Raw genomic sequence first — 121,896 nt, forward strand, 5'->3', positions numbered from 1 at the left:
TCTCCTACAACCCTATCTCAGTGTTGGAGTCCTGGGCGCTGCGGGACCTTGTAAGACTGAAGGAGCTGCATCTGGTCAACACAAATCTGGTGACAGTGCAGCCATATGCGCTGGGTGGCCTAAGGCAAATCAGCCTCCTTAACCTCTCCACTAACAGCCTGGTGTCCCTGGAAGAGGGAGCGTTTCAGTCTGTCAACACTCTGGAGACACTGCGTTTGGACGGGAACCCTCTGGCCTGCGATTGCCGCTTGCTGTGGATCCTTCAGCGCAGGAAGACCCTCAATTTCGAAAGCGCCTCCCCAGTGTGTATGACGCCCGTCGAGGTGCAGGGACGGGCTCTGAACGCTTTCTCTGACTCAGCTCTCTTTGATCACTTTACTTGCCAGAAGCCCAAAATCCGCAACAGGAAGCTACAGCAGGTAACTGCCCGCGAGGGGCAGGTTGTGTCATTCATTTGCAAAGCAGAAGGTGAGCCGACGCCGGTGATATTCTGGATCTCTCCTCAACGCCGCCGCATCACAACAAAGAGTAGCGGCCGCCTAACTGTGTTACCAGAGGGCACATTAGAAATACGGTACGCCCAGGTAACAGACAGTGGAACCTACATCTGCATAGCCAGCAATGCTGGTGGAAATGACACCTATTTTGCCACACTTACAGTCAGTGGGCTGCCACTAGATGCAGCCCTAATGGCAAACCGCACGTACTATGCTGGGGACCTTAATGACACGAATCTGAACGACACCAGAGTCTTCCTAAAGTTTACTCTGGACCTCAAGACCATCCTTATATCCACAGCTATGGGCTGTATCATGTTCCTGGGGGTGGTTCTCTTCTGTTTCATTTTGCTCTTTGTGTGGAGTCGAGGGAGAGGGCAGCACAAGAACAATTTCTCAGTGGAGTATTCCTTCAGAAAGGTGGATGGACCCGCTGCCAGTGGAGGACAGGGTGGGGCCCGCAAGTTCAACATGAAAATGATTTGATTATTTGGATCTGTTTCTCTCATTGGTATTCTTTCCCCGATACTGTTTACAAGCAGTCAAACGCTAAAAGCACAGGAACCTGGAGTGGACCTTTTGTGCTTGAAAAACATTAAATGCAGTTATTTATAGGAGGACATTTTATTGAGACAAGGTTTTGTTATTGAAACTACTGTATATATGAGAAAAGGGAAATCTGCATGGATTTGATATATTTATAATTACTTTGTTGTGTGTTCACATTATTATTGGATAATATAGATTATAAAGGTATAACGATGTCTCCAAGTCTTGAATAGACTGTTAAAAGACCAAGCAACAAAATCACTCAGAGTCCCACCAGTCTTTAACCTCGACAAATCTCTTGCCAACTCCATCCTTCTTCCCTACAAGGAACTCTGTCCTCTTCATCTTTGAAGGACTTCACCTCTCTGCTCCATCTGAGGTGATTCAATCTCCAAACTCATGAATACATTATACCAGCGTGGTGCTCAATGAATGCCAAGGACTTGCCAATATGTATTTGAATAGCTCCAGCTATATACTGCATATTTAGACGTATTTACAGTCAGGACTTTAGAGCACTATTGTGACAAAAATATAGAGGCTTTGCTGTTTTTTTGCTGATGGTGGGTTTTTACAGAATACATTAGACACCAAGAGACTCTGCAACACTGCCAATTTGACCGTAAAGCACCATGTAATATCAATGCAATGCTGTGGTAGAGAGAAGTGACTTCTTATTGGATACCACTACAAGTTGATCAAAGCCGTTTAAACAAAAACAGGACTCTACATGTTAAGCTACACTTAAAGGACCCAATGCACATTCATGTGGTGACAAATCAGTACATGTGGATGCACAATTGCTAATTAGGTTTTCCATTGGTTATTCAGTACATACCTTACACGACTCTCTTGATCTGAAAAGAACTGTGTGTAAAAAGATGAACGCATGTACAATGTTGGCTTCCTACTTTGAATCACATGTATTATTTGTAAATTGAACATTTGTTGGGGTGCATTCATCCCAAAGTTGTCTCGATCATATTGTAGGATATATATACTGTATCAGATGTATTATATATTTTGTAAACATTGATATTGAAATCCTCCTGGTTGTTTATAGTACTGTTGAGTGATCAGTCCGATCTTTCTGTTCTACTGTAATTCTATTGTTAAAGTCTCTTCTTCAAATCATTGATATCCAGTCCACTCTATGCCGCATCAGATCCCTGAGTTCACACAACAGATCATGAAGGGCGCTCACATCAGGTTTCAGTTCACTTGCCTGTTTTTGGCTGTGTAAGTGACAGTTGAGAGGCTTAAGCTGACTAGTGGGGGAAGGAGTTAAGTGGGTTCTCGATGTATTTGAGACACGCAGGGAAAAAATGCGTGATAAATTGTGATAAAGAAACTTGCAGACTGGAACAAAGGTCATAATGAAACTGAGCCAGAGAGGAGACATCACGATGGATGCTAACTTGTAACAATATATGCCTCCTAAGATAGCTGTATAGCATTTTGTAAAAGTTTAAGCAGAATTGGTTATGAAGTTAGTTTTAAAATGTGTATTGATTAATACAATTTCTACTATATAGAATGTAATTCAATGTTTTTTGTTCGAGATATTTTGCTGATTTAAATCCAGCTCTGTGCCATGGGAGTGTGGGCAGTGTGTGTGCAGATGAATGGTGTGTGACATTTCCTTTGTAGCTTCAGCACACAGAGCTCCCAGCTGAACAGAGTAGTGGAGGTCTGCCGAGATCCACCAGATAACACGAATTGCGTCACGGACTGCTCCATGCTCCATGCACTGGCGTCACGGAGGGAGGTCAAACACTGCCCACACAAAGATGACACAGAGCTGGACTGATATTAATTGGTAGTCACGGCATGTACAGTAAAAGCAAATGTGTCAGTGTTGAGCCTTGCAACGCAATCTGTGGAAACTAGGGGCATTAAATTCAGTTTTCTTCATAACTTCAGTCATAATTTGGAGAAGTGAGAAACAGGTGAACTGCTGATACTATTCTAATTTCAAGGTTTTTTTCTTGATTTTTGGGCTCAGACTTGGAAACCAATACTACTCTTCCTGTTTGCTCAACGACTGCCGTTCTAACAGTGTTACTCTGCTGCCCTCTGTTGGCTAGAGATGGTACTGACTTCTAAACTATTAATTAAATTAGGATTTGACTTCATCAACATTTAGGCTTAATAGTAAGCAATGTATTCCATTTCCCCAAAGGCAACTGTGAAATGTATGGACAGCTGACCTGGATTCAGTTGTTTTGGAGATTAAATTGAATTTTGAGTTACAACTGAAATTATACGATGTGGGCATGATAAAGAGAAGACCCATATCACTTCCTTTATTTAGTGTTTGTGTTCATTCACATATACACTGCACAACACATTTTACAGATTAAACTCACAATTATAATTATAATTATAGAATTATAATTAATGAACTGTGAATATGTTACACGACTGATTTGACATCAGGTTTTTGTCTGCATTTTAGAAATATAATGATAACTTTCATTGTCGTTTACTGAATTCATCCTGTAAATAAGGAAACCATTGTGTCTGGAAATTGTGCTAGACTGTTTTGTATTGTATTGTTTTATAAAAATGATGCACACTGTTGCTTAGCATGCTATGTTATCTTCTATGATAATGTTTTTGTCCCATTATTTTTAACAGCATGCCATCTCTCAACCTCTATGGTGGCAGTCTGAGAAGTTGATTGAGAGTCTGCAATACACCTGTGACCTCGTCACTGTGAAATTTTGTGTTGCAATGTTTTATTTTGATCTGTTTTTTTTTTCCATGGGTTTGCCATATTTTAATTTAAAAAAAAATCTGTTAAATCAATTCGATGGATCTACTCTAAGATATACTGTCATGATTCACTCAAGTTAATGATATACGTAGGTACTGCATATACTGTATGAGGAGTGTTATTATTGTTCATTTTCTATGCATTCATCAAAACACAAGTTACAAAAATAAATGAAATTTTGTGTGCAGTTAAAAAAAAGTGTTGCATTCAGGCTTTCATGTGTTTCTTGGTCCTGTTTAATCGTTAAGCTGTAATGACTGAATTGGTTGTGATCAGTGTGACTTATAAAACTGAACTAAGTCCTGTTGTCATTCAGTGAGTGAAGTGAATTCATACTGTGCTATTCTGACTGGTATCAGGTTAAGACAAATAAAAACTGGTATGCACTTCAGGAACCCCTCAAGGAGGAAGTAGAGAGCAACAGGAAGATGTTCAGTACCTTATATGATCTAAATCTGTTCCAGTTATATCATTTTTAAAGTCTCTCCACTCAAAAATGTGTTATGCTTATTGTTACTTCGCTTGGATGTTTAACCTTTACTTTGCAGAATGATATCACAACTAGTTTGTAAAAAAATGTGTCGTCCAATGTGCAACTTACTGTACTTACGTGTGATGTGGAAACTTGAAACCTCCAGTATACATACTGAGAAAGGACTTTTCAGTGAAGTAGGCATCATGTTCCAGTAGTTAAACTTTAAATGTAACATTAATTTGCATATTCATAGATTCTGGGTTTTTCAATGAGGAAGACATTTAAAACAGTAATAGACACAAATAGACATGTCTTACAGCATGACTATGGAGATGCTTGATGTATTTTCTTTTGGATAAAGGTGAGTTAAACGGGCCATGAAGTCCTGCATTAGGAAAAGTATTTTTGTAAGGTGTTACAAAGATTCAATGATCCTTGGCACACATAAGAAACTCTATGGGAGAGATGAACATCATTCTTCCTAAGGGTTTTCCCTCATTTGGGGAAAATAAATGCTGTCTGATACGTTGGTCCAAAGCCAGGAAAATGCCCCTCACTGTGGGGGTCAAGCATTCACGCCTGAACCGCTCTCATGGTGTTCATCATGCTTTCACTCACCCACTCAGGAGTGACTCTTCTGATCATATCACTTTTTTCATCCCACACCTCTATGGTTTTACACCTCTGATCTGTAAAATATGTGTCTGACTTTGTAATGAGTCACTTTGATCTTTACTTTCTTTTCAACAAAGTCATCTGGGGTTGCTACACCCGTAAGGAAGCATTTGTTATGACTCCCCATGTATTTATTCAGGTTTCTCCTATAATTCTGTATGTTGACAGCAAAAGAATATAGCTCTTGTCATATACCACTTACAAACTAAAATATTTTGAAAATGGGGCAAGTATCTAAAAAATGTGTGTATTAAATAAACAAGAATCCTCTGAAAGAGGTTTTGATGTAAAAACTGAGTGACTAAGAGGGGGTGTGAGTTTCACACAACTTTTGCTTACCAGAAGAAGAAACCTTGTCATGATTCACTTTATATAAGGCTATACTGCATATACTGTATAGTAATGTGCATTACACTGTTGCTCTTCTTAAATGTTACTTCCCTGTGAAGAGTGAAATGAACACCAGATTCCACCATCCAAGTTAGAATATTAGCAAAACTCTGTTGAAATGTAATTTGATTGGGAAATGATTACAAGTCTTTTTTTTAAACTAGAAATCACTAGTCAAGTTTGAAAGTGATACTACTTCAAAGTAGACTGTATAGTAATACACCTGAAACTACCCACATTATTGGTTAAGAGCCAGCTGGGCTGTCTATGCAAAGGAAGTTATGTCTCTGAACATTTGTCACCAAAATTTCAGATGGACCACTGAGAGATGTGTCATCCATGTGTCAGACACCAACATCAGAGTGTGAAATTGCAACATTAAGCACTCAAATGGGTCCTGCATTGTATTAATTTAATAATTAATTTAATTTCCTTGAAGTAGATAGCAGTGGTAAAATGCACAAAGCTCTAAAACCCTACACTCAAGTATCGCTTTCATTTGAGGAAATTATGTCAGAATGCACTTTGACACACAGATGATCTACTTCTGTTTCACTAGAGCGATTGCCAGCTATATACGGGAACAGTGATGGGTGATTGAAATAATGTAAGTGTGCGTGTGTGTATTTAAAGTTTGTGTGTGGGGGGAATAATCACACCTTTTGTGTTACCATGGTGTTGAAACCTGGTGGTCTAAATGGGATTGTAGTGGTTTGCAGTTTCTGCATAAACAATTGCAACAACATGCAAAGAATGTGTGCACATCTTTTCATCAGGACATGGTCTGCTTGCCGATCAGTTGATAAGCTGCAAGAAATCATTTAAGAATCATTTAAAGGCAGTATCTGTTTTGTTTTTTAATACACTCCTCTAACTCTGATGTATGTAGTTTACATCAGCTGTAACCTGATGACATTGGGAGCTCCAGGTTTAATTCTCATTATGACTGAAGTGTGCCAGGATCACTTGGATGACTTGAATGCCATGTGATTCATCTCTTGAATTTGCAGCTAAGAACCATAGACCAAGGTTTAGCTTTGGTTTCTGAGCTTTGCGTGTAATAAGTTTCAACCCAAAAGGTTGGTGACTGGTGAAGTTGTGGTATCTTTAGTTGCGACGCTGTGTTGCAGGTGTGTGGAAGAGGAACTCCGCTGACACTGTACTTGATCATAAAGGTTTTATTATATCAAGTTTTTATCAATTTACAGACTCCATAGAAAGTCTGGCGAATACACTGCCAATATGCACTCTGCTCTTGCTGCTAAGCAGGCTTATAAGGGGTACGTTTAGGTAACATGTTAGATAAAGTAAATAGATGTGAGTTGGCAAGTAAAGGTCCGAGTACATAAATTAATTGATCCCACTCAGCCCCCAATCACAGAATCAAATAAAACATCCTCTTCAACACGTCACTCCGCTGAGAGGAAAATCATTAAACTTAGGTCACTAACGCAGTGCTCCTAATGTCTCAGCACATTTGAGCTTTATACAGACTTTAACCTTATAGGCCCTTCAGATACCACAAAGTGCAGTTTCAGCTGCCATAGTAGCTTTTTGTTGATGGTGAGGTTGCAAGTACTGGTTTTGTATTCATGTTTGGATATAGGGGATAAATGTCCAGGCACATAAAATGCAGGAGTCCACGGCCTCACCTGTGTACAAAGAAAATAAAGATCTCCTATAGTGTTTGCCAAATTTAGATTAAAAGCACACGGTTTAGATCTGTAATATTCATGTCTGTCAGTGGATAGAATCAGAAAAGAAATCAGAAAAGGGTTTATTGCCAAGTAAGTAACACTTACAAGGAACTTACATTGGTGGTTGGTGCATACATAAACAAACAAACATATTGAACATTAATATCAAATAAACAATAAATAGCCTACAGAAACATATACAAAATAGCTGTTTAACGTAAGAGGCTAAATGGATATGAGTATCTTTAACTGGAATAACACTGGATCACTGCCATGGCCTCACATTATAATTCTGTTTTAATAAGGAATACAATGCTCAGGGCTCATTGCTCTGGGCAATGTAGCCCTTAGGGAGTTTGTCTGACCCAAGTTGCCAAGAGGGATTTTAAACTGTGTTTAAATCATTGTTAGTATTGAGGAATCAAAACAAGACAACGTGGGGTCAAAATGGTGAAAATAACATATCTATGGTTTGCCTATAAAACAGGACAAGAGAACATTTAACCATGTCTGCACAGTGATATGGAAGTAGCATCTTATTGTATTGTTACATATTTTATTTATTATAATATAGGCTAGCCTATAGGTGAGATAAAAAGCAGGTTTGAAACACCATTGAGACATAAGCAGCAGAAGAATCAACATTGATATTGATATCAATCTTTATTGTAGAAAAATGAAATTCCTATTTAAAAAACAAAAAAACAAAACAAATTATATCCAAACAGATTAAGCAGAATATACACTGCATACACCAATTTATTTAGACAATATAGCAATTACCCCATATTCAGCAGCAAACGGTGGGTGTTTGAATCATCCCTGTTTACTTTCCGTCTGCTTTCGGTTGAGTCATGTTCGCTTGTCCTTTCCGTTCCATTAGCGACTCCTAGCGGTTGGGGTCAGCCCGACAACACGTAGCCGCACGTTTTTTTTAAACTGAAACGGGCTCTGGTTTTCATTACAACCACAGACAGTATATAAGAATGGACCAACAGATCCCGTTGCTCTGGACGGAGACCAGTGAAGGCAATTAGAAGCACTTTTCCGGGGATGGCTGAGCGTTACTGCGCAGCCTCCAACTGAGAGAGACGACGTAAATGTGCCATGAGCAACCTGTCTGAAAGTTGTATGTCTTCTGGTAGCTGTGCCAAGAGAAATCTCAACCATTCCCAATCTTGCAGAGACGGAGAGCGTAGGTATATGTAAGGAAATAACATGGACACAGGCTAATTATTGCTAATTAAAATGCTAGTTAACATTATTAATTAAACTTAAACAGCTAATGTGAGAAGAAACTGCCTGCGCGCTTCTCCTGTACTATACGGTAATTCCTCTACTATGCGACAGTAAGTCGCGTGGTTATGACACAATCGTTAGCCTATTTCTACAAAAACGTCTGCCACGGAGTACAAGGTAATGGGGCCTTTTATACATTGTCGTGTTTCTTTAGAAATAAACAATGGACAAATAGAGTCTTTAAACGTTTCAGATGTAAAGTTATTCGCTGTCAAAGTGGCGCCAAAATGAATGGCAGTCAATGGAATGCTAACGGGAGGTGATGGCTTATTAGCATCAAAAAAATGATTACGAGTTTACATGCACGTCTCTAGTCACAGCCAATAAATGAGAGACACACCCATCAAACGAGAGAAAACAAAAGCCGTTTAACCCGGCTGGAAACAGCAGCAAAACGGTGCGCACCATTTTCAAACGTGTCCGAGTTCACAGGCTCCCAATTGCAAGAAAAACATAATCCATGCTTCACTCTTGTAAGTATATCTCACTCTGACACAACATTTTTTTTAAAAGATGTTTGATCCGAAAGCTAACCGCTCCAGTCTTCATGGTAACAATAAGCAGCTGTGAAGTACTTTATGCTAACGTTACATTAGCTGTTTAAAGTGCCCATATTATGCTCATTTTCAGGTTCATAACTGTATTTTAAGGTTGTACCAGAATAGGTTTACATGGTTTAATTTTCAAAAAACACCATATTTTTGTTGTACTGCTTAGCTCTCTCTCACTGCTGCAGATCCTCTTTTCACCTGGTCTCTGTTTTAGCTACAGAGTGAGACCTCTTTTCTTCTTCTTCTTCTTCTTCTTCTGTACTATCTTTGATTGCACTCACACATGTGCAGTAGCTCAGATGTAGATCATGTCAGCTAGCTAGCTCTATAGACAGTAAAAGAAAGGCTGTTTCTCCAACTTCAGTCAGTTACAAGGCAGGATTAGCTGGGAGACTTCTAAATGAGGGTGCACATGTAAGTAGTTCTTTTGTAGATTATGGTGAACTTGTGTGTGTTGTAGCAGTGCTTTGCTATTGAGAATGAGGTAGCATGCTAGCGTTAGCATTAGCGTTAGCATGCTAACGCTAATGCTACGAGCTAACAGTTGTGGTTAGCCAGCTCGTTTCGGCTTGTGACATCACAAGCCGTGCCGATTTTGAACAGCTCACTCGGAGACTGAAGGCAGGACACATTCAGAAACCGTATCTCACTCAAAACAGCATGGATGGATTTTTTTACAAAGTTTGTATGTGTGTGGAAGCAACAGAGACACAGAAGAACACCCCAAATCCCAGAAAAAGTGTTTTTTTCATAATATGGGCACTTTAAGCTATAAAACAAGGCAAATGCATTTACTGAAAACGGTATGAAGAGGAAGGTTAAGGGAGCAGGACAAACATACTGAATGTAATAACATTAGCAAATCATTTTGACTGGAGTTTGGCTTTGAGCCAGCAGGACTGTTTTTTTGCCTGGCAGCAATGTTTCCATCAGCGCTGTCAGGCAAAGAGCCAGCAACCTGCCAGGGTGTTGCTGACTCACAAATACACTGAAAGAAACAACAGAGGCCAACTGGAAGAAAAGAGCAGTAGAATACTTTCTCTGAAACCTAATGCAATAGTTTTGGACCCTGGATCTAGGCCTCAAATGCTTTGAGTACTGAAGCCCACAAGCCTTCAGTCTGGCAAGTCAAAGCACAGCATTGTAGGAGTTGGCCTCTGTATTGAGATGCAGCTTGTATCTCCTCTGTTTGGAAAGCAAGCAACATGTTAATTTAAACATCAGTTTCTGCATAATGGAGTGTTCCTTTTTGTTTTTTGTTTTACCTTTGTGAGCCTTTCAGGGTTTCAGGTATGTAAAAAGATTAAAGATTTAGTTGTTTTAATCTTTGTTTTAATGTGATATATACAGTACAGTATTTCAAGCTTATTGGAATATAAGAAGATCAGTGTTTCCTTTATGCTGACCCTGCAGTGGCGGCCCGCCACAGCAAAACCTCCGCCACCACGGCACCAGAAACAGGGCAGAAGCACAACGCAGTCGCGGCTGCGGTTGTAAGTGCCCAGACAGTTCACTAAAAAGAGAAAGACAGCACGCCCATGCAGATAGGCGGGCACCACCCCGGGAAAACAGCCACAACCAGCCGAACGATGAACGCCGCGCAGAGCTCTATTTTTGTGACACAGCAGGGCGTGCTATGTACTTATACATGAACGTAATCTATTCAGACGCCTACTAACTTTTTTTATGGGCGAAATGTTCTTCATATGGCTGTAGGCCTGGGCAATAAATCAATACTATATCAATATCGTGATATGAGACTGGATATCGTCTTAGATTTTGGATATTGTAATATCGTGATTATGACACAAGTGTTATCTGTCCCTGGTTTTAATGGCTGGATTACAGTAAAGTGATGTAATTTTCTGAATTTACCAGACTGTTATAGCTTTCCTATTATTTGCCTTTACCCACTTAGTTATTATATACACATCAATGATGATTATTTATCAAAAATCTCATTGTGTAAATATTTATTTGTAAGCACCAATTGTCAACCCTACAATATTGCCGCAATATCGATATTGAGGTATTTGGTCAACAATATCGTGATATTAGATTTTTTCCATATCGCCCAGCTCTATATGGCTGTAGTGTGAATGATCGTCATCCAACATAGAACCGTCAATGTGTGCTGTGACACAAAAAGTGTAGAGCGGGGAGTAGGGGTCGACCGATACTGTTTTTTTAAGGGCGATACCGATTATTATTATTAGTAGTAGTTAATAAAACCGATAAAAAGATTTAGATTTTGGAATGTAACAAAATCCAACACAAAACTTTGTTTAGATGCTGTAAGCAATTATTTAATTATTTAATTTATATATATATATATGGGCTGTCAAAAAAACGCGTTAATTTTGATTAATTAATCTGAGAAAAAATAACGCGTTAAAAAAATTAACGTTGTTAAATTCTCCCCAATTCCGGGTCACATTCCTGCTGAAACATGTCCGATTGTGTAGTGTTTGGTTCAGAAGCCTTTATCTGCGATTTTTGTAGTTAGAAAGTGCTGCTTTGTTCCACTACAATCTAACGTTAGCATACTCACAGCTAACTATTGTAGCTGCATGCTAACGCGACATAGCGGAGCATGTATAGCTAGCTATATATGTACGTATGTAGCAGGACTTTGTACCGTAACAAATCACCAATAAAGGCTTCTAAACCAAATACTAAACAAATACAAATACAGTAAAGTGACCGGAATTTGGGGTGAAATGTCCAGCATTGAGCTACATAATAGTTAGCTTGGAGTTTGCTGATCTCTCACAGCACTCTCATTTGTAGCCCTGTTTTTACCTGATACTTACAAACACATGAAGTGAGAAGTATACACATGCTTAAACTTTATTTAAAGCATGATTAACCTGAAGCAGGACGGAGTCATGACTTAAAACACCAAAGCAAGGCTTCTAGCTCAGGCTAGCTAGCGTTAGCAAATTACCTTCAAAGTTGCAAAGAAATGATGAAACGTAAAATTTGAAGCCTTTAATTTGCTACATGGTGTTGTACTGGATGGACGGACGACCCTCCGTATATCATTAACAGATACTTTAGGCAACTCCAGCAAACACCTTGTAAACTTCATCTCTGCCATCATAACGGTCTACTGTCACTGTCTAATGTTTTCTTCTGGTAACCAGAAATGTCCAAACATCCTTACGCCAATGCGTGCATAGAGCTGTGAAGTTTGCTGGTGTTCGCGCAAGTGTAGAACTGATCAGGCAGTGTCGTAAAACACGTTGAGTTTCTGCGCATGCGCAGAACGGATCTTACAGGCGTTACGGATCGGGTACTGACAGATGCTCTGAAACAGACGTTACAGGAAACACAAACCCCGCTGCATGTGACGCTAGTTAACAAAATACTCGACAGCAGCTAACGTTAGTCTACCGCTAGCTAGTAGCTGGATTAAACATTGTTAAAATGCTGACAGCTAACACTAAACGGTGTAACGTTTGACTGTGTTTTACTGTAGAGGATTCAACACCGGTATGTAACAATCTGCAGCTGGCATCGGAGAAACAACACAGACGGTGGGGGGAAAAAAACAACACAGCCGGTGCGTTCAATGAAACTGGTAAACTACAGCCTTGTGGTGCATTTGAAGTTATTGTAAATGTCCTTTTCCTATCTGGTTGTTGTTTTTGTCGTTCAACAGCAATTTACTAGTGAAATAAGTTATTGTTATACATTATTATTAAATCATTTAATTTTGACCATATGGCCTTAGCAATAAACAAGCCGTTCTTTAATGTCACCAACTATTGTTTAGTACCCTTTTTTTTCTTTTCTTTTTTTACTTTCTTAAAAAGTATCGGTTCAGGCACCGTTAATTATGTATGCGATTAATTTCGATTAATTAATCACAGAGTATGTGTGTGTGTGTGTGTGTGTATGTGTGTGTATGTATATATATATACATATATATATATATATATATATATATATATATATATATATATATATATATATATATATAATACAGTTGTGGGGGGGCGGGACATTAAATCAGACTCAGTGGTGAGTGAAACCGAAGCAGAGGGACAGACACAGAGCTGTAGCCGAGCCTAAGTAGCACACTTTTTAATTAATTAACTTTATCGGTTATCATGCAAATAAAACGCAAACTGCCAAAAATGGCCTGATAATCGGCCAGGGACGATAATCGGTCAATCCCTGGCGTGACGGTTTAAGGCGCTGACACACCAACCCGATTATCGGCCGTCGGACAGTCTGGCGAGGTTGGTGACTCGAGTCTGTTTGGTGTGTTCTGTGCCGTTGTCTGTCGGCTTTAATTTGGGCCGATTTGACATGTTGACTCGGCCAGTAGGCAGTCGGACTAAATGTGTGCTAGCCCTTGACTAGCGAATCAGTGCACTTATGTTAAAACACTTACCGGAAATGACGAGCGGGATGAGCGTGACGAACGCCTCTCAAAATCTGACGAAAATCTTTCAAACTGACCTTTGTTGATAAAAAAAACAGGCAGATTCAGCAACTGTATGGCCTATTTCTCGCTTAAAATGTTTTCAGAAACACGTTTCGGTGAACTATTTTCATAAAATATGAGATCGTATTCTGAACGAGCCGCCATTATGGTCGGCTTTGAAATTCAGGAGAAGCCAGACTCACGTGATGCGTTCATCATTTCTGGTTTGAATTTTTTGGGCGACAATAGAGAATAGCGCCGCCTGCTGTTATGGAGACGTATTACGTCTCGCGCACGTGCAGAACGTACGCTCAAGTTGGCGTCGCTTCGGTGTGTTCCGAGGCACTTTTTTGACCCACTCGGGGAGACGGGAGCCGAATGATCAGTCCGACTGCCTTTTCTGCCGACAATCGGCCTTCGGGTTGGTGTGTCAGAGCCTTTTATATGCACCATGATTTCACAAAAATAGAGCTCTTACAGTCAATGTTCCCTCTAAGCTGCGCAATCGCGCACTGCTCGCACATCTTCAGCGCACAAGAAAATCTATGCAGTGCATAAAATAAAATTCACCATAAACGTATTAATTAATATCTAATATTAGACCAATAATGTGTTTTTCTGTACCATTTTTCAATGTAACGCAGTGAGTGACAGGTGTCCAGCCAATGATACGATACGGTTTACTTACGCTACGCAGCCAATCATAGCATTGATAGTGCTTGCATATGTGCCCTGCCCATACGCGCCGTGCAGGTTAGCTAGCTAACAACAGTGCGGCGGAGTTAAGAGACGCAACCCCTTATCATGGCGAAACGAACAGGCAGCGCCAGCGACACATCCACTCACCAAGCCAAAGTAAAAAAGAAATGCGGTTCTTTTAGGATGGAATGGCTGTCGGAGTATGTGCAAATAGAAGAACAAGCGGTGAAACTGGGTGAGATTTTTTCTTTTTCGAGTGAGAAAGGTCTACTCTGCAAAACATGCAGCGAAGCCAAAGTAGTGAGTTTTCGGCGGGAAAAATGTGGACTGAATGGAAGTTGGACTACCTCAAGCGTCACATTCAGCAGAAAAGTCATTTGAAAGCTGTTGGAATTGGGTACGAAGACTCAAGATGGGACAGGGGATTGGTACATTATTGCGGGAGAGCGCAAAAGACCGAGAGAAAAGGAACGAGCTGTCACACAGAACAAAATCTGACCCCGAGCAAGTTAAAGTTCTCATTGACAATATTTTACTTGCCATCAAAATGAATGCATCAATGCTGTCAGTTCAAGAAATCCACAATCACATGGCAAAGTATGTAAGTATACCAGAAAGCTGGCGAAGCAAAAACTATGCCTTTGAATTTGTGAACTCAATCAATGAGATAGTGCAGAATGAGACTATGTGCAGTGTTAAAAATGCACCCTGGCATACCCTGATAGTAGATGAGAGCACAGACATATCAGTACACAAAATGCTAGTCATATATATATATTAAATACAGGGAGGAAAATGATGTTAACTATAAAACTGTGTTTGGTGGCATCATCCAGCTGACAGCATGCACTGCTCAGGATATTGTGCAGGCAATAACTCAGTTTTACTCCAAACATGGACTGGACATGCAGAGAATGGTGATGCTGACCTCCGATGGTGCCTCAGTTATGCTAGGAAAACACAACAGAGTTGCGGCTTTGTTAAAGCGCCAAATACCACACCTAACTGAACAACATTGTGTGGCCTATAGAGAGGACTTGGGCATTGATGATGCCTGGAAAAATGTACCTTTGATGCGAGATGTGGAAACTCTTCTTAGAACTGTGTATTCCACTTTCTCTCGGTCCACTGTGAAGAGAGGCAAAATGGAGGACCTAGCAAAGATTCTTGATGAAGATACACTGTCATTCAGGCCTCTGAACGAAGTGCGATGGCTGTCGCGGCACCAAGCTGTCAATGCTGTTCTGAGGAACTACACTGTGCTTAAAGAATTCTGCAAAAGAGAATTCACCGATAACAGAGATCCAGTGGCAAAGTACTGCTACAAAAAGCTGAGTGATTCAAAGTTCAAGGTTACTGTCACTGCTTTGGGTGATGTTTTGGGTGAGCTAGCACAACTCTGCCTCACTTTACAAAGACGCAACCTGACTGTGATGGAAGGACACTGCTTTGCTAGAGCAATGATTGAGAAGTTGCGTTCCCAATACTTGAAGGAGAAAGATGTACAGTGGAGTGACCGTGTCAAAGAGGCAATGGGGACCTCATCAGCTGATGTCAGAAATACTGGTGAGATTACTCTTTTCATTAGTAAGCTCTGTGATCACATCGATGCTCGTTTTCCAGAGGATGAATTAAAGGAGTGGTCTGCATTTGACATTGAAGCATTGAGCTCAGACATCAGTTTTGACTATGGATCAGCAGACATTGCCACACTGGCAAAGAAGTATGAGGCCATTCTCCACCACCCACAGTCTATGGAGGCCATTAACAGTCAATATGCTGAATTCAAGTACATAATGAAGCAAAAACTTAAACAGGGGTCAATCAGCACATTCACAGATATGGTTTCTGCAGCACTTAGATGTGAGGAGCTAAAGGAGATCTCACAGCTTGTGGATATTTGTGCTACATTTCAAGCGTCCAGTGCAGATTGTGAAAGAGGATTTAGTTTAATGAATCATATCAAAACAGCATCCAGAAATCGTCTTGAAGTGGCACATTTGGACCATCTGATGCGCATAAAGTCAAAGCAAGAAGCAGACGAAGCCATCAACCTGGACAAAGTGTACAACCATTGGAGAAGTGAGAAGGACAGACGTGAAAAATAAGGTCAAATTAAAGTCAAATTTGTGCATATTCTAGTGACTTTTATTAAGATTTTTTATTTATGGATATTAATCATTAAATGCTGTTATAATTTATGGGTAGTAGAAATGCTAATAAAAAAAACTGTGTAATTAGATATTTTACAGACAAAGAGTTACAGGAATTTACACTGTATCACAAGCTACAGCACATGTCATTGAGCAAAATGTGGATGTTTTAATGTGAACAAAATGTTATGTCTGAAAGGTGTATATGTCTCATTTCTTCCAGAACAGGACCCTCAGCCAGGCCACAACTGGACCACACCCAGGCCAAAGCATGACTCTTCCTATGGCCAAAGCAGGACTCTTCCTGTGGCTAAAGCAGGACTCTCACATATAACATACTACACATCTCATGAACAACAAGATTTTTGTCTTTTTCATTTTAAGTGGGCCAAATCGCTTATATTAAAAGTAAACTAATGAAAATTGCTGCTGTAATTTGATTCTTTTAATAAGCCATGTAACTTGCTATGATCCAAGGTTTTGAACAGGTGTGATACTGGTGTGTGGCCACAGCGTGCACATCTGATGTTGCTCACAGTGGTCCTCAGTGTGCTCAGGGAGCTTGTGTGTATGCCCAGACACATGAAAAATTAGAGGGACCATTGCTTACAGTGTCAGCAGAAATATTTGGCAGTATGTGGAGAGAAATGAAGAATTAGTTTCTCAGTCATTCAATTGGTACAGTACATAAACCCTTCTCCATTGGCCAGTCAGTCGGAAATGTATTGTCTCGGTGGAGAGTAGTTTCTGACTCTGGGGGAGATTTTGCGAGGTGGAGCAGGGCAGGACCGGGACAACACCCCCGGGACCTGCTGCTCCTCATCCTCATCTGAGGCAGCTCTCGTAGGAATGGGTTTCAGTAGATGAGCTCCAGGAGGGGACAAATGGGGGGGCAGGAGATTTTGAGGGAGGCCAAGTGGAGTGAGGAGGCCAGATCCAGTAGTTCCAGACATGTTCAAATATGAATAGCCTCTCATTGTATGAAGGGCATATGCAGGGATGAAGACAGGGTGAGGTGGTTGGTGTATTGGCATAACAGAAGAGTCTCTGCCACCCCAGTTGTAGTCCCTCTGCAGGGACTGGTGGTATGTGCTAGTGGCAGTAATAGGTTGGATGCTGCTGTGGACATTTTGTTGCAGTTGGTTACTCTGGTGAGCAGTGAAGGCTGCAGGGTGGATCAGGCCAAAGCGCAGCTTGATGGCCATTAATTCAGCACTGAGCCTGGTATTTTCTTCTTTCATGGCCATGAGATGAGACTCCAGCACATAGTCATTCATCCTTCTCTTCTCCCGTGAGCGTTTGGCTGCCTCGTTGTTCTTACGACGTTTCTCCCAGTAGAGGGCATCCTTCCTCTCCTCAGGTATAAACTCCCTTTTGCGACGGTGTCCCCTACGCACCAGTTCCTCGTCCACTTGTAAAATATGGCCTTCTTCGCCTCTATAAAAAGGTGACGACTGGGACTCCATGGTAGATGAATAAATGAGAAGCAATGTACCCAGACCTGAAATCAAGAAGAATAGAGGAGTTTTTTTTTTTTGTCTTGTGTGGGAAGTTGAGTAATACAGGTACTTTCTTCTTGCATAATGATAACCTTATCTGATTTGCGTTGTACCTCTTCTTATCTTGGTTTGTCTTTAATAAAAGCACCGTAGTATTTCTGAATGCGGTGATGACTGGAGTTTGTGAGACTGCTGACAATCTTTTTACATGTGATATCCACAGCTGTCAGCTCTGGGGAAGAATAATGAAAAGTCAACAATGGGCCATGTTAAGAATATTCCTTTTAACAGCAACAACACAACTATTGAAACTGAGTTAGTGTTGAATGTCATTGTAAACATCACACGATGATAAATATTGTAGAGAATCTTAGATTATTATTATCATACACCAGTCAGGAGACCCAGACAGTCTGCATACAGACGGGAGGTTGAACAGCTGGCCCTCTGGTGTAGTCAGAACAACCTTCAGGAGAAGCCGCCCAACACTGCCCACCATTACCATTCTGAACATAACCATTCTTAGCATTTTCTTTTGTCGATTTTTCTTAAAATTCAGTACAAATTTGTGATACATTTGGATGGAAACCTGACCACTGTTTGGTTTGGATCAGCTACCAAGTAGGACAGGCACAGACTACAACAGCCAGTCAGGACTGCAGAAAAAAATCATGAACAATCCCGCAAATGAAACGTCGTCGATATAGACTAGTTATTTGGTGTCAATAACCCTGTAACAGCAAACAACAACTGTACTTCACCGTACCTGTAAATGATATATCTTTGTAGTTTATACAGTTTTTTTAACATGTAAATATCATCACTTTTAATACAAATAAGCACGCTACATATACTTCCAAATCCAACTACCTCATGTATACAGCGACCTGTTACATTACAAATTCCATATTTATCCCAGCACCCTTTGCACTCTGTCTTGTCTTAAATTATAACACATTTACAACAAATGTATTTCTATATACGTACATTTTTTGTCCTTGTTTTCAGCTGGTATGCCTGTTTCTGTGCAAGTACATTGAGAGTAACTAAAACCGAGTCAAATTCCTCACACCTTCTATATTCCACTGGAATTGTACCATATATGATTGATGTTAATATTTACCTTGATTTGTGAAGTTATATCTACGTATGTTTGTGTTAGCAACAATCATACCTAGTTCCTTATTTCAAACAATAGCTACTGTACGGTGGCCGAGACAGTTCAACACAAATACAAAAGCTACAACACAAGCGCAAAAACTACAACACAAAAGCCCCAACACAAACGCAAAAGCTACAACACAAACACAAAGTGACAATGGAAGTGAGCGTATTGTTGACAAACTGAGCCTGCGGATGAGCAGGAGGAAAGTTCTTGTACGTTTTGAGAAGTAAGTAAAACATGGTTCCTTGCTAATTACGATTATTGTCGCTATGTGATTGTCACAAATAAGCAATGTTGTTCAATATCTTTTGTACAGTATTTTCATATGTATGTACTCTGCCATTTAGGCTACGAAGGAAAGTGTGTGTGTGTGTGTGTGTGTGTGTGTGTGTGTGTGTGTGTGTGTGTGTGTGTGTGTGTACCTATTTGTAGGGTAAGACTGAGGACATGCAACAAAACCATAGACTGCACAAATGGTAATATACAGTATATGAACAAACCCTTTTACATGGCTTTAAATACAGTGTAAACACAAGAGTCCACAGTCTGAATTCTATTTACTTATTTTATATTCCAGTAGTAAGCAAGGTCATGGTTAATATTCTGGGTTTATTTCATTCAGACCAACCCGTGTATGTGTGTATTAGAGGATTAGCCTAAACTTTGATGCAATCATCAAAGCCATTTAGATAACGTTATAGCTGTAGCTTCGTAGCCTAAATGGCAGAGTACGTACATATGAAAATAAAAAAGGTATTGAAGAACATTGCTTATTTGTGACAATCATATAGCGACAGTAATCATAATTAGCAAGGAACCATGTTTCACTTATGTCTCAAACATACAAGAACTTTCCTCCTGCCCATCCACCGGCTCCCTTTGTCAACAACACGCTCACTTCCGTGGTCACTTATGTATTTGTGTCGTAGCTTTTGTGTTTGTGTTGTAGCTTTTGTATTTGTGTTGTGGCTTTTGTATTTGTGTTGAACCGTCTCGGCTACCGTACTGTACTGATCTGTACAGATCCACAGGTTGTTGAGAGCTCACTTTGTACAGATTAGTCTAATCCAGAAGTCAACCTTAACGTAAACTGTTTTTGCAAAGTAACTTTAAAATGCAGAATTGCATTTTGAGGTTTTCTGTGGCCAGAAGATTGCTGTTGTACCCAGCATTCGATTCAGCTGAGTTAAGAGGTGAATAATTGAGCTTTTCATATAGAAATTATATACTGTATATACAGTTTTTCACCATCAAGTCCATTCTTTAGTTGCGTTTGAGTCTGACAACGTGTTCTCACTTTATCTCCCCCATCTTCCTCTTTGATGGACTTGTCTACCCAGTCACCACTTCCCTTTTTTCCCTCTCTTTTATCTACTTGCCTTACTTCACTCTTCTACATTGTGGGGAAGAAAATGCAGTCAGTAAGGGTTAGTACATTTTTTTGCAGAAGGTAGAAATCGAACAGGAAGATATTTTGAATAACCAGTCCGAGAGGAATACTGACAGCTTTTAATATAGTCTCTTTCATTTGCGTCGTTTGTGGGCGGTTTCGTGGGAAGCTGTGCAAGAAAGATGAACATTGTGTTGAAACCACAGCCAGTCCCCCTCTGTGCGTGCAGTCATACGCAAAGACACACACAGATTCACACACATTGAGCTTGCACACATGCCTTTCAGCTCATTGATGTTTACATCATGCCTTTTTTTTTTTATATTTTCCTATAGCTGATAAGTTAATTTCTAATGAGACATCATACAGTTCTTTATGCTTGCAGTTATATGTGACCCCTAATAAATGAGCTGTGAAATTAACTGTCACTCTGGATTTCACACAAGGAACCGAAGCTCAGAACAGTTTTAAGTTCTCATTTTTATTTTTGTTATTCACACTTACTGTGGAGCACCTTCTCCGCATATTCACTGACCACATAATCATATTTTGTGGCAGTCAGGCTGAGCCGAGAGCATCAAAGTTTCAAAAAGGGCCATGCACCCTTTGTGCGGTGGTGAGAACACACATCAGGTTAAAAATATTCATGCCTGTGCCCAGCAAGAACGTATACCGAACCCCCTATGTGTCCGTCTGTGTGGGAACATGCACACCTGCATACTTGTGTGTAACACTTAGACTAGCGTTGTATACTTTGTGTTAGCAAACCCCAAAAAGCAACAGCAGGAAGAGAGGAAACAATAATCATAAGGGAGACACAGAGAGAGAAAATAAAAAAGAGAGAGGGTTCCTGAGTGAAATCTCTCTTGAGAGCCTGCTTACTACTCTGCTGCACATGTGCACCTGTTTCTTATGGACTAATAATAGCCAGCCTGCTTTTTAGTAAGGAACTCTCAAGCTTCTTCTTTTTCTGTTTTCTCATACTCTACCATCTGCTGTTATGTTGCTGTGCAGTTATTTTAACAAACACTGCCAGGGTCAGTGTTTGTTAAAATAACTATACCCATAGGAGGAGAAAGTAGTCAGTCCGTATTTTGTGGCTTTTCACCTCAATGTACAATGTTCATATCTCTGGTAAACTGTCATTGTGGAAATTAGAGTCAATGAATGCTCTCTTGGGGGAATAAAAGAATTTGCCACAGTTCTTGGCTTGAATTGTCGGTTAACGCATAAATTCCTTAAAGAGCAAAGCTAATGGCCGTCTTTTTCTTGTACTCTTTATATACAGTGGGGCAAAAAAGTATTTAGTCAGCCACCAATTGTGCAAGTTCTCCCACTTAAAAAGATGAGAGAGGCCTGTAATTTTCATCATAGGTACACTTCAACTATGAGAGACAAAATGAGAGAAAAAGAAATCCAGAAAATCACATTGTAGGATTTTTAATGAATTTATTTGCAAATTATGGTGGAAAATAAGTATTTGGTCAATAACAAAAGTTCATCTCAATACTTTGTTATAGACCCTTTGTTGGCAATGACAGAGGTCAAACGTTTTCTATAAGTCTTCACAAGGTTTTCACACACTGTTGCTGGCATTTTGGCCCATTCCTCCATGCAGATCTCCTCTAGAGCAGTGATGTTTTGGGGCTGTCGCTGGGCAACACGGACTTTCAACTCCCTCCAAAGATTTTCCATGGGGTTGAGATCTGGAGACTGGCTAGACAACGCATGATGTTTCCACCCCCATGCTTCACAGTAGGTATGGTGTTCTTTGGATGCAACTCAGCATTCTTTCCCCTCCAAACACGACGAGTTGAGTTTTTACCAAAAAGTTCTATTTTGGTTTCATCTGACCATATGACATTCTCCCAATCCTCTTCTGGATCATCCAAATGCTCTCTAGCAAACTCCAGACGGGCCTGGACATGTACTGGCTTAAGCAGGGGGACACGTCTGGCACTGCAGGATTTGAGTCCCTGACGGCGTAGTGTGTTACTGATGGTAGCCTTTGTTACTTTGGTCCCAGCTCTCTGCAGGTCATTCACTAGGTCCCCCCATGTGGTTCTGGGATTTTTGCTCACCATTCTTGTGATTATTTTGACCCCACGGGGTGAGATCTTGCGTGGAGCCCCGGATCGAGGGAGATTATTAGTGGTCTTGTATGTCTTCCATTTTCTTATAATTGCTCCCACAGTTGATTTCTTCACACCAAGCTGCTTACCTATTGCAGATTCAGTCTTGCCAGCCTGGTGCAGGTCTACAATTTTGTTTCTGGTGTCCTTTGACAGCTCTTTGGTCTTGGCCATAATGGAGTTTGGAGTGTGACTGTTTGAGGTTGTGGACAGGTGTCTTTTATACTGATAACAAGTTCAAACAGGTGCCATTAATACAGGTAACGAGTGGAGGACAGAGGAGCCTCTTAAAGAAGAAGTTACAGGTCTGTGAGAGCCAGAAATCTTGCTTGTTTGTAGGTGACCAAATACTTATTTTCCTGAGGAATTTGCAAATAAATTCATTAAAAATCCTACAATGTGATTTTTCTGGATTCTTTTTTTTTCATTTTGTCTCTCATAGTTGAAGTGTACCTATGATGAAAATTACAGACCTCTCTCATCTTTTTAAGTGGGAGAACTTGCACAATTGGTGGCTGACTAAATACTTTTTTGCCCCACTGTATTGTAAAGCTAAAGCACCATTAAAAAATAACGTTCCCTTTTTTTTAAACTTGTGACTATACATGGAAATAAAACTTTTTAATCAAAGTCTTTCCGACATCATGAAAAGAGGAAACCGATATATAAAATATTCAGACTGTCTATACAGAGTATGGTACTAAGCCCTCAATGTTATCTAAGGGTTAATGCCCAGTGAGATATCCATTGTCAGGTATTAATAGACGACAGCGAGGTGTGAACCATGCAATGCGTGCCTCGCCCTCGTCCATTATTGCCTGACAATGGACACCTCGTCAGGCATTAACCTGCTTAGACCATGGTCACTTGCCAAATATATATATTTTTAAACCATTCATTTATATTTTAATTCATTTTACAATGGAAATCTAACTCTGTTTCCCTGGTTACTCCTGAGGATTTAACTAATACCTGAAACAATCATTCCCATCCCATAAGGTTCTTATGCAATGCAAACGTTGTTCACTGCTCCAGTAAATAGGACGAACCTTAGATATCACTTGCCACCCTTGGCAACAGGAGATATTTATATAGTCCGCTCAGCTCATAGAACCCTTCAGCTCAGACAGCTGCGAGCCAGAAAGCTAACGCTATGCTAGCAAGATTGAAAGTCAATGACAATGTGTACAGTTGGCAATCGGTAAATATAATTTTACAGAATGTTTAACACCAAGACAAGCTAGCTATCAGCCAATAACGATTTTCACGAACAATTATCTGCGATGTGTACTGTCGGCCGCTGCCTGAACTAGCAGCAGGATGTGAGATGACGTTATTCGATGTGAAACACAGTAAGTTCAGAGGACCAGTTTAACTTACTTTTTGCAGCTTCCGTGTTAGCGCCATCATGTGGTTTTAAGAGGATGAGGCACCGAAACGCCACACGGTGTTGAAAATAACGCATTCAAACTTTCTTTTTCTTTTTAATGTAGCGCATTAATTTAGAACGGTAAACAGTCAGTTTCACCAGAACTCCTTTAGTAGGTGTCCTATAACACTTTTGCTGCAGCCAATTAGAATCGAGTATTCACCCAGACCATGGTATAACATGTATTAATGGATGGCTGGACACCGTCTTTCATTTAAATCTTCCAAATTCCGTATTTTACCATTAAATAATATATATGGTGCTTTATATTGAGGTCATGTACAAGATTTCACCTTATGCCCAATAATCTATATAGTTAAATACTGTAGGAGGGTGGTTTGTACTTTTTTTTTTAAAACCTCTGGATTGCACTTAAAACCATCCGTGAGATGTATTGAAAGATATAGATATCTGTCAGACGGGTGGGTAAAGGGTTGTGGAATTTCAAGTTGGCAGAACACCTTCAAATAGTAAAATAACTTTCATAGCTTTCATAGAGTATAGAACAAGAACGTGTGTGTGTAATTGTGAGCATATCGCTCTCTCTCTCTCTCATATATCTATATGTATATTAATATTTGTACTTCTTTATATATGCTGCTAAGCTGAGTGGATTGCTGCCAGGCTAAATTCCGTTGTGTTTAACGTGCAGTGACAATCTTATTTTATACAATGATCTCTATAGACTTGAGATAATCTGAGATCATGTTTAATGTGGTATTCAAAACAATCATGAGTTAAGGATCATTAGAATCACACTGTTGTTTTAATTATTTTACCTATTGTTACACTCTTAGTAAAACGTCCATTCCCTCCTTGCCAGATAACAAAATAACATTACGAGCTTCCGTAACTATTCGATTATTTTGATTATATTTGAAAAGTTCAGTTACCTAATCCCAGCTTTGGCCAATTTCTTAAAAACAAAATCAGTATTTTACTGTAAGGACTTTTAAAATAGAAACCCACCATGTACAAAACTGTCCTCCTAAATTATCTTGACATTAACAAGGTAGTAATACTTCCTCTTCCTCAAACAATTCTTGACAGTGACTGAGTGACATTTTCTGGCAAACTATTTTGAAATGATTTTGTTTTGATAATGTGTGTGTGTGTGTGTGTGTATATATATATATATATATGAACATATATATATATATGAATATATATATATGAACATATATATATATATGAATATATATATATGAATATATATGAATGAATAACTGAAAAGCTCAGTCAATTATTCCTGTATTTTGATAACATAAAACATGTTTAAATGATTCCAAAAGTTTACCAGGTTGACCACCAATTTTACAGCGTACAACATTGGGTTGTCGTACTGCGATCACCACTAGAATTGTACTATGTGCGAGAAAACCATGGTCAATTACACCTAAACCATTTCCTCCCCTGACTCCATCGGCCGGTAGATTGTCTAAACCACTAGATGTGAAAATGAGTGTGAGGCCTTACCTTCAACTGCTGTGTGCAGAAAGTCCACTGTCGCAGAGGTGTCAGCGACCTAATTCAGAGCTATCTCGCTCTCACTAAGTGCTAATACACAACTTAGAGCGGTGAACTGTCCTTTGAGACTGCGTCATGAGATTGATGCACATATAAGCAGAGCGGGGCTCATAGTGTCTCGTTTGCTGTCAGTCCTACCCTCTCTCCTTTGCTTTCTCTCACTCTTTTTTTTCTTGTTTTCCTGTCTTTTAACTCTGTCCACCTCTGTTGTCACATGAAAAGTGACTGACTGAGCCCCTTGATCTTGTGGTGTTGGTGGCTTGCCCACATGGGTCTTACCTGTACAATGCTGTCAGACAGACAGATATCTTGTGTATTGTATGCTAAAATGTCAAAGGGATATGCATTAAGCACCCCAGATTAAATTTGTGTTTTGTGTGTTGCTGTGTTGTTTGCTGTACTGTAGCCACATTACAGTATGATGTGTTGTGTAGTATTCAATTACATGTTTCATTTACACTGACATTGACATCAGGTGCTTACCTGATGCCTCTTTCCAGAAAAAAAACCTGTAAACGTTAGCACTAGTACAAGTAGTAGAAGCACTAGTAGTACAGGAGACTAAGCCTCAACACCTAGGAAAAACATATCACCAGAGTCTTTTGGATATTTTACAGTAAAGCATAACTGAGATGGTTAAAGTGAAGTGACTGACATGTTTCTGTATGGGTGTTAAATAAATCTTTGGCACCTCAGATTCACACAAAGAAAAAAGAAGTGTGCATCTCTTATCAGCATAGATGTCAAAGTTGCGACTACTTGTCTGCACATTTAATATCCTCACTGATTTTTATCTCTATCTATATATATATATATATATATATATATATATATATATATATATATATATATATATGTACACACACACATATTTAGAACCACTTGTAATACATTATAGGAAGGAAAATAAACTTTGTAATGTATAGACACCATCACATGGAGACAAATAAGATTTTTGCTTCCTGTTGTGATGTACTTAAGCCTTTTCATGTTTAAAAAGATGCACCAGAGGTCTATGTGGATGTGAAAATGCTTTATTGTTGACAGAGGTCGCAGTATAACCTGATCATCTACAAAGTACCTTTCAAGCTGTGAAAGCTATGTATATTTTTAGGAAACGATATCTAACTGTGTGCATTCCCCACTCTCCACCATTATTGTGTTGTAGCGCCTTCTGCTGGTGAATCATGCTGGAACATGGGGGAACACCTGTTGCGAGGCCACTCCAGAATATGGTCAGAGATGACATGATAACCAGGTGGAATTATAGCCTACCTACGTTTTAAACAGCTCTTTTGTTACAACAGCAATAAACATAACATTTCAAAACTAAACCCAACCCAAGCACCTAGGAAGCAAAACAGTTTTACAAAAACATCATGTCATTAAAAGTGAAACTTTTCTACGAAGGCCTGCTGAGCGGCTAAACCTGGTTGGCTTGTAGCAACCCACTGAGTGACAGCGCCAGTGAAGAGACTTTGGGTGCTCCCTGCAGTGCCTGCAGCGGAATAAAAGCAGATGGTTCGACAAAATGTGCATTTTGTGTCATTTGCACCAATGTTGCTGTGTGCAGCCTCAATATGAATATAGGCCTAAATTAACATAAACTGCACGAACAATAAAAAGGGCTAGTTAAGAGATTACTTTATTTTTAATCATCGTCTTTATTATTTTTTACATTTTTAAATTCGGGATTAATGTTAGTAGGCTAATTGTATAAATATCCTGACTTTAACTAATCTTAAGCACAAAAGAATGGCATAGCCAGATGCAATGGAGGATGATGTCTCATACCAGAGCAGTCTAGAAAAAACTGTTGAACGTTTGGTTTTCCATTGAATCAAGGCTGCTGGGAAATCACGCAGTGCAGATAAAGGGGAATACCAAGTCAACAAGCACCCAGTTTCGCTGCTTCAGTCGCCGATTTCTTTTCACCGCAGAAACGGTTAAAAAAAAAAAAAAGAAGAAAAAAAAAGTCACAATGAATCTTAACCCCACTACAATCAATCCATGTAATGCAATTTATGTCTGAAATAGACTATAGGCTACCAAACCATGACCAAAATGAGACCTGGAATGACTTTCTGTATGTTCAGCTGTTGCATTTATTTGGCAAAATAGGCCTGTATTGATGAAATATTTAAAATGGGCTTATGTCTATATTGTTAAAATAAAAAGTCAGAGGGTTTCAGTTCTGACAGCACTGGTCCGTGTGCGCAATGTAACCGCTGATAGAAAGAATAAGAACAGAATTTTAAACCACAATAAGTCAGACCGTAAACCCACAGTGCAGGCTGCATTTCGGTGATCCGCATTTATTTATTTTTTTAAATTATGACCAAAATATAAATTGAACAGCCTATTGCATTTAGGGTAGGTTTTTGATAGGCTATGTTATCAGATTATAAAGTATACTGTGTAGCCTATATCTGCAATTAAAAAAAACAAAAAAACAACAAAAAAAACCCCACCGCTGTAATTATTTTATAACATTATTAATATATTTTTACAAGACATTAAGCATAAAATTACACAGTAGGCCTAGGCTAAGCTTTGTTCTTTGACAGTCAAACTGTCCTGTTAGCGTCCATCAGGACGGAGGTGCACCCCGGGCTGAGACAGCCCCGTCGGTGCACTGCTGAACCGACTCTTGAATCCCCCCTGAATGTCTGCCTCCTCACCGAGACCTTGGCCTTGTCTCTCCTGTATGTAGAGAGGAAGGCCGGGGTAGACGGTCGGCGGGGCCAGGTAGGAAGACCGCCAAGGCAGCAGAAAATTATTATTGCACACTGCCGAGTGATTCAGGTGGGGCACCAGCCAATTTCTAGGTTGGTATGACAGGATGGAGGCATGGTGGAGTGTCTCGGGTGTGGGCAGAAAAGCTCTGATGGAAGACGCATCGGTGGAGTTGTGGATGTCATCGCTGGAGGAGACCTGTCGCTGAGCATCCATCTCTGCCTCCGCTGACCCCCCGCCCTCCAAAACCGCTCGGGGAGAGAGGACACGGGGCCCGGAGAGGTGGAAGATGCCTTGCTGTGTGCCACTATTGTGAGAACGGTGTGGATTAAACCCACCTTGTATCGCACCCAGGACGGAAGCCGGGTTGCTCCTGCTGTTGCCCCACAGTCCTGGCGGAAAGAGGTCAGGGCAGTGAGTCGGTCTCGGTGATAAGGGCGAAGCCGACGCAGTGGATGTTGCACAAGCGGAGGCAGCTTTGCGCGTTTCTGCTCTCAGGCTGCCGTGAAACTGCAGGCTGAGCACCTGAGCCCGGAGCTGTGCGTTCTCCTCACTTAGAGCCAGTAGCTGACCCTCCAGCATCAGGTCGTTCAGCCTCCTTTTCTCCCTGGACCGCTTGGCTGCCTCGTTGTTCTTGTTTCGCTTATCCCAGTAGGTGGAATCTTTCTTGTCGGTGGGGATCATCTCCCTCTTGCGTCGTGTAACGGGGCTTACATGGCTGCTGTAGGCCCGTAAACGCAGGAGACGTTGAGTCAGCAGGGAGGACCGTGTCACGGGGAAGAGGAGTCCAGGGTCTAGATCAGACTCGCCGATGCTCTCGACTGAGGAAGAGGGCTGGCACGGAGCAGCTGCCCCAGCCTCAGGGCTCCTCGGGGTGGACATGGCACTAGACAGGGGACAATCAAAAGTTTCAATCCAACAGCTTTTTATTTTATAAAATAAATTACTATGAATTCAATTTGCTTTATTGGAATGAACAAAGAAAACATGTTGCCAAAGCAGTTTACAGAAAATGCATATCTAGTACATATCACATATTAAATACATACAGTAGGTGTCACATATATTCTATACTGCACTGATTGTTATACAGCACACTACATTACAAAACAATTACATAACACCATATAATACTTTACAGTTTTGTACAAAATAATTACTGTACAATCCTAAACCAATCTGTAATGTTGGGATCTTATAGTGGTGAGTCCCTCAGGTTGTTGCAGGCAGATACATATTTAGCTGCCAGTGGAGCTGCTGTCCCTTCTCCTAGGACAACTTCCAGCTTCTTTTCTGATGTTAACATTGGGAAATTTGCAATTTTTTGGGCTATTTTTCCAAAGTGTAAATCTCTTAGTGAAGAGAATTTTTCACAGTGGAGGATATCTATCTATCGATCTATCTATCTATCTATCTATCTATCTATCTATCTATCTATCTATCTATCTAATAATTCTAGACTTAACGTAATGCTGTTTTAATTTCTAGTATAGAGCTATATGATAGAAGTATTTTACTTTTTAGGCTACTCCATTATATATTCATATTTTAGCCCACATAGCCTACAAAACGGCTCATGGAATGATTAATTGAAATATTAAAGTATGAAGTAGGTAAAATGAGCAGCAACAACATTAAATGTTGCAAAGGCTATATTTTAATGCATTAATGCTAATACTTAAGTAATATAAATATGAACAAAGCCATTATGCATAATTATATTAACACAAAAGTGCATTTGCAAAAAATGTTACTTGAGTAAAACTACGCTGGATTTTAACATATAGGTCTAGCTAGTAGCCTTCCTCTTTTACTACTTTTCGGTAACAGGAAAGACGAGAATGTGGTTGTTAAAAAGTCAAATAAGTGAGTAGATTGATTAATAGCATTAACGTTTGTTTCCCACAAACCAAGTCAAAGCTGACGGTTAGATAGTGGTACAGTGTTAAACTCGCCGCTCTTACCTGAATGAAAAGAAGACACCTGTGGAATGATTTGGAAGACTGGATCATCTGCAACACACACACACACACACACACACAAACGGTACGGAGTTTGACGTAGCACTCAGATAATTTAGCCTACTTGATTATATTAACAAGTTTGTTGATGTTAGGCGTTTGTCCGGAGAAGGCTGCTCTTACCTGTCAATCACCATCAGCGGTGCTGAAGAGAGCGGAGCTGCTGGGCGGCGCACGCATTATACTGAATGCATGCAGCCAATCGCGTTGTGTCCTCATGCTGTCTGTTTTAATAAGCTACTGTGGAAACTGATCGGCAACTAAACTTTGGAGAGCGGAAGTCCAAGGCAACAGTGTGGTCTCGATCAAACCAACAGGTGACTACTGAAATTAGTCACTTTGGATCAAGTGCCCTACTTATTTTTCTTAGTGCACATTGATTCGCGTGATGATCTGCACATTGCTTGCAGAACAGTGCATTTATGCAGACTATCCACTACGCAGATATTAGGCTACACAGGGGTTTGCATTAAATCGTGAATGATACAATTAATTGCCTGACGATGAAAATAGTAAACTCCTGAATTAAAACATAAATGATTGAAGTTAGGTATGTTTATTTAATAAGGTAAATATGAATTATTTCGTTTGCCCTGTAAAACATTATGGATATCCTCCAAAGTATCAGTATTCAGCATAACTCATGGCTCCTACTTCTCTTCAGATGGAACATTTCAATGGGAACATCATTTTTGCTGAATCTGAATGATCAACGGTGGAATTTACATCTGTATTTCCTCTCTGAAGCTTTATAGCACATATTACTGCAAATGTGGCCACAATGAAATTGAAAGGATTATTATGGGTCAGTCTAACCACAATGTCAATGTTGCCTTAGTCTCGCTTTGCAGCACTGCAGGGGGAGGGGGCCCTCCAAATTATTATTTATTAAAGTTTTTTCAGAACTTAAAATGTCTTAACTAGGGCTGTCAATCGATTAAAAAATGTAATCTAATTAATGACATACTCTGTGATTAATTAATCGCATACATAATTAACGGTGCCTGAACCGATACTTTTTAAGAAAGTAAAAAAAGAAAAGAAAAAAAAGGGTACTAAACAACAGTTGGTGACATTAAAGAACGGCTTGTTTATTGCTAAGGCTATATGGTCAAAATGAAATGATTTAATAATAATGTATAACAATAACTAATTTCAGTAGTAAATTGCTGTTGAACCATCAGGTGGGAAAAGGACATTTACAATAACTTCAAATGCACCATGAGGCTGTAGTTTACCAGTTTCATTGAACGCACCGTCTGTGTTGTTTCTCCGACAGCAGCTGCAGATTGTTACATACCGGTGTTGAATCCTCTACAGTAAAACACAGTCAAACTTTACACCGTTTAGCGTTAGCTGTCAGCATTGTAACCGTGTTTAATCCAGCTACTAGCTAGCGGTAGGCTAACGTTAGCTGCTGTCGAGTATAGTGTTAACTAGCGTCATGTGCAGCGGGGTTTGTGTTTCAGAGCATCAGAGAGAAGTGCAGACATATCAATGGCACCAGATTTCGGTAGCCAGGGTTGGCAGGAAGAAGATTTTTATAAGTAAATGTTCCAATTAATAATCCAGGCAGAACATTCTCGTCTCCCTCCTTCATTTTACAGTCCAATTGTGGCTAGAACGGCTCTGGGTCAAACGTCAGTATGGAATGGATTAATCTGCGTTATTTTTTTTAACGCGTTATTTTTTTCTCAGATTAATTAATCGAAATTAACGCGTTATTTTGACAGCCCTTGTGTGTGTGTGTGTGTGTGTGTGTGTGTGTGTGTGTGTGTGTATATATATATAAAAAGAGTTTATTGTTTTGCTTTGAAGATGGATTTTCATATTTTTGTGTACCTGAATTTATAGGTTGATCATTTAAAAGTAATGAGAAAAATAAGGGCATGCTAATCCATATTGCTCCAGTAGGTTTCAGTAGTAGCTTTCCACAACATCCGGTACACTTTGAGTGCCGTATGTGAGTTTATAATCCAGTTGAATGGAGAAAGAACAACGCGTAGTCCTGTCTCACTTCTTTCTGTGTACTTTTTCCTGCTGTTACAGGCTAGTTGCCAGTGATACCACCGTGGACCAAAAGTGATCTGACCAGACGGTTCCTGGACTGTGTAACCAAGTGCGAGGAATAGGGAAGCAGCCATGGCAGACAGTGAGAGGAGAAAGTTGGTGTGGACCATCACTCTCTCAGTGGATGAACTGTTCCAGATAGCCAAGGCGCTGGGTCAAATCCAGGAAGGGACCAATCACAGCTTGAGTCAGGGGATGAGGAAGCTTACTTTGAGTATATCAGCAGTTTTATGCACAGTGAACACGTACTAGAATCTGAAGATACAGGTATGGCCTACTTGCTACAGTTGAACGATAGAGTTGATGTAACCATCCACGGTCATGTGTCTGATCTGCAAATGCACCCGACGGGATGTTGTCGATGTCCCATTGTCAAACTCTGATGTAAGGGTTGAAGATAAAGCCAATTCCAATGTCAACTCAGTCGTGACAATTGATAGTGAGGCTATTGACGTTGATAATGCTAATGCAAATCACCTTTCATCAACAATATCCATGAACACACATGACATAGAACTACAGAAAATGCTTTCGAGTTATGAGGAGCTCAACAAGAAAATTATGCAGTACATGTCCACATCCACTCTGCAGCCAACAATTCACCCTTCTGAAATAGCGCAGACCAGATCACAGAGTAGGGACTGTACCAAACATCTAAGTAAACACTCAAAACCCACCACACATGATAAAATGGTCTCCTTTAGAGAGCTTTCTTACCTTCATCGTAGAGCGTTCAAGATTCAGGGGGGTCAGATTGGAGATAAGGGGTCATACATCAGTTACAATAGTGTTTGCCACCAGATTAAAGAAGGATTAAAGGAGCTGTTCAGTGATTCAGAAACTGTGAGAGCTGTCCTAAGAGCTATCAAACCTGGAAATTTCAAGGACATGTTAATGAATGACAACCTTGCTATTGAAGAGCTTAAAGGCTTTCTACATTCCCACTTGGGTGAGCAAAGCAACATGGAGCTTTTCCAGGAGCTCATGTGTACCAAGCAAAAAGACAATTCCTGTACAGAGCCATAGGACTCAAGCAAAAGATCTTGCTGTCCTCAAAACATGCTGACACAGATGTTAAGTACAGAGCAAACACGGTACAATATGTTTTTCAATATGTATCAAGGCCTCTGGCACAAACACGCCAACATTCGCAGAGAACTCAAACCACTGCTTACAGATCCTAGAGTAACTGATGAGGCAATTCTGAATGTTGTTGAGTGGCGAACTCATGAACTCGCCGTTTTCATTGTCTAAAATATTCACTAACGTTAAACATTGTGTTTTCGTTGTTCCCGATCGTTTACATGCTTAGCTAAATAAACGATAGATGTATTTAGCTAGACAACCAAGGAGATTTAATAATGATGTCGTGCTACTAGCTAGCTAGCTAGTTAGCTACTACCTAGCGCTAGTAGTTAGCCTGCAGTTTCGTTGTAATCAAGGCGATGTAATCACTATGTCTGTAGTAAACTTATGTAGGCATATAGCTAGCTATGTAGCTATAGATCTTAATACAGCCATGCTAGCTACCCCTGATGTTAGCAACTAGCTAGCAAGCCGATAGCCCGCCAGTTTGGGAAATGCTAATGACGTTACGTCCACGTAACAGGCTTTACAGCATACATACATCCCTCGGATGTATCATAACTTCATAAGATAATACCATGGACGTGTTATTATTATTATAACCATTAGCTATATCCATTATTACAGCTGGCTACATGAGCTCGGGAGAACAGTCATGTGAGCGGGCGGGCGCAGTCCTGCGGCTCTGCTCGCATCCATTATGCGCGTTCATCATGCCTAATTTAATAATTCTGTATTCGCTACTAGTAAATGTTAAAAACGTGACGTTTTAAACAAGGACCCTTTAATTGTTCGGGCTGGTAAGTTGATATACCCCGAAACAAATGATCCGCTGAAATATAGACGTTTCTTTCGCCATGCAAAGTCTATGTGAAAAGTCTTTCTGGGCCATGGGGTGCAGTATCACCGTTATCCGCTAAGCCCATGATGGCTTTTAGACATGGCGCTCTTCCTGGGGGCTTGGTTTTTACGAACAGGCAGACAAGACACTTTATATTCCAGTAGGTCAGGTAACCTGGGTCAAGTGCCAAGTCCCACCCAACATGGATTCCTCTGATTCAGTTTTTCTGTTTGAACCTGATGACAACAATGTACAGCTATCTGAACTGGATGTTGGCGAAGGTCTGCTGGAAGTGCAAAATCCAAGAAAACCATATTTAGCTGTACCCGTTGGAAACAACACAAAGCACCTAATCACCATCCCAAGAAAGACAGCCATTGGCAGCATCCATAATGTTGAAAAAGTGATTTCACCAGACTCGCTTGACTCACCTGACCTTCCCAAGCCAACAGTAACAATTAACAGTGCTGTCTCAACCCCTGCCAGCTCCAGTCCATCTCCATGGCAACCTAGTGTTCACCTCAGTCACCTTGATACGGAAAAACAGTGGTTAACAATATGCTCTGTGAAGAAGCTTGAGCTTTTGCATGTGACAGCAATGATATAGGATGCATACCAAGCCTGCAAATGTCGATCACCCTGCGGGATGAAATACCTGTTCAAAGAACATATTCCTCAGTCCCAAAGCCATTGTTTAAAGAGGTGAAAGAGTATATACAAGAGCTGTTGATGAAATTCTGGATAGTCAAGTCCAAGTCCCCGTATTCTGCCCCGGTGGTGTGTGTCAGAAAGAAAGATGGCAGCCTGCGGCTATGCATCGATTATCGCCTTCTGAACAAAAAGACCGACACCTGCTGCCCAGGATACAGGATCTGACAGACACTCTTGGTGGCAATGCCTGGTTTAGCATCCTTGACCAAGGCAAAGCCTATCATCAGGGCTTCATCGCTGAGGGTTCACGCCAGTTCACCGCCTTCATTACCCCATGGGGTCTCTATGAATGTGTCCAGATCCCATTTGGACTCTCAAACATCCCTGCGGTGTTCCAGTGGAGCATGGAGGAAATGCTAGGGCTAGAGATGACTACGCAAAAACATTTGAAGAACATGTGGAGTCACTTCGCAAAGTTCTCCAGGCCCTCCTGCGCCATGGACTGAAACTGAGGCCTGAAAAATGTGAGCTGTTCAGACCACAAGTCAGGTACGTGACCTGTAAGCTGTACGAAGCTTGACAAACGAGAGACCACAGACAGTTGGGGAAGTAAGGAAACTGACCGGGTTCCTGGGCTATTATCGTTCATACATCCAGGATTTTTCCCGGATTGCAAAACCGATCTATGAGCTACTCCAAACTAAACCAGAGAAAGCCCAGATTCCAGCACCAGGAAAAAATGCAAAACGTCCACAGTTGCCTTCCAGAGAGCATGTACACTGGACAACCGAACATCAGGAAGCCCTTGAACAACTGGTCTCTCTCCTAACGAATCCACCTGTCTTGGCATATCCAGACTTTAACCTGCCCCTCACATTGCATACAGATGCATCAGACAAGGGCCTAGAAGCTGTCCTTTATCAGCGCCAAAATGTAAAGTTGAGAGTTATTGGATATGTATACCAGCTGAACGCAATTACCACCTGTACAGTGGAAAACTGGAGTTTGAATTCTGCGATTACCTGTACTAACCTGCTGACCTATGTAATGAGTACAGCAAAATGAAATGCAGTTGGTCATAGGTGGGTTGGTGAACTCTCAGACTTCCGGTTTGACATCAAATACAGCCCCGGAAAGTCAAATGTGGACGCAGACACTCTGTCTCGCCTTCCCCTGGATATGGAGACCTACCAGATGACTTGCACAGAGGAGTTCTCAGATGAGGCAGTGCGGGCAACATGGGATGGAAGTCAGGCAGCTAAATGCAAAGATGTAGCCTGAGTGGCAGCACTCAACACCTCCTCCCCAGACCATCAAACAGCCATATTCTGACCTGCCAACCATCAGCCATGATGATCTTGTAAAAGCACAAAGAGAGGACCAAGCCATAAACTGGATAATCGAGTTAAAGCAGTCAGGCAACAACCAGGCAACAACCATGGAAATGTACTTCCGTTGATCCAGACTACCAGTGTCTAGACCCCAAGGGGAAATATCCTGAACTAGTTACTGCATCACTATCCCCTAAATATACTGCGTCACAATGGGGTCTAATCGCCAAAGACTCTTCTCAAATGCATTTTGAACATGCACCTAAATAAATATCATTTGTTCACTCTAAATGTAGTATTTCCTGATTGAAATATCGGATGCAAACTTGCCCACCTTTCAAGACTTTAGCAAATTCAGGTCAATGCAAGAAAAAGATCCCCCTCTTCCATCCTAGCCATCTCTTCGTTTAAGCTCCTGTCATTTAAAAGAGAGACAGCTGGGCAAGAAAACTTGCCCCCCCCCCAAGTGGTGAAGACACCTGAACAGCACAACCACACTGAACAATGCCTCCAAAATGGAAAACCACATTACAGTACGTTGTACAAGGTAGTTCTTCTGCTGTTTGTGCAGAAGGTTTTACTGGGGTTTGAGTGTGGGACCTTCTCAGCTGTCCTCTGAGCTATCAGCTCTGTGCTTTTAGAAAACTCCAGCAGATTTTTCTTTCTGACTCACTGTAACCACATGCCACAGTCAGCCAAGTTCCAACAGTCAGGTTAGTCTTTCAGTAAAAGTCTCCAGATTTTTAAAGAGGTAGTCACATATCGGATTTTATTGATTCCTGCTGATTAGAAAGATAGCTTTGATGAGAAGTAAACATAAACATGGACACAGAAAGGGCACATTTTAACCTTGTAGCAGAAACAAGAAGGTTTATTTATGACGGTTATGCCATCCAGTATAAATGTCAAATGATACAGTTTGGGGTTGATTCATTAATGCAGGAGAGATATTTAAAGTTATTCAGCTTTGATTGACTGTACTACACAGTACTGACTAAATCTGCTCCTTTTGAGGATGACCCATTGTCATTGTTCAAATAAACATGCTCAGAAAGCATTGTGGTATATCAAGGTATGCCTGCATAATGTTTACCACTACCACTTTCTGATAGTGTGGGGACACCCACATCCTAACTGCATGTTGCAGATGATTTCTCTGGATGATTTATCTTGGGCAGTTTGTCTTATAGGTTTTATAACGATGCAGTGACCGGTTTAGTCAACACTTCTGTCTGAGAGGGAATCACACAGCTGATTAAAGCCCGTCTCATTTACATTTCTCTCGTATGGGAGATTTTTTATTTTATTTTTTTTATTTTACCTTTATTTAACCAGGAAGAGACTCATTGAGATTAAAAATCTCTTTTTCAAGAGTGTCCTGGCCAAGACAGGCAGCAGTACAACCACACATACAGTACATACAAACACATAACGCAAAAACACCAAAAAACATAAAACAACTGACACAGCAAATCTTTCAAAGTCAACCACAATCCTAAACACATCAGGTAAAACATCTGCAGCCAGACGTGGCTGCCTCCAAGTCAATCATCCTCTTAAATGCGACCAATGAGACAAGCTCAGTAAGTTTCATGGATTTCTGTAACTTGTTCCAGGCAGAGGGAGCAGCAAACTTAAAGGCCTTTTTTCCCAGCTCAGTTCTAACCTAACAGACAGAAGGAAAAGATCCTGGGAACGAAGATTGTAAGTCCCAGTACTATTTACACTACACTAGGTCAGAAGGTAGGATGGAAGGAGACCTAAAATAGCCTTGCATATGAAGGTATGCCAATGTTGAAGTCTCCGTGTTGATAGAGAAGGCCATCCAACATGTTCATACAGTTCACAATGGTGAGGGCTTTCATACCAGTGATGAACCTCAGAGCTCCATGGTATACAGTGTCCAGTGCTTGTAAACTTTGAGATGAAGCATTCATGTATAAAACATCACCAAAGTCAAGTACAGACATAAAAGTGGCAGCGACCAGCCTCTTTCTAGATTCGAACGAAAGGCAGGATTTGATTCTGAAATAAAAACCTAGTTTAAGTTTTAATCTTTTTGCTAGCTGCTGAATATGAAGGGTAAAAGAGATTCATCAATTAAAATACCAAGATATTTGTACTTAGAAACACATTCAATTTTCGTACCCTGGGAAGTGAGGATTGAAGGGAGATTTGATTTAGATTTCGAATTTGAAAAAAGCATGACTTTTTAGTTTTTTCTGCATTTAAAACAAATTTTAAATCAAAGATTCTGTTGAAGCGTATTAAAAGCAAGTTGTAACTGGGAGAGGGCCTGGTCTGCGGTGGGTGCAGAGCAATACAGTACAGTGTCATCAGCATAAAAATGACACTGGTCAATATTATTGATATATTATTGATATATTATTGATATAGAGGATGAATAGTGGTGGCCCCAAGACTGACCCCTGAGGCACGCCTTTTGTTATTTTGAGATAGCAAGAAGTGCTGCCCTCCGCCTGCACACATTGAGTTCTGTCTGTAAGGTAGTTAGCAAACCAGCCGACAGTTTTTTCACAAAGCCCAGCCCTATACAGTCTCTGCTTAAGCACTATGTGGTCCACTGTATCAAATGCCTTTGAAAGGTCAATAAAGAGGGCTGCACAATGCTGCTTATTATCCATGGATTCAACAAAGTCATTTAAAACCTTAAGAGCTACCGACGTACTATGCCCTTTTCTAAAACCAGATTGGAAGTCAGACAACACATTATAACTGTTAAAAAAGTTCTTTAACTGATCACTGACAAGGGATTCAAGAACCTTGACTAGGACAGACAGGTTAACACCTTGCTGCTTTTACTTTTGCTTGTAACCCAAAATATAGATGGAAGGGGTCTTTCTTGCGAGCCTTTGTTAAAGGATACGGCTGAATGTAAAGATTTTTCTTATCGTTTTACCAGCCTGCCTGTGGCACTCAGCCCATTTGTTCATATGGAAGCCATCAATCTTTAAACAAACTCAATCACAAACTATTGTTCAATTTTTTTTTTATTTCCTTATACAGGTGTGCACTGTAGTTTTAGTAAACGCTAATTAAACAGGAAGAAAGTTTATATGTTTCGGACTTATCTCCGCTGTTGATTAATACACATTTGGTGCTGTTTGTTTAGCCAATAGTTCATCTTAATCTGTATGATTTCAAGCACTTACTATTCCAAGTTTGTTTGTGTTTAGCATTATGCTACATTTGCCATCACTAAGAAGTAATTTTAACATTGCGAGATAGGGCATGCATTGGCAGAGGTCTGCGCTCTCCAAGTGCCCTTGTAGTTGATTTAGTCTTCAGTTTCAGTACTCAGCATGCTTTCCAGGAGTTAAATGGAGTGCCAACCAAACGTGCATATGCTTTTCACTCAGGGCTGATGTCATTAATCATGTCATGTGTTGTACCAAGTATGAGGTGATCATATTGAGTTTGATATGTTATGTTGATTAGTATTGAGTTTGATATGTTACGTTGATTAGTATTAATGTTTTTTTGTAATGGTTGTAGAGTTTCCTTGGAAAAATGTTAAGGAATGTTTAAGTCTTATTTGTACTGACCCTGTTTACTAATAAAAGTCAATAGTCATTTACCTGCTTTAGGTGAGAGAGACTGAGACGCATACCCCTAAGAGAAATATGTCTGCCTAAGCTGATTCTTAAGTTGATTGAATGGCGTATGTAAGAGGAAAGGATATCTACATATACTGTGTGTACAGGATGCTACCTTAGTTCAGCCAAGATATAGGTGTATTTGGGATCAACTCAAAATAAACTACACTGCCAATCTTTATTGTAATGAATGAAGAAATATGTCAGCCAGTGCAGCGGTGTGACTCATCAATATGTTTTTGGACAACAATGGAGTTCTATGGCACAAAGAAATAAGCTATTTTATGTGTTAGTTACTTAGGCAATAGTTACGAGGATCAGTTCATTGTTGGTTTTAGTCTTTTCCTGGGACTTGCTAAAAATAATATCACCAAACTTATCCTTTAATTCAGGCATCTTGGCATGTTGACATCCTACATTTAATGATAAAAATATCAACAATGAATGATCATTTCTGAACTGTTATGTAGACAAAGCAATGATAAAAGGGAACACTGCTGTTGTTGATTTGATAGGCTTTGCTACCAACAGTACAGTTAGAAATAGTTATAACATTATTTTTTATTTAAGCATTTCTCAGATATGCCCTCCACAGGACAACACAGTCTTACCAATACCCTTTAAACCACAGTTTTGTCATTACTGACGTGTCTCGGTTTACCCACACACTTTACTGAACAAAGTATAAAGTCACCAATGATGAGGTGACTCATTGGGGGTTAGTCTAATCAGTTTGTTCCTTTTAAACTATGATGATGTTATGTCACTCTCACTCCTCACAAACACACTCCCACCTAAACCCCACCATGTTTTACTTTCATTCAAGCAGCTGTAAATTGAAACTCCACTTTAATGGAAATACTACTGCTTTGCTTTGGCTTTATCTTAACCTATTTCAAATCTGTTTGTATGTCATGTCAAACCATATTTATTTTACAACCCTTTTAAGAGTGTTATTTGTGCGAGTTGTTGGGGTCTGCTTGCCTGATTCCTGCTCCTTAACTCACGGCTGAGCAGTTAATCACTTTCTACAGAAAGTTGAGTTGTGAGTATCACCTCCTCATTGTCAGCTGCAGTGTGACATTTGCACAATGCTACTCTTAAACATCTAAAGTAGTAGGCCCCTGAGAAATAGGAGCATTTAGAAGCTTCCCACAGCCCAGGGCTTTCTCACACCCACTGTAGTGAAGTCATGGGTGGTCTGAAGGTCATGCAGTGCTGTGATCCTGTGAGATACAGACTAAGTCGAGAACAAAACCTGGTGTGGAAACCTGGTCTGTATTTTTAACTGTGTGATAAATTGCAGCGAGATAATGATGTCTGTTATGGGGTGGGTCTTGCAAACTTTGGTTTTCATTGTGGAGTTTGTATAAAGTGATAATTATGATGCAATTAGAGGAGACATTTTGCTGTGCTCGTTAATGCCTAGTTACTTGTTGGTTAATGCAGAGGGCATTGCAGTCTTTAAGTCATTTCAGGTTTAGCAGTTTGATCATATTTCTAACACAACATGAGGAAGTTAAACTTGTCATCTCATCCTGTGTTTTTCTCACTGGCTACTGATGCTGCATCAGTTCCCAGAATGTAAAACATGTAGAAATAAACAAGAAGTGTTAGTAATCTTGACAGCTGGCCTGTAAAGTGGCATGAGTAATGTACGATTATCACTTGTAATGTTACTAATGTAATGTTTATTATGTTTACTAATTAATGTTACTACCTCTAGCAGGGTTAAACAAAGAGTATCTTTGCATTGTCCTACCATAATCTGCGCTGCCTAACATATAGCTTATATTAATTTCCTTTTTAGCTATACGTGTCTCAGATATAACATACACATTAATGTGAAGGATAAGTTCATATTTTTTCAAGTCTTTCTCAAAACATTACTTGCATATCCATATGTACATTAATAATAGCGTGTTGATTTCTGTAATCCTGTCCCTGTCCATGCTGGCTATGAAGCGATCCCTTCCTAATTTGATTCCAAAGGAAGTGATTGGGGGACAAAATCTACAGTCCGTGTTGGAAGATACCTACTTGATTTAGCTAACTCGGACTGCTGAAGCCTCATATAACTTTAGAATGTTCTTTTGCACATAATGAGGATTGTGGATTTGGTCCCCGATGTCTTACATTTGAATCACGTTTGGAAGGGATTGCTTTACTGCCAGGATGAACAATTAGAGTGACAACTGTACAAATGTGAGTATTGTTCTATAAACAGACTTGCAAATGTGAACCTGTTATTTAAGGGGTTAATTTATCTTCCAGATTTTTGATTTAAGATTTCATTCTTAATGTAATATTTGGCTTGTTTTTATTATCACAGAATTCTATTTTTTTCAACCATATTTTCAAATGCTGACTATAATTTGTAGAGTAATACCTAAATCTTTGATATAGCTTGCACCTCTCTCTCTTCAGATTGCAGAATAGAACTTTGCCAAGAACCCACAGGTCCTAAGAGACTATTATCCTGTGTGCTTATGGTTGTGAGGTTTGGCAGCAGTGATGGGCAACAGTTAAACTGTGGTGGAAAAGCCTGGCAAATTGACTGTTATTGTTTGTGGCCCAAGAGCACTCACTCCACATCATCGGCACATCACCTTAACCACTCTGCTGCACAGTATTTTTACAGCCCAGCTGTAAAAATAGATAGCACAGATCGCCCTAGATATGCACAAGCAGTCACATACACACACATATAAAAAGTAAGATACACACACCTTCAGGTGTTGATATGTGGCATTTGTGGGGACGACCTCACTTACATAGGGAAGAGAAATGAGACAGAGGTATGAAACCACAAATGGTACATTTAACTGACATTGAGCATATACATTGACTGATCTGCCTATTGTTCAGAGGTTCCGTTTTTGTCAAATTCACCCTTTTTTGACCTTCATCTGATGGTTAAACTGCAGTGGGTGCTTACCTCCACCAGGTGGCATTAGATTCACAAAGAAGACAGGTTTACTATAGTCCTTACATAAATAATCCATGGCTTGACTTTTATCTAAAGATGAAGATTAGTTTGAATAAAATCAGCCATGTGAAAATGACGTATACGTTCTTTAGTGTTTACTTAACTGATTGCTTCTGTAAGTACCTTTTGAACTGAATACAAGTGCTTAAAAACAGTTTTTTTTTTTGTAATCTGAAAGTATATAACTATATAATTTATCACAAGAGGCCAAGCCACACTTTGTGTTTTTTATTTATTTATTTATTTTTTTTACATACAGAGCAAATTAAATTGCAAATATGACCTAGGCCAGTTATGTTTAAAATAACATTTGTGAGTGTTTTTTGAAGCACACTTTTAATTACACTGTAGGTCAGATCATTTGCTTATTCCAAAGACAACCATTCAACCACTGTCACAGTTTAGCAAACATCATCTTGCCAGGGGTCTTCAACTTTTTTTTTTTTAGACTGAGGACCCCTTAGCTGAAAGCGAGATGGAGCTGGGACCCCCTACTAATATTGTATAAAATTGAGTTGCAAATTAAACTGTGCCTACAATAATGTGGGTGGCCTCAAGCCTTTACACATACCTTTTTTATGGTGCATACAATACTAACGTATTAAAATATATATGCAATACAATATACACTCATATATTTATACATCATCTTTTAATGTTAAACATATATGTAGCACAGTGAATCCTTAAGTTTAACTGTGGGTGGCTACCTTACCTACAGGCCAGTATAATCACTGTTGTGTAAATAAAATAAAATCAAAAATAGGTTGATTTCTCTTTGCTATTAATATGTTGGGCCCATGTTTAAGTATATTTTCAGACATATTTTACCTTTTGGATGGTGGAGATTTTGTGAGAAAAGGACAAACAAAAAACATTGAATGAGAACTGGTGTTGTTTTACTGCTTTCACATTCCTGTAAACCAATACTCCCACTGAAGCAACATTACCTTACTATTGCAAAGACTTTCTGGGACACTGAAGTTATTCAGGTTAGTTTGAAAAGATTCACGTATGTCACAAATCTCAGTTTGTGGTAGATAATAAACAATACAACTATTTTTTTTACAATGTAATAGCTGCAGAGAATGATGTAAAGAAAACAGTGATTTTATTTGCTTATACTTCACTGGCCTTAATGCCCCTCCTCCATTTCTCTTCCTCTCCTCAAGTAAGGTGCACAGGGAGGACAGTCAGTGATACTGGAGCCTTCACCTGGGAGCAAGGGGAAGGCGCGGCCTGGAGCATACAGTACAGAGGAAAGAGAGGGATGGATGAAACAGGTGTGTGTTATAAAAAACAGATTATTTATTATGAAAACCTCCACGTGAACGTAAATCGTCAGTGTAGTTTTGCGATTGATGGCTGCAGCTGCTATACAATGCCCATGGAAAGTACTGGCTAACAATGCAGGTGAGTTGTGTGGGCTATTTATATTCTGCTGCTTATGATTCATTTCAACAACTATTAACAGCTTGACAAACAGGATTCATTAATAGTAATATGCCATTTAATCACCTCTTAGACTTTATTTATTTGTAATTTCTTAGCAACATGTAAAATATAGCATGACTGTCATCAATTACAGTTCTTGTGCTGATTTATCTCCACGTTAATCCTTGCAGGTTTGATCCAGATGGTTGGATCTGAGCAGCCTCGGTTCTCTCTACAGCAGGATTGCTCATTCAGATTCCAGCAGAGATTTAGCCAGAAGAGTGGGTACATTTCTGAGTATTTCATCACATGGAAAACAAGCCTAGTAACATTTTGTTTATGTAATCAAGTAGTTAGTCAGGCATGGGTAAGGTTTATAGAGCTACAATTGGCAAGAGGGTCAATTTAGATCAGTATCAGTGATTTATAACCTTCTGTTGGTTGTTCCATAGGAACGCAGTGTAATGACTTACAAGGCTGTTAACTGTGAGGGACACATGCAGCCATTTTACTCTGTCGTCTCCTTCGTATAGCACAGCCCAGGTCTGCAAACGTCTGAGTCTCCTCTGCATTATGGCCAAGGAAAGTGTTGAATCTGGTATGTATGTATCTTTTGATCTTCATCCTTAACGGTTAACAGCAGTGCACTACATACACTTGCATATTAATACACATGAACAAGCCCACATCCATCTGTTGTCTGCTGATGTAAAGGATGCATTAAATCATTGTGTGTAAACGGTCTCTGAGAACTAAGAGTCAACCTAACGTGTTTCTGACAGGCTTCACATGGGAGGTGAGGGCAAACAGCCGCCACTACCACAAACAAAAACAGAAGAAATCCTTTCTGTGTTTCCGCTGGGGGCAATACGCAGTGAGTCAGTCATGCATGTGCTTCCTTCTCCCCCACACGGTAACCTAACACCTGTTGGCATGCTGATGCATTGAGGAACAGGTTAATGTGCTAATGCACATGTCTCCATTGTGCTTGTCTCTCTCTCTCTCTCTCTCTCTGTCTGTTGCCAGGACAATGCGGTCCACAGCCACAAGTACTCCCCCCTGACTTTCCTGCCGCTGACACTGTTTGAACAGTTCCAGCGAGTGGCAAATCTCTACTTTCTCCTTATTATGGTGTTGCAGGTCAGATGAAAACTCTGGCTGAGTTCCAAATCTCATACTTTTTATTTTTACTTTTAGTACATACTGCCGTTACAAAGTATGCACTGTTGCATGCAGTATGCATACAACAGTGCCCCCCCCCTTTCCAGTCTATATGTACTGTGTAATAAAAATGTATTTAAAAAAGCCCAAAAATAATCTTTAAATAACAAAAACTCATCTTCAGTAACAGTTAATTTACAAGCTTTTTCCAAAGCTTTTGATTGATTACTCAAGTTTTTTTTTTTAGCATAGTTATTATCACTTATGGAAGCACTTTGTGTGTGCGTATGATTTATACAGTATGTGTGACTTCCATTTCCTTCTGTGTGTGGTTTCCAGTGTGTCCCGGTCATCTCAGCCATACCTTGGTACATCTCCTTCATCCCGCTGCTCATCATACTCTCTGTGAGAGGGATAAAAGACCTTGCCAACGACATGGTGAGACCACCATTCACTCCGTAGTCCCCCCCCCCCCTCTCTCTCACCCTGGGGGAGTCTGGGAGGGGGAATATCCCTCAGCGATGAATCCACCCGCTCACACACAAATGCATGATCTTAAACACAAATATACGACCGGTCTCAAGCATGCATTTATACACTTTGCACTTAAGAATGTATGCACTCTTCTCTCTCCTTCATTGTCCGCATTGACTCCTTGTCCTCTCCTCATTGACAAAACCAGTCATCCCAGTAGCATTAATTTTCTCTCCTATCATTAAAGCTTTTCCTTTTAAATGCAGGCGTGATGTTTTGCATGGACAATTCTCTGGTTAAGTGCATCACTGAGTTACGGTCGTTAACAGCTCTGGGTGAAACGCTTGCTTGACCCCTCTCTATTGACTAATCATTTAGTGGTGGGTGTAAATCTCCCAGCTGGTGTCACTGTAGAGCCCTGTAATGGCGTTTCTCCTTTCTCCTGTTCAACCTTTCATGACCACCCTCACTCCCTCTCACACGCTCCTTGTCCATCACTCTTTTTCTCCATCCATGTCACGCTTCTCAGTCTATCTCTTTCTCTTCTCTCACTCTCTTTTTGCGTCCGTCTCTTTCTCTCTCGCCTCCTCTCTATCTCTGGTCCAGGCCAGGAGACACAGTGACTCCAAGATTAACTCCCAAACCTGTGACGTACTCGTCTCTCAGAGGTAAGGATTATTCTCTCAGGACTTCCAGTTTCAAACGGCCCTCTAATGAAGCTCTAATGAAGTGTGAATGAGTGAATCTCTAGATGGTCCCTTTGTGCATTAGAGCAGGGCAAAAACATTTGCCACACCTATTGGAAGACATGAACTATGACCAGACTCTTTATGACATCTTCTCTAGATACTTGGCCTCAGTCTGTTTTCTATGGCCGTTACACCCCAGATGATATGCTTTCCCTTGTGGACTAAGAGATGCTACGGCTTAAGAACTGCAATAAAGAGCAATGTTTTGTTTTTTCAACAGATATCATTTTAGTTAATTAACATGATTTAGGTCATCATAATGATATCATAATCATAATTCAAAATGAAGGCCTGCACATCTCACAACATTAGAAAACAATAATTTAGATGTAGTTGTTGTGTAGTGTTTAAAGCTGTAGTGCGTTGTTCTAAGTAATGACAACAAAACTGTCGGCACGTCCACATGATACAAGCCTTCCGTGACCACGCGCTCCCCCCTCCTCCTCCACACAGTTGCTAGTAGCCAAGGAGGACACAGAGGATTTAAAGAACATGATGGACTCTTCAGAAGAGGTGAGAAAGTCACTGGACGCCACAATCTTCTGAACATAGCCATACTGACAAATACAGAGAGAGTTGTGTGGAGCTGATGGTCTTAATTAGCTCATTAACTCATTTGGCAATGGCTTGAATGTAACGGACATTCATTAATATCAAAAAGTTACGCACTAAAGCTTTAAAGGCAATCATTTTGGGTAAGGGTATTTTGAAATTTGATAGTGGATTTTGTTCACATTTGTGCCTTTTTTAATATGAAATCTAGTAAAACATTACTTTTGAAAAACTAAAGTGTTGTATTTGTATATATGGTAGTGTTGCATATTTAGGAGATTTGTGACCAGCAAATCATAGACAATTCCAGCATATGAAAGCCATTGTTTTTTTTTTTTTCCTCATTTGCCCACTCCTCATCGGTCTCAGTTTCAGCAGAGCACAGTGGAAGGATCTGTGTGTGGGAGATGTGCTGCGAATCCACAAAGACCAAGTCATCCCTGTGAGATTTTCAATTTATAAAACACTGCAATTAACAGCAATATAGAAAACAAAGTGTCTCAGTAATCACTGTTTCGCAAGTAGAATAAGATTGCATGAATTACTTGCTGTGCTATAAGCTACCCTATAGGTAGCATATTTAAGTATTTTCTTAAAGTGGAAAATTCCAGCATAGCCGCTGCTAAAGGTTTAATCTCAATTATAGTATATAGTATTTATATAATAGTATTTATTTCTCTATTTGTATTCCCAACTAACTTTTTACTTAGCCCTCTCTCTTTTATTTTCTCTCTTTCCTCCCAGGCTGACCTTCTCCTCCTGTGTAGCTCCGAACCTCACAGTCTGTGTTATGTGGAGACAGCAGATATCGATGGGTAAGAAACTGTTCTCCCATTCTGATGCCTCATTCTGTTCAAAAACTCATTTAAGTCATCATATAATAATCATTGTTTGTATGTATCAACGTTATGTTAATTATACCAGTAGTATATTAAAACAAGTAAAAACAATTGGGTTCTACAACATAAAATAAACGTAAAGAATAGTATAAATAATAGCACGGACAAAGAGTTAAAAGGTGTTAAGATGCGATTTTAAAGGTGATATTGATTTTAGAGGCCCAATATCTTCACACTCCTGTTGCCATGGGGTCTTGACTACAAACACTTGGTCACCTTTTAAAGGTCAAAGATAATTTCTGCACTCTGGGACAACCTGAGGGGCCCTGCCTGCACATCTGAGGCTTTGTGGGGGCTCATAGAAGGGTAAAAGATGTAAGACATTTGGGTCAGATACAGTGTAAAATCAGTGACAGAATAGTATCAGTTTAAAACCAGTTAGAACCAGTTTGAGAGGTGAAAGTGCCTTGTGGTTTATTGCAGAGTAAAGACCTTTTAATGAGTCTGTATGATCAAATGAATTTCCTCATTCTGATTCTCAACTAAATAAATAATATTGCATAATTCTCTATAATGTGTACCAACTGCATACTGCCTTGTCTTCTCATCATTATTTCTGATGAATGGATAAACTGTTTAGTGTTAATATAACTTGAAAGTGTGGTGGTTTCTTCATACAGAGAGACTAACCTCAAGTTCAGGCAGGCGCCCAGTGCTGCACACAATGAGCTGACCTGTCAGCCCTCAGAGGAGACGCTTGCTGCCTTTGATGGTGAATAAATGTTTTTTTTTTTTTTTTTATTAAAAATGCAAATTCAGATGTGCTCATTCTAAAGTAGAGCAAAAGTAAACAAATAAACATTTTACAGAATTACATACTTGTCCTAAGTAAGAGCAACTTTTCATTTTACAGGTGTTGTGCTCTGTGAGGAGCCCAACAATCGCCTTTACACCTTCAGAGGCCAGCTGCACTGGAGAGGAGAGTGTCTTCTGCTGGACAACGAGCACATCCTCCTGAGGGGAACAGTCCTACGCAACACAGAGTTTGCCTACGGCTTGGCCATATACACTGGTACATGTCGCAGAATTTATTCAGTTTAGAAAATGTTAGTGAGGGGGACGTTTTTGTTCAGAAAATGAGTACTAGCCACCAGCAAACTGATTTGTTGAGTCTGAAAATTACACTATGGCAAGCAGAGTGAAGAGAAGACCTGATATATGACACAATGCCCCAAAGTGTATGATAATGGAGATAAAACTATTCTAAAATGTTTTTGTGTCCAAGCCACGTATCATTTCACCTTCTACTGTGGCCTCCACTTGTTTCAATGACACATTTTATTATGTGGAATACATTATGCTGGTAATTCTGGACAGTATTTAACTCTTACAGCTGTGTCTTAAATGTGGGTCTGTTAACGTCTGGCAGATTACTAGCTCCTCCTGTCTTTTAAGTGATCATTGATCGGATATTACTGCACCAGAGGTGTCATGGATCTCGCTGCCATGACCCTTTCACTTCTGGTAAAGCAGATCAATAGATCAAATTCTTCCAGAGATGGGTTTTATACCATTCATCACAGACTGTCTACTGGTGTGACCCCAGTTCAGCCTGATTATAACTCTTAACCTTCACACACATTTGACACTACTACCTACTTTAAATTATGATCAAGGCTAAGTTGTATGTTGTAAGACTAAGTTGGAATCAGTTTGAAGATATGGCAAACCTTCTCAGTATGTGTCATTTTTACACATGCAGCTCCGTGTCTTTCAGCAGTCTGAGAGATTGAGACAACATCACTGGAAAACAATGATGTAAAATAATGTGATAATATTGATCCCTGCAAGGGAAATTCTCTCTTCCCACTGACCTCTCGGCAGCACAGTCTGACACCCCCGGAACTGGTAGGGATTCAGCATCTTGCTCAAGGGCACGTCAGCAGATGCTTACTGACACGAGGGCTTGAACTTTCACCCTCTGGCTGCAGGATAGTTTCCCAACTCACTTCGGCCAGGCTGCCAGAGCGATAGCATCTAATAGTTGTCTGCTCTGTACCAGGCACAGACACCAAGGTCCTGAGGAACTGCGGGAAACTGAGAGTGAAGAGGACTCAAACGGAAAAAGTTTTCAACAAAGTGGTGATCGGGGTGAGTGGGTAAAGGGCAGGTGGATGACAAGCATGAAACAACTTGTGGTGTTATTCCAAACTGTGTATGTTTGGATCTCTTAGATCGTCCTGTTCGTGTTGCTGGCAGCTCTGCTCCTTGCCATCGGCGCTGGCCTGTTTTCGAGTTGGGTCATGAGCCGTACAGGGGTTCCATATGCTCTGATGGTTAACAGCAATCCGATCTACACTGGGTTTCTCGTCTTCTGGAGCTACATAATCCTGCTCAGCCCGGCCATGCCCATTGCTCTCTACATCTCGTAAGTTTCATCTACAATACCGCACTTATTTGATGGTAGGCAGGATGGTTGAAATACACCTTGTTTTATACTGTTGTGTGTGTGTCTGTGTGTGTGTGTGTGTGTGTGTGTGTGTGTGTGTGTGTGTGTGTGTGTGTGTGTGTGTGTGTGTGTGTGTGTGTGTGTGTGTCCACAGGTTTGAGGTGATCCACACAGTCCACAGCCTGTTTATTGGCTGGGATATGGAGATGTATTGGCAGCAGGCAGACAGACCGGCCCAGGCCAGAAATACCTCACTGAATGAGGACCTGGGCCAAGTGGGATACCTGCTGAGTGACAAAACTGGGACACTAACCCAGAACCGTCTGCTCTTCAGACAGTGCTGCATAGCTGGGGAGATCTATGGTAAAAAAAAAAAAATATCTAATAAATATCTATATTTTACTATATCTATACATCTAATGATATTTTAATTGTCCTTCTTGGAAGAAAACAACAACCCAATGCTAGCACTTCTACTTATTAGAAAACAAACTATCTTTATCTGACCTCACGCTACACTGCCAGCACAAAATTAAAATTCCAGCCCCTCACAGGCTTTTAAACAACCTAACCCTCTGCCCAGTTTCTTTTCCTGTTTTTTATTTTACCTCAGCATCCACTTTGAACAGGATGCACATCATATTATGAATTCATCATGTTCTCAAAATACATCTTTACAGGACTTTATGAAACTTTAATTGTCATCAGGAAGTAGTCATGTTGACCATAAAGTTAAGACAAATAATTGAATTCTTTCTCTTCCTATTTTGTAAAAATCTTCATTTTAAAAACTTGTTAATTGCCATTATTAAGCAGATGACCTTGCAAAAAATCCTGAAAAATGGGGGAAGGAGTTAAAAAAAGGACAGAGGTTGTCCACTCCATCAGTATATGAAATTGAGTTGATTCATTGTGACTGTAAAGTAAACATGTGATGGCACTAACTAATGTCCTTTTTTCAGGATGACACAATAGTGAGACACTTTCATATTTGTGTTTCGCCAAGACCATCCAACAATCCAGTCTGTCTAAAAAATATGTGCAGCTGCAAGATTGCAACCGTCTAATTAACACAGTGATTTACTTCCTTAAATATACATTTAGGTAACAGAGTTTGATATTGATCATAGTGCCAAGTTTCCTCGCTGGCTCACAGTGGAGCAAAGATCCCTCTGGGGCAATGACTTCCTCAAGAGATGGACAACAGGAGACCCTTAACATGCTCATATCCAAAAGGCCCGGCGCCATCTACTAAATATTTAACACCGGCTCTGCCCACTGAAGACAAACATGTCATTGAAACCTTGTCAGAATCACATCAACCATATGTCATATGTCTGAGCCACTTCCTGCTTCAGACCACATGTCTGTTTTCTTTTTCTCTCTTTCTTTTTCGTTTTCTTGTGAATATTCTAATCATGTACTTTATCTCCAGTTCCAATGCTTTTTGCAAGTCATTAAATAAAATAATTTCTCAACTTTCATAGGTGATCCATCAGTCAGGGCAGAGGAGACAGAGGTACTATATAACTATTCTCAAATTTGCATCTTTGAACTGTAGTTTGTTTTCTTCATTGTGTATTACCAACCTAATTCAAAGCTATTATTTAACCTTCCTTAATAGTAAATCTTTTCTTGTTGATGTGCCTGTTTTTAAGTTGTTTCTGCTGCTATCAGCATGACACTCTTATTCATGTAAGCCACAGTTGCAACACTGTACTATGTCAGTGCACAGTAACATTTTTCCCTGTACGTGTGCAGCCCATGGACTTAAGCTGGAATCCGTTCTCCCGCGGGGGTCTGTTCATGTCGGCTCCGAGCCTGGTAGAGAAGCTCAGAGGACAGCAGTGTCCATTCAGCAGACAGTTCCTCCGAGCGCTGTCTTTATGTCACACCGTCATGGCAGAGTGGAAAGAAGGTTGTGTTTCTGTGAGAGTATCCACTTTTTGGGGGATTCAGATCAAAGTAGTTCAGTTCTCACCCTCTATCTGAGAAAAGCCTTGAAGCTTAGACAACACTGGTTTATTTTTTATGAGATCTCAGTGTGATTCATGTTTCCACTGTGTTTTGTATTACACTGATTGACCTGAGGAGGGTGCTACAATGGAAAAAGTAAAATAACCCGTATATGTACATTCAGACACCATTTGTCTAATGTTGACAAAACTTGAAAGGATGATGCTTTTTATATCAGTTATTTTCCAACCCCTATATGACTGGTGTGACCTGATACAATAATTCCCGGAAGACGGCATGTTTACATCCCTCTTGTGTGTTGACTTCATTCCTCCAGAGGCTCCAGTGTACCAAGCTGCGTCCCCAGATGAGGAAGCTCTTGTTGGTGCAGCTAGGGAGCTGGGCTGGGTCTTTCTCTCTAGGACAAGAGACTTTATTATTGTTTCCGAGCTGGGTGTCATTCGCCAATATCAGCTGCTTGCACTGCTGGACTTTACCAGCAAGAGAAGATGCATGTCTGTACTGGGTGAGAGTAGCCCTCTAAATAGAAACTATCAACACATCTTACAATCTCTTGTTATCGTTTATAATTGCATGAATGCTAGGTTATCCCATGTCAACTTCTTTTCTGAATAAATTATCCATACTGTTTTTTTTTTTTTCTCTCTCAGTGCGGGAGCCGGAGGGTGGGTTAAAGCTGTACTGTAAAGGGGCAGACATAGTGATCCTGGACAGACTGCAGAAGGACTGTCCATATCAGGAAAGGACTGAAAGAGCCCTGGAGGTGAAGTAAAGTTTCTACTGAACCATAAGTGTGTGCTGTTATTGAGCCTAGTGTTTTATATGACACTTCAGTATTCAGTAGTTGACAATTTCAAAAAGTTCACCATCTTAGCTTAGTGTGTCAGCATGCCAACCTTTGATAGTTTGTTTATAACGTAAACAGTTGAGATTGATGGGAATGTCGTTAGTTTTGCAGGTATTTCATTAGAAACCGACAAATTGGACACATATTCCTGATGGTGGCGCCACATGAATCAAAGTTATTAGAATTCATCCTCAGGGGGACAATGCTGTGCTACATTTCAAGAAAATCCATCAAGACATTTCACTCCAAACTCAAATTAAATACGCTAGATGAAAGTCAGGATATCACCAAACTCATCAGTATTCATCCTCTGTGCACCGTGAATATTTCTAACAAATTCAATGGCAAACCATCCAATATTTGTCAAGATTGTTCACTTAAAGCCCAACATGTCATCCTCATGGTGCTAGAGGGAGGATTACCAAAGACGATAGAATGATTCCTCTGGGGAGTATGAACGTCTGAACAAAACGTCATGGCAATTCATCCAATAGTTGTTAATGGGCCAGCTGACAGACCAGCATTGCCATCCCTAGTGCCACAAAGGTTTTGCTCCATTAATAGTAATCAGTCAAATAAACAATGTGTAGCCTTTGTCTTGATTATCTGTATGTACTCAACTTACAATATCTTCCATCATTGTTATCAATTGTCTGATTATCAAAGCTTATGCACACTGTATTGAGCATCTCAGAGTAGTTAAAAGTTCTTGATCAATAGAGTTTTTAGGGAAAGAATCAGGCCAGCGATCATCCTGTTGAGATAGTTGAGGCATATCTGCCAAGACCGAAGTGTTAATCTCATGTTTCCTTTGTCAATTCTTCAATTGTGCCTGAATGATCACTCCTTAAATAATGTGCAGCCTATAATAATGTGTTAACTTATCTTCCGTCAGTTATTTTCCCAGGCCTGTCTGAGGACTTTGTGTGTTGCGGTTCGATCTGTTCCTGAGGCATCATGGGAGCAGTGGAGTAAAACATTGGCCCAGTCTGCTGCCATGGCGACCTGTGACCGTGACGCACTGCTGGAAAAGCTATATGATCAGATGGAGAGAGAGCTGCAGGTGGGCTCTTCCACAATGTCATTTTTACATGTTTATTGCCAGTCCTCAAAGTTGCACAAAGTTGTTTTTTAAGAAAACAGAATCCTTGTTTCCAAGCGACTTTGCTACATCCTTTTTTCATGTTAAAAATCCAATATCCATCAGGAATGCTAAAAACTATTTCTAACTTTCTTGTTTTGTAGTTTTTAGGGGTGACAGCGATAGAGGACCAGCTTCAAGAGGGCGTTCCTGAGACCATTGCACTGCTTCAACAGGCTGGGCTTAAAGTATGGGTCCTTACTGGGGACAAAACAGGTATTGGACATACTGTAGCAGCAGCACCACTTTGAATGCTGTGCTGTAGCTACATGTCACTGTTGTTTGTCTTTTCCTCTCTGTCTTTCCTGCTCCCCTCTTTCTTCATTCTTGTAGAGACTGCAGTGAATATTGGATATTCTTGCAAGCTACTGGATCCTGATACCAGATTACTGGAATGGCAGGAGCTAAGGTAAGTTATGATAAAAATACACAAACACACACACTCACACCACTCATTGATCTTTGTATGTTTGCCCCTGCAGACAGATACTCCAGTCCCCAGACCCAGTGGTCAGTTTCTTCAAGGCCAGACAGACAGAGCTGTGGGCTGTAGACAAGCAGGCGCCTGGAACAAAGACTGCTGTGGTCCTCACTGGACCTGAGCTGGTAAACACTGGACACACACGAAATGGGATGCTCGTATAGTTTTTAAATGGACGAATAGCTGTCGTCATAACTCTGTGTCATCAAACACTGTGTTCAGTTTTTCCTTAAAGCTGCAATACTTGATTTGGGGAAGCCAGCTGTAAGCACAACACTGACATTAGTTGATATGGCAAACTGGTTAGTAAACAGTTGCATATTTAGACATCTAGTTGATAGGGAGCCACATTAGCATTCAGTTTGAGTCAAGTTTGTGCCTACCTGATGATTGTAAGTCCAATATTTACTCTCTTTAGCTCTGCTTTTTGTCTCTACCTACTTCTGAGAAAAATGTCTGCCAAAGCAACGAGCTTAAACACTCCATAGAGGGGAACTGCAGAGTCGGGTGGCTAATTGTCATCCAAACCATTGTTACTATAAAAATATTTATTATTGCAGTTTTAAAAAATATATACTGGTAGAACTAAAATGCCTTAATACTAGATTTCTTCTATGAGATGTCAAAGCTGTAAACCAAGACTATCTGAAACCCAAAAGCAACGGTAGGGCTGTTTTATACAAATATAACCTAAACTGAGCTGTTTGATGGTGTTGTACTCCAGGCAGAGTTTGACCAGAGACCAGAATGGGGGGCCACATTCATGAGCCTGGCAGAACAGTGTCAGTCTGTGCTATGCTGTCGTGTAACGCCTGGACAGAAGGCTGACATTGTCACGTTGGTCAGGAAACACACCAGCTCAGTCACCATGTCCATCGGGGACGGTGCCAATGATGTAAACATGATCAAGAGTAAGTCAGATTAAATCAAAAGCTGACAGAGAAAATGTGTGTTTGTATCAGAATTCTCTGCTTTCATGTTTTACCATTTTGTTCCTCCTCTCCCTGTGTCATTTCTTACTGTTCCGTACCAACACCAGCGGCTCATGTTGGTGTGGGACTAGCAGGAGTGGAGGGTGGTCAGGCAGTGCAGACGGCAGACTTTGCATTGTCCCAGTTCAGATTCCTGCAGAGGCTGCTGCTGGTCCATGGGCGCTGGTCCTACAGGCGCATTTCCCTCTTCTTGCGCTACTTCCTGTTTAAGACCTGTAGCTTTGCTCTTGTTCACATATGGTTTGGATTCTTCAATGGCTTCAGTGCTCAGGTGAGACATACCGTACATACAGTAGATGAGACTTAAATTCACATAATGAACTCAAGGAAAACATGGAGAGGAAACACATCCTGCATTTATTCCGCCATCTATTTCTCCCCTGCAGTCTCTGTATGAGACATGGTTCATCGCTCTCTACACTGTCTTCTACACAGCGGCCCCGATTATGTGTGTGGCCTTCTTTGAAAAGGTGACACAGTTGAAGAGATGGATGTTTTTATGAATTAAAAAAATCTATATTTTCTATATATCTATATCGATATTATTTTACATATTTAAGTTCTAAATTATAATAGTTCATCCTGTGTGTTTGTGTTGTAGGATGTGAATGCAGACAGCGGCCTGAAATGGCCAGAGCTGTACAAGTCTGGACTGAGACATGAGCTCTCCAGCCCTCTCATGCTGTTCTTATCACTCCTGTACGCTGTCTACTCATCGCTTGTTCTCTTCCTCATCCCGTTTGGAGTCTATTACAACACAGACTACGACCTCCAGACCATGGCAGTCACTGTCGCCATGGCAGCCACGTTCACTGCCACCGTTGAGGTCAGGATCACACTTTTCATAGATGCAAGTGAACCACAGAAACTTGTAATCCAAATTTGAAAAAAATAACTATTGAACGACGGATATAATGTGACGTTACTGCATCTTATGCAATGAACACATCTGTAGACAATTGTAATATTTTCTGGTAACTCTATACTTTATCATATTCAGAAAAAAATGTAACATTCAAAAATGTGTTTTGTAATTTAGAAATTATGGAATCTACTTTAAAACTGCCGCTGGATCCAGCCAAGAAGGAGGACAATTATCATGACAGTTAAAATTATTATATTGTTATGAATAATCAGTTGCTTAGTTCTTGAACTCAGAAAAATTAATCTGTATTTATGAAATATTGGATTATAAGCAACAAACGTGTACAGTGTGAAGTAATTCAACATCCCAGCATGATTTGGTAACCTGAACAGTAAATACAGCTGTGGTAGCCAATGAATTAATCAGAAGGCCAGTTGGCAGAAGGCTGTATGTCAAGATGTACCCTTCTCCTCTGATTGCTGTGTGTGTGTGTGTGTGTGTGTGTGTGTGTGTGTGTGTTCTTCTTTCAGATCATCCTATTGACCAGATACTGGACGAAGTTCAATGTAGCATTTGTGTGTGTCTCTGTGGTGTTTTTCTTCATCTGTAGCAGAATCACCCAAAGCACCCGCCTGTTTGAGAGATCACCCAGCGACTATTTCTTTATCGGTACACTTCTGCTCATATCGGCGCAGGGCGCCTACTCTATCCGTTTCTGTCACTTGAGTGTTTCTGCTCCTGGCTGTGCTCATTTTAACATCCATTACTGCAGAAACCGCTGGACTTGATTCACATGGAGACAAATCATTTCAAAGAATTGTCAACAAAAACATACAGCCAAACACGAAAACAAGAAGAAATGTCCATTTTAATGATTATCTAATGTTGATCTAATGATCGGTCATCATGTTTGATTGCTCTGTGTGTGCTTTTCATCAGGTACGTCTGAAAGGGCCTTCATCGATCCACTTGTGTGGCTCGCAGTTCTGCTCACCACCTGGATGGCTGTTCTGCCCTCAGTGACCGCCCTTGCTATCAATGTCATCCTCACCATGCATGACAAACACAAGGTGAGACGTTTGTATGAAAAAGGAAAAAACTGGAACGCTAAACATTTTGCGGTCACCTGGATGTTAATATTAATTAATATTATATATATTATAATTATCCATTTATTGGTGGGACGACAGCAGGTTAGCCCCTGTACATCCATTTCAGCCTTTTCCCCAAACTGTTGAAGACAAAATATTCAGACAAAAAGACAAAAAATATTGACTTGAGGAAAAACTTGATATGATACTGAGTTTTGTTGCCATTTTATGTTATTTTGGAGCTGTAAGAAGGCTGAGCTTTTGTACCTTGTCTGAGTGAGTTTTTTTCCCATTCACCAAGTTGTGGAGGTTTAATTCCTATAGAAAAATAAAAGCATAAACAGTTGTAATGGTCACTGATGCTAACATGGCTGTGATGTAGGTCCACAGTGCGTCCCTTCAGCCAGTGGAGCTGAGGTCAAAGTTGAGAAGGGGAACGTCACTTCGCCGCTCTTCTTACGCCCTCTCTCAGGGAGCCGGGCCTGGACGCCTCATCACTTCAGGGACCTGCATCCGCAGCACAGTGCCGACGGTGGATGAGAAGGTGACTGAAAGTAAAAACGCCACTGACTCACAAGTCCAAATTCACATGAAGGACAATAGCCATGTACTGAATGGCACATGAATAATGATAATGATAAATTTATGGTTTTAATATGAGAAAATATTTGATTATATAGATTGCTACTGCAACATAGAATTGCAAAGATTTGCGTGTTTGTACCTAAAACATGTTTTTGTGGGCAGTTCTTAGTAGAGTCTGCACTCATCTTTGTATAGCTACCATTTTCACACAATAAAGTACATCATATGATATACAAAATACAATATGTACTATAAATCTTGTTTATTGTCTTTACATGGACTACTTACCTCCACATGAATATCACTGATCTTTGTTGTTTGAGAATGTTGTGGTAAAAATCTAATTTCAATCTGCTGGGGTCGCCGGGGATTTCCTTTTGAAGATCAAACCAAACACAATAAACCGACAGCACCGCTTTGTTTTACAATTGTTTTTATTTGTTAATTTATTTCAAAACACGCAATTTTACCCATATTATCCTTTTAAGTTTTTATTTTTCTGTAACAGTTATTACTCAGATTTTTTTCCTTCACAAAAGTCTCAACAAGAGTGAAACTAAAAGTCCTCCACAGGCTCTCCGGCTTCTGCAGTGGGAGGAGGGAAAAGAGGCTCTCTGACCAGATGTTGTTGTTTCTGTGTGGGTGGAAGTGTGTGTGGGATTTTACACCATGGTATGTTTATGTATGTATATACAGTATGTATGTAGGTGTGTGTTGTAAGTGCAATAAGAGTAATGTCCACATGGCCGGTTTATCACAGGACCCGTAGAGCAGCCCAGAGAGCTGAACATTGTCTTCTAGGTTTGGTAGCCAGATTGTCATACCTCTGATTTCATCTTTGGTTTCTGCAAACACTCTCAAAAGGCAGACTCACTCTCTCCAGCATGTGCCTGTGTCTGTTTGTGTGTCTGTCTGTCCGAGTGCAATATAAGCCACCGTCTCCAGACGACTTTGTAAACTTAGGTAAGTACAATGTAAGTGTCTTTGCATTGATTGTGGCCCTTCCTTGGCGCTGGGGACAAAGACAGTCGAACATTGTAGAGCAATGGAGCCATGAGCGGGGAGGGTCAGCTTGCAAACATCAACATGGACTCCATTTTGATGTCAATGGCAGTTTGGGGCTTTCATGTAAAGCTGTATGACATCAGTCGGGTGAAACATGGGACGCTGTAGTGCTCTCCTCTCCCCAGCCATTCTCTACTGTCTCTACTGTATGCTGACTGACTGGGGATTCTCCAGCCACTCTGGGCTCAGGGGAGAAGGGGGGGGGAAATGGGGGGAAAAGGTTGTGGAGGTCAAAGTGTGAGTGGGAGTGTTGTAATGTTGAGGGGGGGGTTTACACTCTGACCCAGCAGCAACGATTAAGATTGGGGAGGTCAGGTGTTTGCATAGTTCTCTGTGCAAAAGCCACCAACCGGAGCCATTTTTATTCCTCGCGGCTGGTTACATCATCATTAGATTAGCAAGAAATTGTGGTGGGTGATGGGAAATATGGTCTTTGCACTAAGTTCTTGTTCTCTACTCCTGCAGTGCACTACATGGCAGTAGGAGTGCAGGGGGGTGACAGGTTACAGGGGATGAGGAGGGAGTGAATTTAAAATGAGATTTGGTTCGGAGTGTTGTTCTGGAGAGTCATGTCGAGCTTGAACGCTGATGGGATGGAAGATGGATGTTTTGGAGAGTGGAGGAGTGATGGGGTAGTCGTTTGGCAGTCGGGCACTACAGCTCGTCACAATTCTGAGAGCCTCTTTTCCCTTGATTTTGTTCTTCCGTCCTCCCCTTCCTCCTCCCCACTGGCCTGCCCTCTCTCTACCTTTTTTTCTTGTTTTGAAACTGATTGTCTTCTACCATCACAAAGACACTTGGTTCTGATTGATTAACAGGTAACAGAAGAGGGAGAGCACAGTGTGACTGGGGGTGTCTACATCAGTCCCATTGGCAACATTCGATCCCACAGTGAAATGACACACACACATGCTGTTTGACAGTAAATGCTGACGACATTTCGGGGGTTGGATTATCAGTTGCCAAATGGTACTGCGGTTGGTTGGTCGGTCAGTCAATAAGAAATGGTTTTCAAATTTTCGCATGACAAATATTGCAACCCATAGTAAAGGAACATAAAAAAGAAACACTTTGTCTTCCACATAGGTACAAATGAACACACATTCACATATTGAAGAAAAGCATGTAGACAGACATACAGGTATATTCAAGGCCGCTCGGGCCTGTGTGTGTCCCTCTGATTAACTCCAAGTAAACAGCCCGTCTTTGGAAAAGCAAGACACACATTTCAGGACCCGAGTGAGGACCACAAGCTGAGGAATGAAGATTGAATGCTATTGATTGGGAGGAGAGGAGTTTGACCTCCCCCAGCACACACTGCCCCCTACTGTCTGGATTTATATACATCAAAGAAACATGGGGAAAAGGGAAGGGTTGCAACAACACATGCACACAACCAGTGAATCCAACAGTGACGGAAATTCTAAAAACAAGGACCCCTCCAACGCCTAAAACCCAAATCCTCCCACCCTTTTTTGTTGTTTTGATAACCAAAATATCCCCCACCCCTTCTCCCCCCACTCCCAAGTCTTTCCATCCTCCTCCTCTCCCCACAAAATCACAGGTCATTCCTGTTGGTTTCTATACAGTTATACAATATCCATGCACAAAAGAAAAAAGCGCACCTTCTTTTCAATAGGAGGTGCTGGTTTTTAATATTCTAAGAACATCAGGAGCACTTGAACACACCCAGGAACCTTCAAAAGTAACTGTGAAATAGTTGTTTTTTTTTTTCAGAGAAAAGACAACTTAAAGGCAGAAGAAAGCTCACAATGGTTAAAAGGTTATAACGCCTTTGGTTTAACATCAAATTTTTGGTTAAGAATTCAGCCCAAATCATATTTTTGTCATTCCTTTCTTTTTGTTGTTGTTATTTTCCTTTAAACGTACCCGCCTTGGACAGAGCTTTGAACTAAACATCTGAAGTGAGTAGCTCTTGCCCCTCTCTCTCTATTCCAGCCTTCTCTTCTGTCTCTTCTTTTCTCATGTAACCCTTCACAGAAACATTCACAATGTCTTTTCCTTTATGAAAACAGTAAGTACATGCCGTAGCAAAAACAAACAAGAGAACGTACGAGAAAAATGAGCAAACAAATAAAAGGAATTTAACAGTATAAAGCTTCAAGTCACAAGTTCCAAAACTAACTATCATAGTATCATAGTTTCATAATCATTGTTATCATTAGCATTATTATTTTCAGTCTAAATTACATAAAGTTTACATGAAAGGTTTTTGAGGTATTTCAGAATTAATTGTCAACACACGCCTACCGGGTCTTAGCACTAGCCAGGGGGAGAGGTCGACTGGACAGACAAGGTGGAGGGAGGAGAGAATTTGTCTATAAACTGTCAGTGAGCTTTCCACACTTTTCTAGTGCAGCCTCTGTGCTTGCACGCAGTGGAGAGATAGAGAGACAACAAGTGGCAAGATTTTACAACTACAGCCCTGCGAGCGCTTAGAGACCTTTGCCATTGTACCCCCCTCTTTCTCTGTTACACAAAAATATCTCTGATGCGAGAGAGGTAAAGTGGCTGAGAGTCTAAGCACACTGGGCACAGAAAGAAATAAAAACATAAAGGCTGTGAGCTACTAGAAGATCAACGATACAGTAAGAAAGACTCTGACAGATTAAGGAGTAACATATAATTTTGTTGCAAATAAATAGTGTATAGAAAATGTTTTATAGACTTTCTACATGATAAAGTGCTTGTATTCTAGTGTATCAAGATGGAAAGTCAATATGCGAGAAAATGCTGACACAGCCCCCACTCTGTGTCCCTCTCTTCTGCCCCGCCCCCCTTTCTGTCCATCCAATTATGGGTGTGTTGTCTTGAATGTGAGTTTGAGTGTGTGTGTGTGTGTGTGTGTGTGTGTGTGTGTGTGTGTGTGTGTGTGTCCAGTGCAGTCCCACCCGTGGTTGAAGGGAAAAGGCACTCAACTCTATCTGCAAGGCAGCCACCTCCTCCTATGTGGCCCGATGCAGTCTGACTGCGCTGTTTGTGCGTGTGTGAGATATCAGTGTGTCTGACAGTTTTGAGCAAAGGGGGGGGGCTTTTTTGTCGTTTGTTTTTTTGGTTTGTGTCCCCCTAGGCAGTTTGGGACCGGTAGGCTGCAGTATCTTTGGTATTAGTGGCGGTTTCACAAACCACTCAGCTTAGTGAGGTAGCCACATTGGTTCTCACTACAAACAAATGTCATTTTGTCAGCCTAACATCTAGAGCTGAATCTAGCTATTCACCTATGCTCACTGAACTGTATACCACAAATCGATTTTAGCTCATCATCCTTTGGCGACGTAAACTCACTGCTTACAGCAACATGAAGTTAGTCAGTACCTCTCAATCAGCTCCTCTGCAATCACCATCTCTTATCTAATCTGCACCGCTAATCTGACTACATTGTTAGAAATGCTACAGTTGCATCTTAAGACCATACAGATAACAATTGAGTCCCGAGCATTACCCCCACCTGCCCTCTAATAAAACACAATTAATCAGCCAGGACATTTGGAGGTCTTGTTTTGTCCCCCTCCATTTTACCCCAGTCTTTGGGCTCAGCTTAAAGAGGGCTGAGGGTACCACAGTTCTGACATTGAAATGCCAAAAGAGAGAGAGCATCCATCATTTAATCTTCTCTTCAGCAGCTCCCTGTTTTTCTTTTTCTTCTTTGTCACGGTAAATGTCTCTTCCGAGTCTTTATTCACATAGAATGCAAAAAAAAAAAAAAAAAGAGTCCTTTATTGGCCTCGATCCTTGCATTCCTCTTCTTTTCCTTTTTAAAAAGTCCTTCCTTTTTTGTTTTTGATTTATCAACAAGGTGCCTTACTTATGCACAACAGAGCACAATAGTAACAAGAAATAGAAACTTTGTGTCTATGGTACTAATTAAATACCCGCATCAATATAGAGAGGAAGAGAGAAAGAGAGGGGGGTTAGAGGGACAGAGGAGGTAGAGAACCAAAGATAGAATGAGAGATTTTTCTTCTGCTTCAAAAATGTGTCCAGTTATGTGTTGGAGACATTTTCTTTTGTATTTGAAACACATACTGTATGTGTGGTATCTTTGTCATTTGAGGTTTGGTTATTGTATGCCTTAAAATCTGATTCTTTTTTTTTCATTTTTTTACTAAAAAAGTATATTTTAATTCAGATAAAAGCTGATTGTTGGCTGCTATGGCACACACCGCCCGTCATCAGTGGGGCGCACTGTAGCTGTGTGTGAACCCTAGTACCATATTCTCTGATTCGCATTAAGGCAGTAAGCATTGGCACTAATTATTGTAGCATTTTGACAGCTGAGTGTGGTGGTTAGCTTTGGGTTAGCTACTGATAACCCTTGTGTGGGAATAACCAGGAGATTTGGTTTGAATCACATCTGTTGAGAGCATATTTTTGCAAACAGATGGGATGGAAGAATGATTTGACAAAATATGAAGCCTCCCAAAATAATATAAATTAAAACTCCACTACACCTCACATGTGTCTGTCTCAGTAAGCCTTTCTGTTACTTTTTACTCTGTTGTACTTTTCTATCCCGTCTTTGTGTAATTTCTGCACTTGTATTTTGTGGATTCTTGAAGATTTGGATTGGCTAAATAAATCCCTGCCTTTGCTAAATCCCTGCGTTTTCAGCATTTAGTTTAACCATCCCCCTCTTTCGGCCTCACCGGTGCTGGTTGGATGAGGAACAACAATAGGATAATGGTTAGCTATTGATCTGCCTTCAAAGAGCTGTGAGGGCCTGAATGTGTTGTGCCATGACTTCTCCTCAGCATCTAGTGGCTCTTCCCTCTCTCTCCTCCACTCTGAGCCCCATTGCTCTGTTGGATACAGGTCTCTGCTATCGACAGAAGGGGGCACTGTTGTTCTGCCAGCACAGGCGGGACCTGGGAGGGAGAGGTGTGCTGCTTCTGCTGCTGTTATGAGGCCTTTGTGTCCCCATCTCCAGTGGGTTCCATGTGCTCCTCTTACATTCTGCTTTTCATATGCAGCTGTAATGTAGTTGGCTGGATGCCCAAGCGTGTTGTTGTCGCTTGGTTTTCAGTTATTGATCAGAGGAAAAGCAGAACAAAGAGCATGTCCAGACATCTCACCCGCCTCTCCTGTTGGTCAGAGAAACACAGACTCTAGGCTCAGGCAAGAGTAACAATGACACGTCTCCCTACAGGCCTCCAACATCTGTGCAAAAAATATAGACCTGGGCCTGGAAGACCTGAGTATCTACTGCCGAGCATCTTGAGTTTCACCTTCAGGAGGGGTCAAGGCCCCGCTCTCTCTGTCTGCATCGATTCATTTTTCAATTCATTAGTTTGCTGTATGATCAGGCTGAGCTGCTCTCTGAAATGGCTGGCCATCAGGGAATACCTTTGGTCGAGGAATGAAGGAGACTACAGGAGGAAGGGGGAGGTAGAGGCGGAGAATTGGAAAGCCTTGTTGTTTTTTTCATAGGCTGCGTTGTTTTCTTTATGACGGCCTTGTGTGAGCAGGATGGGGCTTGGATAATAAGGCTATGTGCTGTTCTGTTGTCAGATTTATTGCCGTTCTTTCGCCCTTGTTGCTTCCGTGTGCCGGCGTAGAGGGGATGAGAGAGAGACTAAAGAGGCAGACACAAAGGAGGTGAGTCGGAAGAAAAATCTAAATCGGTGGCTACTTGGGTGGTGGAAGGAGGCTGGCAATATGTCTGATACTGTCCAAAAAAAAAACATCAACTCTTTACTTTGTCAGATGTCTTAAAAATGTTCTTTCAAAAAAGACAGAATCAGTGATTGTCCTTATGTGAGTAATGCAGAGTGGACCTGACTTCACAATTCACCTTTTAGATTATGCTTGTTTCAGGTGAGAGCTTGAAATCCTGACTGACAAAAAAGATGATTGCATGGCACAAAGGATTTTTTGGGCAGAGGACACATTCAGACGGCCCAGGCCAGGTAGGGTTGTTATAGACAGGTTTCACAGCCAATTTTCCATGTTGCCTGTTGTTCCAACCAGTTCCCCGGCCCTCTGAAGGTCCTCTCCTCCTCTCAGGCCTTGGAGAAGGTGGTGGCAGATGTACCCGGCTGCCCGGGGCTGGCACCATGGTCATCGTGCCAGCGGTCCACGCAGCGGCGGCGCGCATTCATAAAAAAGTTGCTGACGGTGCTGAGCTCCAGGCCGAGCTGCTGGGAGATGGTGATCTGCATTTCCTTGGATGGACGCTTGTTCTCCTTGAAGATGGCGATGAGTGTGCGCCGCTGCAGGTCAGTGAAGACCAGACGCTGTTTCTTGGGCGTCGTGTTGCGGTCCTTGTGTTGCTCCTGTTCTTTGCGCTTGCAGGCTTGGTGTGGATGGCAGCGGTGGGAGGGATGGGGATGAGAGTGGGAGGCAAAGAGGGGAAAGAGAACACAAATCAAGGTAAATATACAAAAGTGATTATTTTCATGATCAGATGGCAAAAACAGAAGGTGGAGGGAAGTAAAGTAACTAAATATATCATAAGACAATACTTAAACACATAAAAACTAGTTTATACATCAGTAGAGATTCTACAGCTCCATCTCTATTGCCGTATTAAAGTTGATTTAAAGCTAATCCATGCCTCCTGCCCAGTGGGAATATTCCTTCCATCCTGCAGAGTGCAGACAGGGAGCCAGCCTGCGGTGAGAGAAAGATGGGGTGAGGAGGGGGTGGGGGGGATTGGTACTGGCTGTTGCCTGCTAGCTGGAGACACTGCTGTTTGATTCAATATTAATGCAGTTTGAGTCGCAATAGGGGGCTGAGTGACTGTTGCACAAAAGTAAGCAGTTTGTGTGCAAGTGTGTGTGGGGAAATGAGAGATAGAGGAGGGGCAGACGCAGGCAAAGAAAAGGTTGGAGAGAAAAGAACAGAAAAGGTGGAGGAGTAAGACAAAGTGTGTGTGTATGTGTGTGTGTGTGTGTGTGTGTGTATAAGCGCTGAAGAGAGGAGCTGAGAAGAGGAGGGAGGGGCAACGAGTGAAGGAGAAAGAGAGATATTGACTGACTTTGCTGTAGGAATTGGGGGGTTCTCTGTAGGGACTGAGGTCAGAATCCCCCCCAGCAGGTCTACAGTCTGCTACTTCAAACAGAGCCCACTGGAGCCCACTCTATTGAGCTCTGAGAGGGTATTTATAACACACCCACCCACCCCCCCCTCCCCAAACACAAACACTCGAGAGGTGCATGTACCGGCTGCTATGAGCCCCCTTCCCATACACAGAGCAATTTTCAAAAGAAAACACACCAAGTGTACTCTCTCACATTTGGGAGGGGGGTGGTGGGGTTGTAGGCAGCGAACACAGAATGTAATAGTTAATAGAATGTTGCATTGTGGGTAAGTGTGTGGTGGAAAGCAGCAGACAGGTGCAGGGTAAAAAGGCAGAAACGGCGCCCAGAGAGAGAGAGAGAGAGAGTGTGTGTGTGTGTGTGTGTGTGTGTGTGTGTGTGTGTGTGTGTGTGTGTGTGTGTGTGTGTGTGTGTGTGTGTGTGTGTGTGTGTGTGTGTGTGTGTGTTTTAAGGCTCCACCTCTGCAGCCACATGTTCCCCTGCGGACTGAGGATCGAATCCTGCCAGAACGGACTGTGTGTCCCTCTCAGCTTCCCTACTGTCTCAATAAAATGCGAGCAAATTGGAGAGAGAAAGATGCCATCCCTGTGTGGTCTCCACCTGCTGCCATTGGTATTGTCTGATACTTTCATACTCGCCTTCAATAATGTCTTACTCTCATGCTGTGTGTGTGTGTGTGTGTGTGTGTGTGTGTGTGTGTGTGTGTGTCTTGATGCATTTAAGGACAGAATTTCTTCTCTCTGTTCTTGTGTGCGTGTACACAAGTGTGTATGTGTGTGTTTGGAGGGGAGGCTGTGATTATGCTGAAGTGGCTGGAGCCAAGCAGTGGCGCTGTGTGTCTAATTACAGTGGAACAGAGCCCATTGATCAGCCATTGCAGTCCAATCTGTTTACTACAGATGTCTAACCTGCACATGAGCCCATCCATCATATTCATATTTCACATCAACACTGAAGCTACAGTATATACATCACACACATGCTAATGTGCCACACACAAATTTGTCTTAATGCATGCTTGTACGTACAGAATGTATATCATCATATATTTTTGATTTATTATCGGGTTAAGGGTGTTCATGATGAAGAGGAGAAGGATGAATTCTGTCATTTGGAGTTGAGCTGAAATATTCACATTGTCTCAGTGAGTTACAGTAAGTCTCAGTAGATGCTACAGGACGAGCAGGACAGGCCATTAAAGCTGCGAGGAGTCACAAAGATTTAGTTAGGGAATCGTGGACACTGATAATGCCTGCTTTCACTACAACGATAATAACTTTAAGGACTTTATAACCTTGAATATGCATGTCTTCAAGTGACCCGAACCTACCAAGCAAGATATTATCTAACATTTCAGAGAGAAGCGTTTGCAAGCCGACTCATATGATGGATTTATTAGAAAATATATGTATTTGTTATTCATCAATATGACAACATCATCTTTGAAAACACATTATGGTCTGAGTCCACCACAAAGAAATGTTTATAATTAGTTTTATTTTTAAAGTTTACTCGGGTAATACTTTTTTTTAAGCATTCAAAGGTAAGGTAAGGTTTTATCAAATGTATGTTTCTAAAATATAAAGTGTGAATTGTTATGATCATCAAACTACTAATAAACCAGACACTGACTAGTTACACACACACACACACACACACACACACACACACACACATATATATATATATATATATATATATATATATATATATATATATATATATATATAATGCAGCCAATATAATGTGTTCAATCATGTTTTCCAGTTAACCTTGCCAGTGTCAGAAGATATTAAATTGAACCAGAAATTAAAGCCTCTGAGGTCACACAGTTTTCCTCAGTGGTGGAAATCCATCCCAGCACCTAACTGCAGTTTAATTGAAAGTTTCTAATGAGGTATTCCAAAGCAAAACTAATACACACTCTAGTTTAACTGGTAACCACTGCAGTATATTAAGCTGACGTACAACAGAACATCTGCATCCATGAACCAAAACCAGCTGAGCAACAAACGCATGCTTTAGGTAGTGAAACTAAAATGGTTGGAGTGTGCAGCCGGTTATTTTTTTTACCATTTCTTCAACAACAAAGCCAGTCTACCTAATTTTTAAACTGTAGAAAAATCTTGTTTATGTTTGCGAACAGGGTTTTAGAAATGTCCACATGTGAGGATGCTCAGCTTGTTCCACATGTAGGGACTTGCGCTGCATAAGCTCCCCACAGGCCGAGGTGGATCTACCACTGCTACTCAGCAAAGACGTGCCATCCCCTCTGGCTACAACTTGTGTGGAAGAGGATTCGTTTCCCAGCAGGACAATGAGCCTAAACATGCAGTGAAGTCTGTTTGAAGACCAGGGAGGAGCAGCAAGTGCTGATGTGCACTGCTTTGCCTCCACAGACACCAGACTTCAACATCACTGACCAGAGAGTGAACTGTGATTATTATAAAAGGTGAAAATCCATCTATCCATTAATTATATGTAACCGCTTATCCTGTTCAGGGTCGCGGGAGGGCTGGAGTCGATGCCAGCTAAAAGGTACAAATATTTTACATATTGAGAATTTTTTTGTTTTTGCAGATACATCTTTGTGAATACTTGTATAAATAATACATAATAGATATAACTTTTAACGATTACAAATGGTGTATTAGTATACAGTAACAGCATTGTTTTACATTGGGACTTTGCTTTTAGAATAACTTCCTCTGGAGCAATACAGTTAATATTATCAATATAGATTTATTATTATCCCAATATTTAAGTCCACACTGATGTTCCAATTATTTTATGCAGCTTCCTGTTGGTCTGAATACCTTAACTTCCCTCCAGTGCATGGCTTTTTTTTCTTCTGTGATTTGTCCAGATGTGTGACCTTGCACAGGTATGCGTGTAATTACACACACACACACACACACACACACACACACACACACACACACACACACACACACACACACACATACACTTACACCATATACCTGAAAATGTGTTTGATTTGGGGTGTTTTCTTATCGTAAATACACTTTTTTTTTCTTGTAATGACAATGAATCAATGGAGCTTAATTTACTTATTCTATCCTTGCCACTGTACATTTACGTGTCATGAATAGTCTACATTTTATTTTCATTAGTCTTTTCTTTTCGGGCAGTAAAATCAACATGGATCTATCTAATAACAGAAAGGGAATTCTTTCAAAATCTATTAATGGACAGTTTTAAGAAGTCATGAAATCTGGGGGGTAAATTTGGACACTTACTACTGGTCAGTATTTTTTGTTTACATCTTTTAGGACTTTATTCTCTTTAAATCCCCAGAGGTTAAGATTAAAGAGACACAAATCTGGTCTTTTAGTGTGAAAGAAGCACATAATAAGTGAGCCATGGGAGGGGCGTCTCTCTGTTAATGTGCCTCCACAACAAGCTCAGACAGTCCCAGCTTCTCTCTCCACATCTTTCCACCGCCGAGTCACGTCCACCTCATCGACCGCTTGCTTTATGCCGCGCCGGTCGGCAGGTGTCGCTCTCGCCGTGGCCCAGGCTGCACGGGGCGCCATAGTGCGCTGCCTTTGCTACAGGCGCTGGATTTAGTAATCAATATCGATCGATCGGTGAGGAAGGGGGCCCTGATTACTGAACCAAGCTCGGCGTAGAAAAGAAAAAAAAATCGATCATTGCAGCTTTTAGAGCTACAGTAGGCACCGAGCAGAGAGACGGACATAAACTCATGCACAAAGAGCAGCCGGACAAGAGCAGAAATCCTGGTTTGGCGTTGAGTGTTTTCTGAGTTGTACACCCAGCTGCTACACTGGCACAGAGAAATGTGATTTCTATTACTGCTATATGGAGCTGTGAACAGGAGCTGACCTACTTTGAATGGATCCCCTCAGGCTCCTCACAAACATACAAAGTCAGATTCACAAAGACCTGGGTTTCAATGTTTAGGTGCATGTTGAGTTTTACATTTTATTTAGGCCTACTACAATATTATTGTTCTATTATATGCCATGAATACAAAGCAGAAGCTCCGTTTATCCCCATGAATGTCAATTCAAGGGCTTTTTACGTTGACTCGAGGGCCACGCAGTCTTTTCTCTTAAACTCTCATATTCCTTAATGAGTGATTATTTTTTTTCTACTCACTCCTTTCTGCTCGGATGGAAACGGCTATGACTTAAGCCCATTTCTTTTCCACTGATGACATTAATATTCTTTGCTTCACGACAAACCAAGCGAGGTTAAGAGAAAGGCCCTGGGTGTTCAATATGGATCGATAGATTCGTGAATAATTCGTGTGTGAAATTCAGTTCGTCCAATTAATTATGCCTCGGAGGAGGGGAGTGGGCCCGGAGAGGAGATTCATGAAGGGGTGGAGACACGAAAATACACAGAAGGAAGGAAGGAAGCGTGATGGTCCAGCTTTCTTTGTGGACTAAAATCAGAGATGGGCTGGAGCGGAAGATGAGTAAACGATCATCACCTGTTCTGCCTGCATATGTTTATACCGCGTGTCCACAGCTGTCTCAGGCCTCCTCTGTCCCTGCAGATGTAAGTCCATCTTCAGCATTAATCATTTATTGATCACCACTGCCCTTCCTGCTTATAATGAGAAAGTCAAACGGCCTAACATTATGCCTATAGTGTTTTATGAAACCATGATTACACATCTGCATCTAAAATGATTCTCTTCGGTTACCAAGTCTCCAATCCTGCAGTGATTTTGCGATCCCTGTATAAGCACACGAGATCAACATCTGCTGATTTAATTAATTTACCATTAAGTATGTTCACCGGTTACGGTTCGGCGCATGTACACACACACACACACACACACACACACACACACACACACACACACACACACACACACACACACACACACACACACACACACACACACACACACTCTGCATCCCGTTTATTGTTGAAGGCAATCCTGTCCTCACTAATAACCAATGCAGGACCAGTTTGCTTGTAGTTGCACTCTACTCCGGAATATAAGAAGCATGATTGGGCAATTTCATGTTTAGGCTTTAGTCTGTTTATTAAGTAACGTCTCTGCTGTTTCGCATGGGCTGTTGCCTTAAAGATTGAAGTATACCCGCACGGCCCTCTCTGTATGGCATTTATTTCATTCTGCATGTGCTGCAGGGGCAATGCCAAGCTCTCTCTCTCTCTCTCTCTCTCTCTCTCTCTCTCTCTCTCGCGCCAGGCCAAAACACTTCCAGCTCAATACCCCTTAATGTAATGAGTGAGAATTGGTGTTAATATACTGATAAAGCGGCACCATTTGTTTGTTTGTGTTCTCTAGCGACTCAGCTGCGAGGCATTCCTTATCCAGCATTTCAATAACACTCAACTTGAACTCAGTTACACCTTCGCCCACATCCCACCTCAGTCGTACAGCTGCCTGCATGCCTGCAACATTTTACTTTTACCTCTTAGATTTGCTCTATCATCTATCACAGCCAGCATGTACTGGGCTGATTTGAAAATATAGGCTGTATGGTAAATTTGATGGTCAGTTTGAGATGCACAAATGCATCTGAGAAATATAATTTTATTCAGCTCTGTTTTCACACCAACGTGTTATTAGCAACCCAGTGGTAAAACCTAAGAAAAAAATTCAATAATCCGTACAGGCTGCTGCCTGCGATGATCACGCTCCTTATGAGGTTTTAGATAATTAAATGCACTCAGCCATTTAAGCGCATGATTGAGAGAAACCGTATGACTGAATTTTCACCTGCATTATTATTATTTTTTGCCAGTTTAATAGCAGCCTTTGGTCCGCATGTGCCATTTCTTTGTATGAGTGCCTCCATTTTTAGAGTGATACTCGTATCTGCGATTATCATTGATTTAATTTTATAATTGCTTTGACCAGTTATGCGTGGTAATGATCATGACGCTTTATTTTGAAGAGACAGGCAGGCCTACTACGGTTTCATTTCCCACAAACAACAGGTGTCTGTGTGTCTGTGTGTCTGTCTGTGTGTGTGTGTGTGTGTGTGTGTGTGTGTGTGTGTGTGTGTGTGTGTGTGTGTGTGTGTGTGTGTGTGTGTGTGTGTGTGTGTGTGTGTAATTTATGAATGCATTAGAAGCTTCTTTACGTTGAGGAATTTAGACGAACTGTGCTTGAATTGAATCCTGATTGTGAAATTTGGGACCAGTGTTTAAAAAATAAAAATGGGCTTTCTTACTCACACATTTTAAAAAAAATAGTCAATAAATATTTAACTGCTTTAAAATTCAGACTTAGTTAACCCCATAAACAATTAATTACAATGCATTAACACTGTGAGGGGTCTCTTTTGGATGTGGTGTGGGTGAGCGGCGGGTGGAGAGGCTCTGTGGCCGGTCAATAGACCCGCACGTCTGGGGCTTCATGCGGATGGGAAACCGTGTGCTAGGACTTAAACTCCCTTTACGCTCCTTTTTTATTTGCTGTATAGGGAGTTTACACGCCTTTTAAAGCTGCGTAAATCTGTCAGAGGCTCATTTATAGTGAAACACAAAGAAAACCGATGTGAGGAGGAAAATGAGCCTAAACTAGGACTAATGAACATTTTTTGTTCTTGTGAGGATGCCTCTCGGTTGAATTAGGTTAAAGTCTGCCATCTTCTATATGTACACCACTAATGTCGAGTTGTACATATTTAGAAAAGTTACATCCCAGGATTTCTCGAAATATGTTTTTATTCTCCAAATGGCAGCTGTCACTCTTGTGTTAATTTCTTATTAGTCGCAGGAGAATCAGCAAACTGATCCGCAGTCAGATGATACTGTTTACTCTCCACGGGGAGACAGACAGGTTTTCAATACGCAGGAATTTTCGAGATTCAATTCAATACACTTCTCACTCAATCATGAGAAGACAGAGTCAACAGAAATATTTCTACACCGACCCTTATTACGGTGACCTAACTGCATTTATATACCGTATTTCCCCACAACGCTAAAAAAAAAAAAAAAGTATCACTTTAGTCTCTTTATATGGTTCATTTTTATTAGGGTTTATTGGCTATATAAGGTTTAATTTCCCAAAGCTTAATTTGTTGCCTTTTGAAAATTAAATGTGTTTAAAAAGTGTATAATTCCTATGAGAATTTAACTTATTTATTTATTTCAGCACAGTCCCAAATAATTTTAATAATGAATTCTGTGTACAGCAATTCCAACCACTAATGAAAACAGATGGGGTAAAATAATAATAGTAGGAAAAACAAGCATTACAATGTATAGGCTAAATAATAATAATTTTCGAGTTTATATTTAGTCTATACATTATCAAGGCTGCAGTCTGTTCATCTGTAATACATTTGTGTCTGTCAAAAGAAAAATGTTGCAATCAACACACACATACAAACACACAAACACACACACACACACACACACACACACACACACACACACACACACACACACACACACACACACACGCATACACCTTTCAGAAACCCTAAAAAACTAACTGAAGAAACAAGTCAGCGTTTTCATATCGGCTCAGTAAAGCAACAAATTAAACAAATTATTAACTTCAGAATAACCCGAAGCCTGTTCGTTATATTTAATAAAATAAAGGCTATATGCGCCGACATCGATTCATTCATCAATTGATTTCACAGTCGTTTTGTTCCTTTGTTGATCTTTATGGGGTTGCCCAACCGGAGTTTCGGGTTGCATCTGTGGGTACGATAAGCTGTGTGCGCGCGTGCGCGTGTGTGTGTGTTTGCGGTTTTGTTGAGATCGACCCTGCAGAAAGACATACAGAGGTTCAGTGTAAACCATCTGCTGGCTCTCGTCAGCAGGAACATTTGAACATTTCTGTCTTTAGCTGCTGTTTTATTTTTACACTCAGGCGGAGATGAATCATGCAATATAAAAAGAGACTAAACGATTGTTTTACAGACTGCAAAAATGTCCGTTTTAACACATTTAATCATGCATTGGCTCTTAAAATCTTACTTGTCCTTCAACGAATGAAACAGTTCAAGAGACGATTTTATTAGATATAAGGAAAATAAAAGCTACGTATTCTTCTTTATTACCCCAAAAAATTGCATCTTGTTTTGTTTTCCAAATTAAAACATGTGAGAAAGAAATAAGTGGAACAATCTGTCTCGACATACAAACATCTAATTTTAACACCTAATAGTAGATTAAATGACTTCTTTCTGTTTTAGAAACCGTACAGTGTTCAATTCGGAGACAGTGTGTGCCTTCACTTGTCTTTAATTGCATGGACAATGTCCTTGCCTTGTGTTCTTAAGCTGCGCATTAAAAAAGCCATTATGGGGCCTTTAATAACCGATGGCCTGTCAGGGCGTCAGATAAAGTGTGCGGACACCCAACTGCCTCACTTCAGCGCGCGCTGGACCAACACAGAGTAATCCGTTACTTATTCCCCAACGCTCTTGATACGAAGTATCCTCTCTCTATCCATTCCTCTCTGTGGGAGCAGCGACATCTGACACGTTACATCAGCAAAAATCATACAACCACAGTTATTAGCTCAGTAAAAATTAAATCTGAGGGGAAGAAGGTGGGATCATCAGGCTATTGTTTAGATAAAACAGGTTAGATAAAGTGGAAAATTGTACCTTTATACTAACTCTGTAGACATTTTTGTAACTGGGAAATTATTCAAAGCACACTGTGAGTCATTGCATGAAAGACAGTGCTACTTGAGTGCAGGCGCGCCGCACGCACGGAGCAGACTCAGTTTTGGGGCATCCCTGCGTTACATAACAACGCGCTGAGTTCCATCGACACAATGCTGATGTGCTCTGGTCAACATTTTAATTGCACAACAGCCTGCTCTTTGGAACCGCCACTTGCTTTGGCTCTTATGTAAATCACTGCAGATTGTGGCAGGGCAAAAGCCACAGATTTGTATCTTCATCTTCGCGCACAGACCAACACCGTGTTTACCCGACATGTGACTCCAGAGGGCAAGTACGAATATTGAGATTTAATTATGATTTTCTTAGGTTTGGGCCCTTTGTATATTTGCCTGAAAACAAGGGGAGGGGGCGCACGCGGTGCCATTAACCCTATGATGCTTGCCGCGTGCATTCAGTCGACTCTGCCAGCAATTTGATTTAAAGGTCATTCTCTCCTATCGATCCGGTTTGGCGAGGGGGCGACGGAGTAGCGTAGGAATTGATCATCAGAAAAAGAAGAGACGGTCTTCGAGACTGTACAGAGTCCAGACCTCTACTGCATTTATAATTGCTATATGCACGCCCCCCGTGTGAATTGGAAAGAGGTGCGTGTGTGTGTGTGTGTGTGTGTGTGTGTGTGTGTGTGTGTGTGGGGGGGGTGAAGATGTGGGAGACAGTGCAGACTCCTGCGTCTGTTAATCTGATTTCTATTAAAATTAGATTATTTGAATAATAAGGTTGACTTGGTCAGAACAGTGTGTGTGTGGGATGTGTAATGAGCGAAAAGAGATTACATGACTGTGAACTTTAAGTCGTCTGGCGCTGTTAATCCGCCTCTATCACAGACATAGAGCTACTTACCCTCTCAAAATTAAAAGTCAGCATTTCACTGTTTTGACCAGAGCATGAGGCGAGGTGTGCAGCAGCCCAGCGTGAGAGCGTGCGTGTATTAGTCATTCTGTTGTATGTTGTGAAGGGTGAGCTGTTAATGGGAGAAATGGTGTTGCATGGTTGAGATGGAGGGGGTTGCATGGCTGCATGGCGCAGCTCCAGAGATGGAAAGCAGAGGCCGGGGGATGGAAATCGATACAGATTCAGGGCTCGCCAGATCGGCCTTAACAATGTGGCGCAGACGCACTCTACATCCCGATCACATACACAGAGGAGAGAAGAAACGGGGAGGCGACACATATGCATGCTGTAGCTGGTGCTATGATATTGTTCTGTGTGAAAAACCTTACAGGAAGCCGTAGCCTAGTTGCAGTCATCTAGATAAACACACACACATCATATTTTAGGGTAGGTGATTTTCTTCGACCCCCCTATTCCTATAGTACTTCCCACGATGCATTCAATTATGAATATTCATATCAGCCTACGACATGAAGATTTATGCAAATGTCAACTTAGATGAATTGACTTTCCCCTCCACAGCATGCAGCCAGCCTCCTCATCGCCGGGCTGCAGATAATGATGCAAGGCGTGAGATGTCATTTCATCTGGTATGAGCTACACTGAACCCGGGATTTAAACAAAATAGCCTCGAGGTATAACCTCAAGAAAATGACTGTTGCTCTCCCACCACAGGATTTCAAAGGCGATGCTTGTAAATGCGTGTCTCAGTACTTACAGCACACGTTGATGTGCTTAACGAACAACGAGGCTCTGAAACCGCAGCTGCACTGTTTATCCCCCCTATCTTCCCCTCACACATCAATTATTAAAGTACCAATCGATCATTTCGCAGGCTAACATCAAGCCATCTCTTCAAGAAAAAAAAATCCTGTTTTAGATTAACCAGCATCAATCACATCTTAATGCCCTATCCAATTAAACCCATTATCCCGGTTTAAATGACCCAAAAGAAGCGCCACTCCGGACTATTTGTGTTCCTTTTGGATATTTTGGTGAGCATCCCAAAAACAAAGACGACCTCCAGTTTATATTCTGGAGAAAAAAAAGCTATGTGATTTAAATGGAAACCCCGGTAGGCTTCGTGTTGGACTGGAAAGTATAGGGAAAAGGGTGAGGGTGGTGTGATTGACGCGATTGTGGATGGTAATATTGATCGATGGGTGGAAGCTGTTGGATGAAATAATGGTGTTTAGGGCCTACAAGAATGCTATTAACTATGTATTGGTAAAACTCCACTTCACCACCTTGAACTGTCCTCAAAACAGAAAGGATATCTTGCAGTTCAGTATGGATGGACGCTTATTTCAGCACTCTGGACAGCGCCTTGAAACCACCCGACCTGCAGGAATAAACTGTGTGCTTCCTCATAGGCTACTAAATGATTTGTAGGGAAATAAAAAGCAAGTTTGTAGCCTTTATTAGGTAGCATACATACCCAGATAAATCAATTTCATTAGCAGAAAAGCATTAATTTATACCCTTTTTTTCTGAAAAGCCAAAAATTAATCTCATAGCCTGTAAGAAAGGCAACTGGTCAACTCAATAAAAATACATTTACCGAGCAGGGGGGCAGGGGGGTGGTGGTGGATAGGGATTGCTCCAAGATTAGGCCCGTGTAAACTGCGTGTAGTTCATTGAAACATGAATAAAGGCCTCCCACCCTCATTCTCAACAATGGTTTTCCTCCGTGGCCCGTGGGCCTTGACCTGAACACCCTGGCACGTGCTCCGGCCATTCAAATGTTAATAAAGCAACTGCGCTTTTTTATCGAGGGAGAGAGGCATTGGCATGCACCTCATCACTGTCACATGAAAAGAACGAAGGCGCAGGAGACCATATCTGGTACCAAAATTAGAAATAGGAACGTGCCATTTGTGGGGATATACCGGAAGTTTGGTGATATAATTGAATACTTTTTCGGTTGTTCGGATTTCTGTCTGGAGAGACGTGTTATAGGCGCGAATACTACCCGAATGACCGTATAACCCAAACACCACAGGACAAATGAGTGAGAGTGCATTACACACGACAAACAGAACATGATTACAAACAGCAAAGAAAAAGGTGTGCAGTAGCGTTTTTTTAACAGCTGTCCTCTTCCCCCCCTTTTCCGGCTCCCGCCTCCCCCCTCTGCTCCGGGGGAGAGACCAATGGGAGAGAGTGCTGAGGCGGGATAATTGATAGATGCACTGGCTATCCTTATCGATCAGGGCTGTATTGACCCGACCAAATACATTGAGATGGAGTGTGGAATTCAACACAGATGCAAAGACGAATTGTTTTTTATCGTTAATGCGATCTCTAAATGCCTCCCAAACACCACTTTGCCCTCGTCTTTCTCATGTGTGCAGCTTTACAATGAAGCTTCATATTTATGTATACAGTATAGTCGATGAATACATGTGCATGTACATCCAAAGGTTAAAGCTTTTTACTGGGCCTCCATGGGTGTTATGGGTCTGCATATTAAGAACACAATAGGTGGGATGCCTGTGGCTTTTTGCCCTCGTTGCATTAGGAGATGTTGAGCGTGAAGGGCACACATTCCCCCCCAAACAGGCCTATATCTCTGATCTGTTTTTCGTTTCAGGGGGTGGATTGTCATGTGTGTGTGCAGACACTGGAATTTTCACATTAGCTAAGCAGGGCAGCTGCATTGATTTGTGTGACTGTGATGAATTTGGAATAGTAATTTGAAATTATTGATTGATGTGGCCGAGCGAGTATGGCCCAGCCTCACTTTCAGCATCACAAAACCCCCCAACTCCCACTCCCAGCCCACATGCGCACCGAGGATAATGGTGATTTTAAATGCAATAAGTAAAATGTTGCTCCGTGCATTTACATACAAGTAATTTGTCATTTTTCCCAACTGTCTATTTCTTTGAGACCTTTTGTGACTGCAGATTAATACAATGGACAAAAAGCGCACAAAAAGCTGCTCTTTCAAGACGGAAAAATAAACCTATTTTGTGGATATTTATAAAAAATACATTTCAAAAAGAATTGTACCATCTATCACCACTTATCACCACCGGATCAAATTAAGAGTGTAGCCCTAATTTCCATTCTACAACAAAATACGCACGCACGTACACACACGCCTTAAACCTATAGGCTGCTCTGGGCCCGACCACAGTAAAATATGCAGGTGTGCACTCTCGCAGGACTGTGCCACTCCAACATGTCAATTGAATTGGGGGGGTTATCCTGATGCCGGGTGTGGAAGATATAAAACCCTACAGCCCAATTAGCTTTAACAGCAGTGGCACTTAAAAAGACAATTGTGGAGTGTTTAAATCTTTATTTACCAGAACCCTACTAAATGCGCAAAGGAACAATTTACATGCCATTAAGTGCTTTTCAATAGGGCATTGACTGGAACTAAAATATGCCACTATATCTGCTTAATTAAACTGTTCGCTGAAATACGACACAGAAGAGCTGATTGACGTTTGGAAGACCAGGACGTCTAAACAGGGCATTTACACAAACATCAATGAGAGGGGACCTCTCACTCACATCTCTGTTTTAGCCCCACTGCGACTCTCGTTTTCATTTACGTCCTGTTAATCAGGTGGTAAGTGTTAAATGGTTTAATGGGGGCGGGAATGTGGGTTCAAATCACAGCGTTTAGTGTATAATCTTTGCGCAATAAAAATCAAAACGATGGGTGAAAGAGATGAACCAGTCAGAGTTGGTCACAATTTGTCTCTTAACAGAAGGGATGTCCAGTTCTTTCTGTTATCATATCTCAATGAGCCCATACATATAATTTCACAACCCACAATAATCACAAATTCTCACTGCCAGAATGGCTAAGCACTGAACCAACTTTGGAGACGAAATAGCTTTCCATAGAGGACACAGCAGGCCAGAGAAAGACTCGTCTGTTTGTGTCTCTGTCTTTTCAGATCCAAATCGATCATTTATCAGCGTGCTACTCTGAAAGGGGACGCCTGGACCTGAAATATTGATCCACAGGAGGTCATGCTCCCCCGACTCTTTGGCCAGGCCTTAGACGATCCTTGTTTGCGACGACGCGCTTATTTGACAGAGGAGTGCCCGATTATTACATCAAGTGTGTTAGATACAAAAGAGTCCAAAGTAAAACTGAGTATTTGAGTTACAGCTTTAGTTTCCTTTGTTTGGTCTCTCTTTCTGTGTGTTGTTTGCTGTGTGTGAGAGAGAATGACAGAAAGAAATGGAGTGAGACAGCGTAAGGGGGGGATATGTGTATCCATGCTGTATCTGTGCGTAAAACCGCTGTATGTGCGTAGCAACAAACACATCCGTGTAGACTAGGTTTGCACCTCGTCTGCTTTAGAGGGATGCGTCCTCTTTTGTTTATAACAGCACCAGTGTTGCACAGCGTCTGTTTATACTATCATGGATTGTAGCATCAATCAAAATATAGATCCCCCCCAACATTTAACACCCCAACTGTCATGATGAAGTTTTACTCGATACAATCGACTAATAACTTCTAGTAATGTCTGTTTGAGCATCCATTGACAGTCTCGCCACATTGACTTCTAATTGATCCCTCCACATCACTCAGGTTGGGAGCTGTCTCCTCACTCACCTGCAAGCCTGAGCGCCGACATCCGCTGGAACTCGGGCTCCTGGAGCCACTTCCACATCCTCCTGAACGTCTCCCGGCCAGACTTGAGTTTACTCCACGGTTTAGGGTTCCGCAGCAGGTCAGACAGAGTTCCCTGGGACCGGCACAAGATCCTCTGAGCAAAGATGGCCTGGGGGATGCTGTAGCGTTTGAGCTCTGCTGTTATTCGCTGTGCCACCTCCTTGGTGTTTATCTCCTCCACCTGCCCTGACCCACCTCCCTGCCCGCCTCCCACCACCGTCTGCCTGTCTCGGTCTGACAGCATAGACCCGTTTGCCTGAGAGTGCGGATGGCTGTGATGGTGTATGCCGTTCAAGGATGTCATGAGCCCGGCCCCATGGCCCCCGAGACCCCGGGCCAGGTGCTCCTCGCCCCGGGACAGCATGTGGGACTCGAAGCCCCCCGAGGAGATCATCTTGTCGTTGGAGATGTGAGCTCCATGACCATAGGCGCTGAGAGTCTGCTGGGAGCTGTGCAAAGACCCGAGACCGTTGGACAGGGGGGAAAGAGGCTGCCCCATGCCGGACATGTCTTTGGGGTAGTGGCCATAGAGGTTGCTCATGGAAGCGAGGCTTCGGTCGTCCCTCATCAGGGTGAAGCTGCCGCTGACATTCCCGGCTGCGAGTCGCTGGTGCGCCGGATGATGGTGAGCATGTGGGTGTGGATGGTGAAATTTCTCCGAGACGGTGGATATGGGGGGCAGGTGCTGCAGCGGCGTCAGCGTGGTGTAGGTGCTGCTCAGGCTCATCCCGGAGTCGCACGACATGGTCATCGCCGGATGCAGGGGGCCAGACAAAGCGTGGTCTGTGCGGTAGTCCCCTGCTCCCTCCAGTATCGAGGCCATGCTGGACACCATGGCTGACCGTCCGTGCGACACCAAGTTCCGATGCGACGCCGACGACTGGCGCGCGTGGGGGGAGTTCATTAAGTCGCTCGTTTGATGGGAGTGAGATACACCGTGCAGATTTCCAATGTTTTCCATTGTAAGCTCCATCGTTGAAAGGATCTTTATTTCCACCCCTCTCGCCGCTCTCTCCCCTCGCTACTCTCCCTCTCTCGCTGTCGCTCTATCTCACACTCCTTTCCAATAAATTTTGAACGATTTCAAAGCCAAGCCATTGATTGTAGTTGCCTCTCTGCAGTCAATCCAGCATGGTTTTAAAAGATCGGGTCCCGGCCGCCACACAAACTGCGCCGCAAACCTCTGCTCAGTGCGTGAAGGTGTCTGCGCCTGCCTGGATTTCTTTCGTTCTAGAGCACCTTCAACTATACCCGAAGCGCTCTGCTTTCTGTGTGTATATTGACGCGCCCGCGCTCACGTTAAGAGATGAGACCGAGCTTGTGCGCATGTGCGCGCCCCCGTGGTGTATCCTCGCACTCGCGCACTCTGTCTGGGGCCAACCTGACGTCACTGGCCCCTATGTCATGGGTTGTTGTCATGTTGCACACTGAACCTCAAATTCCTGAAAAAGATTGCATTAGAAACTTGTGAAGATAAAACACAGAAGTGCAATCCTCTGCAGTGTGTGCAACATTTACACTCAGATGGATAAGAAGGACTCGCGCCTTGTTTTCTCTGATAAAACCCCTTGACACGGCGCCAGCAACACGCGTGATGCCTCTCTTAAAGGTTAAATATTAATTGACATGTGTCACATCGGGCCATGAGTGTAATGAGAAAACCACAAGTTATCTTTAAGAGGTCACAGCTCACAGCCTCTGCCTTTTAAAATTGCATTTATTCAATTGAAGACGCATATCCTTTCTTGATGCCTACTGAAAGAATTGATGTAGTAGGTATTTGTAATGATGTAAAAAACAAATAATTTTAGAGTTTAAAACATGAGAGTCACAGCTGTAAACTGGATGACCTTTGACACGTTTAAATTATAACCAACTTCTTAATCAAATTACATTTGTGTCTCTCTTTGCAGGCTACAATCCAAACAGTAAATGGTCAAATGTTGCTGTCAGCTGTCTCGACGTTAACTTTCACTCAATAACTTTCTTTTCCTTCAGCCAATGTTACTGAATATTTCTGTCGAGTTTCATTCCATCATCGCCTCAGGCTTTGACCCCTTTCGCATCTTTGCTTCACGCAAATCAAAATCCCTCACATAAACTCTCACATAATGTTTCTCAAAACTTTTATATGAAACTTGCTGCTCGCTGACGTCAAACCGAGTCAGCAATCCATCAATGTCAAAGTATGTATGGGTCAGGAGATGCATCCGATAGGTTGGTGCCTATTGCAGGAGCCCGCAATATGGATGCGATATAGCTATAGCAGGTTGAGATCGAGGGATTGGATTCTGTAAAGGGCTAACGAAGTAAGTAACGCGTTTTGGGTGGAAACTGAGTGTAAACTGCTTTTAACAAAGAGTAAATCAACCTTTAGGTATTGCTCTTTGTTATAGGGTGTATACAATGTCATGAGCACCTGCACAGCCCAGCGCAATATAGCCAAAATACCATTATTAATAATTAGTTAAAAGTATTAAGGTTGCAATATATAGAGCCTATAATTCAGTGGACTAGTGATATTGTATTTAAACTGCGTTATAATGAAAGGTGCTTCATGTTATTTTGTCCCTATGGCCTCACGAATTACACCTATCTCACACAATCTGAACACATCGTTATAAGCTTCACAAACATATATACTGTAGTAGGCTATTTATTGCAGGGTAGCTGTATTGTATTTTTATGTAATTGTCTAGCACGTGCCGCCGTCTACAGGGTGAGGACTAGTGAGACAAGAAACACATAAGAGTGCTGGAAAATTGTAAAAAAATTGTAAAAAAAAAAACATACTGTGGTGTGTCTCTGCAAGTGTGAGCTCCAGCAGCCCTCAGAGGGCCTGTAGTTGCTTTGTAAACTACATGTGAACACTGTTACCAAGTGAGGAGCCCTGGCATTTACACTGATGTTGAAAATGAAAATGAGGCCATTAGGATTTCGACCCGGAGCTGGGAAAAAATAGTCTAAGAATCCAGGAATTGGCATCACTAATCATTTGGAAATTGCATAAAATAATTTCCCTGACCAGTGTTTACCAACAGTTAGGTCAAGGCCATCTATAACTTCACTGATGAATTGTGATATCAGCGGCCTTGGCACACAGTCCCTGTCCCCCCCAAATAATAACCCTAAAAACTGTGTCTTTGCTGATTGCCAACGGGGGATGGTGGCTTTTGGCTTGTGCCATCAGGAGAACAGCAGTGTCCGCTTGGGTTAATGTCCCTGTATTGATCCCAGCAACCACTGCTATCGAAAATGAATTACCGAAGCCCGCATAGCAGCGAATCCGTCATCTGTGCTCAGCCAGCCGGCCAGAGCAGCTTATTGGTCGCGGTGGTGATGGATGTTAACTTTCATTGCTGGCTCCTTTGCTCCTAATTCACCAGGGTTTACAACCCAAAACAACGCGCTGAAAAGTTTAATACTTTCACCGAAAACTTGCAAACTTCATATCAGTCCCCTTCTCTCTAATTTCTTTCTATATTCTCTATTCTCTCCACTGCACCACGAGGTCACGTTACTGCCACGCAGATAAAAACAGCTAAAACAACAGGGTCAACAGGGCGTGGGGAACTGATTAGTGTACTTCTCCCATTTTCAATCAATCTAGTTTTCTTCTATTTTATGCAGCTTGGTCAAATCGTTCATTCAACCAGCCAAAATAAAAATGTGAATGCAAAGTAAACCCAGCTATTTTCCCCTACACAAAAATCCATGTGTCCGCCTAGAGCTCCGTTTTAATTTGTATTTTAATGTAGTGTTTTCGAATACTTAAATAAGCATATCCTATGGCGAATACAATATTAAATATTAACTGTGTCGATATCTGCGGTGTGACTGGGGCGATGCCGCAGAGACCCGGTGATTTATTTCATATTAATAACAGCGGCCGAGGCGGTGGCTTCAGCACCACGTTGGCAACGACTTTACACGCGCACACACACACACACACACACACACACACACACACACACACACACACACTGTGACTGCAGTGATCGTGCATCAGGGCTTTTGTTTTAATTCATTTGTTAATAATATCATATCCTTTTTCAACAAAGTTTAATATAAGACTTTGGTAATTCAGTGCAATATATTTTAAAGTAACTGAGTCTCAGCATTAGTCTTTAATGAGGCCCAAAGCATTTTGTTTTTATCTTTAAGCACTGCTGTCGTTTGCTGATCAACTAATCAATGCTGAACCCGGAGCTTCGCTCAATGCATTTCTGAAGGATCGATAGTACCCAAAATGCATTCTGCTAAAATGGTTTAAGTTAGGTGTATCCTGTTATGGGTTTGCCCTGTCTCAACACGCAGTTTCATTACAGGAAATGACCACATAGCACTTAGCTGAAAAGTTTAAGCTGAGCTTTTCATTTGGCTGAGTGCTGCAGACTCTGCAGTGTAAAAAAAACACTTTACATTCAGTCTATATTTCCCTATTGTGAATACTATACAACTATAACTATAAATTAGTATTATTAGTAGGATCGTTGTTATTGAAAGTAATGTGTAGATTCTAAAAGGTACATTCAAAAACAATTCCGATCCGATTTTAGACAGGAACATATTTTTATGCAGAAGCCGCCCACAGTATATATTTTACCCACCTCAAAACCATATTAATTGAATTGTATTTATATTAAACACTGTGTAAATGAGAGGTATGTCTAGTGGGTCAACTTCTGCAGGAAGCGTGTGTATTTTCCCAGGAATAACTCGATAGAGGCAGACTAATCTTTTCATGACTTCTTGAATGACTCCGTGGCTGATACATCACACTTAATGTATTCTAAAGTATATTTACTTGAATCTGGCTATTGGCAAAAGTTAAGCAGCAGTGTTTAGTAATGTCGCATTGATCAGGCCTCTGAGCAAGTCAGTGGGACAGGGCTGCTCTGCTCTCATCCCAATACACACACACACACACACACACACTGATGTGGCTTTGTTGGGGGGGAAAATACACTGTCTTGTTTGCCTATGGCTCTACTTTAAGTAACTGCGTGTGTGTGTGTGTGTGTGTGTGTGTGTGTGTGTGTGTGTGTGTGTGTGTGTGTGTGTGTGTGTGTGTGTGTGTGTGTGTGTGTGTGTGTGTGTGTGTGTGTGTGTGTGTGTGAATGACATGAATATCCTTAACATTTTATGCCCAATAAAGTGTGGGAATATACCCATAATTCTCATATAAATTGCAAAGTTGACCACACTAAACACTAACCCTTCAGTTATTTTGCTCAGCAGGGTGCAGGCTATTTGTTGTGCTATTAACAGTTTTTTTCTGTTGGGCTAAATATTGTCAAGTTCATTCTTTTTTTCACTAGTCCTTAAACTTATGGCTTTGCCTTCAAACATTTTCTACAAACTTTCAACAGGCTACACGCCAAATCAATGTCACCCTCCATTTTGAATGTTACCTGTTTGTCCTCTTAAATCTTTAAACGGCAGCCTACTGTTAAAGCTGTTTGTTTCACAGTCAGAGCTGATATTGAAAAGGCCTAAATGTCGCAAGAAAAAAAAAAAGAATCAGTTGCACATTGAATCGCTGTTTGTAAAGCGTTTTCCTGCAGTTTGTTAAGGAATTAGTGTGTTGCCACAGATTATTATTCAGCTAGATTTGCATTTGAAAGCGCCCGGCAATAGAGGACTGTGGTGATCAATAGCCCTGGTGCCACATCGATCTATTCGCAGTCTGATCGATTAGCAGAAAGAATTGGTCGCACATCTCTTCTCTGCGCTTGGTTTTACTCAAAATGAAAGTTATACAGACGCTTCAATGCAGCAGGCCTGTCTGTGTGCGTAACGGCTCTAAAAAATATTTCGGACAACAGGTGCCAAATGAGCATGGCATGCCCTCCAGAAGACTGTAATCAATAATCGACACGGTAAGATGTTTTCTTTAATGTTTTTTTATCATACATTTTTTTATATAATACCTTTGGATATATTATAGAGGATAGACTAGAGACTAGATGGAAAAGCATCCAAAAACACGTGTTTAAAAGAAAAAAGATATAGGACTGAAAAAGGAAAATGGACGTTATCCGCTTTTATTTAATTATTTATTGTATACACTTATTTTGTAGATCTGAAGCTATTTTGCTTCACTATTCTGACATTTGGCCAACTTGTCAACGGACAAATGTGCTCAAATAAATGTTACCGTCTATGTGTCGTGTAATTTATCGAGATGAAACGCAATTTGAGACAATAACAATTTGAAAATATATAGGCCTATATTTGTCATAAAGGTCATTGAAACCCAACAGATATATTCTGATTCTGACACGCTGTTAGCGAAATAACCATCACTCCGGTGTGTTCACATGATGTCACTGCAATCAATAGAGCTACTAATCACAAACACATTCAATAAAATATCGATCCGATTGGGCTGGATTACTAAATGTTATACGGATTTACTCGCTTTTTCAGTTTCTTTTGGACACTTCGAACTTCAGCAGGAAAGGCCTCAAAGAGTTAATGAGACTGTTGGATGTTTATTGTTACAGCAAAAAATATCAACATGATACAACTAGGGAATCAGAGCTTTATTTTGTTTTATTTTAGTCTTTTCAGAGTAAAAATAAATACCCACGTTAACATAAGATAATCACTAGTTATTTTATTTCATACGTATTTATTTTTTATTATGGAGCACTTAAATAGCCTAAATATAGTAGAATGCTAAGAGGATGCTATTTTATATAAATATAAAAAAATATATTTAAAATGTATCTGTGCCTTATCCACATTTCTAGCAATCTGCCAACAGAATAAAAGTTTGAGACTTTAGTGTGTGTGTGTGTGTGTGTGTGTGTGTGTGTGTGTGTGTGTGTGTGTGTGTGTGTGTGTGGATGGTTAGGGTCATTTACTAGATAGATAGATAATGTACATATTTGACAAAACAAATATTTTTTGAAAAAAAAAAAAGTCGTCAATTTTCCAGAGCTGAACAGATAAACCAAATAAACTGAAACTGCTTTGGACTCAACAGCTGCCTCGTGTTGGACTGACCATATAAGTGTAACTGTAGTGAGCTATAGGCATGCTAAAACTTGCAGGAAATGATGTCCAAATGTCTAGTTATATATTGTAGATTTTTGGCTTACACACACACACACACACACACGTTTGTACTTTGCTTTTTGATTCTGGACCAAAGCGATTATAGATTGTAATGTGAATGTATATGATAGCTTTGAGCCGAGGCCCTAATATCTATACGGCTATTCTGCTTCATAGATCATAGCTTAGAATGATTATAGATTGTAATGTGTATGTATTATCTCACAAGCTAGTTAAGAGCATTATTCATTGTTCTTCTCCCCCTGCCCTCCTGGTTTTAAACCACACAGCTTTTTCCCCTCTTAAGTACTGCTAACGCTGGATTTATTAGGCTTAAAGAATAGCCGACACATCTTCCTCAAAGGGGATCAGACATTAAGTGTAGATCAAAAGGATAAGGTCTTAAAAACAGAACAATGCTTCTTGCTCAATGCTTATTCTTATTCCCATATGAATGTTAATTCAGGGATTGTACATAGACCACTTAAAACAGCTTTTTGTTTCAAATTATATTCATGCATTCAACAATGATTCTCATGGCCACAGGGGTTTATTGTATTCCCCCAGATTTTATTGTATTCATTTTGCACTAAAATAACATACTTGTTTTAATTTGGTATAACACAAAAAGTGTTTATTATAATTCTGCATTTTTTTCAAAGTGACAGTGTTATAATCAGCAGATGTGGAGTACTGAATGTTTATGAGCCAAAACACGCTGGAAGTTTTTTCTTTCTTCTTATTTTTCCTCAGTGTTGTGGAGACAAAAAAACAGGAGGCGTAGTTAAAGTGCAGACTCTCACCAGTGTGCTTTTGTATTTTCACAGAGGCTCACTGTATAAAACAGTGACACAGCTTCAGGGAAAGTGATGGACCGCTCAGTTGGATTTGTAAGATTCACATACACAAAACAGAACCAGTGACCTACTACTAGTCATCCTGGCGCCGACATCAAACATTTTTCAGTGTGCTACAACTGCAGCACGTTTCTTTTGAGATGGAATAAATGGTGAAAAATCTCTCTGCCAGTATCGTTTTGTTATCTTGTACATTTTTTCATTTCATCAGCTGAGTAGTAAAACCTCACCGTCGGAGTATGAAAGGGAAACATGTATCAGTCAGAATAAATGTGGAATCAAGTACAATTGGCTTTTGCTTAACCCACACCCCACCACCACCGCCAACACCACCCATACATGCCCCCCCCCCTCCCCTCTCTCCGACCCTCTTCCTCCCAACCCCTCCCCTATCGAAACTCCCACCCTCCACACCCGATAGAGCACCCGTTGCTAAGCGACAGAGGGAGAGATGGATTGAGGAGACATAGTCGATCAATTCTACAGAGAGAGAGGGAGAGAGAGGAAGTGAGGCATGGGGGAGAGGGGAGGGAGGGAGGGAGAAGGTAAAAGAAAGGGAGAGAGGAGAGGAGGGGAGGACAGAATGCAGAGTGATTGCAGTCATACTGAGGCTCCAGTTCGGGCTGAAGACGCTCTTTTGAAACATCTATCTTTGTTAACTGTATCGTGCCGCCGAAAATAAATCCATCTCTGCAGCTGTCCACCCTTCCATCTTTGTCCAAGTGCTTTACTTTAATACTTTTATCACTACAAATTACAGTCTGCACAAGCAGCCTGTGTTTAATATTCCCTCACTCAAAAGAGAGTTAATTGTATATTGCATGCACTCTTTCTCTCCAGGCTCCCTCTCTTTCTCCATTAGTCACACACACACTCACACACACATGCAGATGCCCGGCAATACCACATGCCCGCGTGTGTGTGTGTGTGTGTGTGTGTGTGTGTGCAGAGCTGGGTGTTGAGCGCATCGACTGAGTATCGATCCCACCACTCACCTCCCTGCAGTCAGCTCTTGTCCTACATAGCATGCCCTGTCTGATTTCTCCCTTAATGGCTTTTATCCAGCTCCAATCTTTATTTAAACTGAAAAGTAGGAATTAGCACCCACTCCTATCCTAGTCTCTCTTACATTTTCTTTTCACCATCATCTTGGAGCAAGTATCGGCAACTATCGGTCCATTGACCCTTCTCCATTCCTCCCCTGGCTATGGTTGCATTCCCACTCAGAAATGTGCAGTACAGTATGCTGCTTGCATTGTGTGCGTGTTTGGTGCTATTTCTTTGTGTGCATTATGTACGATTAAGATGCTGCATGTTAGTCCGCATCTAACAATGATTTCTATTATTGATTAATCCGTTCGAATACTTTGTCCATTCATCGATTAAGAGTTTTGTCTGCCTATTATTTGATTTGATTGAAGGATAGGTTCACCTTTTTTTTAAGGCTATCTTAAAACAATAATCCCAAATGTATGTTGAAAGAGTGGTTGCTGCAATCATTTCTAAAGTCCAAACTGGATGTAAGCAAACCCCTTCCTGATATTTGATTATAAGTGATGAGGGACAAAATCCACAGTCCTCACAAGTTTAGCCAAAGCTATTACGATTCTTTAGCAGTCTTGTCAGCTGTTTTTAGTACAAAGAAAAATATATTTCAATCAATCAATCAAATCAATCAATCATATGTGCATGTGAGTATTGTTTTAAGAGACTATAAAATTGTAAACATATCCTTTAATGGTTGCGGCTCTAGCTGTATGCACACTGTATTTCTGAGTCATTTTAATATGTCATTACATCATTGATCAATTGTAAACGGGGTCACGAGACAATTCCCGTTGTTTAAGATGTTTATATCCTCCTGCTGCATTGTCATGGCAACAGGGCAGACATCTCAGCCCTCAAATGAGCAGCATTTATTCTGCACAGACTACTTTTCATATTGATGGCCTTTCCTTATTGTGATCAGCCAGCCACAGCCTGGGGAGGAACCCTCTGCGTGCCGTCATCCCTTTCGATTTGATTTGATTTGTTGCTCATACAGGGAGGTGATGGGAGAGACTCTTATCTTGGCCGAGCAGAAACAAGCCATACCAAATCAGACACATCAGACTATCTGTGCTGGCACACACAATGGGGATTAATTGATCTCCTAATACCACAGATAAATCAATTCATTCCTTCCCCCCTGAGCTCTCTGGCCAATTGGAAGGGCCCCGCCATTTGATCAACAGAGCATCTCTAGCCAATAGGAGGAGGGATTGCAGGTTGACTGACAGCGGCACAGAGGTGAGCCCCAAAAGAGGTTAGGGAGAGGGAGTCCATCAGAAAGTCATTGGCAGCAGCAGTGAAAGTGAGGGTGTAGTCCGAGTATACAGCAATCCACAGAGAGCACAAACATGCACAGAGGTGCAAAAAAAGGTATTAATTAAAAGCACCGCTGTGTTGTTGTGCAATACGTGAGATTTAGGCACATGAAGGACTGAAAGAGGATAGGTCTCAGATGTGAAAAGCAGATAGACCAATAAAATGAAGTGTAAATGAAATGAGAGTTTAGATAACACAAATCTGTTCTTGATTTGACACATTAAACACCCTCAAAAACCTCATCAACACATCCCCCTCCTACCGGCTACACAGAGCTACATGCCTTGGTCAAGACATCAGCCATTTTCTCACAGTTACCCCATCTTATCTCCACCTTCGTTTGATCCATCTCCATTAGACTCTACCTTATACAGCCCACCACCATCATTCTCACTCTTTTACTTCTTTTGTATCTCACCCACCCAATCTTTCTCTCTTATCAGCACCTTGGCATTTCTGTCTTTCCCACAAACACTGTTTTCCTCATACAGCTCATATAATAACGGACTAAAAATATGCCTTCTTTTTTTCTTTCCAGTATTGATTTTGCCCGTAGCATTGTCTATAGAGAGAGAGAGAGAGAGAGAGAGAGTAAGAGAGAGAGAGAGAGAGAGAGAGAGAGAGCGAGAGAGAGAGAGAGAGAGAGAGAGAGAGAGAGTAAGAGAGAGAGAGAGAGAGAGAGCGAGGGAGAGAGAGAGAGAGGAGAGACAGAGAGCGGGGGAGAGAAATGAAGTAAAAACAACTGGGAAAAGAATTACTTTCTACGTATATGGTAATGCTCTGACCTTTCCTATTTTACTTAAGTGGAGAACCATACTGTGCTTTATTTCAGTGCGATACCTTTCAATTGAAAGGTATCTGCATTTACTGAGGTCCTTTCACCGCTCAACCTCACAGAGCACCAACACACTCGCACACTGTACGCTTTTAATAATAACTCACTGAAATTAGAGAAACCTTACCATTGCAAACATGCTCCAGATCAGCTTTTCAGGGAAAATGGTTGGCTCTTTTGGCACTGGTGTGTAATGGGAATGGAGAGAGTTGATCAATAGGCTATTGATCGTAGCTGGCCAGAGTCTGGGGAATTGAGAGTGAGAATAGAGCGGAGTTAGGGTGGGGGTTGGCTCCAGGTTGAATTTTTAAAATGCTCTATTTCAGAGATGACAAATAGTCTATTTGAAAAGGGAGAGACAAAGACAGAGGGAGAGCGTCATAAAGAGATGGAGAAAGAGTCTCTGCTTGTTGTGCTCTCTGAGCAGAGCGCTGAATCCTCCCTGTTTCCCAGAAGTTACAGTATTTTGGACGAGAGCTGCTGAACTACAAAGACAAAGGGAACAGGGACTTCTCAGGCTACAGTAGCTAGTGTGTATTCTGGCTGGGAGAGGAAGAGAAGGGGGGGAGGGGGGGCTTATTATAAAAAAAAAAAAATCCTTCAGATCTAGAAGACCTTGCTTTAAAAGCAGCACACAGACAAATTATTTACACCAGAATCCTGCAACTGACATTACATTTATCCTCCTCACATCTACGCTCAGGCTACATTCATGCAGATCGTATATTCTGAATTTTACAGTACAGGTCTTCAATTCTGAATTATTGCCAATATCTGATTTCTTTGGCAATGTCTTTACACCAATTTTAAAAAGCGAGCCATATCCAAAGCTTGAGTTTACACTGAGTCACCCACATAAACCTTGGACGTAAACCTAACCTGCAAGCGCAACCAAATCTCTCCATCTGCTACAGGCACAAATGAGACATAATATAGCTAAAACATGAATAAACCCTAAAGGTGGGGGGTAAGCTGGGCAGTGACAGGGCCCTGAACCCCACAACCGGGCACTACCAGCAAGTTTCCCTCTTTTTAGACTCTAAGGAGGATAAAAAGAGAATGCAATCTACAGTAAGTCCAGAAACCCTAAATATTACAGTTGTTGCAATGGGTATCTGAATCATTTTAGATTTTTAGAAGTGATACATTTCCACATACTCTTTTTGTTCTGTTCTGTTTTTTTAATAGCTCAATAACACTGTGAGAACAGTTGCTTATTTTGTAGGAACAGCAGTGCAAACAACAAAGAACAGTAAAAGAAAAATTACAAGAAAGAAACTTTTTCCAAAGTTACCTTTCATAAGAGACCAGAAACCTACTGTAATCTGAAGCTGAAGTTATTTTAGGCCTTTTATGGGTATCTGGCAAACAAAAAGTGCAGTTATATTCCTATTTTCTCAATGCTTTTTTTTACTCACAATAATGTACCAACAGCACTATTCAAATAACTCAGAGCTTCATGTTAAACATACATATACAGGCTTGTAAACGTGGGGAAACAAGCTGGAAGCAGTATCTCTGAAGGCTGCTAAACTCAAGCAATGGAAAGCAGTTAGAGCACTAGTCTGTAAACACCCCTGAGAGGAACCTATACCTCAGTAAAAAAAAATCAGCAGTAAATAATGTATTGAATACAAACTTCAGGTCCACAGGGAGATATGGATAGGCTCATTACTCTTTTAGTTTGCTGGGCTTTTACGTAGTCCGCACAGCTCTCAACAATCTACTCCAGATGCTCCCTCTCTGTTTTGATTTAAAGATGCTTTTACCTGCGGATATTGTTATGGATATAGGTATTGTTTTTTATTCTCTACACATCGCCCTGAGGTTTGAAGGCTGTTAACTCATGCACCCACCCACATGCTTTGTGCCCTGTTGAGGTTAATGTGTGTGTGTGTGTGTGTGTGTGTGTGTGTGTGTGTGTGTGTGTGTGTGTGTGTGTGTGTTTTATCTCTGCCGGTAGTTGAGGTGATTGTGCGGCCTACATCTTGTGTGCCCTGTCCGGGATGCATTGATCTCGAAACAGGATGTCAAACATTTTAACGCTGATCTTGTCCTTGTTATTGCCTCGTACAGCCGGGTTGTTAATGCATTAGAAATCGTTTATCCCTATCGTTCCAAACTTATCTCACCCTACTGCCCTGAGCAACACAAGAATACCCCTCCGTTGTAACATACACACCACTCCGGCCCCCCTCCCTCCACCCTCTGTTTCTAACCACGTCCTTCCATCCTCCGTCTCAATCAATCTTTACGACACCCGGTTGCATGTCTCTAATGTTTCCGGACTTGACCGTATCCCCGTTCAAAAATTCTTAATTAAGCCCATTCTGTGTGTTTACCGTTGGGCAAATTACAATCTGACAGGGCTAATAAAACATTGGCGAGAGAAGGCCGAGAGGAGGATGTGCTATGACCCTAACCTCTTTCACCTGTCTCTATCTCCACCTCAGCTTATCTCCCTCCATCCCCACCTCTTCATATCTCCCTATTTTCTACCTGACAGGTTTTGAGGAGGAAAGGGAGGGGATGGGAGAGAGAAGCGCTCGTGTGGCACCAGTTGGTCAGGGTCTTACATCCATCGCTGTCAACATGACTATTTGTTTAAAATACTCACATGTCATTACGCTTACATATCTTGGTAACACCATTCAACTTACTCGCTTCTCATCTCTGATTATTAAGATTCATGAACCTGCCTGCCTGCATGTCAACTCTTACAGATATGAATCATATATCTATGTTCACATCAGCATCTTTCTTCATTTAGGTATTGACTCATGTACTGTTCTCACATTCTGCAATCTATAGTCCACACAGTGTGTGTATTACATCTCCATTTCTGTACAGTTTTGTCTGGTCACTTGAGAACTGCCATTTGCTTTATGCTAAAGCATGATAGAGAGGGAGGCCATGTCACAAGGATCTCTTCAGCAGCTTGGCTTAATGTTAAACACTAAGAAGAGCCCAGCTGCATCAAATACAATGACCTTAGTCTTTGTAACATACACATAAAGAGTATGTAGAACCACAGGAGTGACGCAAGGAAATGAAATGCCAAAAAGATGAGTTTTTAAAACCCATATCCATACGGCACACTAATTCTGCACAGGTTTTGAGTTTGAAGTATGTTCATACTGGAATAGTGACTAAAGGAAGTACTGTAAACTCCATCTAGACGGTATGCATACTAAACAGGGTTGATTAGTATGCTGTCAATGGATAATATTCTCCAACAATGCAATGCACAAAAGAAATGGAGAAGCTGCTTACAGCTGCAAAATATTAAAATGAATTGTGTGTGATAAGTCCTTTGGCTCCAGAAAATTTTTATAAAAACAAAAAAATAGATAATTTCCTCTCTCTTTATGAAGGTTGACTGGCAGTGACATTCCAAAGTTGCAGCTTGATGTATACTAAATGCTAAAACAGCATAATATAACAATAAGTATGTAGTACAAAATGTATAGAATTACTGCATGTATGTAGTATGGATTGAGGACACACTGCAAGTGTTAAACCTAACCCTAAACATAACCAAACTCACCTTCCAAAACCAAACCAAGTCAAGACACAACCAACAGAACTCAATCAATCAGTTTGAAGCACATCCACTATAGTACATGACAAGGCCGGTAAGAGCAGGACTAGGGCTATATTATCCCCATATATAAAGTCTGTTGGTAGTATATTGCTTTACATTATTAAGTATTAAAGTGTTGCTTCACCTGCAAAAGTAAGTCACTTTGGATAAAAGACTGCCAAAAGACACATTGCTCTTGATTTTTGTAAATTGTAATTTTCCAGTGCTGTGAACACCAAAAGCTAAATTCCATTCACCTGCTAAATTCCATTCACCTGCATTGTACAGCAGAAATCTCAGAGGCGGATATTTAAACGTTAACAAATAAAGCCAAAGCCATCTCGTATGGTTAGATAACCAGCAGTGCTAAGTAAGAGTCTTTAAAGCTCCCCTAAACCAACAAAACACACCCGACAGAACCAAACCACGTCAATTCAAAGCCAACAAAACTCAATAATAGTTATATCTGACTGAACTACAATTTAAACTAATTCCCTGTGGAGCGAAGTAAACCAAAATGACTATCTAAGACATGAAAACAATAAGAAAATTACTTTTTAGAACCAGTGGAGTCCATGTTTCAATCTTATGTTCTTTTAAAATGTATTAACTGCAAGACAAAGGCTGACTGAAAAGCATGCATGTGACAAAATGACGATGACATATTATGTTGCATGCTCACTGTCTCCTCAAACCCAGAGTCAATCAGAGAGACTTGTGCAGCTCTAAAGGAGACAACTAGCAATTCTACACAATATATACATTTGCATTGTGTCCATTTGATGGTAACATAGTAAGAAGCAGTTTTGTTTAAGTGTGTGCGTGAGAGTGACAATGTATGCTGGTGTGTGTTCTGCCGTTTGTATGTTGCACTACACCACCTGACAGGTGCAAAGCCCTGTGGGATGGCACTGTTGTATCTTACACTTGGCTGAACATATACAGCACATCAGAGGTGTAACAAATCCATTCCTGACTGCCAGAACCTTTCAGAGAGTTTCTGTGCCTGTGAACAACACATCTTCAGGTTTCCACACCTCAGAGCTGATGTGTATCTGACACACAGACACACACAGATGAAATGTAGCCTCACACAGAAGTGTGTGACTTTGAGGGAAGAGAATGGGATTCATAAAAGACTGTGTAGACAAATCAGCTGTGTGTGTGTGTGTGTGTGTGTGTGTGTGTGTGTGTGTGTGTGTGTGTGTGTGTGTGTGTGTGTGTGTGTGTGTGTGTGTGTGTGTGTCTCTGCTCGCATGTGAAGCGCCCGTGTCTCAATGGCGTCTTTAGAGAGGTTAATCAGAGGAGAGGTTGAGCAGAGTGTCAGAGTGTCAGGCCGGCTCCGGTGAAGAGTCCTCGAGCCCTCTCTCTTTGTGTGTTGACACCTCTTAACCTCAGTCTATCATCTCTCACTCTCACACACTCCACTTCTATTGACACTCGCTACCCCGCAGCTCTCCAAAGACCCGAGGAGAATCCACTACAGTGATTGTCCGTGAGAGGGGAGCCTCGGAGCCTGCAGAGAAGAAAGCATTACACAATGTGCCGACAACAGAACAACAAGATGCGAACGGATTTAGTGGTTGTTTCTTTTCCTGACGTTTCTGGATGGCAGTGTTGTAGTCAAGACCACCAAGTCATCACCAAGACCAGAGTACATCGAGACCGAGAAAAGACCAAGACTTTGAGGGGTTGAGACCAAGTCAAGACCAAGACCAGACCAGTGCGAGTCCCACACTAACCCTAACCCCAACTAGAGCCCTGAAACATACAGTATATACATAACTAGCTAATATGTATAGCTAATATTCGCTAAATCACTTTGAGTGACGGGTGAAGAGATTTCTGAAGAGTTTTGGTACAGAGGCAGATTGATAACGTTAGCTAGCTAGCTTCGCTAGCGTCACTTACACTTAACTTACCTTTCTTTATACTTCCTTTCTAAGTGCCGATACAAATTTGAGGTGGTCTCAGCTGTCTAAGTCAGCGTTGCGTTGCAGAATTTACACACTGCTTTGCAAATAAACTCCTTATGGTTTAGGTAGCCAAAGTTTATTATCAACGATTTGGCTGACCTTTCCCAGACAGCCAAAGGGAGAGGGGGGATAGTTTTACATCCAACCACAGTATAATGTTAACACATAAATCAGACAATGCACAGGCTCTTGAAAGAAAATCACGAGTCCTCTTTATCTGAGACCGAGACAAGACCAAGTAAAAATGCGGTTGATTCCAAGACGAGACATCCAAAAGGTGGTCTTCAAGACCAGGACCGATCTTGGGTTCTACAACACTGCTGGATGGATAAAAGAGAAAACTAATTACAGATAGGATGACAGAGCGACAAATTAAGCAAATTTGTCAGCCACTGGCGGAAAATGCTGAATCCTCACATGCATCAATTTGTAAATGAATCTCTCTTTCTTTGTTTTCTCGCACCAGGAAGTGTGTGGGATCTGTGTGTCCACCACTGTCACTGGCTAGTGTAAGTGGGGTCAGCAGCTCGGGGTTAACGGAGAAGAGGTCAAAGGTCATAGAGCAGTGGGTCTTGTTAAAATACCTTTTAGCCTCCTTCAGGGATATTGCATAATGGCTCTGGGAATAGGTTAGCTTCCAGGTTGACTGTTTTGTGGTTGACACTGGATGATATATGTGTTCTGCTTGATGCCAGATGTATATTCATTACCCTTTTTAAAAAATCAGGATGCAAAGAAGTGCTGGGAGGTCAAGAGGGGTCACATGTAAGAGGTTGCATTTATGTGTTTTTCTGGAGTATCTTTGTTTGAGGATGAAGTATCTTCCAGGAAACGATCATCTTACATAACACCTTGAGGTACCAAGACAAAAGGTTTTCTTTTTATTACTAATTAAAGTCTTCAAACCGCTCTTCTTGCAAACCATGTTTTTTTTCCTTCTTGGATTGTCACACAGGTTCACCCAAAGAGGTTAGCGAAAAACTGGGTTGTGCTAATCAATATATTGGAGACATTTGAATATCAATACAATGAGTGCACTGCCTTCAATCTTAATTCTTAATATGGTGATAATAAGTGTATTAATTTTCATAACTTCCATTCAATAGCCTTGGAATATGAGCGATGGTGGCCTATTTTTCCAAGGCGAATATGCATCTCTCTCCTCTGTGTTGCCATTGATCACCCCTGTGCCATTTCTCCCCCTCGCTTTGTCCTCCAGTCTCTCCCTCTTTCCTTTCCCTCACACCATTGCGCTGTAAAATTCATCCTTATTCCCCATTTCAGCAAGCTAACTGTGCGCACTACCTTTTATCAGTCCAGAACTGTTAAATTAATAAATTGATATTGATGAGCTATCAGCCAGGGGGATAAATTATCTGGGAGCAGAATGCTAGGGTCTGTAATTATTCCCCGTGAAAAAAAACATGGTGGTGCATTGCCTCTAGAAACACACACACACACACACACACACACACACACACACACACACACACACACACACACACACACACACACACACACACACACACACACACACACACACATACACGCATCACATGAAGAATTATAAATATCCTCACATACAGTGAATTGCACGGATCATGGGAATACTGATGATCATTACTGCTATCATAACCGCCATAACACAGGATGTTAGCCTGCTGGTGAGATTGCATTTTATCATCACAATTTACACTAAAACTGAAGTGGACGAACCCAGAACGTACAGCAGCATTGAATGCAACTGATATGATTTGATCCTTGCATTGCCGTGAGCATAGAACAGGCTACCTGCTAAGGTGGGATGAACCTCCTGCAGCCGATGGTCTCCGCTCATTCAGTAACAAAATGCAAATGAGAGGTGCAAACTGGGAGAGAGGTGAGCGCTGCAGATGAAAGGGACAGTGAGCATGTCAGAGTGCCAATCATGGAAGTGCTCTTGTTGCCCTCCGGCCAACGCTGACCTTTTGACCCTGGCCATGGCCTAAATGTCAGAGGTCACCAATCAGGGTCAGTGCGGACCACTGCAAGACCCTGGCCAGGGATGCATCACCATGGCAACGCTGCTCTCACTATAGGAGGAGAGATGGGGGTGTTTTGCATTCTGTATGCTAAAATCATGCACACGGAAAACACACACACACACACACACAAACACACACACACACACACACACCAGTTTGAGCATCACATCTGTATGTTTTTTCACTGGAAATCAAGCTACCCCTAATTGGTTTCCAGTAAACTAACACACAGCTGGGCAAAATCCAAAGAAGCCTGGCATGAACACTGAGCAAACATGCTGGTTTGCCACATGGACATGAATCATTTGGCCTGCTACATAGGCAGTATTTGATCTGCTTAAATGGCTGCCCCACCATGCCATTCTGCTGTATCACTGTGTCAGTGATAGTGTCACTACAAAGCGAAGTATCTGGGAAGAAGAAATATCTTCTTGGAAACTACCTGAGGTAATAAATAATACCAGTGGGGTAATACTGATATTTTCAGATGTAGACTAAAGTAGCCTACATGAAATAATGTTATTATGCTTAATACGCACGCCACAGTAGGCTATGCTACATCTTATTTCCAACAGAAATAACTGACTATGGGTAAAAGAAAAAAAACTTTGCCACATCCACTTACATTAGATGGTCGAAACAGTACTGGAAATATTCGCTTGCACCTTGCGTCATCTAGTGGTCAGATCAGACCCTTCCTCCGTGCTGCTACTCGGCTCCTCAGCGCGGTGAATGAGGTGGGGGGGGGGGGGACCCCACTAGTCTGCTTTTGTCTCCGGGGAGCTCCGATCGATGCCTCGTCCCACCATATGTCTGATCGCAGCTGCCAATCAACAGGTCAACGCGACCCCGGGGAGGCAGACACTGGTGGGGAGAGATCAAACAGTGGACCTCGGGGATGACAGATGCAGATAGAAGAAAAAAAGGCAATAAAACATTGCTTCAAAGATGGCAACGGTGCACTAGGAGGCAAATTATTGTTAACAGTAATCTGCAGAATAGCGCCTCGCATTCTGATCGATTGACTATTATAGAGCCTTTGAAGCCGAGTAACGTCAGGCCCAGGCTATTGTTCATGGTGGGACACAACCAGAAAATAGCAGCTGGTTTTGACTCAACTATAGCGCTTCCTAAGCCTTAAATACTACTTACTTCTATGCAATCATGCTTTCTAATAGACTCGCAATTTGGACGCCTCCAGGTTTGGGCCTATTGAGAGTTATTCAAAAATTCAGTTGCAGTTACGCCACGATTAAACGTAAAATTCTGAGGAAAAAAAGGCAAATTAGGTGAATAAAGTAAAAAAAAAAAAAAAGTAATTATTTTATTTTAAAATCAGGTGATTGTCAATCGATTATAAACTTCTAAACTGGCTATACATGCTTTAATTTTCTTCATACTCTTTTATTATTATCATTATTATTATTATTATTATCAGGTCTATTATTTTTAATAATAATATTTCACAGACTACAGAACGGCTTTAATGTTTTTTTACCCTTTCTACAATATAGCCTGTGACGTAAGAATATCAGTTATAGTTATAGTTTGTAGGGGTTAAAGTGCATGTGCTTGGAGACATACAAAACAAGTATTATAATATTTAGACCTTACATAAAAATCCAACCATTAAATGTTCCTTTCATCATTAGTCATTTTTAAAATGCATTTCTTGAAGAATTCAGAAAATTTAGGAAATTAAGGCTATACATTAAAATGTAAACATTACTAAGAGCTTTATCTTAAGTTATTTGTGTAATTCGTGTAACCAGCCAGTGTCACTGAGTTAACGTCTTATGAATTTAATAAAAGAGTCATAAAGACAAAAGCAAAGCTAGATTTTAAGTTATTCCGTTAATTTCATTTTTAATAAGATGTTGGGTAAATCATTTTTTACAGTGCTGCTATAAAATATATTCCCCACAACATGAGCTACAAGCTGAAACCAACCATTTCCTTTTACCTGTGTATCTCTTTGATCTATTTACAGGTTCAGGCTTCATTCTATGTTGTGTGAACTGTTGGATGTTGAGTCTATAGTCAAATCAATGAGATACATGTAAGCTAAAAGGAATCAGCTTTGGAATGCATGCTGTAAATGTGTTGTATTTAAAACACAGCCATACTGTCATCGCCATGTCAGCAGGACTGATCTTCTTACCTCACTCTCTGCTAATCAGGAACAAATCCTTGTGCCTTAATCTACGGCCCCCTGCACCCCTCCGCCTATCCCATTAGATTAACAAAATGACATGCATGCACATATGAATACACACACACACACACACACACACACACACACACACACACACACACACACACACACACAGCCCATGACCTCAATCTCATTCTCTGAGAAAGATATAGTTAATTATAATTTTATGTGAGTTTGAACATAAATTATTTAATAGAAAAACATGACAACAAAAAACATCACTCAACACTGTGTGTGTGTGTGTGTGTGTGTGTGTGTGTGTGTGTGTGTGTGTGTGTGTGTGTGTGTGTGTGTGTGTGTGTGTGTGTGTGTGTGTGTGTGTGTGTGTGTGTGTGTGTGTGTGTGTGTGTGTGTGTGTGTGTGTGTGTGTGTGTGTGTGTGCAGCAAACATATGCAACCAAATTAAAGCCTTAAAGCTGGTGAATTGAAAAGGATTTGATGCAGAGAGCAATTCATGGGAATTAAGCAAATTAGGCCTCCAATTAGCTGCTGACATTGAATAGGAAGATTTGGTGAACAAAAATTAATTAGATGGATTTGTCATTGTTCTAATGAGAATCACCAGAAAATAGCTGTTGTGAATAACTCCCGCTCTCTCTCACTCTCTCTCTCTCTCTCTCTCTCTCTCTAGCTCTCTCTCTCTCTCTCTCTCTCTCTCTCTCTCTCTCTCTCTCTTAAGCTTTATCCTTCTGACATATTGTTTGTCGGTTTAGAATCTAATTTCATGTCAAATATTGCCTCATTCAAATATTCAATAATTTGCAAATAAGAAGGCCACATGAGTTAAGACAAACAAACTTCAGAAAAGTCAATGTATGACCTAATCCTCTTAGGCTGGAGCAGTGTGGATGTAAATGCCAAACTTTGCAAATCAGAGAGGAATTTCACTATTGATGTAAGAGCCGGACAGGTAAAAATTGACTTCATTCTTATTATGGCAGTATTTTGGAGTCATCTTATCACTGAACTGTTCCTGCTTTCAGTTATTCTTTTTAGGGTGTGCCTTTATGATATGTGGCTTCTGTCATTTACTGTATTCATTTTGTCAGTGACTTTGTGTTCAACTTCAATTTATCTTTCATTATTTCAGTTGCTCTATGTTTCTGCCCCAACTGGTTCAAATACCAGAGTCCCTAAAAAAGCCCTCCCACCTCTCTCCAATAAATCCCCTCCCCTCCCTCTCTCCCTGCTTCCTTCCCTTTCCTCTGCTTCCTTCATCCCTGACCTCCCGTGGCTCCCCTCTTTCTGCAGCAGTGGTTATGGATTACACTGTGTGATAAGCTTCCTATTTCTTGAAACTATTTGGGATTGCTCAGATTATCTGGCCGCATATCCTTGGGAGTCGGCTTTGGAAAGCCTGATTTTAGTCTCTTAAGGCAGAAGATTTTGCATCCCGACAGCTTTGATTAATTAGCATCTAACACCGGGTGGTATTTTAGCATTGGGCTCACTTTTAGTGCATGCATGGGCAAGTACATGTGCGCGCGCGCACACACACACACACACACACACACACACACACACACACACACACACACACACACACACACACACACACACACACACACACACACACACACACAATTCACAACTGAGTAATAACGTGAATAAGGTGTTGAATTCAATATGATTTAATGAGAACAAAACATTGTGTTTTTGTTCTTCTAAAAACATTCAGAACACAATTGAAATAAGTGCAGTAGCTCCATGCAATTCATACATTTAATCAATGAACACACTAAAATCACTTTAGTTTGCAGAATATAATGTAACATTGTCCACTTCAATTTCAACATCACCTAATGACGTATTGATTAGTAGATAAGACTAAAATATCTCTTTCACCCATCAGTAATTCAGGGCCAAACTGTGAGTATAGTATAAACTATTCACTCTCAGGGTACAGAGGCATGCAGGCCCGGGTGGAACCCCACTTGTGGCTGCACGCTGGACCATGGCCAGTAGAATCTGGGTGCCAAGCAGGACAGAGGGAGTGTTTGGGCTTGAGGACAGCACCAGTAGCTCGTTCTGTGGGGCCGGGCGAGGGCAGGGTGGTAGGTGGAGCTAAGGGAGGAAAGGGGAAGCTGTCCTGCCACCCTGCGTACCCTCCGCCGCGGCCTTCGGCAGTGGTAGTCCCCATTAGAAAAGTCCTGGTAGTTTGTTGGGTGAATTGCCCAGAAGTGGCCTTTGCCGTTGTCACTGCGGCCTGCTTTGATGAAGCAATCATTCAGGGACAAGTTGTGACGCACGCTGTTCCTCCAGTTTTTATCCTGTTGGAGCAACAAGAGAAAAGAAATATGATTAGGCCAAAAACCAAACCTGAAACCAAAGTAAGAGTTAAACAATGGGTGTCCCCAATTGAAAATTAACATAGGTGACTGTTAAGTATCACTGATCCTGCCTAGGATGTCACCTTGTCCTGTTGTTGGCAGGATGCGCCATAGCGTGTGAAGACCGTGTATGATCGCAGTAAGACACAACACCCTCAGATACCTTTTTAGCACGTCAAACCAGTGATCGACTTTAATCCACTAGGCTATGTCCAATCTGTTGTTGCACTTGGTAAAGGCAGAGGCAGTTTGCAACCTAGCAACAGGATTACTTTATTTGTAAATTTGCCAACAAGAAGATCATCTAGTGTCCCCGTGAGCACCTAATTGCTTAACCACTCAGACAGATTACCTGTGCCAAGTAAGTCGCTTCACTTGTGAAAATGGCAGCCATGTTATTTTTTAGCAACTGAATGAAACACGCTGAAGACTTGCCAGCAGCTGTGACAAGTTAACAAAGCAATACAGCATGATTCATTTCAAAATCATCCCACAGACAGAGATCCCGTATCGTAGTTTCACATTATCACCCAGTTTGACCTTCCATAAGTTCCTCCACAACTACAACTCTTGTCTTCATACAGTGCCGTGTATCTGCCTGCCAGGTAAATAGAATAACACAAGACCACTGATGTGAACATACCTTACTCTTGAAGTAAGGGAAGTGGTCCATGATCCACTGGTAGATGTCGCATAGCAGCAGTTTCTTCTGCTCTGACGCCAGGATTGCCTTGGAGATGAGCGCTATGTACGACTGGTTGGGTTTGTCCGCAGACTTCTCTGGACTGCCGTTGGTAGATGTGGTGGTGGTCATTTCCTCCTCCCCCTCCTCTTGTTGCTCTTCATCCCCCTCCTCTTCTTTGACTTTCTTTTCTTTGGTCTCTGCCTCTGACCTCTGTAGCCACTTCTCCTGTCTCTCAGAGCGAATCCCCACCTCTTCGGGTTTAAGATTCTGATGATTTAGCATGTTGTTCGCCGTCTGCTCTGCTGTACGACTTCCTGTCGCTTCCTCTTTAGAACCTTTGACTCCTTTATTGAACAGAAGGTAGTCAATAGTGAAGCTCAGTCCCAGCCTTTCTCTACCGCCGGTGCGGCTGCTTCTGTCTTCCATTGTCATCTCTGAATTAAGATATCTCAGACTCATGACAGCTTTATTGGCTCCAAACTGACTGTTAAATAAGTATCAGGTGATAAGTGAAAAGTCTCTCTCCCAAAAGTCCCTTTTTGTGTATGAGTTTCACTGCATGGCTATTTCCTTTAAAAGTGCAGGACCCTTCATAAACTGAACACCTCAATGCCCCTCACTTCTCCCGCTGAAGTCTTTCTGTTGACAAGATCACAGATAAAGATGAGCCTCTCAACTGTTGTTAACCTCTCCGCTCACGAGCGACACAATCTCAACCTGTGGAAATGACGTCAGTCTATAAATAAATATGGCTACTTCGTTAAGCAACACATTCTAATTCAATTATTTCCCCTCTCTGATAAACCTGACGATCAAAGACACTTTCTCAATATCCAACAGCCTTTTTGCTCCTGACTCGAAGAGTTGTGCTTCACGGTTGTGAAGGTGTCTCTATTTATATGACTGTGAATTTATCTCTCACAGAAAGGGGTAAAGAAGGCACAGGGGAGGTCCAGGTAGGGGGTCTCAATTGAGGCGGATTATTTTTATTAACCCAAGCAAATCTTTGTAATTACGGGAGATTAAACACTCAAGATTTAGTAAGACATGGTGTGCAGAGGATGGATGCTGTAGAATCAAAGGACTTTTAGATACCAGTGTTATCCTGTTAACGTTGTTTTGTCCATGAGGATGCTGTCCAAAGAATTACTTCAATTACCATAGAGCAGTAATTAAAAGGATAGTTTGGATTTTTTTTAAGTGGGGTTGTATGAGGTACTTATCCATAGTCAGTGTACTAGATGGCGGTCGGCATGACCCCCAGTTTGGAAAAGCAGGCAGGAGTCCTGACACGACCCTTCCAGCTTTCCAACGCTCCTGTATAGCAGCGTAAACACTCAACACAAAACACTCCCCTACTACTCTGAGCTCCCAGTCTCGGCAGCACGGCTAACTGAGCTAACTAGCTGATGGCAGTTGCAGTTAGCAGCAGTGGGCGGTTAGCATTGACGTTACTTTAGCAACAAGTAAAGCTTTCTGTCCAACAGGCAATTCTGTAGATCACTGAGAGTCAAGGCAGAGCAGCCGGAGGACATCAGAGAGAAAACCAGAAAACATTTTATACACAAAATATGATCCGGTTTCAACTAAATCAGTGGTAGTGGCATAAGGCGTTACGCACTTTTCCAGGGAGATCCAACCCACTCTCCAAAGTTACATAGTGTAAGAACAGGCAATCTGGGCGAGCAGTGGGAATGACAGAAGCACAATTCTCCCTATTACAAGTCAGTGAAGCATCAAAAGGATTTTGAAGCTGTTATTCTGTTATCTTTATTGTCACTTTAATTGCCACTGTTCATCTGTATATATCTGTATCTGTGTCTCTGTGTCCCAACAGGCAGCGGCAGATGGCCAACCCACCAAGAGTCAGGGTCTGCCTGAGGTTTCTGCCTCTTAAAGGCAATATTTTCCTTGCTACTGTCCCACCAATGGGGGGAATTGTTGGGTCTCTAAATCATAGAGTGTGGTGTAGACCCACTCCTGTAAAGTGTCGCGAGATAACTTCTGTTATGATTTGACACTATAAATAAAATAGAATTGAAATTTTAAAGAAAATATACACAATGTTGTTTTAAGTGTACACTATATTTAGAATATGTCTTCACTGCTTTACATTGCCATCAGACCTTATGCATTCACCATTCCGTCCATTCTCGTAGTAATTCACGTAGTCAAGTAATTCAAGTAATGTTTTGCTAACCCAGACGGCATGGCTTTTACAGAGGGCAAACTGCAGTGGGCGTCCGGGTTGACAGTGGGCGTGACTTATAAGTTGGACCAATCAACTTAGACCTAGGTCACTATGCGGAAAAGGGAAAAGGGAAAAACCCTGCCCTGAAGTAGGAGCTGAAAGAGTTAAAGGAACTGCGGTCAGAGGAACTTAATAATCCCCAAATTGGTCCAGTAGGAACACAAGAAAATAAGCGTTCTAGGAACGTTATGTTCCAGGAACTGCAAAAATCCCTCCGATCGGAAAGGGACTATACATTCTGATGGGGAACTGAAACCATTATTTATGCTCTCTTCAATGCCACAAACACAAAACCAGTAGTTGTACAAGGGAGTTGCTGGTCTACCATGCCTCGACCGGTTAGTTAGTTAGTGTTATTGTGTGACTTTGGTGTTTTAAACGGTTAGTCACACAATAAATCTGAACTATCCCTTTAATGGGTGAAGTTACATTTTTTGGAGAGACACAATGTAGAAAGCACAAATGTACTGGGCAGACACTGACAGGTAACAGAACAGTAAAATGGATGAGTGAAAAAAAAAATGTCCCTGTTGTTGACATGACCTGTTTTTTATTTGTGTCCAGTTACCTTTATTCCAATTCTTACAAACTATTATTATAAAAGAGACTTCTTTGTTATTTGCCATTGGAAACGTTTTTTCACATACAAAACAGTATGTAGGCTAAGTGAGTGAGTTCAACAAATATAATCTTAGATATGTTTTAAGATCCATCTCAGAAATTAAAATTGAAAGGCCTCTAATCTACTACATTGTATTGTATTGCAATCTTTAATTGTGTAATGTATATTTGACTTGCTCATTATGGTTTATATATCAGAATGTACATTTCCCTCAATTTTATTGTTAATTTTTATTTAATTAAAGTTATTGAATAGTCCTCTCTAATGATGTGTTAGGACTCTATTACTGACTTTATCTCTGTGTTTAGTTAAACTGTAGCCTACTTCTTAAATGTTATCCTTTGTGCTTTAATTGTGATGATGTTTTAAGGCCAATGAAGAATTTATGGTTTAATTTTATAACCACTTGAATCTTCATGTACTCAAACTGTGCCTTTAAGTTTCTTATAAGTAAGATCAAAGTCATAAAACATTTTAAAATGTTTTCATTATAGCATTCATATTCTGTATCTGCTTTTGTAGTGCTTCAGTGAATCTGTGTGTATGAAATATTTAAATACAAAATGTGATTTTTACATTTAGAGTGTTACATCAACTGGGAAATTATCAACGTCCATTATTTCCATGTTTTATATAGCCTATCTATAAGTCTCTGAGATCTAAAACAAATAAGGTCTAGTTTTAACAGTGTTTATGTGCATGACACGCCCCAACATTAGGGTATAATAATAATAATAATAATAATAATAATAATAATAATATTGCCCACACCATTATACCTCAGCCATAACATTAGTGCAGATAACAGCGAAGTACATATGCTTTATGCTGTAGTTTTAGTGAGAGAATTAATTAAATGACTGTCAGTCAAATCATGGACTATATTGCCCTCTTCTGTTTAAATAATGAAACATGTTACACACACACACACACACACACACACACACACACACACACACACACACACACACACACACACACACACACACACACACACAGCAGAGCGCACCATGCTGCCTTTATATTAGCAAGCTTTTGCATTGTAATCAGCTATATCAACTCACATGTAGACATATTATGTCCAGTCCAGTTATTAAAAATTATGAAACAATATTAAAAAAAAACGTGGGTCTGCATTTGTGAACTAACTTTACACAGGTCTTTGAAAACAACTGAATCCTATCTATCCTATATATTTTATTTATAAATCATAATAGACAACCTTTTCCATCAAGAAGTGCAGTGGCAAAATCAGCTGCCCTTTGAATACACAACGCTGTTTTATTGACGTTTCACATCCCAAGTAAAGCCAAAACAAAACACACCATTTTATTACATAATACTGCAATTGCTTCAATGGATTTTTGTGTTTTGATGAGGCTATTATTTGCCACCGTTTGCCACATATGAGGAGCCCCTGGAAAAGCAGGGCTGGATCACCAGAGGGAGTATACATTTGTTCCTTAGCATACTTATTTCCATTTTGCTAAAAGCGTGACCCAACATAGTATATGTGTTTTGGTCAGGGTATGGCGGGTCTATACTTTGACGTCTAAGTGATTTCGTTAGTTACTCATTTTAATTCAATTATGAACATACCTTAGACAAAGCATTAACTCCACATCTCACGGCTTGACGCAGAACCTGAAACGGAGTATTTTGCTCGGACGGGATTTAAACAGACCATGCGACCCGGTCCACTTGTCACCCCATGCTTTACATCAACGTTGAATTTAAACAAATTTTAAGACACAATTTCAAGATATCTCAATACTATAAAAAAGAAATATCATGGGTATCAAAATGATTCGACACGTGGTATCTTTAATGAACACTGAGGCCTATTTTGGAAAAGAGACCTGTCTCTTAGTGTTTTTAAAAAGTTGCACTGTAACTTTAAAACAAGGTGGTCCCGCCCACTTTGTATAAAGCTCTTCGGGCTTTGGTTAAAGTCACACTGTGATTAGCTGAGGATACCAGTCTATCAAAGCAGGCTCTGCGTTTCATTGGTGAGAGACTACCCTTCGTCTCTGACTCTCGCGGTACTGCTGCACGAAGATGGCGGCCGAACTGGTGGAGGCGATGGCAAGTAGAGCTCGGCTAGCTTTGGTTTGATGGAACTGGCGCGTTAGTGTGGTTTGAAACTCAACCCGGTCGTGGGGATACTGGGGGCTTTATATGAATATATTTAAGAGTTTTTCTCCAAGAATTGTAGCGTAATACATTCACAACCAAACGAACTAGCCTGTGTTGCTAACGTAGCTAGGCTGCTATGTAACGTTAACTAGCTAAGCAAGTGCGTTGGTTTAGCTAGCATCACGCTGGCTCTAAAGGAAGACACCGAAATAAATGATGTGACCATAAAAATGCTGCTAGCATTCTTCCCGGCGCGCTACTATTGGGCATTATTTGGCTTATAATGATGTATGTCTGTAGGTAGCCAGTTCGTTTATGAAGCTGTGCACCTGTCAAAATGTCCAGTTGATGATTGAATAACGTTACCGATAGCCCAGTCTGTAGAGAAGCTAGCCAGCCGATCAGCGTAGGCTATATTGTTCAAGTGAGGCAGAAGAAATTGACTTTATGGCCGCATTTTGCACAGTATGGCCGTCACAAGCCTGGACAGCCGCGTTATTGTGCTAATTTAACGTTAATCTAGAGACAAAGCAGTTGTGTCACTGATGCACAACTCAACGATGTCCGACAAAGCTAAAGCTCGTTATACGGCTCAGGTCTTTCCATTAACAACAACATTCCATGATGTGTCCTAGGTTCACATACTCTACGTTGCTGCTACTTTATAAATAAAAAATGTGCATGCAGGCTGTATGTTTTGTCTTAAGTGGCCTGTTTTGAGATACCCGACGCCACTTATTATTTAAATAGTGTACACATGTTAAGTGTAGCTAATCGAAAAGTGTACCCACTGTGGCGAGTAAATTAACCCTTTGTGACAAACGTTTGATTAGCATTTGATTTCGCTAAAAGTCTCAATCAACTCAGTTGATTCAAGGACTAAACATCTGTGCTTGGTATGGTTCGTCTTCCGTTCAAAGTGTGGTTGTCACTGCTACACAAACGAGTTCACCCGTAAACAACCAACAGTAAATGCAAATAATATTTGACAGTGAATACTCGGGAATTGATTGATACAAATGTTGTCCAATAGTTATGGAACATATTGTAATTATGTGTTAGACGTTGGTTAGTTTTAAGGCATATTCTACCTCCGTGGCACTGTAAACAGACTTGGTATATATGTAATCTTTGTGCAAGGCAAACTATACCTGTCTCTTTTTTTAATAAAGATACAATTTGTAGGTTTTACCACTTTTCTTTTTCTTCTCTTTTTTTTGTGTGATCCCTCTTCATTATATTGACTTATATCCTTAAACTAAACACAAACCAGGATGGTCATGCCTTTGCTTCTCATGCTTTTACTGTAGCTGAACCTTGTTGTCAGTGTAGTTTCTGTCTGTGTGTCTTACAGGCCTGTGTAGTGTATATGTATTACAGTGAAATGCAGAGATGCAGTCATACTTTTGAACTGCTGTCGCAGATTCAGGGTTTGTTTAATGGTACCACCATTATTTTTAAGAACTCAGTGATGAAAATGACTAGGCCATAATGCAAGTGGTCAGAATAAGGAGCAGTGTGACTCCTAATTACAAGGCAGGTTCAAGCCTCTGGAGGATTAAAGTGACTAAGGCCAAAAGCTAATTTTAGCAGGAATCAAAAAGTTTGAGACACTGTCATGTTAAATGCTGTATAAGTTAATTGTAAAATAATTGTGGTGAGCCTTCCATGGGCAAAAGTTACATAACTTACAACTTGATGCATTACTGGACCAATTCACAGAATATTAACACTGTTATACTGGAATGTATTTTCCACCTTGGGTTACAGTGGTTACACTTAGAAAATCAAACTGTGAATAACAACTTCAAATGCTTAAAAGTCAGAAGTAGAATAAATCAAAATCCATTAGCATTGTTGAAGTAAATGGTTCTGCATTTAAATTAAGTATCAATATGCCCTGAATTGGGACTTGGTTCTAAAACTTGAGTCTGGATTTGTAAATTCATGGCATTGTCCCTCAAACCGTCCCCATTTACAGACTTCGTTGTCCCTGTATCGTGTTTCTCATGATTTTTGTCTTGTCCTCCCTCTAGAACATGGTCAAAAGTTTCCGGGTCTCAGACCTGCAGACGCTGCTGGCCTCAATGGGCCGCAGCAAAAGTGGGCTGAAACAGGACCTGGTGGGGCGTGCACTGAGGCTAGTGCAGACCGAATACAGCCCAGAGCTTCTGAAGAATGTCAGGCAGCTCTATGAGTCACGCTTTCCCAAAACATCTGGCTGGCTTGCAGCGCGGCGTCCAGAGGGCATCCCAGTTGCCTACTCATCCCTCAGCTCCTCCCCCACTGCCACCTCTCAGGGCGCAGACTACCTCAACGGCATTTCCAAACCGATCCCCACACCGGCAGCAGAGGTCAAGCTGGTGCCACTGCCCTTCTACCAAACTTTGGAGACACTGTTGCCTCCAACAGAGCTAAGTAAGTGTATATAGTTTGAAGTTTCTGTATCCTTGTAATTTAAATAATTTTGTTTAGTAGAAATGTTATCTCCACATACTGTGCTGTTCTTATGATGGGTTTTCTATATACATTTTTACAGTTGACGTGAACAGTGAGAAACTGCAGGACAGTCAATGCATATTTGAGTTAACACCGAACCAAGCAGACCAGATCAGAAATGCAAGGTAAGAAAAGCCTAACTTTCTCCCCAGATCTGCTTGGATAACATTAGCTCAATTTACAAACTCTAACTAATCCTCATTTCAATTTTTAACCTTTTGCTTTTTTAAGTGAGCTTCGTCCAGGAATCAGATCAATCCAAGTGGTTCTTAGGTAAGTATTCCCACTACTTCCCGTTTGAACTTAATAGATATTTAACTATCCTTTTACCTGGAAGGTGCTGGTTCTGCCAGTGACTGTGCTGGTTATCTCACACATTATAATCCCATTTATATGTTTTACTGCAGGAAGTTCTATTACATCATATTTTATTCATTTTATTATCCATCATCATGCTTGCATTGTTTTAAAGTGGAGGCTAGTGGTCTTAAAAATACATGCATAGTGAATCATAACTTGTTGATCTAAACTATTTTATTAGAATTAAAAAATGTATACAAAAAAAGTAGCCGCCCGGCTGGGCTTAAGGCACTTATGGAAAACTCTGCTGAAACAGATTTAGATCTAGTGGTCAGACATTCTTATGATGCTAACCTTTCTCTCTGGTATCACACTCTGTTGCAGACTCTGTTACACAGACTCCATTGGTGTCCAGGAGGACCAGTATCCTCCCAACATTGCTGTCAAAGTCAACCAGTCCTATTGTCATGTGCCGGTGAGTTGATTGACCTCTCTGAGACGAGCCACACCTTTTAGAGTACAAATATGACTAAAGCTTGGCTGTTCTTCCGCTCATGTCAAATAGTTTATTGTAGTGCTGTCAGTTAAACGCGTTAACAGCGTTAACACAAACCCATTTTAGCGGCGTCAATTTCCCCCCGCAAGATTAACGTTCTTTTTGTCATAGCAAACTTTGTAGTATTTTTCGAAATAAAACAACAGGCACACCGCACACACTTGTTTGGGCTTGCGAACCGGCCAAAGAGTAGTAGGCTAACATTACTTTTGAGTGGATGGCGAGTGCGAGACGACGAAATGGATGCCAATTCTGAATGGAAAGTTTACTTTTAAAAAGTTGCCAAATGGTTCCATTGACAAGACCAAAGTGATCTGTGTGTTTTTGTCGTTGTGAACTGAGCTATCATCGCAGCACATCCAGTCTGAAATACCACTTGATACCAAGCACACAGCTGATGCGAATTCTCCGCCCCCTAATCAAAGCCAGGCGACAAAAGCACAAAGCAAGCCGATCCACTTTTCCATGTTGATAAGAGCATTAAAATGAGAAAAAAAATTATTGAACAAAAAGTGGATGGATGGATGCTTTTTAAGAAAGTGAAAAAAGGGTACTAAACAACAGTTGGTGACATTAAAGAACGGCTTGTTTATTGCTAAGGTCATATGGTCAAAATTAAATGATTTAATAATAATGTATAACAATAACTCATTTCACTAGTAAATTGCTGTTGAACGACAAAAACAACAACCAGATAGGAAAAGGACATTTACAATAACTTCAAATGCACCACGAAGCTGTAGTTTACCAGTTTCATTGAACGTACCTGTGTTGTTTCTCCGATGGCAGCTGCAGATTGTTACATCCCGATGTTGAATCCTCTACAGTAAAACAGTCAAACTTTACACCGTTTAGCGTTAGCTGTCAGCATTTTAACCGTTTTTAATCCAGCTACTAGCTAGCGGTAGGCTAACGTTAGCTGCTGTCGAGTATTGTTAACTAGCGTCACATGCAGCAGGGTTTGTGTTTCCTGTAACGTCTGTTTCAGAGCAGCAGAGAGAAGCGCAGACATATCAGTGGCACCAGATTTTCGTCTGTATGCCAATACAATATGGAATGGATTAATCTGCGTTAATTTTTTTTAACACGTTATTTTTTCTTAGATTGATTAATCGAAATTAACGTGTTATTTTGACAGCATATATATATATATATCTATATATATATATATATATATATATATATATATATATATATCTCTCTATATATATATATATATATATATATCTCTCTGAGAAAGCTCCTTCACTTGTTTTCAACAACAATAACAGACTGATTAAAAGAGAGAGAGGGCGAGTGCGATGGACTGAAGCGTATGTTACTCACAGAGTGACGGCCGACTCATTATGAATGGGTCCAGCACGGGTCGAATGCACTTTGGTGGGTCAGCGGTGTTACATGCGTCTTGTGTAGGCTATGAAATGTCTGTATCGTCACTGCGCTGCATTTTTATGAACTATGATATTCTGGCGGGTCACATCTCTCGCCCAGGTCCAGCAGGCTCCGTCTCACACGCTATTGCTCAACCAACTGAAGTTAGTTGCAGTCAATAACTTCTAATGTTTTTTTCGCCCTGGCGGCCGCAATAACAGAGAGTTACCAGTGGAAACACTGGTACCAATACAGGTTTCCCTCGCATACTTAACAATATATAGCTGTGTTAATAACAATTAAAACTGTAGACAAATGTCAGCTTGTGGAGCGGCAGCGCTGTGTCTCTCCATGTTGCAGGTGAGCCATGTGTGAGTGAATGGGGGGGGGGGGGCTGCGCGCAGGAGAGATCCAAACACAGGCATGGCTTTACAGAAGGAATGGGTCATGTAACGCAACATTAAAACATATATCGATATAAACGACATCGCTTCGTTAGTGGAGAGGTAGCAGATGCAAGGACGTTAGGTGCACCGGTGTGACCTAGGAAAAATCTTAGTCGCACCCTTACAAATTTTGGTCGCACTCTAGAGCCCTGGCTTCACAGTTCAAAAAGGGACTGCACAACTAACCCCATCAAGAGCCTAACAACTAATTAGTCTTTTAAACTGTATCTAAGCCCTTCAGAGGGAATTCTGATGCCTGTCATGTCAACAAAGTACTCTAACAATTTTATTAAGATGATATATTGGATAATTTACATCGTTCTTTTTGTTGTGTGTCTGTGTGTTTACAGGGCTATTACCCGTCTAACAAGCCTGGTGTTGAGCCTCGCCGCCCTTGTCGTCCTGTAAACATCACTCCCTGGTTGCATCTCTCCAATGTCACCAACAGAGTCACCGTCACCTGGGGAAACTTCGGCAAGGTCAGAGTCTGATGCTGAATCACGCATGTTGGCGTAGTTTAGGGTCGTGGTGGGGCACCATTGCTAGCTGGTACATGCAGTTTTTTTGTTTCATGGGTCCCACTCAGTTGTTCCTGAGGGCCATGAGCTGAACTACTTTAACTATCGTCTTGATCCAGATAAGCAACTGGGTGATGAATACACTCTTACTCCTGTTGGCACCCTCTTCTTTAGACCTCTTGTCTAAACCAATTAGGAATGAGCACCATGAAAGTTGAAATTAAACACAATAGGAAGCAGGGCTGTACCGAAATAGATAAAAGCTTATTTCATAATGTTGAAATTCAAATTCTAAATCAACATTTGAATGCTGTGGCTATGGCGGCATAAAGTATGATGACATTTGAAGCTTCATTCGAAAACATCCATAGAAGCTTTGAATGTAAATTGGGGGGGGGGGGGAGTGTCATTTGGTACAGCCCTAATAAGAAGCCTTTTTGTATGCTGTTGTCCTTGTGTGATAATAGTGTTTTCTTTATCCCAGAGTTTGGGAAATCCTCCAATCACGATAGCCTACAGTAAGCTTGCACTAAAGTTGCCTGACAGCTGAATAGCTCTGTGTTAAAGCTATAGTGCGCAACTATTTTATATTAAGGAACGTCTGTTACATTCAAGCCATTGCCAAATGAGTTGATACAAAGCTAATTAAGCCTTTCAGCTCCACAAAACTCTGTATTTCTCCCTATGGCTATGTTTACAAAATGGTGTGTTCCAGCGACATTCACATGCAGAAGCTCGAGTGATGCGTTTTTACATCACCGCTGAGAAAGGACATCAGCAGCCTTCAGCTTTGGAGACGAATGACATAAAAAATTACAAGACAATAACCTCTTCTGAAGAGTCCATTATGTTGTTTTTTTTCATCCTCCATGTCCTTGATTTGACTGGTTAAGCGCTACTAGCAGCTTCGCAGAGGAGTGGGGGTGGTGCGCGATCACCGACAGCTTGCGTCATGTGGATGGTCGACAGTGAATTCTTAATAGGGGTGACAGAAACTACGAACTGTAGCTTTAAGTAAATGTAGCCTGCATCAAAACATATGATGTCCATGGGAAAAGGAGTGTCATTACAGCTCTGTTCTGGCACGAAGGTTTGAACAGTATTTTAACAGCCTCCTTTTATTCACAACATGATCAAAATACTGCCGTTTTAGACCAACAGCAGCACTTTAGAAGTACAAATGTTGCTGATTTTAGAGGCAAACCTCTGGTTTGTTTGAAGCGGAACGTGGAAATACGAAATTGATTGCTCTGCATACTTAATCAATGCAAGTCCATAACCTTGTGGTTGGCCCACAAGTGGGGGTGTGGGGAATTTAGTCCATCAAATTCTAAGGTTTTTGCTAAGCATAGTCATATTGCACAAAGATCCCAGAGATATTGAACATTCATTAATAGAAAGAATTTGCTGTGTTTGGTTTCCCTAAGATGTGTGACTTTTGTAGTTGGCCCATATAAATTATGTAAGAGGATATTATCTTGCATTAAATACAGTTATATAATCAGGAGGGTTCAAGAGAGTACATTTGCCTTTTAGTTCTTCTTCACCAAGTAGATTTCCCTTACCATAATAAATATTGTGTATTAAAGTTTCTGTTTTTTAAGTGGCTTTGAGGTTCACTTAGTTTATATGCTCTATTTTAGATTGGTAGCCTTTTGAAATAAATGCTCACAACCTGTTAATCTGTTTTCAGCGGTACTCGGTGGCAGTGTATTTAGTGAGGGTTTTCACTGCAGCAGACCTCTTCAGCCAACTCAAACTCTGCTCTGTTGAAAGTGCAGAACGCTGTCGTGAACGCAGTAAGTATTTCCTTCATACTCTGCCTAAATTATTTTGCAAACGTGACTTTGTAATTGAAAACTACGCTAAGAAGTCATTGACTAAAACCTTTTGTTAGCACTGTTTTGTGTTTTTAATTTCACATGACAATATATTTGTCTGATAAGCTATTATGACGTTATATTTTTGTCTGCCATTGATCTATAGTTCAAGACAAACTACGTTTTGACCCAGAGAGTGAAATTGCGACTACAGGCCTCCGGGTTTCTCTTATCTGTCCAGTGAGTATACCTGACATGTTAAGATGTGGATAGGTCAGTCTTCACTGTCCTGGACATTTTTCTGTTTCTGATCTTTTTCCGTATCAAAGGCCGGTTTCATAAACGTTTGTTCTACTATGAAGCTTTATTAATTTAGCATGCTTCTTCCCTCTCCCACTTCCCAGTTGGTGAAGATGCGGCTCGGTGTGCCATGTCGAGTTTTAACTTGTGCCCATCTCCAGTGTTTCGACGCAGTCTTCTTCCTGCAGATGAATGAGAAGAAGCCCACATGGACTTGCCCCGTCTGTGACAAGCCTGCTCCCTTTGAGCTGCTCACTATTGATGGGTAAGAAGACAGAAGCATGCTCTGACTTGTCCCAGCCCCGCAGCACCATCTTCCTCTCAATAAATTGTGTGTGTGTGTGTGGTCCAAAAACCGGGGAATACAGTATACTTGTGGGGCCCAAAATGCTGGACCCCACAAGGTTAAAGGGCTGTTTGAGGGTTAAGACTTGGTTTTAGGGTTAGAATTAGGTAAGGGTTAAGGTTAGGCATTTAGTTGTGATGGTAAGGGGCTAGGGAATGCATCATGTCAATGACGGGTCCCCACAAAGATAGTGAAACAAACGTGTGTGTGCACAGATGTTGTGGTATTTTAAGGACTCTTCATACAAGCTGAACCATGCACCAACCTCCTTTTTTGTTATCATTTTTAAAGCTTTGAATGTTTTGCATGGCATTAGAGGGTTATCTGTATCCTGTCAGGTTATATTCCAACATTTTTGATCCTGTAAATTGGCTTGTTTGCTGACTCTAACATCTACTTAATGTAACAAGGCTGTAGTTTAGAGAACCATGTAATCGTGGGACTCGAGGGCTCAACTTTTTTTTTTATACGGTACTCATTGCTGCAAGTGACTCTCAAGACAACGTGTGTGTGTGTGTGTGTGTGTGTGTGTGTGTGTGTGTGTGTGTGTGTGTGACAGCACAGTCTCTTTTTCCCAACTTTTCCGCCGTGTGTCGCGCGTACCCGCTCGCGGTGTGAAGCGCGTGTCCGCGCTATTCTCACACATGTAGGGAACCTCGTGAATTAACCTGCAACATGTCAGCTGTTTGGAAATTCTTCAGCGTGTGTGCAGAAGATAACAAGTTTGCAATATGCAACACCTGCAAGGAAAAAGTAGGGCGTGGAGGGATGACACCAAAAACCAAAATCACATTTTTTTTTTTTGTTGGATATTGGACGTGAAAAGAAGGAAATGGTTCTAACATTGACCTTTAGATGTGTGTGAATTTCCCACACTAGGAGTAATTTATATAGTTCTATTTTATAGTGATCCATTATCTGTTCAAAAATTGTTCTATGTTCTGTGCAAAATGTTCTATTAAAGAAGAGAGAAAATATTTTGTGTGCTGTAAAGTGGTTAGAAAAAAATCAAATCTGAATCGGCTAAAATCGGTATCGGCCTAGAAAATTGTAATCGATGCATCTCATATATATATATATATATATATATATATATATATATATATATATATATATATATATATATTAATTACACACATAAACACAAATTAATCTGCAGTCAATTTTATCAACAACAAAAAAAATCATGATAAAAAACTTTTATCCACAGCACTTTGGGCGTGTAGTTTCCTGCAAATTCTAAGCAACTCTCACAGACACTCCCTTACTTTTCACAAAGACTGAAAGCATTGTTACACGTAGGCTTTGCATTCCTTAAATTAAGCTTGTGTGGAAGTCCCTTCTTTAATTCATCTCTCTAGGTTTCACTTATAGAGTGGTGTTTTGAGGCAGAGAAATTCACAGAATTAATTTTCAGTTGATAATAAACGGCTAAGGGTTTAAGCTTATTTTGTTAATTTTCTTCATGGAACGTAACTTGACTCAATCTGGCTATTTAATGAAAATTGTCAAGATTATAGCTATATGGTCATCAGGGTGGCCAAGTAGTTTGAGGATTTAGAGTGACGGACATGATCTGCAGGAAAGGTAAAAAAAAAAATGAAATTTGAGTCATGCAGGCTTTGGCTAGGCTCCTGCAATTGAGTTTGAATGGAGTATTCTGTTCCTTTTCTGGTATGGAATCTGTTTAGTGAGGCGACTCTAACCAGCAGTGTGTGTATTTCAGGCTGCTATCTGAGATTCTGAAAGAGACGAGTGAGGACATTGAGGAGATTGAGTACTTAACTGACGGCTCCTGGCGACCCATCCGAGATGACAAGGAGAGGGACAGGGAAAGAGAACGCAGCAACACACCAGAGTATCCTGTTGTTGATATATGTAAGTGTCAAACCGCTTCAATTTTGCCTCTTTGCCCTTTTTGTGTGTTCTTTTTTTCCCCCGTGCATTAGTTTGCTAGTGCAAATCTTTTTGTAATCAATTTTAAAATGGCCTTAATGTCTGCAGGCATTCCTGAGGCAAATGGTCATTCACCAGCCCACAGCAGCACCAGCGTGGGGATGGCAGGAGGACCTGCTGTGGCACCGGGAGGAGGTGCAGTGGTAGATCTGACTCTTGACTCCTCCTCTGAGGAGGAAGGGGGCGGGGCAGGAGGAGACAGTGAGGACACTGAGGACAGCGCCGACAGTCCTGCCCCGAAGAGGGGCCGATACAACTACGACAAGGACCTAGTCACTGCCTACTGACCCCACAGCTCTGTCCCCTCACAGACTGACACACACACAGAGAGGCAGGGGGCTAAAAGGACAGGAACACAGTAATCCACTAGATGCAACAACCCTCCCTTATGCCCAAACGTCAGAGCCTTTTAGCAGCTCTGGTTATATCCAGTCAAAACAGACATACACTCAAACATGCACTGTTAATGAATCTTCAATCTGGAGTGATTAGGATTCCTCTTTGTACTGTACACCACTGGAAGCAACTCTAACTCTTTTTGGCCAACTGTCACCTTGCAGTGAATATCTGTACCATCCTGCCTCTACTTAAGAGACTGAATGGATCGTGCACCCCACCTCCACCACCACCCTTCCTCCTCTCTCTCCAGACTATTCCCTCTCTACCACCTCATGTCTGTTTGTATTTGACTTGGAATTACAGGCTCTTTTAGCCATGGGCATTCCATGTGTGCGTCTGATTTTTGTCACATTTGTGATGAACAGACAAGTTAAAAATGGAGGCTCCTCCGTAGTTTTTGGTAAAAGGTCAAAAACAAGTAGTGGAAAAGAGCATTTAAAAATTTGGGTGAGGACAAGGCAGAGATATCTGGAGTGTGATGCAAATTTAAATCTCTCCCATTGTGTTTATTTGTTTGTTTAGAGAATTAATTCAAAGCTTGAAAGGGTTTTTTCAGGAATTTATCCTTTAATTATGAAAGGGCAGAACACAATACTGGCCTCAATGTGTGATGCTTTCCATTTATATTTGTCCTTAGTTAAAGAGAACCTACCTCAGTCATAAAAACTTAGCAGACTGACCAGAGAGTAGCTTAGAAAGAAGTGTAGGACAAGAATTGCTTTGTCTTTCTGAAGTCAATTTTACACTGGAGATTTTGTTTTCCTACATGTTTTTGTTTTTTAATTCCATCGTTCCATGCAGCTCTGTTCCCTCTGCAGCAACCCCATCTTTGTTAAAGGGTGAGATAGTTTGTGGATAACCAAGCTAACTAGGCGTTAGTGCATGCAAAATGCCAGAGGTTGTGGGTGGAATGCTTCCCCTCTGTAAAACATAACTGCGGTTATTGCGCTGTAAGTAACAGGATTTATTAGGAGTGATATATCAGCATTGTGTATTGACGTAACTCATCCAAATAACTGTGCGGCAGCTGTGCCAAAGCAGATCTATTTTAGGAATTCACTGACAGGAAATGGTTGTGAGATTTTGGTGCCTTTTTTCGTTGAGTGGTGAAGATTGGAGCCCATTGTTTAAGGCTAGCTGAGCTGGCCAGCAGATGAGACCCCAGTCTGAAGGAAGGTGTTTAGTTTCATTGAGGATTTCCTTAGATGTTTTTCCAGTGGGAGAAATAGACAGAGAAGCAGAATGAAATCTGTGGTAAAAAAAAATAGTAATCAGAAGTGCCGTCATCTTTTTTTTTTTTTTTACCACTTTTTGATGTCCTCTGTCCTCCCATATTTATTGAATTGCTTCCCATTTTCTTAACAGTTGTGTGTAATCTACATATTTGGCTGTAGTTCTGTACAGACAGAACTATTGCTTGCAGAAAGCGGATCACCTCTGCTGCTGTGGTTTGAGTGTTGAGTTATAATTGTTCCAGGCTCATGGCTGTGCTTTTGATGAATGCTCCTTTTCTTTTCCTCTAAATGAAGCCGACCTGGGTCAAAACACCATTCAGAGTACTTTGCTAGAGTGGGTTCAGCATGTCTGACGCAACTAAACTTAATGAAGTGCCAATAAGTGCAACCCCACCACGCTTAAAAGTCATTGATTGGATTACAAATGGTTTTGTGTGGAACAAGTGGGAGTTGCTTCAACCAGCAGTCCCCTCGGCCTCTTTTCAATATAGATAAGGTCACATCTATTTGCTGGAATAGAATTGGACTTTAATTG

At 41.1% G+C, this 121,896-nt stretch overlaps 6 protein-coding genes across 7 annotated transcripts in view; 3 read left to right on the plus strand and 3 right to left on the minus strand.

The window, feature by feature from the left end:
* lingo3a (leucine rich repeat and Ig domain containing 3a) overlaps positions 1 to 3,408 on the plus strand; it is a 4,303-nt gene extending 895 nt beyond the window's left edge. Inside the window, exon 1 of the mRNA XM_078258180.1 lies at positions 1 to 3,408. This exon is cut by the window's left edge and continues 895 nt beyond it. Within this exon, the coding sequence (XP_078114306.1) occupies positions 1 to 983 (983 nt within the window). The 3' untranslated portion in view covers positions 984 to 3,408.
* A 12,764-nt stretch (positions 3,409 to 16,172) lies between these two features.
* LOC144523574 (uncharacterized) lies at positions 16,173 to 25,493 on the minus strand. 2 transcript variants are annotated; one of them, XM_078259193.1, is made up of 3 exons: positions 25,291 to 25,493; positions 17,812 to 17,930; positions 16,173 to 17,700 (listed from the first exon to the last, which is right to left on the minus strand). In XM_078259193.1, exon 3 carries the CDS (start codon positions 17,663 to 17,665, stop codon positions 16,910 to 16,912), a length of 756 nt encoding a protein of 251 aa, XP_078115319.1. In that variant the 5' UTR covers positions 17,666 to 17,700; positions 17,812 to 17,930; positions 25,291 to 25,493; the 3' UTR covers positions 16,173 to 16,909. The 2 variants fall into 2 exon arrangements, with proteins under 2 accessions (XP_078115319.1, XP_078115320.1); XM_078259194.1 differs by lacking the exon at positions 17,812 to 17,930.
* A 19,082-nt stretch (positions 25,494 to 44,575) lies between these two features.
* On the plus strand, positions 44,576 to 58,751 carry atp8b3 (ATPase phospholipid transporting 8B3). The gene is made up of 27 exons (XM_078258181.1): positions 44,576 to 44,715; positions 44,900 to 44,991; positions 45,144 to 45,257; positions 45,618 to 45,716; positions 46,359 to 46,420; positions 47,423 to 47,495; positions 47,798 to 47,868; positions 48,573 to 48,664; positions 48,806 to 48,964; positions 49,955 to 50,043; positions 50,127 to 50,320; positions 50,496 to 50,704; positions 51,829 to 51,860; positions 52,103 to 52,259; positions 52,635 to 52,823; positions 52,969 to 53,081; positions 54,061 to 54,228; positions 54,411 to 54,522; positions 54,640 to 54,715; positions 54,789 to 54,912; positions 55,512 to 55,698; positions 55,827 to 56,050; positions 56,166 to 56,249; positions 56,381 to 56,605; positions 57,175 to 57,313; positions 57,584 to 57,714; positions 58,118 to 58,751. The coding sequence occupies exons 1-27, from the start codon at positions 44,691 to 44,693 to the stop codon at positions 58,358 to 58,360; spliced, it is 3,483 nt and encodes a 1,160-aa protein (XP_078114307.1). The 5' UTR covers positions 44,576 to 44,690; the 3' UTR covers positions 58,361 to 58,751.
* Positions 58,752 to 65,405: 6,654 nt separating this feature from the next.
* Positions 65,406 to 81,642, minus strand: onecut3a (one cut homeobox 3a). The gene is made up of 2 exons (XM_078258182.1): positions 80,610 to 81,642; positions 65,406 to 65,698 (listed from the first exon to the last, which is right to left on the minus strand). Exons 1-2 carry the CDS (start codon positions 81,640 to 81,642, stop codon positions 65,406 to 65,408), a joined length of 1,326 nt encoding a protein of 441 aa, XP_078114308.1.
* A 21,844-nt stretch (positions 81,643 to 103,486) lies between these two features.
* foxq2 (forkhead box Q2) lies at positions 103,487 to 105,038 on the minus strand. The gene is made up of 2 exons (XM_078259932.1): positions 104,565 to 105,038; positions 103,487 to 103,861 (listed from the first exon to the last, which is right to left on the minus strand). Exons 1-2 carry the CDS (start codon positions 105,036 to 105,038, stop codon positions 103,487 to 103,489), a joined length of 849 nt encoding a protein of 282 aa, XP_078116058.1.
* A 4,419-nt stretch (positions 105,039 to 109,457) lies between these two features.
* Positions 109,458 to 120,689, plus strand: pias4a (protein inhibitor of activated STAT, 4a). Its single transcript, XM_078259195.1, has 11 exons — positions 109,458 to 109,564; positions 111,652 to 112,033; positions 112,155 to 112,239; positions 112,346 to 112,387; positions 112,799 to 112,889; positions 115,138 to 115,266; positions 116,999 to 117,104; positions 117,292 to 117,365; positions 117,530 to 117,690; positions 119,498 to 119,649; positions 119,776 to 120,689. Exons 1-11 carry the CDS (start codon positions 109,538 to 109,540, stop codon positions 120,012 to 120,014), a joined length of 1,488 nt encoding a protein of 495 aa, XP_078115321.1. The 5' UTR covers positions 109,458 to 109,537; the 3' UTR covers positions 120,015 to 120,689.
* The last annotated feature ends 1,207 nt before the right edge of the window (positions 120,690 to 121,896 follow it).

This window comes from Sander vitreus, chromosome 9, assembly GCF_031162955.1.
Source record: "Sander vitreus isolate 19-12246 chromosome 9, sanVit1, whole genome shotgun sequence".
Classification (NCBI taxonomy): domain Eukaryota; kingdom Metazoa; phylum Chordata; class Actinopteri; order Perciformes; family Percidae; genus Sander; species Sander vitreus.

Excerpts from the sequence above, each read along its gene's own strand:
- atp8b3 (XM_078258181.1), top strand. The coding sequence starts at position 44,691 with ATGGCCAAGGAAAGTGTTGAATCTG. Across the intron at positions 50,321-50,495 it reads CCCATTGCTCTCTACATCTC|GTTTGAGGTGATCCACACAG; the intron begins GTAAGTTTCATC and ends GTGTGTCCACAG. Across the intron at positions 57,314-57,583 it reads CAGCGACTATTTCTTTATCG|GTACGTCTGAAAGGGCCTTC; the intron begins GTACACTTCTGC and ends GCTTTTCATCAG.
- pias4a (XM_078259195.1), top strand. The coding sequence starts at position 109,538 with ATGGCGGCCGAACTGGTGGAGGCGATG. Across the intron at positions 112,034-112,154 it reads GTTGCCTCCAACAGAGCTAA|TTGACGTGAACAGTGAGAAA; the intron begins GTAAGTGTATAT and ends ACATTTTTACAG. Across the intron at positions 117,366-117,529 it reads GGGTTTCTCTTATCTGTCCA|TTGGTGAAGATGCGGCTCGG; the intron begins GTGAGTATACCT and ends CCCACTTCCCAG.
- foxq2 (XM_078259932.1), bottom strand. The coding sequence starts at position 105,038 with ATGACAATGGAAGACAGAAGCAGCCGCACCGGCGGTAGAGAAAGGCTG. Across the intron at positions 103,862-104,564 it reads TCCCTTACTTCAAGAGTAAG|GATAAAAACTGGAGGAACAG; the intron begins GTATGTTCACAT and ends TTGCTCCAACAG.
- LOC144523574 (XM_078259194.1), bottom strand. The coding sequence starts at position 17,665 with ATGGAGTCCCAGTCGTCACCTTTTTATAGAGGCGAAGAAGGCCATATT.
- onecut3a (XM_078258182.1), bottom strand. The coding sequence starts at position 81,642 with ATGGAGCTTACAATGGAAAACATTGGAAATCTGCACGGTGTATCTCAC. Across the intron at positions 65,699-80,609 it reads GTCGGCGCTCAGGCTTGCAG|CCTGCAAGCGCAAAGAACAG; the intron begins GTGAGTGAGGAG and ends ATCCACACCAAG.